This window comes from Heteronotia binoei, chromosome 11, assembly GCF_032191835.1.
Source record: "Heteronotia binoei isolate CCM8104 ecotype False Entrance Well chromosome 11, APGP_CSIRO_Hbin_v1, whole genome shotgun sequence".
NCBI classification, from domain to species: domain Eukaryota; kingdom Metazoa; phylum Chordata; class Lepidosauria; order Squamata; family Gekkonidae; genus Heteronotia; species Heteronotia binoei.
Window position 1 is genome coordinate 36,976,288 of NC_083233.1, and position 144,179 is coordinate 37,120,466.

General features: G+C 43.4%; 2 protein-coding genes and 2 non-coding genes across 4 annotated transcripts; 1 reads left to right on the top strand and 3 right to left on the bottom strand.

Annotated features, from left to right (window-relative positions):
* The first annotated feature begins 218 nt into the window (after positions 1-218).
* On the top strand, positions 219-285 carry TRNAL-GAG (transfer RNA leucine (anticodon GAG)). The gene has a single exon. It is a non-coding gene; the product is annotated as a tRNA-Leu (tRNA).
* Positions 286-38,095: 37,810 nt separating this feature from the next.
* TRNAT-UGU (transfer RNA threonine (anticodon UGU)) lies at positions 38,096-38,162 on the bottom strand. The gene has a single exon. It is a non-coding gene; the product is annotated as a tRNA-Thr (tRNA).
* Positions 38,163-42,577: 4,415 nt separating this feature from the next.
* Positions 42,578-70,850, bottom strand: GPR50 (G protein-coupled receptor 50). Its single transcript, XM_060249358.1, has 2 exons — positions 70,659-70,850; positions 42,578-43,470 (listed from the first exon to the last, which is right to left on the bottom strand). Exons 1-2 carry the CDS (start codon positions 70,822-70,824, stop codon positions 42,602-42,604), a joined length of 1,035 nt encoding a protein of 344 aa, XP_060105341.1. The 5' UTR covers positions 70,825-70,850; the 3' UTR covers positions 42,578-42,601.
* Positions 70,851-130,871: 60,021 nt separating this feature from the next.
* On the bottom strand, positions 130,872-140,036 carry HMGB3 (high mobility group box 3). The gene is made up of 5 exons (XM_060249650.1): positions 139,854-140,036; positions 136,828-136,987; positions 135,377-135,516; positions 133,822-133,996; positions 130,872-132,004 (listed from the first exon to the last, which is right to left on the bottom strand). Exons 2-5 carry the CDS (start codon positions 136,975-136,977, stop codon positions 131,852-131,854), a joined length of 618 nt encoding a protein of 205 aa, XP_060105633.1. The 5' UTR covers positions 136,978-136,987; positions 139,854-140,036; the 3' UTR covers positions 130,872-131,851.
* Positions 140,037-144,179: the final 4,143 nt, after the last annotated feature.

A 144,179-nucleotide genomic window follows, 5' to 3' on the forward strand; every position in this document is an offset into this window, starting at 1 on the left:
GCACTGCATCATTGTAAACATTATCTATACATTTGACATCCTGGTGCTATTAAACCGATGGTAAGTTTTTATTTTCCTTATCAGTCTCTCTCTTTAATCAATGTAGGCCATCCTAAAAAGGATGGTCTTGCAGGCCCTGCAGAACTGTTCAAAGTCCCGCAGGGCCCACGTTTCTTCCGGGAGCTGGTTGTAAGATTTACACAGTACAGGGGAAGTACGGTGGCTCAGTGGTAGAGCATCTGCTTGAGAAGCAGAAGGTCCCAGGTTCAATCCCTGGCATCTCCAAAAAAAGGGTCCAGGCAAATATGTGTGAAAAACCTCAGCTTGAGACCCTGGAGAGCCGCTGCCAGTCTGAGAAGACAATACTGACTTTGATGGACCAAAGGTCTGATGCAGTATAAGGCAGCTTCATATGTTCATATATGTACATGTATAAAGAAAATCAAGTTTACACTGTACATGGATTGTGAGTGCATTCAATGTCACTTGTGAACAAAGTTAGCATCACAGTGAGTCAAGACCAGGGCTTTTTGTTGAGCAGGAACGCACAGAAACACAGTTCCAGCTGGCTTGGTATCAGGGGGTGTAGCCTAATATGGAATTGCTCCTGCTGGGTTTTCCCTATAAAAGCCCTATGGGAAACAATGGTGATGTCAGAGGGTGTGGCCTAATATGTAAATGAGTTCCTGCTGTGTTTGTTCTACAAAAAAGCCCTGGTTAAGACCATTGGTCTTCTTGGCTCAGTATTACTTCTTCTGAATGGCAAATGGCCATGACACCAAGTCTGTGAATGCTGGGCTAAATAAAACCTTTGACTTCAATTGGCCTAGAAGCCTAAACAGGGTTACATTGCAAGTGGGTGAGTCATCATAAAATTCAGGCATTTATGTTTTGTGAAGTGAGCTGGCCACATAAAATGGGTGCTGCATGTACCTGACTTAACTTCTGTGAATCTAGAAGTGTGGAGGAGATCTGGGCTCTGAGACTCCACCCTGTGGCAGCAAAAGAGTCTGGCATGCTGCTATTCTGCACGCACATGGGGGCAGCTTTGTGCAACTCAGTCAGACTCAGGGAGCACCTCTTTGGCATGCAGAAGGGCCCAAGCTGGTGTGATTTTGGAGACCTGCTACCAGTTCAAGTAAGCCATTCTCACGTAAATGGATCAGTGGTTTTTCTCAGTTTCACACTCACTCACTCACACATATCTACCCCTGTTAAAAGCAGCCTACAAATTGCTGCACAGTTATCTTTTCTCATATCAATCCCCCCCTCCAGCACTATGATACAAATTAATTGCAAATGGCAGCGGGATGAGCTTGGGCCACCCTCAACACCTTGGAAAGCAACCAAACAAAATCACCCTCTGTTGCCTTCAGCCACAGTGAGTAGCTACCCACTAAAAATAAAAAAAAGCCGTGACAGACAGAAGAAGGGACTTTTTTTGCAGATCCAGCTCCTAGTAGCAGATTTTCTTGTTGATAGATGTGCGGTCTTACACTATACACAACATTGATCCCGTCATCTGAGCTGCCTGCTCTTACACTGAAGTCTTGCTGGGTTTTATGTATATAAAAAGCACTTGGCAATTACAGTTGTCACTGTTTTTACAGTAATATTACTGAGGCTTAAGCTTCTTCTCCAAGGTAGTATATTTTCCAAAGAAGCCCAGCAGGAGAAGGAGAGAAATGGTAGTAGAAAAGTCTTCTTACAAAAAAAAGTAAGTAGTTATGCATAAAAGAGCCTTACAAGTAAAATTCTGTAGGTTGTTCTATTCTTGAATTTTAGGAATCAGCTGGGGAAATGACAGCCTTTACACTCAAAAGAAAAATGTACCAGCCCTGATCTGGGAAGCTCAAGCAAGCCTGATCTTGTCAGATCTCAGAAGCTAAGCAGGGTCAACTCTGGCAAGTACTTGGATGGGAGACATCCTTGGAATGCCAGCAGTCGGGAGGACAGTGGCAGGCTTTATTCAGCCACCTCTCTGAATATCCTCCAGGCCACCAATATGGGTCAGTCACCAGAAGCTGCCATGGTTCAGGCACACACACACACACATGCACATAAAATACAAAAATACCCCCCCAAAATAAAAGAAAAGTGCCCCTTCAAAAAACACATTCCCTTCTAAAAGTAACCATGATGGCCCTGTGCCAGTCAGTAGGACAATGAAACGGGGCTACCCATAAACAAAGTAGGAGTTGTTGCACATTTGGGGGATTCCCAGGTACAGTATGTAGGGAAAAAACTGGTAGTACAAATCTAGCATACTTTTTTTTAGAGATAGACACCAGCAGGAGATGACTGGCCTGGGGATTCCAGTACTCCTGGGGAGGGGAAGGTATGGTGGTGGGAACAGGCAGAATTATAAAGGAAGGAGGCCGAGACATGAAAGTGCTCGACTCCCTTCCAGCCTGCGTCCCATCCCGATGGTGGCAGGTAGTGCAGCCAGGTTAATTTACTCACTTCCATCACTGGTGTTATGCAATGCCAGGTCCATATTGTTTACCCTTCGGGAGTTCCTGCTCAAGCAGGATATGGACCTGGCATGCGGGACGGAGACCTGGGTGCGCGATGGGGAGACCGTAGCTCTCTCCCAGATGCCCCCCCCAGGATACTCGGTCTTTCACCAGTCACAGACTAGCGGGCGGGGGGGGGCTGTATTCATACGAGAGGCTTACTCCTTCCCGGCTCTCCCGGCCCCAGAGATCAAGGGTATTGAATGTGCCGGTCTGGTGTGGGATGTTGGGGAGGGGTTGGCAATCTGGCTGGTGTACTGACCGCCTAACGCACCAGCTGGCGCCTTATCGTCCCTGATGGAGGCCGCAACAGGCTGGGCATTGGAGTACCCAAGGCTTTTGATCCTGGGTGACTTCAATGTCCATGCCGATGATGCGACCTCCAGTCAGGCGATGGACCTAGTGTCATCTATGGTGACTCTAAGACTCTCCCAAATTGTTACAACGCCCACTCACCAGGCGGGGCACATGTTAGACTTGGTATTCACAGCAGGAGTTTTAGTGGACGATATTACTGCTGAAGCAGTGCCATGGTCAAACCACTACGCCCTCAAGGCTCGTGTGGATGTCCCACCCCAAGCCCGTTTAGGCGGCGAACGTATTTTAGCTCGCCTGCGGAGCCAGATGGATCTGGAACAGTTCCAGATGGCTCTATGGGATCCCTGGTCTCCTGGTGATTCCTTGGATGACCTGGTGGAGTCTTAGAATGACAGACTCTCCAGAGCCATCAATGAGATCGCACCTAGGCGTCCTCTGCACCCTCGTTCAAAGCCAGCACCTTGGTATAACCAGGAGTTGCAGCAATTAAAGTGAGGACTCAGACAACTAGAGAGGCAATGGCGACGTGCTCGAGACGAAGCGACTAGAACATCTGATAGAGAGTTTATGAGGTCCTATGAGATGGCAGTCAAAGCCACAAAGAAAACATACTTTGCAGCTAAGATCGCGTCTGCAATTTCGCATCCGGCACAATTGTTCAATACAATTCGGACTCTTACAACGCTGCTGCAAGGCAGACCAAACTCTAAGGAATTGGAGATCGGCTGTGAGGCTTTTGCGAATTTCTTTGCAGATAAGATCGCGTCGCTCCGCCATGACCTCCCCGCCACATTGGAGACAGTATGCGAACCTGAGGCCCCGTGCCTGTCTTCTGATCATGTTCTGGATTGTTTCAATATTCTCAGCCTGGGGGAAGTTGACAGGATCCTCTTGTCTGCACGCCCTACAACTTGTGATCTGGACCCTTGCCCCTCCTGGCTTATTAAAGCTTGCCAGAGGGAGTTCAGATATCCTGTACGGGATTTCGTGAATAGATCCCTGATGGAAGGGCGTTTTCCAGCACCTCTTAAAGAGGTGGTGGTCCGCCCTCTCCTGAAAAAAATCAACGCTAGATCTGGCCGAATTGACACACTATCGGCCGGTCTCGAATTTACCCTTTTTTGGGTAAAATTATTGAGAGGGCAGTGGCATTGCAGTTACAGAGTTTTCTGGAGGATGCTTCCATTCTCAACCCCCATCAGTCCAGCTTTCGCCTGGGCCATGGGACGGAGACAGTGCTGGTTGCTCTAATGGATGACCTTCAGCGGCATCTGGACTGAGGCGGCTCAGCGGTGCTGATGTTGTTAGACCTATTGGCAGTGTTTGATAAGGTCAACCATCGGTTGCTGACTTGCCGTCTCGCTGACATGGGGATTCAGGGGCTGGCCTTACAATGGTTTTCCTCTTTCCTCGATGGTTAGGGACAAAGGGTGGCAATTGGGGGTGAACTCTCCCATAGACACACACTTGATTGCGGGGTGCCTCAGGGGGCGGTGCTTTCCCCGATGTTGTTCAACATATACATGCACCCCTTTGCCCAGAGGTATGGGCTGGGTTTCACCAGTATGCTGATGACACCCAGCTCTATCTACTCATGGACAGCCGGCCTGACTGTGTCCCAGAAAATCTGGACCTGGCGTTACAAGCTGTGGCTAGATGGCTTAGGCTGAGTAGATTGAAACTAAATCCAGTGAAGACAGAGGTCCTATGCTTGGGTTGGCGTGGTCCGGGAAGGGAAATTCCCCTACCAGCCTTTGACAGTATGCCACTGACAATGGTACACAGGGTCAAGAGCTTGGGGGTACTTTTGGAGCCTGCCCTGATAATGAAGGCCCAAATAGCAGCCACTGCTAAGTCCGCATTCTTTCATCTTAGGCGGGCGAGGCAGTTGGCCCCTTTCCTGGAGCATGGCGATCTGGCAACAGTGATCCATGCAACAGTCACCTCGAGGTTGGACTACTGTAATGCCCTCTACATGGGGCTGCCCCTGTGCTGAACCCGGAAGTTGCAGCTAGTGCAGAATGCCGCCTGGCTGTTATTAGGGATACCCAGGTGGGAGCACATTCAGCCAGGGCTCCGGGGACTGCACTGGCTGCCAATAATATACCGGGTTCGATACAAGGTGCTGGTTATCACCTTTAAAGCCCTATATGTCCTAGGACCTTAGGGACCGTCTCTCCCCACATTTTCCCCAGAGAGTGCTTAAATCTGGTTCTCAAAATCTGCTAGTAATCCCGGGGCCAAAGGAGGCCCATCTGAAGTCAACCAGGGATAGGGCCTTTTTGATTACAGCCCCCCGCTGGTGGAACCAGATACCGGAAGAGGTGAGGGCCTTGCGGAACCTTGGGCAGTTCTGCAAGGCCTGTAAGACAGTCCTCTTCCGGTTGGCGTATAACTGACTGGTACCTAAAAACTGCGAAGGAAGGTTGTAGAGTAGCACCACACTGTTAGATCGTTTTCTTGTTTTAACTTCTGTGAATTATTTAATGTATTTTACTATGTATTAATCTTATTGTTAGAATCTCATGTTGTAAGCTGCCCTGAGCCTGCCTTGGTGGGGAGGGCAGGATATAAATCGAATAAATAAATAAACACAATGACCTGATGAGGACTGGACATGATCATTGCCATTCCAGGAATGAGAGACTATTGAAGGCAGTTAAAAATCAGACTGGAAAAGAAAGAATGGTCATCTTCAATCCATCTAGAATGAATAAGCATAAACAAATCATTCTAGAGACTTGTGTTTCCTGATTGCCAGGTGTAATGTTCCATGCTACTCTTGAACACATGAAATGTCCTTATACTATTGGTCTATCAAGGTCAGTACTGCCTACTCTGACTGGCAGGAGCTCTCCAGGGTCTCAGGTAGAGATCTCTCACATTACCTACCACCACCTGATACTTTTAACTAGAGATGCTGAGGATTGAACTTGGGACCTTCTGCACATGAAGCAGGTGTTCTACCACTGAGTCATAACCCCTGCCACATCCATTCTCTCCCTGAAGAGGGCTTCAAAATTTGAGCCCACAGAGACCCAGGTGCCTCACCAAGATCAATCTCACCTTCAAACCTTTTCCAAACCCTGGAATTCCTAGCAAGGACTGCTCGTGCAATTCTTACCGCACTCCCATGTTCCATGTGCTTCCCACTAGAAGTGTTGGCATTGGTGGTGCTCTTGGATCCAGTTCTTTCTCTGGTGCCATATTTAAGCTACACTACATACTATGTGCCATTTATATCCAGACAGTGTTCAAATATGTACATTGAATGGGGAAAGTTTGATATAAGGAAACAGCAAGCAATACCAAATATAAAGTTGTGGATCTGATTCACACACATGAAAAGTAAAATCAGAATAGGGATTCTCAGCCTTAACTTGTGAGGATGAGAAATTTGACAGTATCCTCCCCTCCTCACTTTCCTGAACTGTGAGAAATTTCATGGGCAGTGCTTTTTGGACTTGTCTGCTTTGGATGGGAGAGCACCACTGTAATGTTTGCTTTATCTACAAATATAACAAGGGCAGCTTAGGGGGAGGCAAAGAGGCACCCCAACAGGACAGCTCCGCATCAGTTTCCTAGAGAGACATTTTTGCAGATCAACGTGCTTTACTTTTAGTCAATTCGCAATTACCTATATTTCTCTCTGTCCCAAACTGATAATGTTTTTTCTTCACCCTCACATCCTTGCTCTCCTGCTTTCATCTCCTAGCTTTGAAAAGGGTTCGATGAGTTCAAGAAAGGTAATGATTTGGCCACTGTTCATTCAAAATACTTTTTAATGTCATCTCAGGCAGGGAGAGCCTTAAAACTATATAGGGAAAAATAATTATATGCTAAAAATAGTAAAGGTAGTCCTCTGTGCAAGCACCAGTCATTTTGGACTCTGGGGTGATGTTGCATCACAACATTTTCATGGCAGACTTTTCACGGGGTGGTTTGCCATTGCCTTCCCCCTGTCATCTACACTTTCCCCCCAGCAAGCTGGGTGATCATTTTACTGACCTTGGAAGGATGGAAGGCTGAGTTAACTTTGAGCCGGTTTTATTATTATTATGGTTTTATTGTGTATTGTATTTATGTGTTGTGAGCTGCCCTGAGCCTGCCTCGGCGGGGAGGGCGGGATATAAATAAAAAGTTGTTGTTATTATTATTATTATTATTATTATTATTATAGATAGATAGATAGATAGATAGATAGATAGATAGATAGATAGATAGATAGATAGACAGACAGACAGACAGACAGACAGACAGACAGACAGACAGACGGACGGACGGACGGACAGAACCCAGCTTCTGCTGGGTTCACCATGGGCACAGAAGTTTCAAAAAGCATGTGGGTTTGAATCACATGAGAAATAATGAGAAATAATGAGAAATAATTCCCTTTAATGGAAAGAAGGTGATTTCTGCCAACTTTCCCAAGCAATGCTCTGGGTGGGGGGGCAGGTTCCCGGTCTTCTTGGCACAGGGGAAGTGTGGAAGTCTTGCTCTGCTGACAGAAATTGTGTTCCGAGTCTGTTTCAAGGAGTTGGAATTGACCTTTAAAGCCCTTTATGGTCAGGGGCCTGTCTATCTGCAGGACCGCCTTTCTCCACAAGTTCCCCAGAGAGCACTGTGTTCAGGGACAAAAAAATCTATTGTCCATCCCTGGACCAAAGGAGGCTAGGTTGCAGCTGACGCGAGCTAGGGCCTTCTCGGTGGCAGCACCAGAATTGTGGAATGCTCTCCCGGAGGCCATAATGGCCCTGTGGGATCTCTCTACTTTCCGCAGGGCCTATAAGACCGAATTGTTTTGACAGGCCTTTGAGATCTAACCGGGAGAGAGCTGCCACCCTACATCATTATAGAGTACCATATGATCACCGCTTATACTATATTGTAGTGATACAGCACCATAAAATGAAATGTTTTTTAAATAATTTTTAAACTGTAGCTATTTTTTATTGGTTTTTAATTTGTAAAAATTAATGTTGTTAGCTGCCCTGAGTCCGCTTGCGGAGAGGGTGGGATAGAAATTTAAAGTAATAAATAAATAAATGCCCTCTTATCAGCACGGCTTTCGTGCAAGATTCAAACTACCATACACACAGTCCAGCCACAGTATTATTCTGAACAAGCATTTCTTGATAGCTTGGAGCAGTCATAGGCGCAGCTACACATGAATCAAATCAACCCGAAGCTCAACAGGAACATGGAGTGCAAATTTTATTTAATAAGTGTATCTGATGAGTTTTAGTTCATTTATGAGGCTCTATTGTAATTGGTGGGGTTGCAAGTTAAGGTTTGTTTCCTGGAGCTGTTCTGTGTACTGTAGCAGCAGCTGAAGAAATATCCAAGACAGCCTCTCCTAGCTGTGAGAGGCAAATTTTGTTAATATTTTAAAATGCTTGATATTCCTATTAGATATCCCTTTCATAGATACTACCTTACCTTCAGCACTGGGACACAGATGTAATACATTCCTTTCCTGACTGCTTTGGGATCAGGATGCAAAATGTTAAATATTGCCAGTGAGGGCTGGAGGCAGGAGCTCTGCTGAAAAGTTATGAGATATATAGACCCAGCAGGGTGTCGTCGTTTGAGGGCCAGACTAGGCCTGGGTATCCCAAGTTTGAATTCACAGTCTACCACAGCTTGGTGACTTTGGGCCAGTTACACACTCTCAGCCTAACCTCCCTCACAGGATTGTTGTGAGGGTAAAATGGCGAAAGGGAGACTGTGGTAAGCCACTGTGGGTCCCCACTGGGGAGAAAAGTGATGTATAAATAAAGTTTGTAGAAAGGCAGGATATTAACATTTACACAGGGCTTTTTTGTAGCAGGAACTCCTTTACATATTAGGCCACACACTTCTGATGTAGCCAATCCTCTTGGAGCTTACAGTAGGCCCAAGCTCTTGGAGGATTGGCTACATCAGGGTGTGTGGCCTAATATGCAAAGAAGTTCTTGCTATAAAACAGCTCCATATTTACATAAAACAAATGCTCAGATTCTCATGGGGAAATGCTGCCTTAGACATACTGGGAAGGAGCTGCAGCTTACCAGCAGAACACACATTTTGCATACGTCAAGTCCCAAGGTTGATCTCTGGCTTCTCTAGTGACAGAGAAAGAGCATATGACAGTAAAGCTGCTACCTGTCACCTGGCATCTCTTCTCCTTTTTGCTTCTCCAGTGACAGGTCTTGGGTAGCATGTGTGTTTGGAAAGAATCTTCTTTGCTTGAGACCTTAGAGGGCTGCAGCTTGTCAGTAGATAATCCTCATACAGATGGGCCAATGGTCTGACTTGGTATAAGACAGGCTCATATCTATTACCAAATGGGGAAGCTATTGGCAGACAGAACGTCATTTTCTGATGGCAATTATTCATGATAATCACGGCTCAGTTAATCTTCCATTAGAATGTGAGGTTTAAAGATTGAGCCATTAGCAGCTGAAACCATGTATTGTTTGGGTGTCAGCCAACAGGGGAAAAGGTAATTCACGCAATCACAAATGGATCAGTGTACACATACACACAATTAAACAAGCATGCAGTTGGAGACATTGAGACACACAAGTTCCTGGAAAGCAATTAGATATATAATGGAAAGAAACTTGGACACATGTCAAGAGAGACGTCACTTCTACATCAATTAACCTGACTGTTTAAACATCAGCATTTGACCCTGTTGTAAATTTAAGGCAATAACTTGTTTTCTGATATGCCATCCAAATGTAAGGAATAGCATGGGGAAGAGTTCCATGTCAAATGCCTATCACTCTTCTGCTGTTTCCAGGCCAAGATGAAAAGTGCTAAGTTGCACCTTTGAATATCAAAGCAATCTGATGTAATAATTACACTCAGATGGGAGGGGGGATTCCTGCTCTTCTTCAAGAATAATCTTTTGGATCACTTTCTTGATTGGCTTATATTGGTCAGGAGGTCAGTGGTTCAGTTCTGTTATAAAGTTAGCTTACACCCATATGGGGCAAGTTACAAGTTTCAAAACTGGCCCAATATTACCCGGGGGAGAGAAGGCAGGAACTATCTCACTGCATCTCCAATCTGTTGCTTTGTTACTTATGCTGATGAACATATTCTAACCTGCCTGTCCTCACATATGTATATGTATGTAGGAAACCAGACTTTGTTGTTTTATTGCACCATCTGATTCTTGCTTTTGTTTGAGTCTGAACCACTGTTTAATTTATTTCAATAAAATGTATTGCTTTTATTGGTGTGTTCTACTGTGTGTGCAAGAGTCCACACCTGGTCTTGGTCAAACTATCAAATGGGTGCCAGGTGCAGGGACAGAGGAATCCAATCATCCTTGAGAAGGGAGGGGGTAGGAGAACCCCCCAGTCTTCTGACAACATGCATACACACAAAGCTATAAGAATCATTGCTAGAGTGACCTGTTCCACTGTGACAGGAACAATATTTGAACACGTACATTCAGCATGCCGACAGTTCCTTCCTTTCAAAGAATCTCCAGAATCCTCTTTGCCACCCACATGAGAGCACAGAAGACAGCTTAATTTTTTCCCACTCACTTAAAAAAAACACATTAAAATACCACTTTCCCCTCTGCATAATTGTTTGAAAATACTTATATTGTATCCTCTGCTTGAATTTACTAAGTATTTTTCAAATGAATTGCTAGGACAGCCAGGATTGGATACAAGATGTTTCCATTTGTTTAGTGATAGCTCCCTAATGATGAATCAGTTTGTTATGCTCAGAGTGTATCCCTTCTAAAGATCAAAGCTAAATTCCAATTATAGTTCCCTGGATATATATTTTTGCCATGTTCTTCAAGAAGTAATGGAAGTAAGCACCCCTTGGCCCTTGTCTAAGGTGTGTGTGGGGAAAAAATTTGCCACTTCCTTGCAATCTAGTTAAGCAAGGAGGAAATGTATGTTTCTATAGGCTTATGGAAGTTCTATGGAAGCCTGCCTAGCTAGAGATTACTTAAGGATGGTCCAGACAAACAGAAGATCATACTTTTCAATAATTCCTTGATTGTACAGCATCACACTATAAAACACACACACACAAATGGGGACAATGAAAAAACAAAGGGGGAAGAAACCAACCACAGAAACAGGGTGGGTACTCAGAAGGTTGAGTACAGCAAACTTAAAAACATAACAACAAAGCATTTGTTACACAGCATAACATTACATGTTCAGTTGATGTGCAATTTTTATAGGTTGGATTTTAGCATTTCTATGTATCTTGTTTTTAATTGTTAATTGTTACACTGTGTAATAATACTTCGTTATATTTTTAAGTTTGTTATACTCAACCTTCTGAGTATCCACCCAACAATGTGAGTAAAAATATTTTGTTTATTGCCTTCATTTATTACCGGCTTTTTTCCTCCAGTGGGGATCCAAGATGATTTACATTGTTGTCTTCACCTCCATTTTATCCTCACAACAACCCTGTACAGTAAGTCAGGGTGAAAGTATGTGACTGGCCCAATGTCACCCAGAAAACTCCTATGGCACAGCTAGGTCTCACAGATCCAAGTTCGATAAAGTAACCACTACACCGCACTGTACCATTCACCATCACATCTCATCTGGTTTATAGATAAGTGAGCTAACTGGTATATATGTGCTCAACTTTCAGAACCTTCTTCAAATGCAGAAAGGAATAGCTGCATGAGTCAGTTTGTGTGACTGGCAAGCAAATATAATAGGACCCTGGCCAGTTTGGTGTAGTAGTTGCAGGCTCTAATCTGAAGAACTGGGTTTGATTCCCCACTCCTCCACATAAAGCCAGATGGGTTACCTTGGGTCAGTCAGAATTCCCTCAGCCTCACCTACCTCACAGGGTGTTCGTTGTGGGGAGAGGAAGGGAAAGTTATTAAAAGCCATTTGAGACTCCTTCAGGTAGTGAAAGGGTGGAGTATAAAACCAACCCCTCCTCCTCCTCCTCCTCCTCCTCCTCATGTACTCTTGGCTGATCAACAGCTTTTGGTCTGCTGAATGCCAGCTGGGATCTGACTCAAGGCCTGGATTCAAGAACAGCCACCACTGACTGTGGCCTAGCTCTGACCTTGGTCTTCCATGAAATATCCACTTTTAGCAAAATATGTTTATGGTGAAAGATAAGAAAAAGGCCCTGCCTAGGCATCTCAGCAGAACCAAAAAGCAACAGTGAGCATATTTCAAAATACCCCAAAGCCTGGCTAGTTCTCTTGGCCAGCTACCAGCCTGCATGGCTAGAACTGGGGACTTATTGTGGATCAGACATCACATGTAGTACATGGTGCTCTGCCTTACAGCTATTTCTGATTCCATAAAAATCCAAATAATAATAAAAGTCATTTTATAGGTTGGAATGGGACATGGAGTGGAACCCTACCCAAAAGATGTGACTATTTGTAATCTTAGCAGAAATTTGAAGAGTTAAGAAAAGACCAGAGTGATACATAGTCTTCATTTCCCATTCCTGCCCAGAAGTTGCTGCTTGGATGGCAAGGCCATAGTGCAGAGAGCACTTTTACAGCCACATACATCTGTGTTCCCATTTGCATGGGCTCCCAAATGGCTGGGTTTTAACTGGAAGCAGGGAGTGTTGATCAAACCACATTGAGGCTGGGCCCCCTTGGTTGAGAATGACTCAGTCTGGCCCAGAATGGGAAATGGGAGATTCCACTAAAATGTTGTCTGTTCTGTTGGTTCTATAGCAAAAGTCTCTACAAGCACTGGTTATTTCTTTATATTCAAACTTGGTTATAAGACCCTCCCCTTCCATTTCCTAAATGAGTCTTTTTTATTTCTCATGTATTTAGAGAGCTGTTTATGGAGCCACTTTGGTCACATCTCTTAGATCCTGCTGAATTTCTCTCTCCTATGAAACTACCAGGTTTTCTGGGAGTTCTCTGCTAGTAATTTGATTTCTCCTGCTGCAATGTTTTCCTGACTTGAAACAGCCCTAGTGAGGCACTATTTCCCACTGTGGGGAAACATATGTGTACTGATGGAATAGCAGGTGGATGGGACATCTGAGGCTGGAAAAACAGTCTCAGGTGAAAGACTGAAGTCTTTCCTCTCCAGCCAGCATGGTCTTCATGCGGACCTTAGGAAATTGCAAATGTAACAATACAAGTTAGGTCCTAAGACTGACTTTGTAGAAGGCAGAATCACATCCGCTTAGGAGAAGTCAGCAGCATTAGAATTTCCAGATATTTGTGTGGCTGTCTAGTGATGCAGACAGACTCTATACTGAACCTTCAGATCTGTCCATGGTGCTGATCATGATATGAACTTGGGAGCTGCCATTTATTTGAAATGTCAGAAGTATAATTAGATTCCAAAAACCACATACATGGGCTCCAATATGGATCAGGGGAAGGGAGGTTAATTCCCCAATAAAAAAATGATTCCCCCTGGTTATTGTAGCCCTAGTGGAGGGGGGAAACAGGAAAAAATCTGATGTCTTTCCCCCCTATAAGTAGAGTGGAAATACCATTTCCAGTTGGGGAAATGGTGTGTGTAGAGAATTCAAACAAACCTGAGGAGGGATCTTGGCTCAATAGAAGAGCATCTTATTTGTATGGAGAAGGTCCCAAGCTTTTTTAGAGTCACATTATATGCCTGGATGGTGCCAAAAACGAAACCCCATCATCCCAGGTAACCTGGCCCTCTGCAGGAAAACCATCAAAGGGTCTTACGGTGCTTTAAAGATATATCACAGCATGTCTCTTCTGGACTAGAGTGTACTTTATCAGTTGCATGAAGGGTAGTATGCAGCAGGGTCAACAGTCAACTGAATGCAACAGCATTTTAGTTGAAATGAAAAGCCATTTCATTAGATTTTGGCCCGCGGGTAATTTTTTATGCTCATGTCTATATCTGCCAACTCAGGATAGACCATACTTCTAATTCCATGAAAACTGATGCTACAATAAATCCTTTTTATTTTAATTATATCCGTATCTTAGGACATATATGAAGTCACGCAAAATAACCCACAAAAATGGAGACCTTGTGTTGGAAAATTGCCTTAGGTGCTAAATTAAGCCAAAGTTCCTTGCCTGTAAAAAAGGAACTCTTTATAATCTATTCTATATTAAAAGGCACAGCTGCTGACACCAAGATCAATCATTGGTTTTAACTACCCTGGAATGCTAAATCCCACCAGTAGCACGGATTTCCAAACTGATTTCTTGAATGTAGACAAATGCAACTCCATGGATTCATTATTAAACTAACACATTGTGGAGAAATGTAGATTTGGAAGCAAAAGTAAGAGTGACCTGAACAGATCTGGCATTTAAACTAAGAGACTGATAACTCAATGCTGGTAAACAAAGAGGTGTTTAAATGAGACAATTCAAAGTGGCAAAAGAAATGAACTTGCCTATATATGGTGAAGCCAAGAGAAGTGATCCCAACGGTGTGCATAGAAGGTACAGAAGTATGACTCTCCCATAATCTCTCTAGCTTGATATTCACTGAATCATGCAAAACATACTCATAAACTCTAGCAGAAGGTGTAACTTCAAGCATGTGGTTTTTGCTTTCATGCTCAACTACCTGCTTGACTCCCATATGTGTTCACAACTAGAAGCCAAGTCAACCAATGGGACATCTGAAAACTAGCTTTGCTGGTAGCCACCAACCATTAAATATTCTGTCACAAATTAAACTGACTGCCAAACATGTGGCCATGTTCGTTCAGAGGCACTTAACATACTCCATGGCCTTGCCTTATCCTATTACCCCATTCTTACTTACTTCCATATCCTGGCTGTAACCATCCCTCTTCCAACCCCATTATCTTGCTGCCAAAATTCTCCTCCCCCCACCCCCCGCATTCCTTGGACTTTTTAACATTCAGAAACCCATGGGCTGCATTCAAATCCCACTCTTCTTCCAGCACCCTGCGATAATGATATTATTTTCTCAGATGAGAACAAATGAAATATGCAGACCCACTATTTTAAAAGCTATCTACATTTGACAACGGAATATGACACTGGTGTATGTTAGGATTTGATTTCTGAAACTGCAACCCCCCAATAAAGATTCTGCTGGACTGACTTGCAAAGCATAGTTCTCCTTCTGCGTGTGGGATCCTTTTTTCCACATTTCACCAACTGAATGTTAAACAGTGTGTTCACATATATAATTAGGAACTATACACTGATTATTGTAAAAGTTATAACTTCTTCTTAATTTTCTTGAGCAAGTTCAGGTACGAGTTCACCAAAAGAAACTCCTTATAAGAAGTTCCATTCTATAGAGAAAACAGCTGACTATAGCTTTGTTGACAGCTTTATATGTGTTAACATAATCATGGCTCCCCTCATGTTAGAGACTCAGCAGAATTACCCCCATAATACCCCCCAAAAGGGACCATCTCCAGTCATTCTCTCTTGATGCTCCTTAAGCCTGAATCTTCTGCTTAAAAAATCCTGATGATGCCCTGACTTGGATAGCCCAGGCAAATCTGATCAGAAGCTAAGCAGGGCCAACCTTGGTGAGTACTTGGATGGGAGACCTCCAAAGAATACCAGGGCCAGGACACAGAGGCAGGCAATAGCAAGCCATCTCCCTGAGCATCCATGCCCCACTAGGGGTCACCATAATTCAGCCATGACTTCCAGGCACATGCACACACACACACACACACACAAAAATACTCACACAAAAAAAAACATCTTGGTGACATCTCTCTTGTTCTTCATATTCCTTCTTAGCCCATCTTTCCCATGAAACCTTTCCCAAAGACCTTATAATCTGAGATAAAGCCTACTGATGTGTATATGAACTGGCTCACATCCCTCCTTTGCAACCCTCACCTTTCCTGGGGGCCCCTTTGCTTATGTTACTCTGTACAAACATCCTATACAGCAATAACACTGTGCAAATACACAAAACATGCCAGTTAAAGAAATACCAGTTTGCTGAGAGCTGTGGCAGCACAGAGAAGCACCCAGAAATCACAATTTCCTTGTAAATGTACTGTTTCATTGGCTGCTACCCAAGCTTTGAGAGGGGACATAGCTCAGTAGTAAATCAGCTTCACATGTAGGTCCCAGGTCACTTTGATTAATCTTTGATTAAAAGGCTAAGAGAATGTGGCAGGCCTGAGGCCCTGGAAAGCCACCGTCAGTCACAATAGACAATACTAATCTTGACAGACCAATGGTCTAACTCCCTATGAAGCAATTTCATGTGCTTAAGACTGAGACAGTAAGAAAAAGTGTAAACCACCAAGAAACCCATACAGTCACCATATGCATATGGGTCTTTTCTACATTTCAGACTTTTGACTGTCACACAAAGGGAGTTGCAGTTTAGCATCAGGGCCTGCAAGTGAAAACTCACCTCAAGATCATTCCAAACCACCACTGCTGACCACACAGAAATAACGCCATCTCCTCCAAGCTCAAACAACAGTGGCTGAAGAAAAAGTTTATTTTTCTGAGGTTTTGTTATCCACGATTTTTCGTGCTGATGAAATTACCTTGGGGAATTTCTCTGGGAGAATAAATTTCACAATCTCATTTGGCATGAGGGAATTCGTTCAAGTCAAATTGACTTTCCTTCATTAAAGTCAAAAAATACCATTAGCTCCCCATTCTTCCTGACCCCTGGTCTCCATCAGCAGAACACAGATCTAATAATAAACACACAGAGGCGTATTTTCAAAGGAAGCTGATGATAAAGTAATTGAAAATACTCCCTCCTGCACAAAACTTACAATGATTAGATTGTAAGCCCCCAAGAAAGGCATGTTTTATTTTTAACTTTTGTATACCATCTAGTAAATGATGGCATTGGTAGTCAAAATCATTATCATTGGGGTGGGAGGGGAGAAAGGAAACTCTGGTTCCTCATAGAAGAAATCATATTTTTCACCATTCCAATTTTTGGATAGTACTGGGGGGGAGGGGAGAACACATTTTGTCTCATCCTGCTGCACATCCTTCAGCAGTGCTCTCTGACATGGGTAAAACATAGCAGGAAACATGACAGACTTTGATAAACCAAGAACAAATCTTTCCCAGGGTATAAGCTTTTGCGTGTCAAAATAATCAGAAATGCATTGGACGCTTTGACTCATGAAAGTTCATACCCTAGAAAACTGTATTACTCTTTAAGGTGCTACCATCTTCAAATTTTGTTCTTCTACTACAGACTAACACATATCCAGAGGAGGTATGGATCTCTGTTTCCTCAAATCTGTGATTTCTAGTGCTGGGGGTGTAAGCCAAAGACTGTTTTCAACAAACCCCCATATTTCACTGGACTCTTATGAAATATAAGTGAATTGGCATTTGCACTGTGCCAGCTATGGGCAGCAGGCTCACACAGGCTGTCATTCTGCTGAACCAGGCCAGGTTCAGAACACCCTTGCTTGGACTGCTGCACTGTTAGCTACTTGTCTATCCAGCTATAATTACTCCAGATTGTGCTTTACAACCCTTCCTGCTCTTCTTCCTATGAACTGCCTAAGTTCACAGAATCAACATTGCTATCAGATGACCATCTAGCCTTTGTTTAAAAACCTCCAAGGAAGGAGAGCCCACCACCTCCTGCTCTGTCAGAAAGTTCTTCCTAATGTTTAGCTGAAAGCACTTTTCATTTAATTTCAACCCATTGGTTCTGGTCCACCCTTCTGGAGCAACAGAAAGCAACTCTGCACCCTCCTCTGTATGACAGCCCTTCAAGTACTTGAAGATGGAGATCATGTCACCTCTCAGTCATCTCCTCTCCAGGCTAACCATACCCAGCTCCTTCAACCTTTCCTCACAGGACTTGGTCTCTAGACCCCTCACCATCTTTGTTACCCTCCTCTGGACACATTCCAGCTTATCTACATCCTTGTTAAATTGTTATATTGTGGTGAGTCTCAGAATTCCCAGTCCTACAACCCTGTAACTAATTGCAAACAGATGTCTCTGTGACTCTCTTTTTCCAGTTTTTACCCTTCTTGAGTGTGTAATTGATCCAGATCAGCATCTTAATTTGGATGTTAACCCTTCCTGTCAACAAACTCCCATGAACTAAGTCTATACCAGCAAACAAAAAAAGAGAAGGGCTTTGGAATTCAAAACAAGCTGCTAGCATGTTAAATCAAGAGTCAGCCCTTCTTTGCAGGACCTTTGGGTTGTTTGGCATGTATGCGCTAGAGTTCAGATTGCTAAGCCCTGTGGGGATGTTAAGAAGCTTGGTTTTTTTATGTGTGTGTGTGTCCTTGAAGAAGGAGGCACTTGTGTTAGACTTGGATGGGTTTTCTTCCCGGGAGCACAAGCACTCTCCCTCCCAAACTTTCATAGAGTGGCTTTAGGTTGACTGCACAATAATATCCCTGTGAAATGTCCCTGCTGAAAACTTGCAGGGAGATGGAGTGAAGGTCAGCCTGAGCATATCGGAACTGGCACAGAACAAAACACAAAGCAGCTGTGGGAGAGCCAGGATTTATTTATTTATTTCATTTGATTTCTAACCTGCTCTCTCTCTGAAACCAGCTCAGAGCAGGTGACAACAATTCATTATACAATAAAACCTTCTAAAATGCAACAACTAAGTTAATAAATAGCAATAAAATAAAAACAATGATGCAATTTGCAATTTAAGATGGTATAAACCAGAGGGGCAATATAAAACATCGGAAAAAGAGGGGGGAAGCAAGGGGAGAAGAGAAGGAGAAGGAAGCCAAAACTTGCTGTGCCTAATGGCTAGACACCCAATACTGCTGACATCCATATGTCTGGTGGAACAACTCTGTATTGCAGGCCCTGCAGAATTGTACCAGATCCCACAGGGCCCCAATCTCTCCTGGAAGAATGAGTAATGCTCAATACAGCAGTAATGCTAGCAGTAGCAAGAAAATGATGCAATGGAGGACACAGAATGAAGGATGCCACAAGAGCCCAATTCAAAGTTAAGGTGATTATAATTAAAAGTCTAAATGGTTTAAGGCTGGGGTAGCTAAAGGACTTACTGTTGAAGTCCTTTAGCGACTCTCCGCCATGTACTTCCACAATGTACTTCCATGTACCTCCATGTACTTCCACAATGAGAAGCAAGCAGAGCCCTTTTAACAATATTGGGGGATCCAATCCCAGATGCCCAATTTAAATTTTGTCCAAACTTCCCATTATGTTGTGGACTCGATTCCCAACATACAGTTAAAAAGCAGCCGGCCAGTGAAGGAGTGTTGAGCTGAATAGGAGATGTGACATTGGGGAAGGTTTTCATTTAAAAAAAATACAAAGAAAAACTGACCCAGTATTGATGAGTACTGGAGTCTGTGCACATGAATCCTAATCCATATAGTCTCCTTTATGCACAGTCTTCATGCTTGAAAAATGGAAGAAGAAGCTAGCAAGTTCATGAGCCTACATAGGTTCAAGTGTACATAAGTTCAAGGCCTACATAGGTTAAGGGTGTTCAGATATGCCAGATCCAATAAGAAGAAAGGGCTACGTGATCTATTACCTACTGGAGAATAGAAGATTTGGTTCAATAGTGGCCAAAATGGCAGTGGAACTTTTATTTTGCTTTTTGCCCAGATTACAGCTAATTCAAACACCCTCCAGACAGGAGAATCTAGAACGTTATGAATAATCCATGGGATCTTGAGAGGTAGCTGTAGAACCCAATTAGCTGAGTTGGAATTTACATATCAATCAAAGTTAAAACATCCCTTGCTCAGCTGCTATACGAATATCCTCTTAAGAGAGTCAAGGTGTGCACTTGTGATTTTCATAGGCAGCTATAAATAGCAAGAACTAGGAAGGTGGGGGGAAATCAAACAAAAGGACCTCTCTGATGGAAGCATGAGTAGCAACGGTGCAAGTTGAGGATATCCCTAAAAGACAGATTAATGTCATTAGTCATTCTGTCACCAGAAATGAAGTGACTGTCAGTAAGAGGACCTTGGAACGCCCCCAAATCTGGAAAGAGACACACAGATAAACTGGAAGCACTGCTAATTGTCTTATTCCTGGTATCTAGGGCAAATTGGATGCCGCCCGTCTGCATTGGTAAAACAGATCAAAGACCAAGAGCTGATCAAGGGAGCTGTCCAGCGGCATGAGCAAGGTTGGCACAGGTGAGTGCTCTGGAAGGATTAGCATGGAGCATCAGGGAGCTGTCCAAGCAGTGCAAGACCTAGAAATCTGGAGCAGGTCAATGGAAGCATTGCATCAGTAATTTTTAGGCAACAGCTGGGCATTTTTGAAGGCTGCCTGGTTGCCCCAACTTTCTTGCTGCACCAGTGGGACTGGGGCTGAGCAGATTCAGAGCCAAGCTTCTTCCTCTCAAGCAGGATTCTGAAATGGTGTCCCTCTTTATGCCAGATTAACAATACATCTCCTCATATGGGGACTGGCACAGGCTCATTGCCACCACTGATTTTGTAAGGAGCTGTGGAGATGGACCACTTCAGCTAGGGGGAGATGAACAAGTTCAACTGTTATAGAAAACGTCTACTAAATGAGGAAGTCACTATCCATTCAGCTAGTGGTTGTTCTCTGTAACTTTCAGTGCTACCTTAAAGTAAAAGGTAAAGGTAATCCCCTGTGCAAGCACCAGTTGTTTCTGGCTCTGGAGTGACATTACTTTCACAATGTTTTCATAGCAGACTTTTTTATGGGGTGGTTTGCCATTGTCTTCCCCAGTCATTTACACTTTACCCCCAGCAAGCTGGGTACTCATTTTACTGATCTCAGAAGGATGGAAGGCTGAGTCAACCTCGAGCCAGCTGCCTGAACCCAGCTTCTGCCGGGATCAAACTCAGGTCATGAGCAGAGCTTGGACTGCAATACTGCAGCTTACCACTCTGAACCACGGGGCGCAATAATTCTTGTAATAGGTACTCATGTGTATGAATAAAGAAGTCCTAGTAAACTGTAGCCCTATGAAAGAACTGACTAAGAATCCCAGATACACAAAAGCGGTTTGGGAGGCGGAAATGAGACTTTGTAGATTATGCACAAGGCAAACATGATGAGGTTGAATGAAGTACTGATGTCATAGGTGAAGGGTAAGCTCCAAGCAACTAGAAGACAATCAGTACTGAAAACTGTTCAAATGATAACGTGTTATCAGCACATATATATATGACAATATACACCATAACTTAATAGTTTTAACATAATATGTATAAATTTATCATTATTGTTACTATGGCTTTTTCAAGTAGAATATAGTGCCATCCTAAACAAACTTACACCTTTCTAAGCCTATTGACTACAGTGGTCTAAAAAGGGTGTAACTTTGTTGGTTTTAGCCCACAGTAAATTTGGGTGAAGCAGGAAAAATAACTTTTGGATTCCCCCAAGATCCAGTCAAATCAGATCAGATCAGAATGCTTTCCAGAACAGAGAACCATCTTCAGAAGGCATGATGAGCATTTGGGGAAAGGAAGGAAGGAAAGTTCCCCTGTGCAAACACCAGTCGTTTCTGACTCTGGGGTGACGTTGCTTTCACAATGTTTTCACGGCAGACTTTTTACGGGGTGCTTTGCCACTGCCTTCCCCAGTCATCTACAAGAAAAATTTGAGGGAAAGCTGACAATAAGTTCAGGTTAAAAAAACCCTACAAAGTACATGGCGGACAACAAGTCCCAGGTATTCTGGAAATTGGTGACAGGAACAATGTTAAAGGTAGTAAGGATAGAATGTCCTTCTAAAGCTGAATGTTTCTTAATAAATTACATTGTATTGGTTCACATTTCTTCTTAAGAAATGGTATTAAATTTATTGACCGGGCCACATTGATGGAACTCTTGGCTCTTCCCTGATAAAAAGAGTAGCTATTAAAAGAATGGGATATGATGAAAATTGTGAAATTGACAACTGTGTAACATTCTAAAGAACTCAGATCAGATTTTTGTTTCTGGCATGCACAGTTAGAGGATGGCGTCAACTTCGTCTCTGATAAAAGCTAATTTTAGCCCACAGTAAATTTGGGTGAAGCATGAAAAATAACTTTTGGATTCCCCCAAGATCCAGTCAAATCAGCATGTTGCACAGCAAGATAAGATGATAGAAGGGAGGCAGCTTCATGAATGTCACAAGATCTAACCTATCAGCACTTTGCACAAATGGATGGGACCAGACTTTGTAACTGTCACAAGAGGCAGACAATAAGCACACTGCAGAACCAGGCACTACTGGAAACAGGAAGAGCCAGTTGTTCCATAGCTTATAAGAACATAAGAGAAGCCATGTTGGATCAAGCCAATGGCCTATCCAGTCCAACATTCTGTATCACACAGTGGCCAATATATATACACACACACACACACACACTGTGGCTAATAGCCACTGATGGACCTCTGCTCCATATTTTTATCCAATCCCCTCTTGAAGCTGGCTATGCTTGTAGCCACCGCCACCTCCTGTGGCAGTGAATTCCACATGTTAATCACCCTTTGGGTGAAGAAGTACTTCCTTTTATCTGTTTTAACCTGACTGCTCAGCAATTTCATTGAATGGCCACGAGTTCTTGTATTGTGAGAAAGGGAGAAAAGGACTTCTTTCTCTACTTTCCACCACCTCCTGTGGCAGTGAATTCCACATGTTAATCACCCTTTGGGTGAAGAAGTACTTCCTTTTATCCGTTTTAACCTGACTGCTCAGCAATTTCATTGAATGCCCACGAGTTCTTGTATTGTGAGAATGGGAGAAAAGGACTTCTTTCTCTACTTTCTCCATCCCATGCATAATCTTGTAAACCTCTTATCATGTCACCCCGCATGATAGAGCTCAAGTCACTCTAGAGGTTTGTATGTCTGGCCAAAAAGACAACATGGCTGCAGATCTGAATTGGGTTCATCACTCAAGGTAATGCATCTGGACACAGCCTAAGAATCACTGTTTTGCAATTCCTTTCTAGAAAATGTTACTGATACTTCTGTTTCCAAACTTCACCTCCATAGGAGGGGTTACTGATGGAGCAGTGGCAAATATTTGGAGAGAAAAGATTCCCATTGTTAGACACATTACTTTTGACTTACCGGTAATTCCAAAGGGGTAACCCATGTTCATCTGTTACAGCAAAAATAAACAGGAGTCTTGTGCCACTTTAAAGATCAACAATATTTAAGCCTAAGTGTTCATGAATTTGAGCCAGCTCCTTCAGACACAATGAGTGGATCTCCATTATGTTGTCATTTTATGGATAAACTATGAAAGAAATGAATTCTACATCATTCAATTACACCCGTACTTCCTATATTTTATGGCTTCCAGTTCTTGCTTTTTTTTGTACCTACTACATAAAATGACTACATAGTGAGCATCTACCCATTGTAACCAAAGAAGTGGGCTCTAGTAGTGGAATAACATTTATTAGTCTTTGAGGTGTCACAAGACTCCTTTATGTTGACATGTTGATATATTTGCATTAAAGTGAAGATTCAGAAGCAGCTGCTATGTTTACGATACTGTGTGCCAACTATAATGATGCACTTAAGAAGATAGAAAATCCTCTTTCCTGCCATCTGGAGTTGGGGAAAACATTTTCTATGTAGAAATTGCTTGGAGGAATTTTGGCCGTTCTGAATAAGCTGTCTGCAATTTCTATGAGAAACTAGTGGTACAAAAAATCCCACACAACATGATTATAGGGACTTTGTGAATAATGGAAGGTATCTATCACATTTTCATCTCTCTCTTCCTTTGAAAGGGATTGTACATTAGTATCTCCACCTCCATTTTATCTGGAAAATGCATGACGCTGCCTTCTACTGTGTCAGACCCTTGGTCCGTCAAAGTTGGTCCGAGCAGCAGCTTTCCAGAGTCTGAGGTCCCCTGTCTTTCTCACCACCGACTACCTGATCCTTGATACTGGTGATGCCAGGGATTGAACCTGGGTCCTTCTGCATGTAAAGCTGATGCTGTACCACTAAGGCATATCCCTGGCTCATGCCAACCCAGAAAGGCAGAATAGGCTAACAGATAATCACTGGCCAAAGATCAACCTCTGAATTAGTAGAGTGGGGATATGAACCCAGATTCCCCCAGTTTGAGTTAAATGCTCTAACCACTATATTAGCTCTTAGATATTAGGCTGCCTAGGCAATTTCCAGAGATTTCACCAAGAAACAACAGGAGGATTACCAGGTATGTTTTGCTGCAACAAAAGCAAAATGGAGACTTGAGGATCCTTAAACAGCTTTCATCGGCTAGCGTCCAATTGCATCTGACAAAATGAGCTCCGAACCACAACAGCTGACGCCACAATAAATGTTTTACCCTTTGAAGTGCTATGAGAATTCTTTTTGCTCAAAGAGCAACAGCAGCAGGAAAATAGCCCTCATATCAGAAAATATCTCATTACACAGATACTTCCCTGGGGTAGCAGGTTTATTATCTTTTAAAGCTAGGGGCAAGGGGAACAAAGGGATAGGGCAGAGGAGGGAGCAGGAAGTAAGCAGAAACTTCAGAAGTAACTGCAACATGGTTGAGCAGTATAGCACATGGTGCATGCAGAAGGTTTCAGGTTTCAGGCATTTTCAGGTCAAGAATGTCTGGTTGCAGTCATTGCAAAAAAGTTTCCTCTGGTCTGAGAGCCTGGAGAGTGCCACCAGTCAGAGCAGACTGCAATGTTCAGTATAAGGTAGATGGGTACGTCGCTCTGCTGGAAGTTTTTCCTTGCCATTATTGCTCCATCAAGATACAATTCCCCACTCCCTGGGCACAATGTTACTCTCAATTTTACTACTTCCAGATGTAGCCTGAACATTGTTTTACCCAAAGGCTAGTCCTAGTGAGGAAGTAGCCGGATTTTTTTTCCATTAAGAAGCAAAATCAGTTACTGCAGACACCCCCATCCAAAGATTAACTGTATGGTATGAAAATAACAAATAGGTGTTCAACTGAATCTTTACACCAGCAACAACCGCAAAAGTCTTGTTTGGCCAGCTTTTAAAAGGAAACTATGAAAAGCAATACCAGAGCCCAAACAGCTATAACCCAGAGAGAGGCACAGCAGCAGAAACAAGAAAGGAAGAGGCCACAGATGGAATCAGCAGTCAGGACACAATGAATCCACTATTCTCAAAAGTTCTCTAAAGTCACTTGCCATTTAGAGGAAAAGCATGAAGGAGCTCCTTAACTCTAGTTCTATCACTCAAAAGGCCTTGTCCCAAGTGAAGATAAATAATTAGGGAACACAGCACAGGGCCTCTGCTGATGGTGCTAATGAGCAGGCTTATATGGGGGAAAGTACTGATCAGGGTGAATAGGTAGGTTTTCTGGGAATGGGAAACCACACACACTGTTCATTGTCCATGTGCACTCCATTCACACCCATTCCCTCCAATGAAGGGTACAGGTGATTGCATGCAGCATTTTGGGCAGATGAGCAAGTTTGCTGATGGTAAAACTGTACCAGGATGGGTCCAGATCCCATGCCAGTTGAGACTCTGGGAGATCCATGATTGTTCCTGTTCCTAAAGCTTATTAGTCATAAGTGCTATCCACTGACTAAGAGAAGGCTTTCTCCCTTATTTTTTTTTTTAAAAAACCCTGCTGAAATACACTTCTGAACCTCCTAAACCTGCACCTATCAAAATGACCAGCAGCAATCATTTTGTCCGGTGCAGGTTCAGGAGGTTAAGGAGAGCATAGAATGGATCTTGTGCAAGCTAGAGACACCAAACTCACAGGTGATCTCCAGCTGACTCTCCTCTATTTGCCCTCCATGTTTGGTGTCTCTAGCTTGCACAGGAGCAATTCTATACACTCCTGAACCTGTGGCTGTCAGATGACTGATTTGACAGGCACAGGCTCAGGAGGTTCAAGAGTGTATAGAATGGATTCTGTGCAAGCTAGAGACACCAACCTTGGCAGACATGTAGAGGAGCATTCAGAGGAGGTCCCCTGTTGAGTTCAGTGACTCTAGTTTTCTCAGGATCTGTTCTATTTACTCCTGAACCTCCTTAACTTGTGCCTGTCAAAATGATGATTTTGACAGCCACAAGTTCAGGAGTGCATAGAATGGATCCTGTGCAGGCTAAAGACATCAAAATTGTAAGGGACCTCCCTCAGATGCTCTTCTGTATGCCCTCCAAGCTGTTGCTTGGATGTTTTGTAAACATTTTGATTGAGCAGAGACAGTTTGGGAATGTATTCACTCACAAATCAGCGCAAACCTCCATAAATAACTTGAAAGTTTGTGAAAACTTTATGCTGGTTGGCCTGCTACAAACTTGTCTTTGTGAAGCATAAACCAGCCAAAATTCATCATGAATGTTAGTTCATGAAGTGCTTTGTGCCCATCCGTAGGCCCAAAGTGAGGTTAGAGAACAGGCTTTGGGAGGCCCAATGACAAAGCATGTTTTGCCTGTGCAGATGGGGTGGGAAAGAGTTATGAATGCAATTTCTGCATTTGATGTTGGAGATCAGGGGGAAAGTAGTGTGAGTTACTTTGTAAGTACAGCCCAGAAAGTACAGTAAGTACAGAAATGAGTCCTACTTCAAAAAGTTTTAGAACCACTGGTTTACTCTATACAAACACTGCCTGTTTTCATTAGGAGAGGGTGACATGCATCTATATTGTCTAATTTCCCCCTTCACAACTATGCCCTACTAATTCTCCCTGCACTCTTGTGACCATAATTTTTTAAGCATGATGGGTTGGACCCTGCAAATCCATTCTGCTAACGGCAGTGCTTTCCAGAAGAACATGGAAGCTTCAGCTCTCATTGGAGGTTCTTTGGCCAGTGAAAGAGCCTCTGGTGTCAGTGGGAGTCTCCCCATGCTGGAGGGAGGGAAATGCTGCCATTAGTGGAATGGATTTGTGGAATCCAACCCAAAGCTTTACCTTCAGAACCCAAGGCTGACACTGGCTGCTGGGAACAACAGCCACACTCTTCTACATATTATATTGACCCCAACACATATTATATTGACCCCAATGGAAGGAAAATGCTTCTGAAATTTTATGCCACTCATTACCTGGAAAAACAGAAACTGTGTGACTCTTCTAGTAGCAGGGAAGGGAATCTTGACAGCAAGTCTATCAGCTGTACAAAATCAAGGCTGAGCTTCTGTTTCCTTTCCTGCTTCAGGTATTAAAGCCTGGAAATAGCCAGAGGCTCAAGTCAAAGGACTGTTCCCTTTCAGCCTGTGGCTTGGAGGGAGCTGGCCCAGTTGGATCCTGGACCAGCTCCGGAGTTGCCCTGACCATTTTTGTTTGTTTGTTTTGCTGATGCTGATGATTGTTTGTTTAATCATATTTGTGGTGGTTTCTTCATGAGCCAATTTGGGTCCCATCTGGGAACAAAGTGGAGTACAAATCTTTAAATAAATGAAACAGGACACCTTCTGCAGACACTGTGCCTCTCATCTGTCACAAGGACACACTTTGAGAGGGCAGCCAAATGTATTAAAGATGATGTCATGATCAAAATCGGTACCAAGTTGATAGAGACAAAATATATAGGCAGCTTAAATTTCCTAGCCTGTCCTTTCTGCAAGGAATCTTAAACATTATTGGAAAAGGCTCACCAAATGCACAAGTCTGATGCAAAAGAAGTTTTTAGCATCTTGCTTTGAAATATTTATTGTTACTGTCCCTTTCCAACAGAAGATGCTCCAGGGCATGAATTGAAAGGCACTGGCATCTTATAAGACTTAAAAAAGCAGCTCACTGAACCTTCTACTAAACATTGCCTTTCAACTTCCAGACAATTGTAAGCCATAGAGGAATTCAGCATTGCAGCAATCATAAGGCATACTCCAGAGCTGCACATTTTTAGACCCAGGATGAGACAGGATCCACCTTTAGCCCCAATCAGCAAAAAGACAGGGTCCACTCCCCACCCCTCTTTCTCCAGCAACTGCCCTCACTCCTTGCTTTTCCTCCTTTCTTCTCCATTCTCTTTTTCCTTCCCTTAGAAACAGAAGCTGGGAAGTGTTGGCTGCACTGCTGGTGTCAAGGAGTTGTGAGTCCTGGCCACCAGCAGAAGCCCAATAACCTGGAACAGCTTATTCTTGAGCTTTTGTTCTTTCCAGCAGGAAAAGCAGATGGTGATGAAGCAGGAAAGACCAGAGGTGGCAGAATGTGGACCACACCACTTGGGGTGGCAGGTGGATGATGACATTATGGAATTTCCCCCCTATGTTAAAAGACCACTGCAAATACAAAACCAGCAGGGTAAGCAAAGGGAGGGGGTTAGACCTTCCCCCCCTGCACTGCTGGTTTTCTATTTGCAGAGAAGGTTTAAAAAAAACATCGAGGAACATTCAGAGTTAGAATACACCACCTGCATTCTCAAGTGGTGAAGTCCATTCTGTCACTGTTGGATCACTGAATCACACACATTTCCCTTCCCCGCTACAGTCCCATCCTATGTGACTCTTATATATGCATGTTTTATACTGGGTTCCACAGACCATCAGTGATCTACAACATGTAATTTCCAGGTGAGCTATAAGTTTCTGTCACAAGTCAGAAAGAAAGATCCCAATGACCCTTCTCAAGGAAATCGGGAATAAAAGTTAAGATAAACTGAGCAGCCTTTGGCTGTGATCACATACACAAAATAATGCCCTTTCAATGCTCTTTCCAACTGGATTTTACTGTGTGAACTGGTAAAATCCAGTTGGAAAGTGCATTGAAAGGGCATTATTTAGTGTTTGTGACCACAGCCTTTGTACAGCAACAGAAGTCATACATGTCTAATGAATAACAGAGATCTAAGCAGAGGCTGAACTTATGAACTAGGGTTTCTCCTTTGGCCATTCTGAAAAACTGGTTACAGCCACAGAAGAAGGAGAAGAGATTTATTTTCTTTTTAAAAGTTTATTTAGAACCTGTCACATACATATCACTCCACAAAAACAGGGGGAAAGGGAAAATCAAAATATTCTGGGATGTGGTGTAAATTTTATTAGTAAAATTCATAAAACGATTTTTTTTACAGTCGAGGGCAATATCAACAAAGAATCAAGGTAGAAAGGGTCAACATTACAGCTCACGTTTGATCAGAAAGTTCCCTTCTACATAATGTTTTGGAATCTACTCTATACCACAGGGGAAAGACCTCTACTACCCCTCTTTCCCTGAAGTATCTGGGATCTACCAACAAGGAAAGGAAAACAACTCCCAGTTCACATATAAGAAGAGATACTTTTGAGGCAATATTTCATAGGAGATGAGGAGGACCGGGAAGAGAAAATAATTATAAAGATATGATGGATGCCTAAATTCAAGCAAAAGCAAAACATTACAGATTGCTCCTAGGGTCTTTTGAGGGAAAGCTATATAACAAGTTAGAATGCACACTTTTTAAAAAGGATTGCCAACCTGATATTAAAAGCACCTCCCTGTAGGAGGACTATAGGGTGGAGTCCTAGACATTGGCTTGCCAGCTACCACCAGAGCTTTTTTTGAGCAGGAACACACAAGAACACAGTTCCAGCTGGCTGGGTGCCCATGGGTGTGGCTTAATATGTAAATGAGTCCCTGCTGAGCTTTTTCTGCAAAAAAGCCCTCTGCAAAACAATGGTGATGTCAGGGGGTGTGACCTAATATGCAAATGAATCTGTGAAAAAAAGCCCTGGGTGAAACAATGTTGATGTCAGAGGGCGTGGCCTAATATGCAAATGAGTTCCTGCTGGGCTTTTTCTACAAAAAAAGCCCTGGCTACCACCATTTAAATTTGTAACTCTACTACAGACAAACCCTTTATTGACTGTGTTATTAATATAAGTACTGCATCTGCTTGCATGGTAATCCACCAATAAAGCTTTCTGCTTTTCTTTAATTTCCTTTGGATTATCACATCATCCTTGCTTCTGTTGAATACTGCCAGCACTGACATAACTAAAAGCCTTCTTTAAGCATCATATTGAAGCACTAAATTCATATTCATCTTGACATTTAAACTTTCATCAAATTGAACACAAATGCAAGTTTGTCTGGTTTTATGCCTCTGTCTGGAGAATCAGCCAACCTGTGCTTTGCTGTTATTTTAAAGAAGAATTGAGTACTTCAATAGATATATGTTTTCATTTTCAAGCAACATAACATCTGGCCTAAAATTAAAAACAATTCCACATTGACAAAGAGATAAGAAGGCACAGTTAGGCTCTATTAAAGCCAACAAACTAACATAAACTGCAGCGCAATCTTGAGCAGAGTTGTGCACTCCTAGGTCTCTTGAAGTCAATGGGCTACAAAGGGAGTAACTTTGTTTAGGACTGCTCTGATCATCGTCAAAGGTTTTATCGTGTAGTAATACAGAACATGAACAAAACATTACAGAAGAAAGTGCTGCAAACACGGCAAACTTCACCATCTACCAAAGTGACAGTCTGTTATTGTGTCAGCTATCTTATAAAACGAAAGCAGTAAAGCAGATCAGATCTGTTTTTATAAGCTGTTAAATAGTTTCCTAAGCAGACAGAGCACACATTTGGTGAGGTACATTTTACAGTTCTGTTTTAATTTACTTTTCCTCACTGGTGCTGTTAGTCAACACACCATATTGGTGAAAAACAAACTCTAAGAAAAATGTATATTTAGCAAGCATACCCAAACAGCCAATAAAATTTTCAGCTGAAATATTCAAAATTGCTAATATTTGTAGTGCCTGATTAATTGCACAGGCCAGTTAATGAAATTCCATCCAGCAGGAGAGAATTTCTCACATAAGTAAAGTGATGCTTGTACTCTTACAACAAAAGACTATAACTATATACGGAATGGGACATGCCAGATGATTTAGAAAAGCTGGATTCAGAAAAGGAAGAGGCACTAGAGATCCTATTGCAATGTTCCCCAGGTTACTGAAGTATGCGAAAAGAAATGGGTGTGCCACAACATTTGCTGGTTTTGATGTACAATCTGTCTTCTGGACAAGAGGCTACTGCTAGGACAGAATATGGAGAAACAGGATGGTTTCCAGCTGGCAAAAGTGTCACACTGGTGGCAAATGGGAGAGTAGGGAAACAAACCCAGTTCTCCAGATTCTCTGCTGCTCTTACTGGCTCTCATTATTGGTGTAAAGGTATTGGGGCCAACTCTATTCCCAATTAACTCCCTTTGGCATCAATGCATTTGCAGTGAAATAAACTGCCTGCTTTCTGCAGAGAAATCCATATTGGCTAAAATCTTTTTCACTGCACTTGAGATGGATTATTTTTGCATTCACGTACACAGGTCCTCTTCTCTCTTTTGTGTGTGTTAAATCCCATAAATCCCAGTTTACTGAGACCCTGTGCCTTAATAATCCCCAAAATGTCTTATCATAGACAATCTTGCTTATTAGATCCAGTTGGTCTGAAGCAATAGAACAATGCAGGAGTCAAGTAGCACCTTTAAGACCAGACGAGGAATGAGGTACTGTACTCTGCTTACTGTGCCTCATTCCTCATCTGAAGAAGTGTGCATGCACACAAAAGCTTACATTCTGAATAAAAGTCTGTTGGTCTTAAAGGTGCTACTTGATTCCTGCATTAACCTTGCTTACTTTCATGGTTTGACTTTTTAAAAGTGCCACCTACTGACAATATTGAGAATTGCAACTCTTAATTTCATCCCCCTGGAGGGCCATTCAATGACCGGGAACAGCCATACCTGAATCTTGAACTGGAGGCAGCAGCATTTCCCATCACAGAATCCCTGAGCCAGCAGTTGGGCTAGGAGGTATTGCCTTAATGGACAAGAGAGGCCTTAATGGCCAAGGGAGGTATTGCCTTAATGGACAAGAGATTGGCCCAGTCAATCCAGAAGCTTCATACAGCAGGTGGATTCATCTAATAATGCCATTTTAAGAAAAATTTCCTGAGAGTAAGCCCCATTTAATAGACTTGAGTAGGTTTCTGAGTAAGCCTGCTTGGGTTTGCTCTCTCAGTCCCAGCCTGAAACCACATGGATTCAGGTTCAAATTCCAGACACTCGATAATTTAAATGAATTTGATTTGGGAAGAATTGTCGCAGAAGCATCTCTAGAACCAGAGGGTGCCCATTTCAGTAGCATATGGTTTCCATTGTGAATTCAATCAGAATCCTACTAGATAGTGCATATTCTGTCATCAATTAGATATTTTGTGGTGCTTAGATCCAATATTAAGATGATTACTTTCTAGCCCCATAAGATTGTTACTACAAATATATAACAGGAGATATCTGAAGGTAAATCTGCAAAACAAAAAATTAAATGTGTTTTCCCCCCTTTTCTGCACAGATTTTCTTATCTCATCAACAATTTGCACTAGAAATGGCTATACTCCCAAGAGGGCTCTGCTTTCTTTAAAAAGCTATAAAGATTTCTGGACTTATTAGAGAGGCCCCTGCTTTGTTACCTTCTGAATATTGAAAGATTCTCTCTATAAGCTGAAAAATACACCGATTTAAATCCTGAATAAGAAAAGGATGACTCATGTAAATAAAAAATGTTCTATCCAAACTTCTTTTATTGAATGCCTCTTTTGCACAAATCATTATATGAGCAAAGAATTACGGAGTGCCCAGGGATGAGAACAAAATCTAGGTAGTAAAATGTCACGCAGATGGTTTACTTTGAGCTTAAGCTAAAGGGCACCAGAATAATGTGGCATGCTAAAATATCAGAGAAAGATGATGAATGACTTCTGGTCTTCTCTCGGAATGGTAGCTGTGTTATTCTGCTGGAAGAGAAACAAGGGGGAGTCTTGTGATGCCTTAAAAACTTACAGATTTATGTTTCTCCTTCTCTTTTCATAACCAAATCAAAAAATTTATGATGGCTGCAGCCTCCCTCTTCAGCTTTCCAAATAAATAAAAAAGCTATTCTTTCAAGCGTTACTAAGCAATATTTTTCCAGAGGGCTTCCCAATTTGGGAGCCAAACCTGTACCTAATTGTGAAAATTAAATTAGATCTAGATAAACTCTGGTTGTGGATTTGAGATTATGCTGCTGTCAGATTTGCAAATGAGATTCACAAAGGTTTGGGTGCTGATTATAATTATTTATTTATTTTATCACAGAGTTACACACAGGAAGCATATAATAATTTGTTAAAATGTAACCAAGTTGATACAATGGGAATGCAGACCGATTGGGCAATCCTCCTGAATACTAATATCAAATTGTCAATCCACTCAATCACAGCTGGGGAGAGTTCTGTCACATCACCCTGGAAAGCATGACGCTCACATTCCTGTGACAGATGGAAAACAGCTTGGTGGGCTGCACCACAATGTTATTTGGGTCCTGGTATTTTGCCCCATTTAAACAACAGGTCTGCACAGCTGCCAAAGTCTGTTCATATTCTATTAGCCATCTTTCATACTTTACGTGGCAAGTCAAATCCTGAGGGTCTCTAGTTGGTGTTTATCAGGTTATGGATATTGGGTGGAACTGATTGCAGCCATGTCCTCCACCATTCATTACCTAGATCAAAATGTTGTAATTGCAGGATATATGCAGATCTTACTGCTGAGGGTGCAGATTTAAATAAGCAGGCATAATAGGTGGTATTATACCACCAGTAATGAATATGAATCTGGAGCAAAACATGTTCATTGTAGCAGCTCTCAGGAAAAGAATGTCACAATCCAGCCATTGCTGAGAGCCCATGAAGTCATGGTGTGTAGTGGGAAAACTGGCCTGAAGCGGATGGTGACCAACCACACATAGCAAGATGCAACTGGTAGGAGATCTTTAGTAGTTAGTTTGGTTTCAGAGTTGAGGGCTAGCTATCTAGTCAGATTCTGGCACTGCACAGTGAGAGAACTCTCAGGAACAGCAGAGGTCGAGTCATCAAAGTCCAAAGCCCAGCTGAGGGAGACAGAGCGGTGCAATGGTTAGAGCATCAGACTAGAATCTGGGAACTCCTCTCCTCAGACAGATCCTCCAGAAATCTCACTACTACCCCAATGTTATTTTTAGCAGATTCAGAGCCTGAGACCCCTCAGGGAGAAAGTCCTGGCTTGAGATCATCAGAGGGGTCACCATGGGGCTGGCTCGCAGTAAAACATGGTATCTAGTGGCTTGAGGCAACAGCTATGCTAAAGCAATTCACTACCTTCCCCTGAGAGTAAAACAACACCAGATGAATGCTAATCAAGAAGACTTGCAGAACTTGAACCAAGCAAAAGAGATGATACAGTGGAAGATTCATTTGCCATGACCCACAAATAAGATTTGCAAGAAGACACTTAGAAATTAAAAGAAAACCTTTAAAAATTTTACAACAGGCTTAAAAGCAAGGAAGAGTACTGTAGAATCTTACCAGATCAACACATTTATTTGGGTACTAGGAATAAGGCCCATTGTGGAAATAAATACAATGGGCTCTAGAAAGCGGCTCTGGGCAAGTGGGCACTCAGCGTAATTTTGCTGTGGTTTCATAGCATGATGACAATCATGCAGTCACTGAAACTCAGTATTCCTTTCATCTGCAATGCATTGTTATCACATTTTCCTGGCATATTTGGTCTTGCAGCATTTAGCATCAGTGTGTGCTTATACTATGATCTGGTCTTTTTTTTTTTTTTTGTCCTGGCCTAGCATGGTTATGTTAAGGTATACCATGGAGTATGTGCTGGAAGGCAGCCATTTTCTGTAGAATTAATCTGACTTCAGCTTTCCATCTCCTCTCCACTCCCTGTACAGTCTTTCTCCACAGTGGGGACCAAAGCAGGAGGGAAGCAACCTCAGCAGGGTATAATGACATCGAGTTCACCCTGCAAAGCAGCCATTTTCTCAAGGGGAAATGGTCTCTGCCATCTGGAGGGCAGCTGGAATTCTGAGTGATCTCCAGCACTCACCTGGAGATTGGCAACAGTGGTTCCCAAAGTGGGAATGGCTGGTTTGGAGGGTGGAGTCTATGGCACTGTAATTGTCTGAGGTCTCACCCCTCCTCCAACCCCACCCTCTCCAGGTTCCACCCCTCAAATATCCGGAAATTTCCCAACCTGGACTTGGCAACCTTATCTCCTTCTCAGCCAATCATCAGCCCTACCTTTATATGCGCATCTGACTTTAGCTTTCCATCTCTTCCCCTCTTCCTGCAGCCTCTACTTAGGAAAAGGACAGTATTTCTCTGCAGTAAGGACCAGAGCAGTTTACATAATTTTCCTCTCCCTATTTTGATCTAAACAACAACTCTGTGAGGTATATTAGGCTGAAAGTCTGTGAGTGGTCCAAAATCACCCAGTCAGCTTCCACAGCAAGAACCTGGGTCCAGTAGACCCTGCTCTGAAGTTCTAACTGGTATGCTACACTGGCTGTCATAGGGGGACTGCTGCTGAACAGGAGCAAACAGCCAGGCCTAGTTAAATTGCCCCGATTGTGACTTGGCAGGGAGGGTAGAGTATAAATTGAATGAATGAATGAGTCATGCCTGTCATATGGCATCAAGTCACCCAGAGGGTGCTGCTAGGCCTAGGGTAGCCAGCCTTCAGGTGGAGCCAAATCTTCTGATATTACAACTGAATCCAGACAACAGATCTCTTCCCCCCTCCCCCCAGATAAAATAACTGCTTTGAAGGGTGAACTCTGTGGCATTATATTCAGTTGAGGCCTCTCCCTTCCCCAAATTCTGATTTCTGTAGACTCCACCACAAAATCTCCAGGAATTTCCCACCAACCTGGAGCTGGCAACCCTAGTCAGGATTGGCAAAAATGAGTTCTCCCTCAAAGGCCAAAATAGGCCTGGAAAGGGCCTCCTCCCTCTGCCTTTTACTGACAGAACCAAGCTTGGAATACTACGATAGCCTAGCTACGGCCACTGAGGGGAAATGGAGGACCTGGTGGGATGGCCAATTGGACACAAAGGCAGCTTTTCCAGTGGCCCAATCATAATCTGTTCTGGGGCTGGAGGGATTGAGTCACACACAGCTCAGCCAAAGGAAGGGTACATGAATCGTCACCAGTATATCTATAGGATAAACATTTGAGATTCTGTTTCACCATCAGTACATGGCTTACAATTCTCAGAAGTCCTATTGTCTTTAATCTAGCATCCATTTCTCAATGATGTGGTAAACCTGTGTACCACTTTAGATTGTATTACTGAAGACAAAGTCTTCTCTCTACGAAGATCCTTGCACAAAGAAACCTAGCACAGAGGGGAAAGGATTCCAGGCTAGCCAGTTTTCTAGCTATAAGGAATGGTTTTGTACAGCGGAACAGTTACTCGTAAGAATCCCCACCTGCAGTTTTCCCAACGTCAGATTTGCAAACTACCACTGAAGCCTTTATGTGCCCTCATGGGAGAAGTACATCCAATCTAGCTTGGCCCTTAGAACCAGGCTTAGGATACCATTCTGTAGGGTTAAGGATCATGTTCCCAATTCAGTTCTATGCATGAGGGTAACATAGAAAAATGCGTACAAGATATATGTGGATAGCCTGCTAATAAATATACAAAATATGCATTCTGTACTAGGGTGACTGGGTTGCAGTCTGCAGTCTGGTTCTCCATTATGGTTCTCTATTTTTTGGTCAATGGGATAATATTTGTTTAAAGGAACAAAAGACAAACAATCCTGCAACAGGCAACTATTTGGTCCAAAAGAATAAATATATCTTTATTAACAAAGCCATCATCAGCTCTTTACAGTTGAGATTTTGCATTCAGGTAGGCATGACATACAATACTTGTAGATAGAGATCGATAATTTTATGGTCCCTTACAAATAAATGTGCATAACAAGTTAGCATCCTAAATAAAATCCCCTATAACTGCTTTCTCCTTATGATGATATGAGAGGCAGTAAAATAAAACAAAATAATTCAGTCTCTCAGTTCTCTAAACCTGCTGAATTCAAAAGCTGCTCAGGATTTCCTTGGCAATTCAGTTTCAATGCTAACAGATTCTCTTCTGAGCGGAAACAAAAATACAAAATATGCATTCTGTATTAGCGTGAATGGGTTGCAAACAGAACATCTATCTAATGCCTTTCTACCCTCCCCACAAGCAATAAGGGTTTTTCCTGCCCATTACTCAGGTTGGATGCTCCTCTTACTACCTGTTGTAAGGAACTCTTGAGCACCCAGTATAGGTGGCAGGGAGAGGTTGGCTGAGAGTATCAAGGGTGAAACAGCCAGAAGGAAGAGTAGCTAATCCATTTTCCTGATGCTTTGAGGGGGCTGGATAGCACAGGACAGCTCTCTGCAGTCCAGTAAATCTGGACTTTAACTATCTGTGAGCAGTTAAAGCTGGAGGGGGAACATCTCAAAAACAGCTGAGAACCAGAATGATCTATCTTGCAGCAGAAGATACGGCTACTGGCAAACCTTAAAAGAGTTCTTTTGATCGTCTGATGGGGCATTTATGTTCTTAGGTTTTAATCATTAGAAGCAATTTAACATCATTCAAGTTAAATACCAAACATCTGTACCTTTTTTAATGAAGAAAAAACCATTCCCTGCCATTATAACATCCTTGGCATATGTACCCGTCTCCAATTGCAGACGGAAACTGTTTACTTTTAAAGATCTTTTTTTGTAAAAGAAAGGCCCAGAATTGCTAAATCACCATTTAGTGTCCCCCTCCCTCTTTCTGGGCTTTCTGCAGGTGGCTTCAGAGTGACCAAAAGACCAGTGGAAGTGATTAACCCTTCCATTGCCATCCATTTGTCACTGAAATTGCTTTCCCACCTGCAGGAGAAAAGATTTATCCCCCTCTGTCCCTTAGCCTTGGGGAAGAAAAATGGCTTGGACAGTGACTGACTTGACAAAAACCTTGCAAAAAAGCTTTTTACTTAACTCAGCCTTTCCAGTGGTCATCTCCTCCGTTTGAGGTAATCTGCAGCCATTTTGCGCCATAAAAGAAATCCTGGAAGTGGGGTGCAGAGAGACAATCTCAGAATGATATCTGCAGTGTAATTTCAGCCATGGTTTGCATATGCTTCTAAGGAAGAGGTGCCCAAAGCAAACAAATTTGTCTGAGGGTTTGGAGGTCGTAGTGGGATGGTTGAAACAAAGCTGGTTGAAGCTGAATCCAATTAAGGTAGAGGTTCTGTGGCTGGAGGGAGGAGTGACATCCACTGCTACATGAACTACCGTATATTGGATGCTGGTAGAACATTGGGTCAGATTCAAGGTCTTGGTGCTTTTACCCTTAAAGCCCTTAACGATCAGGGACCCACATACCTTTGGGACAGCCTTTCCTGATATGTCCCCCAAAGGATATTAAGATCAGCAGATTGAATATATTGAAGATATGAAGCTGCCTTATACTGAATCAGACCCTTGGTCTACCAAAGTCAGACTACTCAGACTGGCAGCGGCTCTCCAGGGTCTCAAGCTGAGGCTTTTCACACCTACTTGCCTGGGCCCTTTTTAGTTGGAGATGCCAGGGATTGAACCTGGGACCTTCTGCTTACAAAGCAGATGCTCTACCACAGAGCCACCGTCCCTCCCCTAAATAAGAACCTTCTGGTGGTCCCCGGCCCAAAAGATATCTGGCTGGCCTCAACCAGGGTCAGGACCTTCTCTGCCCTGGTCCCATCCTGACAGAACTCTCAGCCAAGTGACATCCATGCCCTGCCTGATCTATTAAAGTTTTGCAGGGCATGTAAGGCAGAGATGTTCTGCCAGGCCTTTGGCTGAGGCCAGTGATGATTCTTTACATCTGACTGGCACCCTTCCCTCTCCTCCATGACTGAATGTTAGCACTGCTATCTTTTAAAAAATTGTTTAAATATTCTGAATGTTTGAAATATTGTGTTTTTATGGGTTTAACTTGTTTTACATTGTGTTGAATAAAATTGTTGTAAATCGCTCTGAGCCCTGTGCAAGTGGGGAAGGGTGGTCAAAAATCTAATTTAACAAATAAAATAAACATTATCATGCAGTGTATTCTATAATATAGGGTAAGCCGTGCAACTGAGGCTGCAAATATATTTGCAGAATTTAGACATATGCATTTTTTTAAAGTTACAAACTTCTCATAAACAAAGGATCCACCTGCTACGTGGGGAAAATTGCCCATTATGTAGCCATGTGAAAGTCCAGCTTCTGACATGTTCAGGGCAAAGCAATAACCCAAACAATCATGGGCGTCATAGGGCACCTGCAGACTCCTAGTTAAATGAAAAATATCAACCTGGAGGGACACATGAATGGGCCCATGTGAAATGGCAGTGAGTCACACCAAGCAGAGCTCTTGAAAGCTTTTGTGGTCCCAGTGTGACTGATCTTTCCCCTCTGTTTATGGGTTTCCTTAGTTTAAAGCTAAGAGACCACAGACCAATCCAGAGAGGCCTATCTCCTGCTTTTCACACTGCTCCTACTATTAGTCAGTGATGTTCAAACTACAGCTTGGGGAAACTGTATACTTCTTGGAACCTTCTTTGACCTACCCCAATGGAAAACCCAGCAATGGCCAGCAAGCTTCCCTGAAAGGCAAGATAATGACAATCAATGAACGTCCCACATGCAGCCAAAGGGGAAAAAGTTGGGTATGTTTTCGGACAGGGGTGGCCAAACTTGCTTAACATAACAGCCACAGAATGAAAGTCAGATGTCTGAGAGCCAAAGGACATGAATATCGAGGGAGGGAGGGAGGGAGGGAGGGAGGGAGGGAGGAAGGAAGGAAGGAAGGAAGGAAGGAAGGAAGGAAGGAAGGAAGGAAGGAAGGAAGGAAGGAAGGAAGGAAGGAAGGAAGGAAGGAAGGAAGGAAGGAAGGAAGGAAGGAAGGAAGGAAGGAAGGAAGGAAGGAAGGAAGGAAAGCAACTTTACATTCAAATGCATTCTCCAAGCCACTGACTTGGCAAAGTGGTTTAAAGAGTCAAATGCCTTCTCTAATCCAGCCTGTGTGTGTGAAAGAGCCACATGTGGCTCCTGAGCCACAGTCTGGCCACCCCTGTTCTAGAGCATACTCAGTTTGGGGAAAGACTGCTGCTCAGTGGTAGATTCCCATGCTTTATAATGATAGAGCACCAGGACCAGCCCCCAAGCCTATCCTGTAGCAGATGTTGACAAAGATTCTTCCCTGTCTAAGACAATGTCAATCAGGGCTCCAAGAGACTGATGTTAACATCTATCAATCTGTTCATAAACTGCTGTGAAGCCTTAATTTGCCTTGGAGCTGGTGTGGGGAAGAAGAAACGATTTGGGGTGCATTCACCACACTAAATAACGTGATTTGCAACAGGATTTCTACTATGTAAGAATAGCAAAATCCACTTGCGAACTATCGCCGTGTGAAAGCACCCTTTAAGTCTTCAACTTCCATTCAGTTCTGCTAGTTTAAACTGGGTCTTCTTTGCCAAGTCTTTTCTTCTTTAAAATGCTATTTTTGTTATCAGTTTTATTTCTGCTTGTTTCCCCGCCCAAAGCTTCCATCTGAGTTCAATGGACAATACCTTTTTTCTCTTTTCTCTTTTATTTCTTTATCAAGCTACAGGACTTGTCATCTCCCTCAAATTATATATATCTATTGCATTCTTACTCCAGTCCTGCAAAGGAAGAACTCTACTTACAGGCAAATGGACACAATATAAAAAAGACCTTGTAGCTTACCACTCTGCCACAGGAAAAGTGTCGCTTTCTCCTGGTTTCACAGTAAAAATGGCAATGTGCACACCAGCAAACTGAAATGACAGCTATGCCACTCTGCTATCGGTATCACCATCAGCTGCTCCTGTGCCCAAAGCAGGATGATCACTGTTTTTCAAAGCAAACACTCAATGGCATTTGTCCATTATTTTGTTGCCTTGGTTATTTTCAAAATAAATTGGATGCTGTTCTCCATAACATGCCTGATGGATTCTGAATGCATTTGCCACACACACGCTTTTTTATTTTAAAAAGAAATCCAAGGACTGGGTGGGGGGAATTTTTTGGTGGCATCACATGGGTACCACCAGCCATGCAATGCCATGCATAATTGGCTTCTGCTACTAAACACACAGATCTGGTTTTATTCAGTCTTTGAACCTGATGAGAAACAGAATAAAGTTAGAGTCCAGTGGCACCTTTAAGATCAGCAGAGTTTTATTCAAGGCATGAGCATTCATGTGCATGCATACGTCTTCAGATAAGACAGGTGAGAAACATTTCAGCAGAAGACTGGCTCTAAAAACACTGTGACCATATGGCCATTTTTACGGTTGAAGATCAACTTGCTAACTTTGAATTCAAAGCTTGATGTTCTTTCCCTTGCCTTTTGTCTACAATTCAGAAATTTCTGATAGCTGAAGCACACATTTACTCCCTATCCTTCCACATTTTAAAATTGTAGACATGCTTCAATCTTGCACCCAAAATGATTACCTAACAGTGCAGTCTTATGTGAGACTACTTAAAGCATAGTGAAACTCTGAGGGCCCCAACAGGTGAGAAGAAGAGTATGCACTTTGGCTTGTCCATAAAACACAAATTGCAAGTTCATGCAGCCTCACTTTGCCTCAAGGCTGTGCAGGAAGAAGAAAGAAGACAGTGACACTGGATTTGTATTCCGCCCTCCACTCTGAATCTCAGAGCGGCTCACAATCTCCTTTATCTCCTTCCCCCACAACAGACACCCTGTGAGGTGGGTGGGGCTGAGAGAGCTCTCACAGCAGCTGCCCTTTCAAGGACAAGCTCTGCGAGAGCTATGGCTGACACAAGGCCATTCCAGCAGCTGCAAGTGGTGGAGTGAGGAATCAAACCCAGTTCTCCCAGATAAGAGTCCGCACACTTAACCACTACAGCAAACTGGGAAGAGAGTGGGGTTCAATTGCCATTCTGTTACCCCACTCAAACAAATTCATTCCAATGAGCATGGACTCAAGTATGTCTGCACACTCGTAAGTTACTTATCCAGTGACTTAGTGGAAGAACCACTGACATAAGGCTGCAAAGAGCAGTCTCCTCTATGGATGAGTTCTTTAGGTTCACTGGGGCCTTTAATTATTTAATCACTTGCACCACTGCCCATGAGCAGTCAGGGAGAGGGATAGTCGGAGATTTACAGATTCTAAATCTTTAAAACGTTGTGGAAAGGCAGCATGTGAGGGGGTATAAATTCTGGTTAATATAGATAGTTGGCCTGATGCAACATTTGTCATGTGGAGTAAAGTTGGCACATCTCAACAAAGTAATGCTTGCCGAATGAAACAAAGAGGGCAATGTTGTCTTTGTCAACCAGGTTCCTTTATGTACAGTCTAGGGTTGCATGCACTCATCCTAGAATTCTTCCATCACGCTGGGCAAAAAGCATGTGTGTGACGAATGCATTCAGAACCCATCAGGCATGTTACAGAGAAAAGCATCCAAAAAACCCCAAGACTGGTGAGTGCCATCTTGAAAATCCTTACTCAGACCCATGACTTCAGTGGATTGAGAGCTGAGAGGAGAGCACTTGCAGTACCATTCTAAGTGGAGCTACACCCTTCTAATTCCAGAATGCCTGAATTAAGACTAAATTTTCCTCTAATGGGAGGCACTTTTGTCAGCAGAACTGAACACTCTCCGCCCACCCTCACACACTGTAGCTCTTTGGTCTTCCTGAAATGCTGCTCCTGTGGACAGGTGACCCTTACAAAGGGCATGGCAGGCAAGTCTGCAACAGAGGGGGAAATTGTCAGAAATTACACCTCTCCTTCCACTAGTGGAAAATTTAATCTGGATCCAACCTCAACTGTGTTGGTGGCTGAACTCATTGGATCCAGAGACTTCCCACCTCATATGCCCAGCCAATATCCCTAATAAACCACAAAGCAGCTTCAGGCAACTATTTTAAAAAGAGAAAAGGAGGGAATTATTTGTAGGAGTAAGGACCAGCAACATTAGGCCCTGGAGTAGCATAAGTAGAAAATGTACACAGCGTATACAAACATAACTAAATTAAATAATTTTCCTTTTATTCACAAGTCAATTTCAGCCTGATTATTATTGTTTGTCACCACCGGAGATGGTTTGCTTTTCATTCCCTCTGTCCCACCTTTGGACACATCAACAAACAGGAGCCGGGGAGTCCACAGAGCAAACAGGATTCTTTTGTACTCATTCCGGAAGTTCTGGTTGAGAAGGCCGTATATCACAGCGTTGAGGCAGCTGTTAAAGTAAGCCATGAAGTAGCTCACTACAAAAAGCCACTCTGGGATCTGTGGTACTATTTTGGAGGGATTAATGGAGACAGCCAGGCCGATGAAGTTCAGTGGCCCCCAACAAACTGCAAAGAGGACAAACACTACAAACATAGTCAAGAAATTCCGGATGTCTGTTGCTCTTAGCTTCTGTTTGCTGTCTTGCCTCACCCGATGTTTAACCTGGATCACCAAAATCCAAATTCGGAGGTAGCAAAAAGTCACTATGGACAGAGGGATGATGAAGTGAATGGCCACTACAGCGATGGTGTACGACATGCTGACTGTCTGAGCAAAAGTGCAGGAATAAATCCGATGGTCATACTGCAAGGAACCCACAAAGAAGTTTGGCACAATTGCCACCAGTGTGAGCAGCCACGTCAGGCAAAGGTAACAGTAAGTGTTCTTCAGATTAAAGAGTCTGTCATACCAGAGGCTGTGGCAAATATAACAGTACCTGTTGATTGCTATGGCCGTGATGTTGAAAATGGAACCGATGACGCTTAAGCCCATGAAGAAGCCACTGATCTGGCAGTGGATGTCACCCATGGTCCATTCATTGTGGAAGATGGCACTTAAGATGAGAGGGTAGGGGTATATTGCCACCACGAGGTCTGCCACAGACAAACTGATGACAAAAAGATTGCCTGTGTAGTGGGAAAAACAAAGAAATGGTTAAGGAACTAGAAGATCTAATTATGTAGTGAATTATTACCATGCACAAAGGTGGGGGAGCTATGGATTCAAGTCAACCATCTAGAGTAAAATCAGGAATGAAAGCCAATGTGAGTGAACTGAAGTCATTTAAACTTTCATTGACTTCAGCTCATTTGCTGAGTTCCACCACTCAGCAAACCAAAAGCATTTAAAGATTACCTTTATACACAGCACAACACCCAATATACGAGAGTCTGAGAAGCCTGGCTTATTAGGTATATGCAGCTTGTGTTTAAAGACAGCTGGGGAACAAGGAGGAAAAGCATTATCTGCTCTGGGTTCTGGGAGCTGTGGGGGGCAGAGCAGCAACGGGTGGTGGCTGGGAGGGCATGGCTTCAAGTCACCATCCCTTGGGGCTAGTAACAATCTGTTCTTAGACTGTACCACCAGACTGTAGGTGAGGGCTCCCATGGTAGAACACTTCCTCACACATACAAAAAATCTTGCATATCTTAAGATAGATAACAAGCATGCTCAGGGGGTGGAGAAAAGTAGGCTACAACCTTTTAAATTTTAAAATCCTGCTTATTGTTTTTTACAGGTCTGTCAGCCCCCACCTGTGGTCTAAAGTGGAACTGCCCAGACACAGTTTGCTCAGCTCAGTAACAACTAGGCCCTGATTTTTGAAGTCTGGGAGAAAAACTGGAAATGCATTCTGCACTGGCCCAAATGGACTCATTCTTCATTATTGCGTCATCTTCTCTGAGGCCAAGAAACATGGTTAAAAATAGTCTTATTGCTTCTTCTAAGCCTTGTCCTTTTCTCCTTTGTGCCCTACAACCACCTCCAGTCCTTTTCCACACTGGCTTTTGATTCCTTAGAGAGTACAGCACAGTCTGTAGGATTCCAGACTTGGGAGACGGTTTGGGTGATGCTCCCACAGCAACCATGGAGCTCAACTAAGTGACCATGGCCTGGTTCACTGGCCTGGTTCACACATGCAGGAGAATGAGGTGGCAGAATGGAATGCAGTATTTCAGACTGAAAGGGGTGGTTTCCAGTTTTGAGCGATCCTCAGCGTACAAAATTCCCAGCAAACAGAAAATTAGCAGAGCAGGGAGAAAGTTCTTCTACCTCCCTTTGGTTGCCAGTGTTCTCTCTGCTAGGAAATGTTAATGGGAACATTTCAAAACACGATCCTCCATGATTATATACCTGCAGTCTCCGGCATTTGTGAACTAGACACTGTCTCTCAGCCCAAGCATACTTCACTGGGGTTTTGTGAGGGGAAAATAGAGATAACTGATTTATGCTATCCTTAGAAAGGAAGACTACACACATAATACCCAACATATATTTGTTCTAAAAACCATTCAAAAACTCAGAGAAAAAAGGCTTTGGCTAAGCTGTTACTCAGTCCATGGAGTTGTACATTCAAAGGAAAGATTTTGCACTCCTCTTCCAAATAAAGGCTATCTGTCCCATGCTGGACACCTTTTTGTCCTTTCAATCTCAGCTAATCTTATTTTTCCAGCTCTGTGCAGTAAGCTTTAGGAGATGAAATGAAGGTGTCGTTTCTCTAAATCAAACCCTCTTTGACATCTCCCGCTGTTTTTTGCCTTTAGCTTTCTATAATGTCATTACACCACAGGGGGCAGTGCCAACACCACTAAATCCACATTCAGTTTTGCTTGGTCTGATTATGGCCATTTACCAAACTTCCTGCTATTATTTTATAAGCTTAGAATTCCCCTCTAATATGGTAGGTAGGTGATAGATATATAAGCTGCTGCTGAATCCACACACACATCCCGCACACTGTCATCTGGACTCTGGATATCTGTTCATTAATCTTGTTCCCCTCTTCTTTCTGACATGCTCCCAAAAAGACTTAAGGAGTCCACAACAGTATTTCTTATAGGGTAAATGCACCCAGTGGTACTGGTCTTCAAGACTCTTTACTTATGTATTTACTTCATTTATACCCTGCCTTTCACCCCAGCGGGGACCTGAAGTGGCTTTCATCATTCTCTTCTCCTCCATTTTTCCCTCACAACAACCCTGTGGGGTTAGGCTGAAAGTGTATAGCTGGCCCAGTAAGCTTCCAAGGTTGAACTGGAATTTGAACTTGCATTTCCCAGATTGTAGTCCAGCCCTCAAACCACTATATTATACTGGCTGTCTTTGCCCAAAGCTTTCCCTCTGAAACTTTTCCAAATTAGCAATATCCTGTTGAACATACTGTGAGAAGCACATTCCAAGACAAGCATTAAGGTACTTAGATTATTTACAAATGGACCTTGAACTTGTTTGAAGGTTCTAGCAGGGGAGTGAAACTAACTTATACCCTTGACCAAAGAAAGATACACTCCTATCTGAGATGGTCATCCTCTTCCACCAAGCACACAGCATCAGAAGGGACACATATGGAGCAGTGAGGGAGGTAGGAGACACCCACCTAGCCAGCCAGATCAGTCAAATCAACCCTGGTGATCAGTGGGGTGACAGATGCCCTCACATTCAAATTAATTAATAAAAGAGGGGATTGTCATTCACCTAACTGGAATTGTTGCTTGCAACTCAAACTCACATATTTGTGTCTCTGCTTTTCAATTGGATCCAGTCTATGCCATAAAATAAAATTGTTTTTTCCAAGAGAAGTGTCAGATTTACTAATTTTTTAAATTGACTTCATTTATAACCCACTTTTCTCCCTAATGGGGAGCAAAGCTCTTTACATCATTTTCTTCTCCATTTTATCCTCACAATCAGGAATTTTTCTGAAGGAATGCGGTGGAATGGAGTTCCAGAACTTCTTCAGGGCAATAAAATTCTTTAAAAATGTTTAAAAGCTATTGAGGGGCACCTGTGTGTTTCTCCTTCATCTCTCTCTTGAGAGTTCTGGCACCTCTTTTTCCAGAAAAGAAGCCCTGCTCACAACAATCCTGCAAGCTATATTAGGCTCACTGCACAGGACTAGCCAAGGTCACGCAGTGAGCTTCCATGGCAGAGTGAGGAGGATTCAAACGTAGCTCTGCCAGATCCTAGCCTGACACTCTAACTAATCCATCACACTGGCTCCCTAGCATCCATTAGTGAAATGCATCATATTCATATTCAACTTCTTTACATGCTTCAGCACCCTTGAAGCCAGGTAGTTATCCCAGCCTTCTCAGAATCGGACCTGAGCAACTAGCAGGGGTGCAGCCAAGTAGTAATGTGATAATCATTCCGGATTATTAAAACGCTCACTATAGAAACGGCTTTGATCTGACAGCAGGAAAATATGAATGAGGGCCAGGGCTTTTTAGGTAGAAAAAGCCCAGCAGGAACTCATTTACATATAAGGCCACACCCCCTGATCCAAGCCAGCTGGAACTGTTTTCCTGTATGTTCCTACACAAAAAAAGTCCTACTGAGGGCTAATGAGAGGACTGAAAAATATTAGACAACATACCCTTGATTCTGTTTACAGTTCTACCAAGAAGGAATAAATCTTAATTAATCAATGGCTAGCTTGGCCTCAACCACTGAATTAAATCTGTTGAATAGGTAATTGAGAGCTATGAATTGTGTGGGATCACCATCATCTTTTTCAAGTTGCAGCTATACAAGGATCATGCAAATAATCTCATTCCACTTTGGCCAGCTCCTGCAGTAGAATGACTCCGCACCAGAGTACACACTTTGCACCTCAAAGGCCCCAGCTTCAGTCCCTGGCATCTCCAATTACAGAACTGCAATAGCTCAGAAACATTTTTCTCTGACCAAGGCTTTGGGAAGCCATTGCCAGTCAGAGGTCAACACTGAGCTAGACAGACCTGTGATCTAACTCTGTATAAGGCCTCAACAAGGAGAAAGAGTCTCACTCAGCCCTCTCTGTTGGGATCTCTTTCTACTCTAAAGAGGGTTTTTAAAAATGCAAGGGAGCCTTTAGAAATGCCAATGCCCAACAGCAGTGAAAAGTAGTATAGTCCATTCCACCTGTTAAAGTCCAATACACAACTTTAGGACCTTGTGTCCACTTCATTCTACCACTTATGTAAAAGTGCTTGTTTCAGAGCTGTTTTGACTACACGGGTTAGAACTAAAGCAACCAAAGGACCTAGTATTAAAATCATCCTCCAAGAGATTCCTGTATAACCATGAACACAGCCTCCAAGGAAAGACCCCTTCCGCATGCATAACTGTTCATTCAGCCACTTTATCAAAGGACGAAACAAAAGCAAAGACCTCTTTAACCTTCTCTCTTGCCACATGACAATCAAAAGATACTTTCATAAAGCACTCCTGGATATTACACCCCTCAGCTGCTCATTCCTACACCTAATAAGCCACAATGGAGACCAACGATAGTAAAGCAGCTGAGGTGGTTACAGGGCTCTGCCAAAGCCACAGATGCTGTCCACAGTGAGGGAGAAGGGGTTAAAAGAGCCCTTTGCCTGCGTCTCAGGTCACATGGCAGTTAGTCAAGTGGTGAACCCACTTTTGCAGACCCTCTACTTTTACTAAAGCCAGTAAGGGTATAGGGTCTGTCTGCGCATGGCTACCCTAAGTGGCATACACAGCTAGTGGTACAGCATACCATTATACCAGGCAGTCACTTTGCCAAAGCTGTAAATCAACACAACAAAGCAATCCCACATTCTTCCACTCTACTCCCTGAATATGCATACAGCTCCAGTTAATGATGCTGGATGTTTTCAGTCCCTCTGAAGTGGAGGCAATGGCAGCATCTGGCATTCAATGCTTGTCTACCACACTATCTCTACAGCAGAACAAGGAGCTAATGGGGGAGTATCATTAACCAGTGCTCTTGGGCCATTAGGACAGAAGAGCGTGCACCATCAAAAAGAGGTGGGTTGAGCATTTGGAAGCATTCTGCAGCCTTTTGGAATGTTCATTTTTATATCAGAGGAAGCAAAAGAGGAGTCTGTTTATTAGATGTCAGAATGCAGCCAACGGTATGAGAGCCATTTTGGTGTAGTGGTTAAATGCAAATACTCTTATCTGGGAGAACCAGGTTTGATACCCCACTCCTTCACATGCATCTGCTGATGTGACCTTGAGTCAGCCACAAGTTCTCTCAAAGTTGTTCTGCTCGAGAGCAGTTCTGGGAGAGCTCTCTCCGCCCCACCTACCTCACAGGGTGTCTGTTGTGGGGAGGGGGAGGGGAAGGGAAAGGAGATTGTAAGCCACTCTGAGACTCCTTTAGGTAGTGAAGGGCAGGGTATAAATCCAATCTCTTCCTCCTCCTCCTTGTATTTGTTTGCTGACAAAAAGCAGTAACGGCCTTGTGAACTGGCAGTCCGGTAAGTCAGGTAAAGGTTATTGGCAAATTTCTCTCTACAGGGGGGAGTCCAGATTACTGCACCATCTTAGCAATTACCTACCTCAACCCTGGGAAGGCTGACGGCCTTGTCTGTGAGCTCACATAAGAAGATGGGCTTGGGAACATGCCTTCAGGAATGGAATCCTTTTAAGGATTATCCAGGCAGTCATGCAGTGTAAGCCCCAGCTTTAATTTTCCCTCTTGGAGGAGGCTCAGCTCTGTGCCAAAGATCATGCTGCCACTGAAGAAGGAAGCTGTAGCTCGATGGGAAAGTGGTCTGTCACACACCCTCCCCCACTTCCCACTACTCGTCTCCTTCAAGTCTCTTTTTAAGCAACAAGATGGACTGAGAAGTTCTCATTACCTCTCACTCTCAAAGCTCCTGCTGACTTCCTCAACTTTTAAGTAATGGCTTAATGCATTTTTGCATGCAAAAGGTAAAATTAAATCCAGGTGCTCAGAACAGTTGATCAATTCCCTAAATTCCCAGCTGCCTTTCTGCTTTATTTATTTCTGCTTACAACAAAAAAACAGAAAGGTTCTTCTCATATTATTGCACAATTAATAAAGTAGAGCTATACAACTATGTCAACAAGCTAGCCTTCTTCTGCGATTGTTGCTTATATATTTCATCCATTTGAGTATGGTCTCTTCATCTTCCACCAACAGGATAATGTTTTCAATCCCTGGCACACAGGCTACCTGGAACAACCAGAATGCAGAAGATAAGATGCAGCCAACTTTTTCTCTCACATGTCCAAGTTCCCACCATAGTGCAGTTTCTGTTCCACATGGCTTTTAAATATGAATATATGATTGTCCTTTGACAATCAACATAGTCTCTTTGGGTGATCAAAGAGGACTTTGCCCTCTTTTTTCAGCAGTCTCCCCCCTTAAAAGGTTTCACATGATTTGTGATTGCCATGAAAAGCAGAAACACATTCCTATGAGCAAGATGATGGGCCAGTTGGAACAGAAGTTACAAGCATCCCTCTGGAATTGTCAACTTGGAATCCGAAGGCAATGGAACAAACTTTCTTCCCCCTTTTGATACTCAGCCAATGTCTAATCTGAGACAAAAGCAAGGAATAGATACCACTGGACACCAAACACAAGCCATGAGCCCCAGAAACTGCAGCTCTGCCACTGTACCAACATGTATGCTTTGGATCTGCTAGGGCTGTTACCCAAAGTCTCCTAATTAGATGGGAGAATTAGCTTTTAAGGAGACAGCGTGAGATCTGGATAACTAAGGATCTCCACCTATGTATACTGGGATTTTCCCTTAGAGAACTCTCAAATAAATCAGATTGCAGGAAAGAATAAAAGAAAAGAAAACACACAAGCTGGCTAAGAGGGAGATAAGGGAGTACTTGGGGAATAGATTTTGGAAAGGCAATATTTACCAGTCCAGAAGTTTAGAGGTCAGCAAATGACCTGCATTTGATAAAGAATGGGGAGAGCCCACAAGCCAGTAGGGGTGTATGTACAACCCAAAAGCACACACATACAGCTCTGGAGCTGGGTGCTATTTTCATAGGACAAATGTAGCTTGGGGAAGCTTGGGGTTGACGTGCTTGCCCCAAAACAATACCTTGATTGGTTTTCTGGGGGTAAAACATCTCCTGGATGGACATAGACCTTGGGAAACATGTGATTGGGTTACCTGACTTAATAGACATTAAGTACTGCTTGATGACCCTTGATACAGGGTGGGAGAAGCTATCAGGTTCTGTGAATAATGCTAATTAGGGGTGTGGAGAAATGCCATTTTAGTTGGTGTTTGTCTGGGAGTTGGCTAGGAGGTTGTCAAACTGGAGAAAGGCTTTGGGCCTAGTCTCTTCCTCCCCTCCCCTCCTGTCTGGAAACAACAATTCTGAGACCTCCTAGAGCGACAGGAAGTCTCCCAGAATGCTGCAAGAAGGTAAACCAGTTCCAGGGCAGGAACTGGATTTTATATTGAAGATTTTGGGTGGGAAAGCCCTCAGTTAAAAGTTTTCATGGGAAGCTGACAGTTCAGTTGGAGTTGGGCTTTGAGTTCAGTCAGTTGGGTTGGTAAGTCTGTTTGTTCTGCATGGTATGACCAGGGCAAGTATATATTAGGGAAAGAAGGAGCGTTTTCCCCTATTTTAATTTATGTCTTCTGTTCACCTTTTTAAAAAATGCCTGTATATAGTTGTAAATTTTAAATGTTTTGTCTTTAAAAGGTAGTCTCTCTGTACCACATAGTTTCCCCAAACACCTTAGACCACACTACTACAAGAGGGGAGTCCAGGGAAGGGGGAAGGCATACAGTTGGCAAGGATGCCAATCCTCCAGGGGTCTCCCAAAGAAGAACTTTGGTCTCTGGGTTAACCAGGTGCTGGGTTGGCAGAGGACCTTGAGGCCAGGCCTCAGAACTGGCAGGAAGGGGATCCTCCTCCTCTCAGTCAGGAACCCCTAAATTGAGCAGGTGGGGGCAGCATGCCCTAGTGGCGGGAAGATAAGCTCCCTTCAGGAGTTGGCAACTCAAAAGGGAGTTGACAGGACTGGGTCTGAAGGCAGAATCGGGCCGGTTCTGCCACAAAGGTGAATAGATGAGGGAAAGTGTGACCCGGTGTAGATGAGGGTAAGTCTAGGTGAGGGGAGGTTTTCTCAGGAAGCCCACTGTCTAAAGCAGGGGTGGCCAAACTGTGGCTCAGTAACAACATGTGGCTCTTTCACACATATTGTATGACTCTCAAAGCCCCCACTGCCCAGTTGGCCAACTTGGAAAGGCATTTCTCTTTAAATCAGTTCGCAAAGCCAGCAGGTGGCTTGGAGAATGCATTTAAAGTTTTAGTTGCTTTCTTTCTACCTTCCCCCCCATCCTCTTTCCTTTATTTGTAAATAAAGGTGTTATAAATAAAGGAAAACCTGACTGCATAATTTGTGGGGGGGGGGGCCTCATTCCCCTAAATGAGAGCCAATTTGATGCAGTGGTTAAGTGTGTGGACTCTAATCTGGGAGAACTGGGTTTTATTCCCCATTCCTTCACATGCATCTGCTAATGTGACCTTGTGTCAGTCACAAGTTCTTGCAGAGCTGTTCCTGTTTGAACTCTCTCAGCTCCACCTTCCTCACAGGGTGTCTGTTGTGGGGAGGAGAGGGGATAGGATTGTAAGCAGTTCTGAGACTCCTTCAGGTAGTGAAAGGTGGGGTATAAATAAAATTTCTCCTTTCTGGATTGTGGCTTTCAAACTTCTGATGTTTATTCTATGTGGCTCTTACATTAAGCAAGTTTGGCTGCCCCTGATCTAAAGTATGCATCTGGGGAGAGAGGGTTGTTAGCTTTGTTTCCCCTCCATTCTCACCTGTCAAGATATGTGTCTGAATTTATCTCTAGCTAACATTCAAGTTCTGTCTCAGGTCACTTCCATTTTGTTTTTATTTCTAGGCCAGGCAGTGCAGCGCACATATATTTTGGGGTGATATTAAAGAGGGGTGTATGTCTCTCTCTAAGCACCAAACTGCTTCCCTCTGTTGGAGGAAGGTAAGACTGCTAACAGGACACGGTATCTATTACAACAGCTGTTGAATTTTGCTCAAAATATACTTCTGGGGTGTCACAAAATGGTTTTCAGACTGAGTTCCTGAAAACTCTGGAGATGGTCCTCTATCAGACAAAGACACACAAGTAATGAGGGCCTATGCATGGGGCAAGGTGCTGTTTTACAGGTAGAACGTCCCAGGTTCAGTCCCTTGCATATCCAAAGGATCTCAGGTAGCAGGTGCCGGAAAAGACATTGCTTCCACATATGGGCCAGACAATGACTAATTAAATTGTGGAATTCACAGCCTGGGAATATAGTGATGTCCATGAGTGTAGAGGACCAGACAGATCTATTGAGGAGAGGTTCATGAATGGCTACTAGCCATTGCAACTAAAAGGAACATCCGTATACAGAGGCAGCAAACCTCTAAATACCAGTGCAAGGAGACCACATCAGGGGAAGGCCTCTACGCCCCGTTTGCTGGGACTCCAAGGCAAACAGGTTGACCACTGTGTGAAACAGGATGCACTGGTCTGACCCACTGGCACTTTTCTTATTGGTATTGAAATTATGCCTATTGGAATGGATGTTTTAGAAGCAGCAAGCATATGTATCCATTAAAAAAAAGTGGAGGATTCATCCCATTCAAATGTGCAGTTACAGAATTGTCACTGATTAACTTCAAACATAAATGGCTTCAGAATAATTATTCCAAAGGCAGCCATCTCTAACAGAGCTTTATATCACAGATGCATTTTTAATCAGAGTTTGGCTGCCATGATTAAGAGCAGGAGTGGTATAGTAAGCAGGGACCCAGGAAGGCCACAGTTCAAATCTCAATGCAGCTGCGAGCTTGAAAAACGCCTTTCTTTCAGCCTCACTCCTCCTTCCAGTCTTCTGTAAAATGGGGATAACAATAAAATGTTTAAAACTCTTACAAAGATGACATTGCATATGCCAGCAGAGCTGTATAAATTTGATGTCCCCCCCAAAACAAAAAGGCGTCTGATGGAATCAGATGATGCATCTCATGGTACATCGGACAAGAGTGAGCTTTCGCTCGCAACCATTTATATTACAATAAGGGCCAAAGCTAAAGATTCATGTTTCTGAACTTCTGAAGGTTTTAAATGCTAATCTGCAGCCCCAGGCAACTGTTTTGAAGATCAGGCAAGGGTTGCGCCAAACATGTGTTTAACCCTTTCCTCCCAGAGGTTTCTCATTATTTAAAATGTGTCTGCAAAACTGCAACAGATAATTCTTGCGTTACAAGGCTTTTTCCTTTTCCTTTTTGGACTGCATGTTGTGCTTTCGGTTACATTCACTCTCCAGACAGCGTCCAAGTTAAATTTTGCATAATACAAATACAGGCAAATCAAATTACTTTACAAGATCCGGTGATGATATAATGAATATTAACATAACAGTGCAATCCTATGCTGAATTACTCCAGAAAGTCAAGGAGCTTAGACTGGATGAACTTGTCTAGTGCTCCACTGTAAATCTATATAGCCATAGAAGACAAGAGGAACCTTAAAATAGTGATAAAAGAACATAAATAGGGGCACCACTAAAACATTCAAAACAGCACTATAAGCCAAATTGCCCTCAAAAGAGGTTGGGGAACTAATAGGTGGGCAACTATGGCTCAAAGGGATCCAGAATCTATCTATACAGGATTCTACTTCCAGAAATTCTTACTAAATAGACCAAGGACACTAATTAAGTAAAATAATTATGGTTTTATTACAGAAAACTATAGAACACACATACAAGGTAATGGATACATACAACACACATACAGACCTAAGAAAACAAATATGAAATCGATACAGGGGTAACACAAGGGTAAAACATAGACAGGGTATACGACCTGATCCTGGTGGCTTAGGGTCCAGTCACAATTAGAAGATGCAGGCATGCACTGCTACGTGCCATGTCTGTGGGCCCCCTTACTTAGAGTAATGGGAGGAGGGCACCCATCTGGTTCCATGTGCTCAGCTTAAAGAGAGAGAAATGAAGCTTTCTCTCTTGTTATATTATTTTTGGAAAAGAAAAGGTCCTCCCAAAAAAGGGGCTGGCTTGTTGATGGGCAGTGTCTAGTCTATTCTGGGTACCTGACTGGAAGCCCACCTCAAGCCAATGAGCAGACCTGGCTCTGGTTACCTGATTGGATTTCCAGGTAACAATTGGATGGGGAGGCTCCCAGTGTAACTACTGGATAGGGCATGGAATGAAAGGATTAGCAAGTACTTTATGGGTTTTACCTATTGACAAACTACCCTAAACAAAGAAAAGACAGTGGGTCAATTTAGAGCCACATTGTTAATCTACTATCATCACCACTACCACAATAGGGCTCTCTTGCAGGAGGGGCTTGATTGTCAGCGTCAGTTACTTCCTTGGGCTAATCCTTTTGCTTCCAGGATCTTCTTAGAAGGAACAGTCTTTTTATGATGTGTGGGCATGGCAGGAACTGCTTTTGTGTGGTAGCAAAGCCTTTGTTCAACTTAGGGCTTATTCTATTTGCATCTGGATCGCCCCACCCTGTGTATGTGACTCTCCTGCTTTACCTTCATGGTTGACCAAGAACAAGATGGCTTCTGGTGAAGGCTGCTGTTAAGGCTGTCTTCCTTGGACAAGAGTGCAGTTCTGGCCTTGCAGCTCCTTGTGGAAGCCTGATAGAGTCCTTCTATGCAGGAGGAATGCATAGTTACAGCACTGGTAGGAACAAGCAGGGAGATCTCTTAGCCAAGCTGAAGTGTTTGCTGCTTGGCTCCACTGAGTAAAATGTTCATATTGAAGCTGGCACAGTTGCCAAATGCTCAGAACCACACAGGGTCCACTGCCTATAGACAGTAGGCAAGTGGATATTTGTTATTAATGTCCATACTGAGTTAGTCCCAATATTCTCTGCTTATCACTGAATGTCCATAGAAGCAGTTTGTCTGGGTTCACACAATATACGTTTACATCAATAAGCGTCCTGCATTTCTGACACTAGCGCAGAGTTAAGTCAGTCCATAAAAAGATGGAGGAGGAGGGCTTGGGCCTAACAGCACTGAAACACAGAATCAGTTCTAACGCAGTGCCAATATCTTGTGGGTGCAAAAAAAAGATCATTGAAGAGGCTATTGAAGAAATGTTGTTTGAAAAGGCCAGATTGAGAAAACACTTAAGAAAAGGTCTGGGCAAAAGCCAAGTTAATCTTCGCAAGGAAGGCATTCTGCAACTGAGGTGTCAAGACAGTAAGGCCCTGTCTTTAGTGGCCACAGTCTCTGGTCCAGACTATTTGGACTTTTGAAGGAAATAACACCATGATTACTAAGGTTGCTAAAAATTATCAGCATTGATACATATAAGGAGTGTAGCTCACCCTATTTCACTGAACTGTTCCTTTACATGACATATTTCATTACATGGAAAGTGAGATTTAAGGTGTTGTAATATGTCGGTGTATTTGCAAGCAGGAAAACAGCTTACTACAAGCAAACAGACTCAGGCAGAACCATTCTACATCACATTCCCAAAGAGCTCTTCCAAAGCAGCACCATTTCCATTTACAGTTTGCCTGGCGGCTGTTCTTCCCCACCCCACCCAGGACTACAGCCTGCTTTGAACAAATTGATTTCTCAGTAGTTTAAGAATTCATTCCTTTGATTTGACTACAGTATTGTCTCATAGCCATTAAACAAGTTCTCATTTTAGACAGCAGCTCTCAAAAGCATGAATGATCGAGAATTAATATGCTCATTGTGCTTCTTCCTGTCCATCATGATTGCTGCCTAGAAAATTTTCTGAAGCTAGATGGCATCGTCATGGCAATCTTGCAAGAGAGCTTATCTTACTTTAAAAGTTAACATTTCTATTTCAAAACAACTTGAAGGCAGAACTGGCTTCTTCGGAGGCTAGTCAAGACTGGTCTTCAACATTTCTACCTTCAAAGAATATTTTCCATGCTGGCCTGCCTGCTAAGAAACACTTATATTGTCATAAAATCCACATGCGATCCAAAGGATTCCGGCAAGTGTTTATCTGTATCTCTGTGAACTCAGAATGGTCCCATCCAGGCTTGCAACCCCCAGGTCAAGGCAGTAGATCCCCTGGTTTTGCAGGCTCCTCCCCACCACCCAGGGCTTTTTTGGTAGAAAAAGTCCAGCTGGAACTCATTTGTATTAGGCCACACCCTCTGCTGTCACCCTTGTTTTGCACTGGGCTTTTTACAGAAAAAGCCCAGCAAAAACTCATTTGCATATAAGGCCGCACCCCCTGACACAAAGCCAGCTGGAACTGCGTTCCTGTGCTTTCCTGCTCAAAAAAAAAAAAAAAAAAAAGCCCTAGCATCTGACCTTCCAGGGAACAGTCTGGGTTGATTTCCCTTAGGACTGACTGATTTGATCTTCTTGCAGTCCAAGGGACTCTCAAGCGTCTTCTCCAGCACTGCAATTTGAAAGCATTTGGAATGTATTCATGCCTTTAAATCTCAGCAGCACTAAAGCTGTTGGCGGGGGGTGGGGGGGAAGCAGGCAGAGCCATGTGGCTCTGGAAAGCATTTGGAATGTATGCATGCCTTTAAATCTCAGCAGCACTAAAGCTGTTGGCGGGGAGCAGGCAGAGCCATGTGGCTCTTCCCGGTGAATGTGTGAGAGGGGGAGAGAGTATAGTCCTTCTGTTTGTTTTGCATTTGTTTCAGAAGTGGTATAGTATAATGGATAATAAAAGAGTTAACTAGAACTTGATTATGGGATGGAGTAAAACTCTACCCCTTATACCTCTTTCTCCTTACTTTCATTTTCCTGTGTTAGCTTGAAAATGTTGGTTGAAATACAGCAGACTGTTACATTCAGCAACTCCTAAGAGTAAAGCAATCTATATGATTGCCCCAGAGTGATCACAAAAATGTGGGATTGCAAAATGTTTATTTTGGCTGTTTTGTGAGTGTGTATATGTGTTCACTTTCATTTAGTGGAAATGCACCTGCTGGTGGAAGGCAAAAAAGAGGAGGAAATGAAGACTGTATTCAGGGAAACTGCACTGCTGTGTTTTTATTTATTTTTAGGGAATGGGAAAGTCTCCAGGTTCTACCCCCAAAATCCCCAGATATTTCCTGAGTTGGACCTGGCAACCTTATCCCTTCCACAAGGGTAGGTCCAAGTGTCAACAACAACAAAAAAAGCGACATTGACTTAAGAAGATGGGTGGTGGTCATGAGGTGAGAATTGTACTTTGCCAGGCAGTCATTGTTAGCAGCTCAGGGATTTGACATGGTTGGTGTCTATGCTTGTCTGGGAGGTAAAGGTGGGCATAAGTCATGCCTGCTGACTTCTCCTACACTGCTGCCAGCACCTTGGTTGCTTGGGTAGAAATCCGACACTGGGAGCTAAGCAAAATGATCTGCTGCGTTGGTCTCAGCATGCATGGAGGTAACTGTCTAATCCTGCTGTAGAGTACATTCTGCTAACATTCCCCCTGCAGCTGTACTCTTCAGGAGTGTCAAACATGCAGCCCACAGGATGTATCTGGCCCCTGCAAGGTTCCCATCCATCCCCTAAACCACTGACTCCCTCTTACTTACTTTTCTAGGGCTGCCGCCACCATTGCATTGCAGCTAGTTTTTGCCCAGCTCCTCCTTCCCGGTTTCTGCTTCTTGCAGGAGAGAACCAATTCATGCTTCCCTTACCTCCACTGGCTGTGCTTGCCTTCTTTGGGAGGAAGGAAGGAAGAGGGAAAGCGAAAGCCAGTGCTCATGCGGTGGGACAAGAGCAAAGTCTGACTCCTATGTTAGTCTAAAGAATAGCAGTGTTTCATTTTAGGTATAAGCTATGGTCCTTCTTCAGAAGGAGGAAGAGTGGGTGGATGGATTCGTCTGTCAAGCATGACTTACACTGAGATCACCTGTGCTCTGCTGTTTTCTTTGAGACTTGCTCTCTTCCCCGCCCCCCTACGGGAGCAGCCTGTTTGCTTTATCAATTAAGGATGGGACAAGATGAAATTATTATAAAGCATACATCTAGGCAAGTTGCAATTAACAAAGACTTTTCAAAAGGACAGACAACCGTCTGTTAGGGATGTGCTAGGTACTGAATACCATTCAGCTAAATCATCCATGGAATTTCCTAACACCACTGTTCTTAGAGTTAACGCAAATATGCAGAGCATGGTCTTTCCTGCGACTGTACCACTTCAAAATGTAAGGGGGAGAACAGGTTTTAATAATCCCCTCTACATTAAAAAAAACTCTGCATCTGGAAACCTATTATCTTTTGGAGAAGGCTAGTGTAAAACCTTTCAACTTGACATGCACACCTTTAACATTTAGGAAGTTTACCCATGCAGGGAAGCATTCAAATACACCATCAACCTCTGCATACCCCTAGAAAAGCAATACCATATGTGAAAAAACACATTTTTTCCTTTGGAGGTTTGAAGACTTTCCTCAGCCCACCTTCATACAAATGCTAAAGGGTCTAGACAAAGAGATGGTCAAGCCCCGCCCCCCCTTGAGCAGGGAACAGAGACTTGGAGGATACTAAAGGGACTTCAGGAAGAAATTCTTGAAGAAGCTCCAGGAAAAGCTTTTTGGACCCAGCCTGACCTGTTCAGTGAATGGGGAAAAGAGAGGTGATAAAACTCAGGAGAGTGAGAAGGAAGGTCTCTTTTGTGCTGAGTCTATCAGAGCAGACAGAACTCATAACTGAGGTCTGGAGGAAGAAGCCATTAACCATGTGTTGGCCTGAAGAGCTGGAGGAAGCTGCAAGATAATAGTTACTCTGTAGAGATCTATAACATCCTAAGTGAAGGAGCCTGTCCTATATTTAACATCTCATAGGCAGGTATAGAGCGAGAGACAGAGGAATTGTGTTTTACCCATTTCTTTTGCTCAGTCTGGTGCTGTGCTAAAAGTATGCTTGTGAACATTTTCTTTTTAATAAATACTTTATAACTTTTGATGCTGGTAGTGGTTCTCTGTACCACATAGACATGCTGTACCATCATGGACATGCTGTTTTAAAAGAAGCACCAAGCGTAGGCAAGCAGTGGCTATTCCCTCCAGGGGCACATAAGGCAGTAAATGCTTCCCATAGTGACCATATGCTAGGCAGTGGGAGACAGAGGCAAGGCCTCAGAACTTGGAAGGAAAGCTGGGAGTCCTGATCCTCCCAGCAGGCAATTCCTTACAAAGGTCAGGCGGTAGCTGTGGTTACCCAAGAGAGAAAGAAAAACTTCTCCAGGTGTTGGAGCAGGACTGTTCTGCCACATCATGCCTGAGCAGGACTGTTCCACCACACCATGCATCCATTTTGTGTGTCTAAATCTTCCCTATAGCAACACCAATCGCATGCAATCAGTGTAGTTTGCATTGATATGCACGTTCCCTTAAGTCCTTGCCAGAGGTTTCAAATGCCCCTTGAAGGGCATGGCTTTTGTTCCATTCCTGTAAATTTGCTCTTTAAAAGTGGCTTAGGACATTTTAATGACTGGTTAAACCACTGCCTCATGGAGTACCTACTTGTCAGAGAAAAGTTAATTATCATGAAGGCTTTTGAATGTTTTTTAAAAGTCTCTTTTGCCTTAATTCACTCACCCTCCTGCACCCCCTTCCTCCACCACCAGCAACTGTGTTCTAAAGTCCTCACAAAGCTGCTAATACTCACAATGCACTTATGATCTGGAACGGATGGTTACATATCCACTTTGGAAACTGCTAAAGAAGAAATTGCCAGAGACGCATCAGGGGATTTCAGTCTTCTTTACACACCATCTTCTGCCCAGCTATCCATCTATAAAGTATCCAGTTATCCTTTCTTTGTGTGACATTAAACTGAGTTGCACAGAGTTCAAGGCACCCAACATACGGTTTCCTTATTAGAACAACAATCCTGCAAGGTAGGCCAGCACTATTATCCCTGTATCACAGACGGAAGGGAAGAGGCTGATTTGCCTCAGCCACCCAGAAAGTTTGGGGTGGAGTTCAGATAGGAACCAGGGCCTTCTGGACCACAGCTCCTTCTCTTAGCCCTCTGCTACATCAAAATAACAGTGTCTCGTGGCAGCCTTCAAAATGAACAGACTTGTTATGACATAAGATTTCACGAGACAGAGCATGCTTCATCTGATCTGATGCCAGGGTATGCACTACACCCCATCAGAAAGATCCCCATATTCAAAAGTTAATTATTCCCCCCTTCTGTGGCAACCCCTCCAACTCCCCTCACATGTTGCTCCTGGGGGGCTTGATCCCTGAAGAGCAACATCTTAAGGGGCGCTGTGCACTGCCTAAGAGTCCAGAGGCAGGCAGGGCACTTCCATGCATGGAATTTAGATAGGATCCAACTGGTATCTGTTAGTCTTTAAGACAGATCCAAGCGGGCAGCCGTGTTGGTCTGAAGCAGTTGAACAAAGCAGGAGTCAAGTTTCACCTTTAAGACCAACCAATTTTTATTTAGAATGTAAGCTTTTGTGTGCTCTTAAGCACACTTCATCAGATGAGGAATCCAGCACAGTGAGCAAAGCCATACATAGCTGAGCAGAGCCACACATAGCTTGTAGGCAGTGGCCCAGAATGCAGCATGGTACAGATTTAAGAACCAATGACAGTGAAGCAAAATTATCTGGTAGGCAATGGTTTAGAATGTAAAATGGTACAATGACAGAATAGTAAAATTAACAAATTGAGCAAACCTTTGATCAGAGTAGCATGAGCATGCGAAAGCAACAAAACAGTAGTATGTCAAAATGTGAGATTGTCTGTCAATGACAATGGGAGATGGGTTCAATATATGTAATGGGATAAGCAACGAAAGTCCCTGTTTGAGTGTAAAACAGCTACCTTGAGGTCACCCATTGAATACTTTGGAAGGTTAAACTGAGAAATCTGTGGGAGAACACTTTAACCTTCCAAAGCATTCAATGGGTGTCCTCAAGGTAGCTGTTTTACTGCAGAGGAACTTCAAGAACAGAATGGAGAGAGAAATTGCTGAATTACAAATTATTATGAAACTTGGAACAAACACCTCCCAGGACTGAACAGGGATATTAGTTTTTTATCTCATTACAGATGCTAAACCCACTCTCAGTGAGTATAGCTATACATCCACAGTATTCCAATGTGTTTCTCTTTTAGAATTGTGTATCAGTATAATTATTTGTATTGCCATACTCAAAATAGGGATATTGGCTGTATATCTCATTACATATACTTTACCCATTTTCACTATATTTTATTGTATTCCTTTTTCCTATGGCAAATTAGAATGATATTTACATGTTAAAAAGTAAATTTAAGTGGACATGAACATCACTATCCAATGTATTTATCTTTTAGCAGTATTGACACACTCAAACAGGGACTTTGGTTGCTTATCCCATTAACATATATTGAACCCATCTCCCATTGTCATTGACAGACAATCTCACATTTTGACATACTACTGTTTTGTTGCTTTCGCATGCTCATGCTACTCTGATCAAAGGTTTGCTCAATTTGTTAATTTTACTATTCTGTCATTGTACCATTTTACATTCTAAACCATTGCCTACCAGATAATTTTGCCGGTTTAATCCATCCTGGAGCGGTCGTCCAGCCCCTCCCAGGGTCCAACAGGAGAACAGCCTGCCAGGCTTATAGGGTTGTTTATTTCTCACAGTGTGCAGCTTAAGAATTACTGATCTTTAATGACTTTGCCTTGTGAAGAATACCACTTCTTCTATTGATGAAAAGTTCTTGCTTGCAGTTGTGTTTGCCCTTCTATTTCATGGCTTCACTAATTTTGGCACAGTTTGTTCTTTTGTCAGTGCAACTTTAAAGAAGGTGACAAGGGAAGGTGTCCTTTTAAATTCTTTCTAAATGTAGCAGGCTTAACACCTGAATCAGCATATCTGAGAAAATGAGTCCTTTGGCAGCATTAATAGAGGTGTATCTTTAAAATGTTCTGATCAGACTTTAAAAATTAAAATAAACCTTGCTTTGGAGAATGTGTGTGTGTGTAGGAGATCTACAATCCATTGTCTCAATACTTGCAGTTAGTAAGGAGAGATTTTAAATTTCCTGTTTACATATACACACACACAATCTATGCAGATACCCACCATGTTAGTTTGTTGCAGCAAAGAGGGGAGCTTGTGGTACCTTCAAGGCTTGCTGATTTATTGAAGCATGAACTTTCATAGCCTCGAGCTTACTTCATCTGATGCATGAAGTGAATGTTCAGTCAGCATATATCTGTATACACAGAGACACGCAGAAGCGGGGGTGGGATGTAAACTGTAAAGTTAAAAGACCACAAGTAGTCATTGTGAAACTTGCCCCATTTCTGCTCCTGGCATTAATGAAAAATTCTAGACTGAAGGTGCAGCAGCTCCCTCAAGATGGGATGTGAATCCTGTAGCTCAATAAGAGGACCTCCTTTGCTTCCCTAAGGGCCCAAGATCAATCCCCAGCATTTCCAGTAAAAAACCCCAACTCAGGTGATTGGATTGGGAAAGATTTCTCTGCTTGAGACCCTGGAGGTCTGCTGCCCATCAGAGAAGACAATAACAGAGGTTGCTAGTTTGCCTTGAGAGAAGGGATCTTCATATTGCTGTGTGCACCCCAGTTGTGAGGAGGGGAAGGGAAAGGTGATTGTAAGCTACTCTGAGACTCCTTAAGATAGACAAAAGCAGGATATAAAAGCTGATTCTTATTTTTCTGCTGCTGCTGCTGCAGCTGACTGACAACAGCTCTCAGTGGTATGAGGCAGAGAAAAGTCACGTGTTCTCTGACTTTGCTTTACCAAGATTGCAAAGGAGAACTTCTGTGTGCAAAGCATATGCGTTATCAACTCTAAGTCATGGTTCTGACATCCATGCTGGAGGTCAGGAGGACTGAAAAGAACTGGGCTGGTCTCCCACCCTTAGTTCCACTAGGGAATTGTGCAGTCCCCAACCTTTGTGGCACCAGGGTCCAGTTTCATGGAAGACAATTTTTCTACGAACCGTAGTGGGTGGTTTGGGATGATACAATTGTGCACTGTATTTCTATTATTACATTGTAATATATAATGAGAATTATACAACTCACCATAATGCAGAATCAGTGGGAGCTTGTTTTCCTGCAACTAGACAGTCCTATATGGGGGTGACAGGAGACAGTGACACTCCTGTGCAATCCGGTTCGCGCTCCATCTGGTGCTGCTGCTGATCTGAGAGGGGCAGAGCTTGGGCAGTGGTACGAGTGGGAGAGACAGTAGGTGCTCACTCGCCCACCACTTGTGCAGCCCGGCTGCTAACAGGCCATGGACCAGTACCGGTCCATGACCTGGGGGGTTGGGGGACCCTGGAAATGGTGGATAGACAGGGGTGGGCAGCACAGCTAGGGGCCTTCCTATCCCTACCCTGCCTATCAAACCATAGCCTTTCATTCACCTGTATACAATGGCCAGCTCATCATTTTGACTCTTTATCCCACTGAGAGCTACCATGCTGTAAGCATAAGAGAGAACTGGCTGTCAGGCAAAGAGGGGGAGAGGGAAAGTGCTGACGGCAGTGGTAGGGGGCAGAAGATGGAGAACGGTGAGCATGACTGGGAGGGAAGAAGGGACTGGAGCTCCACATCCTTCCCTGACAAAATACTAGCTAAAGACCACTGTTTGGTGGGGGTGGGGAATAGGGGCTGCATGAAACCAGCATCCACCGAGTTCTATTTATGTGCACTACTTGGAATAAAACTTTACATTCCTTTGGAAGTTATGGCAGCTGGCAGCTCTTTCCCCCGCTTGGCTATCAATCAAGGGAACAACGACAGATCCAATCAAAGTGTTATCTGGTGCTCGTATCACAATTCATTATACAAGGAGGTCTTAATGCACTTAAAAGCACAGCCGTCCTGCTTTGCCCTTATTCCCAAGATCATCTTGTTCCCTCCCACTTTGGGACAAGCAGGGCTGTTCAAGTGGTTTTACGTTGTGCTAAAGAACTGGCCTTATCAGTGACAAATGCAATGGAGAGGGGGAAAAGTTTCCTTTTCCAAGCTGCCAGCTATTGCTTTCAGACTTCTTTGGAGTTTCACTATCAGGACATTACTCAACTGTGAATAATTTTGTTCCATGAATTTTCAAGGTCAAAAGAGCTCACTCAGTACACATACAATAAATATAGAGATGCTCAGGAGAAAGGCTTGCATATAAATAAAGTAAATACAACTAATTGATGTTTATGCCGATTGTCAGCAACTGGCAGCCTTTATGTTGAACCCAGGATCCCGAAGAGTGCCTCTTATCCCGCTTCCAATTTGCCTTCCCAGAGGCAAAAGTAGGGCATAGCGGTTTCAGGACTGGGGTTGATTTTAGTGGGTTTCTGAATACTAAAACATCAGATATGTTTATTTTATTAGGCTTCTAGCCCACCCTCCTCTGCACCTCAGAGCTCAGTGCAGGGTACAATAAGTGAACTACGGTATGTGTGAATTATCTTCCTTTTGTTAATCTCATTGCTCATTCTCCAGGGGAGGGACGGTGGCTCAGTGGTAGAGCATCTGCTTGGTAAGCAGAAGGTCCCAGGTTCAATCCCTGGCATCTCCAAAAAAGGGTCCAGGCAAATAGGTGTGAAAAACCTCCGCTTGAGACCCTGGAGAGCCGCTGCCAGTCTGAGAAGACAATACTGACTTTGATGGACCAAGGGTCTGATTCAGTATAAGGCAGTTTCATATGTTCATATATGTTCATATGTTCATATGTTCCATTTGCTTGATTTTTTAAGTTATTGGAGGAAAATGTTAGTTTGCAGGATGAGTTGAGCAGAATTTATTTAGGCTACTGACACCATGCCTCTAAGTATAAAAACGCATGAGTTCTATAAAACTTATGATTTATGCTTAGCCTTAGACTCTTGTCAAAGGGTTCCATGTAGCATCCAAGCCAACACTGTCTCATGAAACCCAGCTTTGTAATATCCAAGACCCAGGGGATGTGCTAAAATATTGCAAGCTGAGATGCTTCCTTTTTCAACTTCTGTGCATACAAGCTAGAGTCGCCAGCTTTTAAACTGGTAGCTCTAAGTGCCTTTATAATGTCAGTTTGATTTGCAGTTCCACACCACAAAAAGATTCAACTCTCCATTTCTGCATATTAAACCTCTATTAAAGGGACAAGACATTCCCCACCCTTGTACTGGCAGCAACTTTAATGCCAGCACACATATTTAAACTTCATCTTAGGTATGATGAACTTCTGCAGCCATCAAACAGGCAGCTGTACAAGCAACAGCATGAAGGCAATTTAAACTTTGTGAAAATGTGTGTCCAACTGGTAATATTAGTTCCAAGAATACTTTCTTCTGAACAGATTCTAATCTATTTTCCTTCAGGCCAGCCAAGAAAAGTATTTGGACTTCTCTTGGAAAGTTTTTATATCAATGACCTGAAAGGAGGAGAGCATCAGTGGTTCTGTGAGCCCAGCTTCCTCTCCAGACTGAGAGACATGCAGTCCATGGTAGAAACCCAGTGCCGTTTCTTTTGCCTTCTCATGTTTTTCACCCAGTCTTATGCTTCATCCCAGCCTCACCCGGCTGCCTTCTAACTAACTCAGGGTGTAACCTGGGGATGGACCCCTCCTTTCTCAATTCAACAACAGGTTTAAAAAGTAGACACTGCAGCTGTAAATTCCCCTTAATTCTTTCATCCACCTTCTCTGCACCTGCTGTAGCCATAGTTGTAGCATCAGTAGTGCACAGCCATGTTCTCAAAGCATCTGGTTAGCCACTGTAGAAATGGAATACTGAATTAGATGGGTACCAAGTTTACCTAAAAAGGTAAAGGTAGTTCCCTGTGCAAGCACCAGTCATTTCTAAGTCTGGGGTGACGTTGAATCACGACGTTTTCACGGCAGACTTTTTTACAGGGTGGTTTGCCATTGCCTTCCCCAGTCATCTACACTTCCCCCCCAGCAAGCTGGGTACTCGTTTTACTGACCTCAGAAGGATGGAAGGCTGCGTCAACCTTGAGCTGGCTACCTGAACCCAGCTTCTGCTGGGATTGAACACGGCACCCCAAAATTCCTTTTTAGGGTTTCGCATAAAACTGTTCTTCGTCACTTGAACGTTTACACATGTGAATGGGTCATCAGCAGATTTAACAACACCACAGAACAGTCATGCCATTTCCCTTAATTTCAAATGTCAAGCTTTTGCAGTGGTATATGCCAGACTATGATGCCGCAGCAAAGACTGAGAGCTCATCAAATCCCCACTTCAAATTTAATTTCAGCCACAAACTCACCCAGGGCTCCAGTCCTCTTCACACATACCTGGAGTAAGCCCCACTGAAGGCAGATGCAGAAAAAAAATTTAGGGGAAGAAAAGTATTTTCAATGGAAGCAAATTCACACATTCAATTGTGATTTGCCAACTGCAAGACAAACAAGTGATCTTTGTGTGAATTGGGCTAACTACCCCCCAAACCATGTTAAAGAATTTACTAAGAAATGCTACAGAAAAACATGCAAACACCAAGGAGGTTTAAGTGCTATAATGATAAAATATGAATTATAAAATTTAAAGGCTCCTCTCCCCTCTACTGCTCACGGTTGCCAAAGCCCCTCAAATCCTCCAACTATACAAAAACATCAGAGAAACAAAGTCACGTGCAGCACCTATTGAATAAGCCTTTCACAACCTAGTGAGGCAAAGCGATTGGGATATTATTGCTGTTTAGCAGCAACAGAGGGCCAGCTTTGTTCCTAAGGAGGGAATTCATTATGCGTTTTTTTACCCCCTTTTTAAAAATTCAGCAGTACTTTTAATCAAAAATAAGCACCCTGCACCTTGCAGGATCAGAATGAAACAATTGCAGCCTTACAATGTTTAACTTTTGAAAGAGAAAGAAAAATGCAAGGGAGGGGGGGAAAGAGTTACCATGATTCAGAAAAAGGCAGCCCTCTGAAATAAGAAATGTTGATCAGAGGAAGGGTTGAAAGTCTCCAAACAGTTGCACTATTACGAGACTTGTTTTATTACGCAGTACACCTCATACTCAAACAGAAGGGCTCCCCAGTCAAGTGAGACATGCCACAGCACCAAACATCAGTCTATTATTTGATTTTTCTCTCCTGGGCTGTTTACTGCCTACCGGTGGCTTCAAAAAGAAGCAGATTTCAAATCTCACACACTTTCTTAACACAGCTGTCCCCCTATGACCCAAGGCAGAGGTGCTGAGTTCTATAGCAGAAACACAGACAATCACACCCAAGCTGGACCAAAAAGGTTAGATCCAGAATAAATTTTCCATCCCCAGAACAGAACTCTCTCACCTCTCCACCCCCTCTGCAGCGCACTAATCTCCATAAAATGCTGCACCTTTGGGATAGGGGACCCTAGGGAATTACACGAGAGGCTATGCAGTGGGAAGGGGGAATTGGTGGAAATGGCCTACCTGGTCTGGATCCAACCTAGAACATCCAGAGCTGCTTTATTTGTCATATGACTGGTTCCTTGTCTGTGTACCCCTGTACGGTCTACTCTGACTAGCAGCAGCTGTCAAGTGTCTCAAGCAGAGAAAAATCTTTCCCAGCTCCAGCTACCTGAGATGGTTTAATTGGAGATGCCAGAAACTGAATCTGAAATCTGCTGCATGCAAAGCACCTGCTCTGCCACTGAGGATTCTCAAGCTATTTAGTGCTTAACTCTTGAGAAAACTCTCCCAATGCAATCCTAAGAAGTACTACAGCCCCTTTTAAAAGAACAAATTTATCAAGAGGCATAAACTTTTGTGGACGGATGAATGAAGTGAATCATTAGTTGTCAGATATCTATCTATCTATATATGCATGGATACAGAAGTGGGGAGGAACGCAAACAGTGCCATGAAATGCAAAAGGTAGTCTATGACAGGTGGCCAAACTGCGGCTCAGGAGCCACGTGTGGATCTTTCACACATACTGTGTGGCTCTTGAAGCCCCCCACCGCCCCGTTAGCTGGCTTGGAGAAGGCATTTGTTTCTTTAATTCACTTCACCAAGCCAAGCCAGCTGGTGGCTTGGAGAATGCATTTAAAGTTAAAGTTGGTTTCTTTCTATCTCTCCTTCCCCCATCTATTTGCCTTCCTTCCTTCCTGTCTTGTGGATCGCAAACATCTGACGTTCATATGGAGCAAGCACAACAGCTGTAACTGGCAACTACAAGTGGAGTTACAAGCCCCTTTTGGGTTCTGCCGCAAGAGATGGGCTCTCTTCGGAATTTGTGGCCAATGATATCCTGCCGTTATTCCCACAAGCTTTGACAACCGTCCCCAAATCAGAAGGGAAGGGAGGGGGGAATTGGCGTCATCTACTTGATCTGAGCAAAAATCACGTTACCACTTTAAGTGGTCCCTTGGGATGAAACTGGAATGCCAACATTTAGTGAGCCATTTACAAACCAAAGACACACTTCAGATTGGAGGGCAAGGTTCATGACTTTTGCAGACTTCAGTGCAAAGTTATGTCCCTTCCACAGATTTGTGCTCTGTGTGACATACAATTAAGACAAGCAACAGTATGGTTCATTAATACAGCACAAATCCCTAGTGTGTGTGTGTGTGGGGGGGTCTTTTGACCTCTGCTGCCAGTCCTCCTTGGGCTATGGTTACAAAGCCGCTCAGCCTGCTAGAAGTAAATGTCATGAACAAAACTACAAGCAAGTCCCAAGAGCCATGAGTCCTCCCATCCCTTTGGTTTACACTCCCAGAAGTAGATTTCACAGCTGTAGTTTGCAAGCTGGATTTCACACCCATAACAGTTCATCGCAAAGCAATCAATCTCACAGCTCAGTTATCATTTGAAACAGATTTGGGCAGAGAGCACATTCCTATCGAGGGATGCTAGAGCGCACCTGAAATAACATCCCTGTCTCAAAATCTGATCAAATGCACTAAGTGCCCAACGATCTCAGAAAGAAAATGCAGCTGCAGAAAGAATTTGTGCTCTGGCCAGGCTCTGAAATTCACATCTGTGCCCTCATTCACATTACATGTCTCACCTATCTGCAGCCTCTGAAATACTTGCGTTTCTCATCCATCTCACACAAAAGGCAGCCGGCAGGACTTAACTTCTAGGGATGGATGTGTGGGATTAACACTGCCTAGGACTCTCCCTTTGACACCTGATTTTCCAATGACATCCCAAATTTGCAGTACGCTCAGTCACTGGATGAGGAAACACTCGGTATTTGTATTTATATCTTGCCATCTTTTAATTGTTTAAAACTGTATAATTGTTTTTAATGTCCTGACTGGTTTTTAATATCTGACTTTGGGGAGAGCAGGATAAAAATCCTTTAAAAAATAAAACCGTATTTGCACCAGATCACTCTCCATCATGATTTTGCCGGTCTCAGCACCCGGATTTGACAACCAAAACATACTCTGGGGACAAAGCCCTCACGGGTCTCAAAGTCCTGCAGATGGCAGCCAGAAGAAATTGTGCTTTAATGCAAAACACCTCCCACCCACCAGTCATGCACCCCCAGAACCAGAAAACCACCAGCAGCGGTTTCCTGAAGTGGGTGCACATAGGTTTGTCATGTGAGTTGCTGTACCCAGTTACTTCTTTTCTGATTAATAAATGGGATGCTGGGGAGCAGCGTTCCTTCTAAGCTGTAGAGTCTTGTGAGCAAAAATTCTGAGCTGCTGCTACTAGAATAAAGTTTAGAGCTACTGGCAATAAAATTGTGAGCTACTGCATTTAATTACTTTGCTCTGGGGCCATTTTTCCTGAGCTAAGACAAAAATGTGTGAGCTAAAAAACTGTGACCTAGCTCACCCTAACTCAGCTTAGAGGGAACACTGCTAGAAAGGTGTCCAAGGAATAAAGGATGTCTAGCTCTCCCTAAAATGTTAAAAAATGCTTTTAAACTGGCTGTTTGTCAACATAATTGTGTTGCCTTTTGTATTTTTCTCTCAAACGACCAGGAAAAGCTTAACAGTCTTCTGCACCTGACTGCAAATCTAGGAGCCGGGCAGCGACCTTTCATTTCGTTATCTCCTCATTCCTTGCTAAACCTCTGCAGCATATGACCCCGTTCCTCCTGCCCCAATCCCCAGATCCCCGACGTGGAAGCCCCGTAAGAGTCTCCTCCCTTGTGGCCCGGGCAATGCAGTCTCTGGCGCCTGCAGGTGGTGGCAGGCAAGGCTCCCCTGGATGAGAAACGCGGGTTCCTCTTATCCCGCCGAGGCGCCGTGCCAAGCGATGGTCCCGGCTCCAGTCTCATCCTCCTCCAGTGGGGCTCCCGGAGGTTCCAGGGCGTGGAGACCAGCCGGGGCAACCCTTTCCTCCTCGACTCCCCTTGGCCTGCCTGCCTGGCCCGCGGTAGCAGCAGCCCTCACTCACCGGCGTTGCGGAGCTTGCGGTTCCTCAGCACCGAGGCGATCACCAGCACGTTGCCCAGGATGTCCACCACGATGGTGAGGATGAGCACGGCGGCCAAGGAGTGGCGGCGCGCCTCGTGGTGGACGAAGCGGCAATCCGAGCACGTCCCGTTGCCGTCCAACAACATCGCCGCCCCGCTGCCGCTCTGCCGCGCCTCCCGCCGAAGCCCGACCAGGCGGACCGAGGGAAGCCCTGCGCGGCACTCCCACCCCATCAGGCGGGGCACCGAGGAGAAAAGACGCCGCCGGAGCGCCTGCTCCCCAGTCCCGCCCCCGAGCGGAGCCCTCTGGAGGAGCTCCACGGATGACCCCAGCCAACCCCTCCGCCTGCGGCTCCCCGAAGCCTGCGAGGCATCCCGAGTTCCCGCCTGCCCCTGCCTGAGCCGCGGCGGCTCGCAGCTGGTATCCCAGCACAGCTCCAGCGCGCTGGGCACCTCAGACAAACTTCCCAGCCGAAAGGACTCCCCAGAAAACTCTGAGCACGTGGCAGGAACCGGCGCCCCCTGGAAAGGTTGGTTGGGTCCATTCCTAGCTGAAGCTGCGTGGGCAAAGCGCTGAAGTGATTGGAAAAGGGACTGTACCACTTCAGATTGCAGGAGAAGGGGTGCCTTTTCCAATCCACGCCACCACGCCAGTGGTTCCCTGTTGGTAGAAAACTAGCACAGCGTGCAAAGAGCTAGCGGAGCATTCGAGGTTTTACTTGGGCAGGAGCATTAAAGAAAATGTGAATGTTAGGGTTGCCAACCTCCAGGTGGTAGCTGGGGATCTTCTGCTAGTAGACCTGATTCCGGGCAACAGAGATCACTTCACCTGGTGGGGGATGGCTACTTTGGAAGGTGGACACTGTGGCATTCGACTGCACTTAAGTCCCCCTGCTCCCCAAACCCCACCTTCCTCAGGCTCCACTCCCCAAATCTCCAGGTATTTCCCAAACTAGAGCTGGCATCCCTAGTGAATGTTCCGGTAGAGGTTCAACTTCCTCCAAATTCTTCCAGGTCATTCAGATTAGATGAGCCAAATGGCTATCTTTTCCTGCCCAAGGAGATTTGGGTCTTCCAATTTCACAGTGTTCCTCTGCCTTAATAGGATTGCTTGCCATTGCCAGCTCTGCCTTGGTCAATTCCTGAAGATTTGGGGGGTTGGAGAGGGAGGGACCTCAGTGAGTGATTATGTCATAGAGTCTCCCCTCCTTGTTCTTTAGGGGAACTGTTCTCTGTAGTCTGAAAATCAGTTTATGGGAGGCTGGCAATCCTACTTCTTGGGATTGTCCTGGCTACAGTCTGTCCTGACTTTCTTGAAGAGCAATTCCACCACCAGTCCCTCCTTGACCACTGCTTGAAGGCCAGCACTTTGCCACACCTCCACTTGTATCACTTGCTTAATTGGACTCTGTTACGAGATGAATATCACCACAAAATTATCATCTTCGCTTTTACCTTAGGTGTCAAAATTTCACCAGCCAGTAATATGATACACTAGGCACAGGTTTATTTAAAACAGATTGACAGGTAATGGATGGGATTTGTACAGGGGTTTCTGGGATTTAGAATATGGGCAGACGGAACAAAAAAAAATTGAATGCAGAACTCCCTCACAGGCAACTTATTTCCTAAGAGACTGTTTCCCTCAGATGGCTCAAACCTCACTAAAATTAATCTTGATGTTAAAGGTTTATATTTCTATAATCATTCTAGATCTCTGAGGAACTTTTCCTCTTTCTGTTCACACAAGCTTGAGGGTATCTGCCTCATCCCTTGTGTTAATAGACTCAGCTCTCTCACTTCTACACCCTTTTCTCCTCTGGCAGAGTTATTCTTAATAAGTGCAATAACTCCAGCCTTTGGTACCTTTGAGGTCCCTTCTCTGACACCTCAAGAGCTCCGTGGCACAGAGTGGTAAAGCTACAGTACTGCAGTCGGAGCCCTCTGCTCACGACCTGAGTTTGATCCCAGCGGAAGCTGGTTCAGGTAGCCGGCTCGAGGTTGACTCAGCCTTCCATCCTTCCAAGGTTGGTAAAATGAGTACCCAGTTTGCTGGGGGGAAAGTGTAGATGACTGGGGAAGGCAATGGCAAACAACCTTGTAAAAAGTCTGCCATGAAAACGTGAAATCAACATCACCCCAGAGTCGAACACGACTGGTGCTTGCACAGGGGACTACCTTTACCCTTTACTCTGACACTTCAAAACCCTTTGCCAAGTCCTACTCTGCCAGACTACCAGTCTTTCCCTTGGAATACTAAGCTAAATACAGGAACCCTTGTCCCTCTCAAGGTGTGTTTCTTTTTTGGTACACAATCAGAGACTGCCCTTAATTTCTGGGATCAGTCTGCTTCTGTGACACCCTGTCACGCACTTGAGAGCCTCACCAGAGCCACAGCTTTCTCTTGCAGACCTCCTTCAACTGAACCACTCTCTCCTTAGAAGCAGTCGCCCAATCACAGTGAATTCCATGCCTTGTCACTCACTGAGAATTCCATCATATGCACTGCCTCTCACTCATGCATAGGCTTGCAATCCGTCACAGACTCCATGGAAAAAACACAGAGTTTGGAAGTGGGAGTTGTAGGATGTGAACAAATGATGACTGCTTGGTGCTGCCTGCATCGAAGGATGAACCTGCATGTGCAGATTAACCTGCACTTCACACAACAAATGTGCCCTTATTTTTGCTGTATAAAAGAAGAGACATGCATCTCTTGAGGGACACACCCTGGAAGCACACTTGGGAAAGTCAATTGGCCTGTATTTTCTGGCATGTCCCACCAATGTTCCTGAGCTTGGAAATCCCTGACTCCCAGATCAGATCAAAGATTCATCAAGTTCAGCCTACTGTTCCCTGTGGTGAGGCAGCCAGATGCCCGGGAAGACCCACAGCAGGAGTTCAGAGAACAAAATTTCCTTGGGTTGCTGCCTCCCAGGTGGTGGTATCCAGAGGTACATAGCCTCTGAACATGGGGGCTCAGTTTAACCATTAATGGATTGGGAGAATTCATAATGTGCGCAACACTTTAGTTACTCTGATCTACTGAGTTCAAAGGGCTTGATTGCTAGTTAGTGGGTTTAGCGTTACTACTGACTGCAAGCAAGGATTGCTGTGTGTTCTGGAAACTGACCAAGCTATTGATCCCAGCTTGCCTTTTCTAGGGACTAGCTCACAAACAGGTGTTTGTCATTAGGAGACTAAAGCATCTAAGGAAAAATTGCCTTTGTTGAAAGCTGTTAGAGACAGAACTCTCATTATCAAGTTATGTAACTTCAGATGCAGTTTTTTTAACTGAGCCAATTTACACATTTATTTGCCAATCCTTAGGTGTAGGCATGCATGTGCCAATCATCAAACACAGAGAGAAGCAAATTTCTGCTCAAGGCCCTTCTTTCAAATATCATCCTCAAGAATCCAAGAGTGCTGCTTTTCTGCAAGATAGTTTTACACAGGATGCTGGCCATGTTTATGCCATGAGGATGCTGTTTGTGCAGAATAGATCATGCAAAAGAAATTATTTGTGGATTTGGATTTTACATTCATATTAAAAAGTAACAGAAGGAAAAGGTTGGTACTGACCTCACAACCAATGGAATATGCTCCAGCCTACATTAACTTCTGCTGCAAGTTTTTGAGATACCACAAGACATTTTTTTTGTTTCTGCTCCAGTGAACAAAGCTACCTTTAATGAATCTGGACCTAAAGAAGGAATGTCTGCTTCTCTCTAACTCACCTGAAGCCCGGTTCAGCATGCCCCTCCCTTCTGTGGGGGTGCCCAAGGCATATTCTATGGGTGTTATTTTCAAGCAGTTGCATAGTGATAGCCTCCATGCTCTTTACTTTTAAAAAAATGTTTCTGCAGTTAGTCCACATTTTTTTGGTATAAACAAGTTTTATTAAGTTTTAATAGGGAAGATTAGGGAATTGAGGGAAGGATCAGGGATAAGGTACAGAAAATAAAAGAGTAGATTACATTTATTACTATATCAAGAAAGGAAAAAAGTATAATTCACTATACCTGCAAGTATCCAAAAGTAGTGCATATTACCTTTAAAGTCTACAAACTTTTTGATATACTATAAAATCCTACTATTTAGTGGGAAATTCCAGATTTTTATCTGTCATATCTGTGTTCATACAAAAACTCGTCTATATATTTTTAATCTACACCAAACAACAAAGGAAGAAGAAAAAGAAAAGAGAAAAGTTCAAATTCTGGTCTTCAATACTATCTTATTAGGCAAGAAGCTCCTGTATATAACAGCAGCTGTATATTGGCAACATTTCTCTTATCTAAGTTACAAAGGAGTCTCAAGGTTAAGAAAACTAAAACCAACTTCTCATTAACCATGAAAGGCCTTTGAATTAAATGGGTACATTATGATGCGCATGTCTTATTAGCAAATGTTGATAACTTTAGCAACCTACTTGAAAAGCTAGCTCTAACAAGCAAAAAGGGTAGATTTTCTAAGAGAAAAAAAATAAACAAGGGAGAAGAGTTTTTGCAGCACTCATCTCCAACAACAAAGAACAGGGCAAGAACTTGCCACACTAAACTGAGAAGAGAACTCTTGATCTATAAGGAGAATTCATCTCACTTCCATTAAGCTGCACTCCTAACTTTTCTGGAATACAAAAGAAAAAAAAGAAAGAAAGAAAAAGCTCTCAGTGGATTATTTCATTAGTAGACATCTCAATACATAAGGATAAACGATAGGGGCCCTCCTCATCTACCATTCTAAAAAAGGGCAAAAATAATCAAGGTACATACACAGTTTCTTTATATTCCCTTTCATATGCCTTCTTATATGTGTGTGCATACCTATATATGTATGTATATAAGTTATTCTAACTACAATAGTTCAAATTCTAATTAAACAGCTTAACTTTTTAGGCTTATCTTAGCATGTATTTAAATTTTAAGAGATTTTGCAAGCTGTTAGAGTAATTAAAAACCCTCATTTTTAGCTATAATTTTGTTAACTTCATTATGGTTTTGAGATTTGCAAAAAATCACAGCAAGCCAAAACAAGCTACCCATTCAATTTAAAAAATGAAATATTAAATAGTTCTACTTTAGATTTGAAGAATCCCTCAAAAAACCCCAAAAGTTTCAAAATTAAATCCCAAAATATTATGCCCATTAAAAATGATCTTATAGTCTCTCCCTTTTAATTCATATAAAAATGTAAATCCCCTAATTAAAAAATCAGAATATCTATTCCAAGATATTACATCAGATCCATAGTATCAACCCACTGCATAGTAAAAGATTATAATCTCTTCTTCTTAAAATTTTTCCAAGATCTAATCGTTGTTGGGCTTGTCATGAGACTATAGATTGCATCAACTGATTTTTCCCCTTCATTGCTAAACATTTTTACAAAAAGCTTTGGAGCTGGGTTGAAGTTACTCCCCCCTTCCTTTGTCTCAGTGAACTGTAGGATCCTTTTCTCTTGCATAAGTATATTTTCTGCATCCATTTTAAGATCAGGCAGCACCAGCTCCAGCCATTGTCTTTCCACTTTTCCCCGCTTCTGAGGCAGATTTAGTGCTCCTTGATAACACTGGTTTTGCATGTTTCCCATATTTTCACATTTTTCCAGGAGTTTTCCCATTTGCTCCTTAACCAATTCTGCTAAAAGACCAATTCCTTGCCTTATGGAAAGAATTGTAGCCATAAAATCTCTTGAATGGTTAATCTCTGTTTGGTGAATCATTTTCTTTGCAGTTATAATCAGTACAATAGTAGAAATCATAAAGGATGTTCAAAGTGCCAGACTAAAAATCCAGAAATCCAGTTCTTCTCATATAAAGTCACCTTCCACCTTTGATCAAGCTTTAGTATTTTGGTAGTCCGATTATCGCTTATTTAATTTTCAACCAGATCTGTCCACAACTATATACTCAATCCGATACCTTTTACTTGAAATAAAGACAGTTGTTATGAGCTTGTTCTTTTAATTTTAGAAGCCTTTCTTGTGTGTGGGGGGTGTCTTTTAGCCTCCTCCCCCTTTTTTGAACAGTTAAATTTGGTTTGTAATAGGACTTTAGCTGATAGGTTGCATTCCCAAATAAACTTACTTGCAAGGTATAGTTCATTAGTTGAAGTAGAAAGACGATTAGAAAGAAATATTTTGTTACTGGTGGACACAGCTAGTGCCATGCAAAATGGCGACTGTTGCAGTGAGGCTTCAGGATAGACAAAGAACCAGGCTTCGCCCGCCGACAAAATCCGTGGGAATGTCGCATCCCATGCTATCAGAGCTCCCCCTCCAGGGGTCCCTTTGGGTATCTGAATGTCCAGACACCCCTCGATCAGCTCATTTGGGGAGTTCGCAAGAGGTTCGAATCCCCCGCCTTGCTGAGCCAAAGCCGGAACAGCCTCCCATTAGTCCACATTTTTAAAGGTATTGGGGTACTGTCTATATATGTTTTTCCTTTCTTACACATGATAAATCTGCATTTTATGAGGTGCCTAGACAACTTTTAAAGTGGAAAGGTGTCTATTAAAAAGAAATGGAATAAACCACCTACAGTATAAAGAAAAAAAGGAAAAGGTAGGCAGAGCAGCATCCCTTGTGGTAAAATGCATGTGTGCATACACATACATGTGTACCTGCATGCAACCGCATGTCCACAAAAGTATGACCAATGATGAAGAGACGTACAGCATTATGTACCAAGAGCAGTTTTTCACTGAATGTGTTAGTTGGTGCAGGTGCACACAGCATCTATGTCACTGCTTTTGTTTTGGGTTCCCAACAGGAAAAAGACATGCAAGAGATTAAGAACAAACAAACCCATGTAGTAAGTCATCATGGTGCTGTGGTTAGGGTTAGTCTAGTGCAGGGGTGTAAAATGTGCGACCCATAGGCCAAACTGGGCTTCAATCAGTCCCGCGGGGCTTTCTTCTCCCCCACCCCTTCCTGTCCTCATCCTGTGAAGCTCTGAGGCTGAGGACAAAGTTCTCAGCTCCTTTTGCCTTCTCTTTGCAGAGGCTAAAGCTGAAAGCAAAGCTGCAAAGAAAATGAGGAAAGGATTTTCTTTTCAGGCTTTTGGGCAGAGCAGAGGTGAACAGAAAATCTGCTCCAAGTTTTCCTTGCAACTTTGTCTATGTGTTTCAATGGAGAGGAACTTTCCAGCATTCCTATGGCCAGCTGAAGCTTACTGGAGTTGTGTCCTTGCAAATCAAACCTTGATGTTTTGAGCCAGCTTTGTCTGTTCTCAGTGGAGTGAGAACTAGTGCCTAGTGAGTACTGTAACTCGAGAACGCACAGCCAAAGGGGGATATTACACTGGAGAACCATTGCTAATCTGAGTAGACCCTGGAGCGAGGGGGGGAGAAGCTTGCAATGCCTTGTCATTTCATGTTTTCCCAGGCTGAGAGCATTTTATTTTTTAAAGTTTTTGCTGTGATCCTTGTGCTTTTTCTTGATGGTTATTTTTAAAATTGCATTGCAAAATCCCACTATCCCTCCTTTCTGTTTTAAAAAAATATTTCAAGAGTTTTAGGCATGTTTGTATTTTAAGCTAAAAAATGATATCTTTAATTGTGTTGGCCTGTGTCTTCTATAAATCTATATCTCTGCTATCCGGCCCGACACAGTCCCATTTACGTCAGAACCAGCCCTCCTAGCAAATGAGTTTGACACCCCTGGTGTAGTGGTTAGATCTGAGATACTCAGGTTTGAATCTCCACTCTACCTTGGCAATTTGCTGAGTAACCTTGGGCTGGTAACACACTCTCAGCCTAACCTACCTCACAGGATTATTGTGAGAATAAACCAGAGGAAAGGAGAAGGAAGGCGTAAGCCATTTTGGGTCCCATTGGGGAAAACATTCGAGTCTAAATAAAGTAAATACATAAATTAATAAATCAGTTGAGAAGAATACCATTGGAGGGAATCCTGGGAGAGCACAGACAGTACCATAACTTGAGGGAGTGGGGATCCACATAAGGATCAAATTCCGGTAAACTCCATGTGGAGCCTTGAAGGGAAAAAGAAGAGATTGGATTTATACCCTGACCTTCACTCAGAGTGGCTTACAATCTCCTTTCCCTTCTCCTCCCCACAACAGACACCCTGGAGGAGGCATAGGTGGGGCTGAGAGAGCTCTCAGAGAACTGTTCTAAGAGAACTGTGACTGACCCAAGGTCACCCAAGCAGCTGCATGTGGAGGGGTGGGGAATCAAACCCAGTGCTCCTAGATTAGAGTCCAAACTTTTAATCACTACACCAAACTGGTTCTCAAAAGACAGAGGGGAGCATTATTGGCTATACAGAATGACACTGCAATCATTTCCACTAATGCCTGAATGCTACCTGTCCTTCTCGGAAGGACCACACTGGAGGAATTTGTTGTATTTCTTACAAAAATACAACTTCCATGTAGGAGAAAATGGATGTAGGTCATCACATGTTCTACACATGGTTGTCTGGCTTATCAGGGAACCACCACAGTTTACCAGCATTGTGGAGCCACAGTGTGTCCATCACACATGACGGCCTCCGTGAGTTCCACTCACATTCCCATGATGGAAGCATTTGCCCATAGAGAGTATTGAGGGGAGCGGGGGGAGCTGTAGGTTCTCTGGCTATGCTTGAGGCTCTGTAGGCCAATTTAAAACAGCAACAATCTAAATACAGCCAGTCTAATATGATTAACAGTATTTACTATGTTTTAAGAAAGGGAAAATAAATGTCAGGGTTTCACCCATTTGGAGCAATAATGCAGAATTATGTTTCTGTTTGTGCTTTCTTTGCATATGAGAGAACTAGAGACTTTAACAAAAAAAAAAATCAGGGAAGCATATAGCTCATTTCCACAGATTCCATCGTGGCAGCCTGTGTATTAGATCTGAGACATCTGAGCACATGCTCTTGGTTTTCTTGTCTACTCTCAAGTCAACCTGCCCTTCTCTTCCACTCTGGAGGATAATTCGCATTAATGAATTGTGAGTTAAACACTGCTGGTATTTTTATCCTAGCTCTTCAAAGCTCACATTTCCTAATATGCTAGTATCTATATTTTGCATCTAGCCAAAAGGGGGGGGGGGGAGGGGGACTCGATCTGCTTCCAGGTGCTGTTTAGCATAATCTGAAATGCGCATGCAGAAAGCTGTCTTTTTCTGGGCTCTCATGCTTGGCCAAAGAGCTCTTCTGGAATGGTGAATGGGAAAGAAGCAGAGAGATTTGTGAATGGGGATAGGAGTGCAGTGATGAGAAGATATGAATGGGAAGAAGAGATAATCCACAGAACAGCTCTGTCAAAACCAGGAATGATCTCTAGTTTGTTAGTAGTTGATTTTAGTGCAGGAAGACATGTCATACCTTAGTCTGGAAAGGAAGAAAGCTGTTTGATAGCACCACCCTGTGGCCATTGTTAGCAAATACACTTGGGGAGTTTTGTATTAATTTTTCAGTTGCACATCCATTGTACTGAATTAAAGTTTTAGTTCACTTCACTGGTGCCCACGTTTTTGTTCCCCTGCAAGAATTCACATTTCTATCCCATACCCTCTCCAAGGAGCTCAGGACTGTGTACAGGATTCTCTCCCCTCCATTTACCCTCATAACCCCCCTGTAAAATAGGTTAGGATGAGATGATAACTATCTTGATGTCACCCAGTAAGCTTCATTGCTAAATCAGGGTTGTACTGAGGCCTCTGCACTTCTAGGCAGATACACTAGCCTGTGCCTGTCAAATTGGGGTCAGCTAGCTGGGCAGCCTCTTCCAAAGCCTTCAACAAGGTTCCTCTCACCCCCTCCCTCCACAGCCATTGCACTACAAGAATAACAGTACTGGAGTATCTAACAGGTTGCCAACTTTTAAACTGGTCCCTCTAGCAGTCCCTTTAAATATCAGTTCAGCCTCCAATCAAGGATTAGTTATGAGATTTAACCATTCACAGCCTGAGAAGCTTCAGCTTCCCATTGCCATTCTTCAAACCTCTGTTAAAGGGACAGGAATTTTTCCCCCCTATCAGGTGTGCTGTCTCTACTTAAAGTCTACTTAGATCATATATGTTAAGTGTTTGAATGTTAAAGAAAATTGCTGTATAAAATGCCAAGGTATATTGTTTATTGAAGCACTCTCATACCCTTAAATTCAAACATGATTGCTCTGTCACTAACTGGAAAGCCACTTCCTGGTTTTCCCCACTGATAGCTTTGCATCCCACAAAAGGAATGCAATCACAGTATCTTCTTCCTGCCTTCACTCATGGTTCCTTCATCCCACCTTTTCTCTCCTGCCCTTCTCAATAGTATCTCCACGAATGTGGATATAGCCTTCCTCTTCTGTGTCACATCTTCTTCTTCCATATGCTGGGCTCATAACATGTGAGAGGAAAAGGTGGCAAAGGGGCCATAAGGAGGGCAAGGCAGGGAAGAGAAATCTTAGCTGCATCCTCCCTTTTTTGGGCTGGAGATCAGTTATGGAGAAAGCCAGGATCTCTGTATACAATGTGGCGACACTAGAAAAAGTTGCTGTTGGAGGTGGTGCCATTTTATAAGTGCTGTACACCCCAGACCTGGACCAAGGGCTTTGGGCAACAGATTCCACCTTTTGGGGAAGCGTTCCAAGATCTGCTTATTTCCTAAAGCAAAGCTATTGAAATTCTTCCTGAGTCAAAGCCTTTCGTCAGTCAACACATCTACTTACAGAAATAAAGAAAGCATAATTAAAAAGCCAAAAAAGAGAGACTCCTGAAACACTGCTGGGGGGCGAACCCATATTGAATTCTACACTGCCAGTCCACAACTGCTGTCTGCAACTTGCAGTTTCTCCCCTGCCCTTTGAGCTTTAGATTAATCTTTCACATTGTGGCAATGAACCAAAGAAAGACAATAGCTTCTTAATTTAGGTCAGGTCTGTCAAACAATCACCAGGGGATGGGAGGGAAATGTGCGACACATCAGACAAGCCCTATGATCCTCTGTGCTTCATGCTGACGAGACCAGAAGGCTCGAGGGTCTCTCCAGTTCTGAGGTCTTAAGTAGGAAGTACGAGGAAAGACCCTTGTCTGCCCAAGACTCTGGAACAGGACCAGAATCGTCACTAAAGGGGTTCCTGCCTTCTTCCACACCCAAGACTGCTGGAAGGGTGACAGCACTAGAATTACTGCTGTGGGACATTAAGGACACGTAGAGCCAAAGAAGACATAGGCCCAAACTCCATGTTATGTTTTTATGTGAATCTGTCATCGAATTGTGACTGTTGTTAGCCGCCCTGAGCCTGTTTGGGGAGGGCGGGATACAAGTGCAATAAATAAATAAGTGATCGTCACAGGAACTTGTAGGCCTACATCACCTGTGAGTTTCCTGTGGCAACTCAGTTAAGAAGTGCCACCAGGGCCCAGTTTGGATTGGGGTGATGGCTGGGAAGGCACACTGTAATTCCAAAAAGAATCCGGACCCTGTAGGGTTGCCAGTTCTGGATTGAGAAATCTACAGAGATTTGGGGGTGCAACCTGGGGAGGATGGGATTTGGAGAGGGGAGGGACTCCGGTGGGTATAATGCAATAGATTCCACCCTCCAAAGTTGCCATTTTCTTCAGGAGAACTGATCCCTGTTGTCTGGAGATCAGTTGTAATTCTAGGAGATCTCCAGGCCCCACCTGGAAGCTGGCAGCCCATGGCCCCTGAAGTGCTTCTAAATTGAGTCACTATGGGGACTTCACAGCTAACATCCTGCTGAAAGCTATGTTGGCACCATGCTTTAGACGTGACCTGTAGTTTGGGCCACAGATACCCCTTTTAAAAGTATCCTGCAACATGTAGATGGGTACACAGTTCCAATCAGTACTGGAGGGACAAGGGGTCAGCTAAGGGCAGTGCTTGGACCAAAAACGAGAGATCAAAGTTCCTCAGCCAAATCACAGAGCATGGCTCTGAGTGGATAATGAAAGCCACAGAAGAAGGCCATCCAAAGATGAGGTAAGGGCTCCACATATTCGAGGGATACCCAGGTATGCCCAAGTCATAGGACTTTAATTTATTATTTAGGGTATTAAAATGTTTATTAGTGTATAATAATACTACCTACCTTTACCATAGTGAGTCCAAGGTTGTATGGAGACTATGGAATCCAAGGTTGTATGGAGAAAAAGAAATGAAGCAGCCTCCAGGAGGCATGGGTTGTTGAATGTCATGTAAAGAACTTGCTCAGACCCCTGAGAACTTAAAGAATCTTGGGGGAGGGAATGGTGAGGGGTGGGGCAGCTCTAGATCTCCTTTACCACCACCATCTCAGTGGGTTATTTGGTTCTGTATATTTATTGTCTTAGTCATCAAACAAAGAAAATACCTTTCAATTAGTCCTGGGATATTTCCTCAGCGTGTGCTAATGGTAAAAAATACATTTCTTTCCTGAGTCATGATAGTTGGCAGCTACTAGCTGGGGTGTACTGACTGGGTGGAAGCTGTAAGGAAACAATTTGGTAGCTGAAATGGCAATAGCCAGAGTGGAAGAGAAGCACCTGAGAGTTGCAAGTGGCTAGATAGGCAGTCTTTCTGAGGAGGCTATTCATACTTACTGTTTAGCTTTGGAGAACTGATAGCACAGTCAGAATGGTTGCTTGCCAGCTCCCCCCTTGTCCACCTCTCATACTTAAATAGATATTACAAAATTGGGAAGTCTCCTGACTGTGGATCTTCCTGCCATACATAGAGTTGAATCCAGATTAAATTTTCCTGCTAATGGAAGAGGAGGTGTGCCAATTCCCCAGCATTTCATGGAGATCATTGGGATGCAGCAGAAGGAGAAGGGGTAGAAAAGTTCTGTTCCACTGGCAGAAATGCCTTTAGTTAGTGGAAAACTTAGTCTGGATCCAATCAGGGGATCCAGGGGAAGTGTGTGGCCTGGCAGGGCTTTTTTTTTTTTTTTTTTTTTAGCAAGAACTCCTTTGCATATTAGCCTGTAATAAGAACTCTGTAAGTTCTTGGAGGATTGGCTACATCAGGGGTGTGTGGCCTAATATACAAAGAAGTACTTGCTACAAAAAAAGTCCTGGGCCTGGGTAACACCATCTTTGTCCCATGATGGTGTTTAGTTGCCCTGAGTCTTGTGAGAGTATGGTGTTCAGCTGCTCCCAAGAGATCTCGCTCTCTCATGCTTGTTAGGAGTCCTTATCTTCAAAGCCTGGTATGTTTCTTTGAGGCCAGGTGCAAGATGGCCTGGCTCATCTTAGTGTTTGGGATAGCATAATAAATGATTTCTTGACTGATAGCCAGCACTTAGGGTATACGATGTCTAGTTTTAGCTATGCCGTGTGATCTTGGATCTTGGCAAGCTTCACTGTGGGTGTATGTGCTTGAGGCAGAGTTGATGGGAGCTTAGCCTGCACATTTTGTACATTTGATGTTTTATTAAATATCACCTTGTAAATAAACTTGGTCTTGCATATTGTTTCCTTGGGATTTCTGCAAATCTGGAACAGGATGGAACACAAATCAAAAGAGTTATTGCCAGTCAGAGCAGGTATTAGTGAACTAGGTAGATCTATGGTCTGACTCCGTATCAGAAAGTTTCATGTGTTAAAATAAGAAAGCACTCCCTTTATTTTAGAACAGCCCCAGAAGAAGGTCCATAAGTACATTATTGCACTTGCACAACTTACCTAATTGAAAAATAAGTGAAATGTTAATCTTTCATCTCAAGCTCCACTTAATTAGATCATTGTGTCTTTAGAGACAACGTTAATGCCTCTTAATGAATCCCTTATAAATAGAAGTTTCCTTTTTCACATTAAAGGCAAGGTAGTTACATGAATCCTGCCATTGTAGAATACACAATTAATTTTGATCAAATATGTAGACATGATGTGTGTTCCATACAAATCCCTCCTCATTTAATTAAATCACACGCAAGGCTCATTTCCCTCTTTATGGTGGCAGAACAATCGTTGTGCAACCATCACATCCCTTTTCCTTTGGAATGATCAAGAGAACAGCTCTCAGCCACCAAAATAAGCAGTATTCTCTTGAAATAATAGGAACAAGCAAATATGTCACCTCTTCCAGAATGAGGCAAGATGCTCCTACTTCTTAGGGGAAGCTTTGTTAGCAATGCTTTTTTTCTGTTGGTAAAAGAAGCCCCGCAGGATCTCATTTGCATATTAGGCCATACCATCTGGCCTGGGAGCATGTGGCTGCTGCATGGTGGGTCGGGCCAGCCAGAGCCCTGGTCAGCCTAGGCAGAGCTCTGCTTCTGTGGGCTCCAGCAGAAAAAAACCCCCTGCTTGTTAGGATACAACATAGCACAGTAATAAGGCCAAGAGGAATCAGCCAGAAGAATCAAGTAACATCACATAGTGTGAGACGTAAACTGACCATGTGACAGGAAGAGGGGAAGCCAGAATTATTACCTCAGCATCTGCACCATGACCAGAAGGCTGCAGACCAACACCAGGCTGTGTGTATATATGTATATACAGGGCTTTTTTGAGCAAGAACACACAGGAACACAGTTCTGGCTGGCTTGGCCAGGGCTTCAGCTCAAAAAAAGGTCTCTGGCAGAGCGGGAAGGAACTAGGCAGCCGAGCACTCTGTCCTCTCTGCTGCCTCCAGCCTTCAACGGGCTTGTGAAGAGAGTGAGAGACACAGAGCTGCCCATGAGCACCCTCTTCCGAAAGAAGCTGGGTCTTCCACTGCCTGCTCCACTGCACATGGCCCTCTCTTTTCAGCTGTGTTTTTTTTTGCGGTGGGAGGTGACATCAGGGATGTGTGGCCTAATATACAAATGAGTTCCTGTTGGGCTTTTTCTACAAAAAAAAAGCCCTCTGTATATATGTAACAGAACAGTCTGCTCCCTGCCAAATATCTGTGTGATTTAGTTTGGTCTTGTTGGGTAGAGCACTTGTTTTAGTTTCCAGTTTTGTATGATAACTGTAGTTGTTGGTTGTGAGAGTTGTCCCCTTGTAAATAAACAGCTGATGTTTTGAGCCAGCTTGTCTCTGCTGAATGGACCTAAAGATGGGAGCCTGAGTAGGTACTCTAACCTGGGAACCCACAGCCAAAGGGAAACATTACACAGGCAATAAGAAACACAAGCTGGGCACTAGGAGAGAAACCATAGAAAGGTACAAATCAAAGTCTAGTGCCATGGAAGAATCACCCCCAGTGCTAAGTCGCCTTAGCTCATCTTGTTGTTCCTGTTAGCTTGCCTGCAAAGAAAAGCAGCCCTTGCTCTCTAAGCATGTACCTGTAGACATAGGTCCTTCCCACTGGGGAAATGTCAATGTAGTGCTCATGTAACTCATCACTACACATGAGGTTTCCCCAACACATGTCCTTGAGGCCATTTCTGACCAAGAAAATAGCATGAGATGGGGCTCAAATCCTCTCTTCCCAAGTGATGCAGTCCTGATCTGAATTGGGCTCCCTCATGCCTAGAATTAAGTTCTGATCACGGAACTCTCAGTCCCAGAACCCATCTGTCAATAAGGACCTGGGAACAGCAGACTTCGTCATTAAGGCCCTCAATCAGTGCAAAACCATTATACTCTCTAAGCCACACAAGATTTAGGATCTATTTGATGTGCTTTAGAAGGACCCTGGACTGACTTTATATTGGGTTATGCTCCTTCCTTGCTCCAGTGTGATTTCTGTCTACTGTGCAGGGAGGCAGGAGACAAATGCAGAGTCTGAGGAAATTCAGAATAAGCACTTAACCAATTACATGTCACAGAGCCCTTACAGAACAGCTTGAACATCCATGTACTCAGGTGCACATAGAGAGTATGCGCTCTCCATTCAACAGTGTAGAACCCACGTTGTTAAGTGTGTCTGCTGTTAGTTCTCCCACATCCAGGCATGACCCTTCCTCTCAACAATCCCAAGTGAAGCTAGGGAGATTTACAATGAGCCGGTTTCTTACAGAAGACAGTAGCCTTCACATTCCTTTCCCTTAATCCTCAATTTCCCAGGGACAGAGGCCAGAGAGGAATGTCCATACATTTAGATACAGACACACTAGAGAAACGCTTCAGTTCACAAACACAGTAGTTCAATGTGGCAGCTGTCTATGAGAATGAACAGCTTGGCGCATGTCACACAAACGCTCCCTTGCTGCGCTGCTATGGCCGTCAGTATCAATAAGAGTCTGGACAAGAAAGGACAGAGTTACATTTATTTATTCATTCATTCATTTACAGGATTTATCCCCCACCTTTTTGCCCTCATCTGGCCACAAAGGCAGCTTACAGAATAAAAACATACATAATAAAAACATGTCCTAAAAACCATTAAAACCAAACAAAACCCCATCATTAAAGCAATTAAAACCAAAACACTGATACAGGGACATAAGAGTAATATAGGGTAGAATAACAGGGATGACTGGGGGAATGCCTGACAAAACAAAGTATCTGAAACGGTCTTCACCCCGCTGGTGGAAGACAGCAACAGAAGGGGACAGGCGAGTCTCTCTGGGAAGACAATTTTGGTGCCACAACCAAGAAGGTCCTTTTACGGTTGCCATCTGTCTAATGGGCACTGAAACAGGGTCTCAGAAAAATAGTAAGGTAGGATTGTGAGGAATCAAGCAGTCCTTATATATAACACATATCCTTATATATTATGCAGCAGTTAAGTTAGTTTCTGCAACCTAACTCTTTTCCACTGTTCTATTTCTGCCTTCTTCCAAGGACCTCAGCATGGTCTAGGTGAGAATTACCGTAATTTCATTTTACCCTCACCACAATCTTACTAGGTAGACAAGGCTAGCTAGAGCTTGCTCCGTGGCCTCTGTGTCTGCTTGTGGACCTGAACTTAAATCTTCCAGGTCAATCCAAAACTCCACCCAGTAAAACCATAGTAGCTCTCAGTGTATTTGCAACATAACGTTCTGCATAAAATTTTCCTAAATGCAATTACATACACCATGGTGCGGGTTGCAGAAAATGTTGAAGCAAAACTTCCTGGGAGTGAATATGAAAGTATAAGAAGAGGTGCATACATTTATTTGTGAAAGACATTCTGTTTATATCCTACCTCATCAAGAAGTCTTCCACATGGCAGCAACTTCCCAGGGTTTTCTTATTGCTGTAGTGGCAGCCGATTAAGTGCAGTGGCAATGGGGCTTCCACATGGTGGGTTTACCTGCATTTTTCCTCACCCAGTCCCCTGAGATGGCCATTCCCCCCCCCCCCCACAGACTATTGGGGAGATCTTTTTAAAAATTTGCTACAACTAAACGGAGGCTATCGTACTTTGGTCACATGATGACAAGACAAGAGTCATTGGAAAAGGCAATAATGCCAGGAAAAGCTGAAGGCAGCAAGAAAAGAGGGAGACCCAACATGAGATGGATTGACTCAATCAAGGAAGCCACAGCCCTTCAGTTTGTAAGATCTGAGCAAGGCTGTTAACGATAGGATGTTTTGGAGGCTATTAATTCACAGGGCTGCCATAATTCAGAAGTGACTTGACAGTAAGTAACACATAATCTAGCAACTGCCGAGAGAAATCCCTCCAAAGCCCCCTGAAGACACTGGGGAGGGTGGCTTCAGTAGGGAGTTGGAACAGGAGAAATGGTGCTGATCAGGGCAGACCTAAAAGATATTGGATTTCTATCCCGCCCTCCATGCCGAAGAGTCTCAGAGCGGCTCACAATCTCCTTTACCTTCCTCCCCCACAACAGACACCCTGTGAGGTGGGTGGGGCTGGAAAGGGCTCTCACAGCAGTTGCCCTTTCAAGGACAACCTCTGCCAGAGCTATGGCTGACCCAAAGCCATGGCAGCAGGTGCATGTGGAGGAGTGGGGAATCAAACCCGGTTCTCCCAGATAAGAGTCCGCACACTTAACCACTACACCAAACTGGCTCTCCTAGGAGGGATCCAGACTTGCCCAACACATGCAACTGTCCCGCTTTGTTGCGATCTTTCCAGAAAGATTGTAGTAATGCAATTTCAGAGGGTAGTTGTGTTAGTCTACTGTAGAACAGCTAGATTTGAGTTCAGTAGTACCTTAGAGACCAACAAGATTTTTGGGGGGTGGGGGTAAGCTTTTGAGAGTCAGAGTCCCCTTCATAAAGCCATAGAGTCCGCTCTCCAAATCAGCCATTTTCTCTGTGGGAACTGATCTCTGTTGTCTACCAACTCCAGGTGGAGCCTAGAGATCTCCTGCTTTTACAACTGATCTCCAACTGGCAGAGATCAGCTCCCCTGGCTGCTTTGAAGGATGGACTCCATGGCATTGTGCTGTGCTGGAGCTCCCCTCCCCAAACCCCACCCTTTCCCGGATCCACCCCCAAAGTCTCCAGGTATTTTCAAACACAGACCTGGCAACCCTACTGTTGTCTGGAGGTCAGCTGTAATTCTGGAAAATGTCTAGGCCCACGTAGAGGTTGGCAGAAGTAGATGTTGGACAACTAACTGAGCACTACAGGATTTTTTTTCTCCTCTTAAAACACAGACGACTAACATTTGTGTGTGTTTGGGCTAGTGAAAATGCTTGTGGTTTAGATGCAAGGGTAGAGCTCACATATAAGGCTAACAGAGTGAAAAACTAAATAACATTTGTGCATGCAAATGTCTAGAAACCAGAGCATTGAACTCCACTCATGGAATCACCTTTCCCAAGAGTGAAATTTCAAAAGCTCACCCTTCCCAAGAAAACACCATCTCATAACAAATTATCCTCTGCCTGCATGATTGGAATGTCTCTTGATCTGAGGAGATTTTATCTATCTGTCTCTTTTTGTCTGTCTCTGACTTTGCAGGATAGGCCAAACAAGCTGATATATGTCAGGGTGCTTGAGAATTAGTTTTATAGTGGAGGAAGGCCATGGTGAAGATGAAAATCATGTCTCTGTTACTCCAATTGCTGACCTCAGTTTTCTGAACATTAAATCTTAGCACTGATGGACAGGATAAGATTATCAGCCTTCAAGTGGAGCCTGAAGAGCTCTCAGTAATACAACTGATCTCCAAGCAATAGAGACCAATTCCCTTGAGAAAATGGTTGCCTTGGAGGATGGACTCTATGGCATTATACCTCAATGAAGCCCCTTCCTTCCCCAAGCCCCACCCTAGTGTTGCCAACTCCAGGTTGAGAAATATCTGGAGATTTGGGGATGCAGCCTGGGGAAGGCTGGTGTGACAGGGGAGACCGTCCTGATAAGCACTCCCCTGGAATGATCACCCTGCCATTGCTTCAGCTGTCAAAATTTACCTTTCAGCAAATGGCCCAGCAGGCACAGGTAGTAATTTAAAACAAGTTTTGGTTTATTTAAACAGACTGTCAGGGAAAGGATGAGATATTTACATAAGTTTTTTTTGAAATTTAGAAGATGTAGGCAGTTAAAACTGAACACAGAACTATGTCTGAGGTTACTGACTTTGCAAGATACCCTTCTTTTGGTTTAACTTTCACTAAACGTAGCCTCGATGTTAAAAGTTTATCTTTTTATAATTGTTCTAGATTTCCAGTTCACTTTCTCACTTTCTAATCACACAGTCTTGACTGTATCCTCCTTTGTCCCTTTGGTTATAAGATTAAGGTCTCTCCACTAGACCTCTTTCTCTGGTGAAATCATTACTATCTTTCCTTGAAGATAAATAATCTGTGCCTTTGGCACCTTTTGAGGGCCTTTCACTGCCACCTCAAAACCTTTTGCCAAAGCCTGATCTACCAGACTGTCTTTCCCCCCCTTGGACACTTAAGCTTAATACGGGAAACTGTTTTCCTTCTCAATATGTGATTCTGTGTTTTACACATACAGAGACAGTTGTTAACTCCTGGGAACAGCCTTCCACCAGAGTCTCTACTATTCAAAGCCCCCCCACATGGGCTCTGAATCAGACTCTGCTGTGTCCCTTGACATACTCTAGAGAGCATCACAAAGACCTCCACTCTCTTTTCCAGTCATTCTTCAACTCCTTCAGCTCAATAACTGGAGAGTCAGTTTGGTATAGTGGTTAAGTGCCCAGACTCTTATCTGGGAGAACCGATTTGATTCCCCACTCCTCCACTTGCACCTGCTGGAATGGCCTTGGGACAGCCATAGCTCTCACAGAGTTGTCCTTGAAAGGGCAGCTGCTGTGAGAGCCCTCTCAGCCCCACTCACTTCGCAGGGTGTCTGTTATGGGGAGGGAGGGGGAAGATAAAGGAGATCATGAGCCACTCTGAGACTATGAGATTTGGAGTGGAGGGCGGGATATAAATCCAATATCATCATCATCAACAACAACTGCCTAAGTGCCACCCTCTTTTGACAGTTAGAAGCAGTTCACCAATCAGAGTGAGTTCCATTAGCTGTCACTCATTGGGAATTCCATTAGATGTCACTCATATGCACTGCCTCTAGTCCTCCATTTGCCTGCTGTTCATCAAAGCAGGTTTGGGGAGGGGAGGGACCTCAGCATGTGTAATGCCATAGAGCCCACGCTCCAAAGCAGCCATTTTCTCCAGAAGAGCTGATCTCTACCATCTGGAGATTCAGTTGTAATTCTGGGAGATCTTCAGGCCCCACCTGAAGGCTGGCAACTCTACCCTACCCCTATAATCTCCAGGAATTTCCCAAACCAGAGTTGGTGATACTAGGAAAGATGATGTGAACAAGTTCCTGCTTTCTCCGCTCAAAATATATCAGCTAGACACACAGATGCTGCCACCTGGTGATGATTGACAAATCTAAGATGGCAGCCTCAGCTTGAATCTGGAAGGAAAAGGTCACACTGTTCCATTAGAAGTTCTCTAATATTTTGGCTCTGGCAGAAGTATTTTGCCTCATGGTGCTTCAAGGAAGACCTAAAGACCCACAGCCAGAGGTTTAGCTGGTTACTTCAAATCAATAGGTGTCCTTCTTCAGCTGTCCTCTCCACCAAGCTACATTCACCAATTATCTTATTGATTTACTTTATTTATCAATCATCTTTCTCATTGATATTGAAGGACATTACAAAACATTTTTTAAACATTCAATCAGTTAGGACTAGGTATCAAAAATGCAGTGTGACTACAACATTAGAAAATAATGCAAACAGAATGGTCTTAAGTCACACCATACTGTAAACAATCTAGAGAGTGAATTACAAAATGTAGAAGACCGTGCAGTAAATATATATATTCTCTAGCTAGTAGGGTTCCAGCTCCAGCATGGGGAATTCGTAGAGATTTGGTGCAGTACAGGGAAAGCTGGAGTTGCTGGAGGCAAAGGAATTCAGTGGGGATGTGAATCCATCACCACCCCTCCCAAAAAGCTGCTGTCTCTGTTATGTATTGAGTGTTGTTACAGAATGTTTTGTCCTAAAAATGGTGTTTGAGGCAGGCACCCATTATTCTCCAGGATCCTGATGCCTGCATTCTGATTGGCTGCTCTCTCAGAACTGGCCAATCGGGACTTGAGGCATTTCTCCAGGAAATGCAAATGAAGGATCCTGGAGAGCCAATTGGGATTGGCTGGTGCCTGCCAGTGGGGCATAGTTAATCACTTCCAAACTGTATATAGTTCATTGTGTTGCCTATGTTTCTTGTGACTGTTCTTGCTAATAAACAAGTTGTGTTGAAATGAGAGCTGTCTGGACTTACTATTTAACAGTCTCCTCCTGGGAAATCTTTGTAGTCTGCAAATTAGCTGTAATTTCAGTAGAACTCCAGGCCCCACCTGGAGGTTGGTAAGCTTATTGTGGAGGAAGAACAGAGCCATAACGGGGGGGGGGGGGGTGCACTTTCATGGATGAATCCATGGGCAGCCTGGGCCCAAATGCCCACAAAAATCTGCAGGTGGGTCCGTGGCCTTGAGTCATGCAGAGGAATCAAAGGAAGAGGAAAAAGCTAAAGGTAGGAGCTTGAAAGGGGAATGCAAAATTGGGGGGGGGGGGCGGAATCTAGCCAGTGGACTTGCCAGTTTTCAGGTGGGGACCTAGAGGTCTTCCAGAATTACAATTGATCTGCAGATTACAGGCTGTTGTACATTTTAGATCCATTGGCACCATCATGGAGCTAAAAGGACAGCCACCCCTTCCAGAAGCCACAGATGGGAATCCTTATCCATTGCAGTTCTCTTTTTCTTCTGCATCTCCCAACTGTGGCATCACTGGAAAGAGCAAATCTGTGAGACTGACCAAGCATCTCCATTGATGGGTGAGCCCTCTTTCAGGCTGTATGTAGAGCAGGTTCCCAAACCCAACCGTGCCAACATGGTCCTGATGCTACTGTTTCTTCCAGACCTCCTTCACGGTCTGCTGGTTTCCTTTCCTCGGCTCTGGACAAGTTGAGCCAGTGGGAGATGAATCCAGAGATCTTTCTTTCTGCCCATTCATCAACGCAATGCAGTTGCTACCACAGACTTCACCCCAACCAGATTTGTGCATTTTAAGAACAACATCTTTTACTGCCATGCATCTCTGTTCACTTCAGATACCAGAGTACACAATAAAGAAGTGGATTTGATTTAGTCTCATAAGAAATAAATCCCTAGAATGACCCAGATTTAATTCACATCTTGAAAAGGAAGTGACAGCCACTCTAACGTGAAGTTTTACAGACTGACACTTGGGACCCACAGAGGGTGGCACATCTAGGGCAAAATAGGTTTCAAAAGCTTTTGCTAACTGAAGGGTTGATAAGGTGAGGAGTAAATTATGTATAAGGCTTGGTGATTCTTCCCCCTCCTTTAGCAAAGGATGCATAAGATTAAATTCACTGCTATAGTAACTTAAAAGTTAAATTCTTCCTAGTTATAGAGGGTTCATTAGCCATTCTTAGGACTATTTTGATGCTCCCACAAAGAGGTTAAGTAGGACTAAGTATACTTTTCCCAGATCCCAGGCTATATTTGTTGACTGGACACAAAGAAGGACATGGGATTGCTAGTTCCTAGAGCATCAGTTTGAACCTCACAACCTTTTTGCACTAGTGATTTGGCCAAGGCCACCCACTGAATATCACAGCACAGTAGGGATCTGAACCTCAGTTTTCCAGCTCCAACCCTAACCCTCTAGACCCGAGGTGACCAGCTGGTAGCCGTAGGGTTGCCAATCCTGAGTTGGGGGAAGGGGATCCCCTTTGAGGTCATCAGAAAGCGGAGGGGGGAAATGTCTGCTGGGTGCTCCATTATACCCTATGGGGGCCAGTTCCTATAGGGTATAATGAAGAATTGATCCATGGGTATTGGGTGCTATAGGGAGGCTGTTTTTCAGGTAGAGGCACCAAATGTTCAATATAGCATCTGCTGCCTTTCTTGAAAACATCCCCCAAGTTTCAAAAAGATTGGACCAGGGGCTCCAATACTGTGAGCCCCCACAAAAGGTGCCCCATCCTTCATTATTTCCAAATGGAGGGGAGGCATTTAAAAGGTGTGCGGTTCATTTAAAGGTGATGGCCTTTGAAGTTCAATCATGCTTGTCACAACCTTACTCCTGGTTTCACCCCCAAAGTCTCATGGCTGCACCCCCAAAGTCCCCAGATATTTCTTGAGTCTGATCTGGCAACCCTATAGCCCAGAACATTGTTGCAAACTGGAAGGGGACAGTGGCTCAGTGGTAGAGCATCTGCTTGGGAAGCAGAAGGTCCCAGGTTCAATCCCTGGCATCTCCAAAAAAGGGTCCAGGCAAATAGGTGTGAAAAGCCTCAGCTTGAGACCCTGGAGAGCTGCTGTCAGTCTGAGAAGACAATACTGACTTTGATGGACCAGAGGTCTGATTCAGTATAAGACAGCTTCATATGTTCAAAGCAATTTTATCCAGCCCAGTGGTTCTTAACAGAGAGCATATAACTAGTACCTTTTTTGGTACTCCCACCACTTACAGCAGAATTTTTAATCTCACAAGAGTCTTATGCCCAATATCACTTGACAATATACTTGACCAACATCACAGCAGAACAGAAATTGAACCTTCCAGGTTGTGTAAGAGTGGTGCCTACCATCACTATTTATTTATTTATTTTAGTATATTTCTATTCCACCCATTCCCCATAGAGCTCAGGGCAGAGTACAACATATGATAAAATAAAAACATTTTAAAAAACAGACAGCTCAACAGCACTCAGAGAAGCTCACATATTGCCCAGCCTGGCTGTCTCACATCATGATATCTCAGAGAGACGGCAGATGATAATCCATTTTGTAACACAGGTGACAGTGCAGATAGGGGAGGCAACCAGATCAAGAATAGACGCCTGCAGCCTCAACTAAAAGCCTAGTGGAACAGCTCCGTTTTACAGGCTGTACAGAAAGCTAATAAGCCAGGTAGGGCCTGGATCTCTGTAGGAAGCTGATTCCACCAGGTTGGGGCCAGTACCGAAAAACCCCTGGCCCTAGTTGAGGAAAGGTGGGTGTCTCTTGGGCCAGGGATGGCCAGCAGATGTTGGGAGGCTGAACGTAACGTCCTCCTGTGCATATATAGGAGACGGTCCTGCAGGTATGTTGGTCTCAGGCTGCGTAAGGCTATTAACACCCAGAATCCAAATGAAATTATACAAATGTAAAATGGTGCTCTTCATCAGAAGGCTATTGATCATCACAATGCTATGCCTTTCTGGATAGTCAAATCAGTTTGTGCTGAGTTACGGCTCATGCAGCAGCTCCGCTCAGTTCAGGAATACCTTCTTCTGGTTCCAGCCCCTTTGAGCATACAGGCAACGGCTGCCTCTTCATGGACTTTTTTTGGCAGTCCCTCTGATGTTAAGGCAGATTACACAAGAGGGTATTAGAAGACCACTACACCCCTTCTGCAGTTTTGGATGGGATGCAGGACTGAACTTTTAAAAGGGGGGTTGGAGGATGCATCTTGATGAATGTTTTTAACATCTCATATGTGAAGAACAGCTGCTTTGGACCCTTGTTTTAATGGTCATTCCGTAATATTTTTATGATTGGTTTCACTGTTGTTACCTGCCTTGGGTCCCCAGATTTCTGGGAGAAAGTCAGGTCTATAAATGTTTTAAATAAATAAAACCCCAGGGGACACAATCTATAAAACCTTGGGAGGCATTCAGAATTTTGCTGGGCCAGTAGGAGGCATTTGGGATTTTAGGTAGCAACTTCTCCCCACTTCCACTGGCTTCTGACGGCCAGCAGAGAAGAGTTGTTTTATACTGCTCACCTCACCCTAAACATAAAATTCTAGTTTTATCCCCCCCAGGCCCTTTAAAAACTGGTACATAGTGATCAAGAGTCTAACCTAGCATTAAGACGTTGGCTTCAGGGTCTCCCTCAACACATGTCCAATATCTGTGAATCATATTCACCATAAATATACCTAGATAGCTAAAGTTGCCTTGCCTGGAGTGTTGTTTTCATGTCCTAGTTTTTTACTTGTAGCTGGGGGGACATTTATCTGTTGATAATATTGTAAAATTGACAGGCAATGGTTGGATTAACGACTAAGAACCACTTCTCTAGCTCCTTACCAAATGGCATGTTTAAGAAAATAATAATAATAAAAAACCCTTTTTGCAGTTTTGCTCCTAAGAGGGAGGCAATATTATTGTGAACTGGAGGGAGAACATATTGATGTCATAACTTTCCTTGGATTTTGCATTGAATGCCCTGGAGTTGCCATCCTCCAAGCAGGACCTGGAGTTCTCCCAGAATGACAACTGATCTCCAAACAACAGAGACCATTAACCCTGGAGAAAATGGCTGGTTTCAAGGATGAACTCTATGGCATTATACCTGCTGAGGTCCCTCGCCTCTCTAAACTCCACCTTCCCCACAGCTCCACCCTCATACCAGCAGATGGCAAACCGAGCCTTGCTGAATGCCAGTATATGAAGTTGCCTTACATTATATCAGGCCATTGGTGCACCTAGCAGTTTTGCCTGCTCTGACGGGCAGTGGCTTTCCAGGATCTCAGGCAAAGAGCGGCCTTTCCCAGCACCTGTTGGCCGAGCTCCTTAAAGGACTCCAGGACTTGAAGCAGGTGCTCTGTCATTGAACTGTGGTCCTTCCCTAAGCTATTTGTGCCATAACTGAAGCTGTTGTTGCCAGGTGGTGACAACTTTACTATAGAATTTTATGACATGAACCATGAAAAGGTGTGGTTACAGGGCAAAATATGTTTCAGATCTGTGATGGCCAGAACTCCCTTTGGAGTTCAATTGTGCTTGTCACAACCTTGCTCCCGGCTTCACCCCCCAAAGTCTGACAAATCAACTGAACTACAAAACCAGGTTTGAATCTCACCATCCACAGCTATTGTTTTATTAAGTTGCCTTAGGCAAGACACTTTCTTGTAGTTTTAGTCCCCTATTATAGGGCAATGGTAAAGTGTACCGACAGGAACTCATTTACATATTAGGCCACACCCCCTGATGCCAAGCCAGCTGGAACTGCATCCCTGTGCGTTCCTGCTCAAAAAGAAAAAGCAAAAAAAGCCCTGGTTTGATGAAGCACTTTGAATGCACAAAAAAGCTCTACAAATGTTACAAAAAGTTATCAGATGACTGTTAGTCTGGTGTACAAAGTGAACCCAAGAACACAGGAGCTGGTATTCCACAGGGGACCTACCACAGTGCTTCAGTGCTGGTATTCAGGGGACCTAACTTCAGTGCCCTACCACAGTGCTTCAGTGCTGGTATTCAGTGCCCTACCACAGGGGACCTAACTTCATGGTCACCCTAGGATTGCCAACCTCCAGGTGGTGTCTGGAGATCTCCCACTATCACAGCTGTTGTACAACACCCTAATAGCCAGCCTGACCGGATGAAGAACCAGCGTGATAATAAAAAGTCTATATAATGTTGGATGAGACAAATTACATTAAAGGAAGACAGCATTAAAGGAAGAGAGCCAGTTTGATGTAATGGTTAAATGCATGGCCTCTTATCTGGGAGAACTGGGTTTGATTCCCCACTCCTCCACTTGCACCTGCTGGAATGGCCTTGGGTTAGCCATAGCTCTGGCAGAGGTTGTCCTTGAAAGGGCAGCTGCTGTGAGAGCCCTCTCAGCCCCACCCTCCTCACAGGGTGTCTGTTGTGGGGGGAGAAGATAAAGGAGATTGTAAGCCGTTCTGAGTCTCTAGTTCAGAGAGAAGGGCGGGGTATCAATCTGCAACTCATCATCATCATCATTTCCAAGTGTTTTTCTGGCTGATGTATCACAGCTGAGATAGAGCCCATCAGTCTCCAAGGACAGGGGATGCAGGCCCTTAACAACACATCAGCTGTAGCCAATCTGCTCACTTCTCCAGCTGCCAGTGACCAGACGTGGAGGAGGAAGAGGATGTGGGGCCCAATGTTCCTCTAACACCCCTTCAGTGCCAGCACCATCAGTGGAGATCACCTGAGAGCCCATCTTAGTGAGTGTCTGATGAATCACAGACACCAGTCACCAGATGTAGCAGGAGAGGAGTACTTGCAGAGATGTGTGCCACAATTAGCAGTGTCTAAACAGCCCATGGAGAGCCAGCTATAAATCCAGGCAAGGGGGAAGCTGCTAATTGTGGGTGCAACTTGTACCATAGCTGCATAACCACCGATACTGTATCCTGACCCTCTGTTGCTCTGAACCTGGACCAAACCCTGCACAATCTGACTTCTGAACTGTTAAACCTTGGACTGCCTGATAATTCTCTTTCTGGAATCCTGAACCTTGGATTGCCTCCTGCTTGAACCCTTGCTGTGAGTGACTACCTGGTGCTCTTTGCCTGCTTCTCCAGTGGGACTTCTGCCTACTGCCAGTACCGGTCCCGCTGTGGCCAGTACAGCAACAGAAATTAGTTCACCTGGAGAAAATGGCTGCTTAATTGGAGGGTGAGCTCTATGGCATTATACTCCAGTGAAGTCTCTCCCCTCCCCAAACCTCCCCTTTCTCAGGTTCCACCCCCCACTCAAATCTCCAGATATTTCCCAACCAGGAGCTGGCAACCCTAGGTCAGCCACATGCATGGTCAAGCAGAACTGTACTGGGAGTTCCCTGCTGAGACTGACAGTGTTGTCTTATGTAGAGCTACACTCTTCTAAGAACTGATTTCAATTTACTTAAAAGGGTGTAAGGATTGTACTATTAGACTCTACGCCACATGAGAACCTGACAAATTGTGACCATAGCATGTGGTCTTAAGGCCCCACCCTACCCCCTGGCTGTTTCCCGAACCTGAAATAGACCCATGGAGCCTTTATTTGTTCTTCTTGAGAAATTCACAAGCAGTCCATTTGGTATGCCCAAAAAGACTATCCTGCACCCAGTGCTAGATTAAACTTTGTGGGGGTCCCTAGACAGTCAAAAAAATTTTTTTTGAGGGGGCTTGCAAATTATCTCAGTCGGAGTGCCTGCCCCACCACCTGTTGCCCCCTCTGCCGCCTGCAGGCACCTTCTCAAAAGCGCCTTTGTCAAAGCTGTGGGGGAAAGGCAAACTTGGCGACAACCTAGCAGCAACCTCACCAGGCAAATCGGTCAAAGAGTGGCTCAATTGCTGGCTGTGCATGCAGGCTCTGAGGACTGCAAGCAGGTGGGAAACGGGGGGGGGGGGGGGAGGCCTAAAGGCTTGGGGTCCATAGGCCAGTGCCTACTTGGCCTAATTGTTAACCCAGCCCTGCTTGCACCTGTGGTTTTTGTCAGTGGTTTTCGTCACTCCAAATGCCTAGATTTTTATTTTCATTTTTGTATGTTTCTCTATTTAGTGCTTACTTTGATTTCTCCTTGCTTTTTCTCAGCAGTTTTTGGGAGCACTTTTACAGTGACTAACGTGTAATTAGCTTTAAGACAAATTTACTAGAAAACAGGGTAGGGGTACATGGACTTAAAACAACAAAATCCTGACTCGCTTCCGAGTTCTACATCCTGCTTGTTTGTTTGCTAAAACTTGTGTCTGTGTGTAGGGTAACCCAGGCAAGCCTGATCTCATTAGATCTCAGAAGCTAAGCAGGTCTGACCCTGGCAAGTACTTGGAAGGGAGACCTCCAAAGGAATACCAGGGCCAGGACACAGAGGCAGGTATATCAAGCTGGCTCTCTGAAGACATCTCAGCCCCACTAGGGGCTGCCAGAGGTCACCATGACTTCCAAGCACACAAGCGCGCACACACACACTAAAAAATAATAATAATAAAGGAAGAGGAAGTTTACCCCAAAGTCCTCACCTTTTGTGTATGTGGCAGAAAACATGTAGCATTCTCAATTTATTGATCAGTCAATAGTAGCTCCCAAATTTAACTCATTAGGAATAACACCTCCTTTTCTCTGAGGGGAAATAAATGACTAACACCTAATTGGTTATAACAATATTGTCATGAATTAGCATACATAAACCAACACGTTAACTCTTTTATGACAGAAGAGAATGACACATCTTTCACTCCCCGTGCAAAATGCTCCATCCGCTTCCCTCCACCCCTAGAAATACCATCCTTAAGCCAGGTCCTCTCCTCCCTCCCCTTCATTTTTTTTTTTTAAATATTTTTAACTTAAGCACTAGAGATAAATTGCTAAATTAAACTTTATCATCAAAACACTGAAGGTAAACCACCTCAGATGATGCCATGGGGTGGGGTGGGGTGGGGGGAGGCACTTTTGCAGATTATCTTTGCAGAGGTGCTTTTTTGAGGGTGGTGGTGGAGATCCAATCAACAGTTTTTGCCTGTCAACAATGTGTTTTCCAAGTGGAAAAGTAAAGGAATTTAATAAGAATGAAAAAAAAAAGTAACTTCCTTGCTTGTGTCACTAGGGAGGATTCCTTCACAACCGGAGCTTTTTGGTAGAAAAAGCCCAGCAGGAACTCATTTGCATATCAGGCCACACCCCCTGACACTAAGCTAGTCAGAACTGCGTTCCAATGCGTTTCTGCTCAACTGTATGTACTGAAGTAGAGTACTCTCCCTCAAGCTTTCCCCTGCTTTCTACACGTCACATTTTCCTTAAAAAAATTTAAAGTACTTAAAGTAGTGACAGTGTGCTATGGAAATACATCATTTAAAAGAAACAGTTATGATCGGAGAATCCCCCTTGTCATTAAGCGATAGAGTGCTAGAGATTTTCAGAGCAGCATTCAGTCATACGATTGCTCAGCATAGTTTCATTTTGCAAGTGTGTGTGTTTTTAATCTTGCCCCATATTTTCCTTTTCCCTACAGCAAATGGTACATTGTAAAGTCTGTGTGTGGGAGGGGCATTTTTGCCGTCTCCAACAGATGCCTACACCAAAATGACACTTGAGCCACATGGATCTTCTGCCAGTCACTGAATAGAGAATTGCCTTGTGCAAACACAAAACTGCACCAAATCCTAGATACATGCACACCTGTGCAAAGTGAAATAGCTTGTTCCTCCAAAAACCAAAATTATATCTATTAATTGTCTCAAAAGAAACAAAAACAAGACTTCGAAGAAAAGGACTGGGACAGAATAACACTCTCTCTCTCTCTCTCTCTCTCTGTGAATTAGAAATAACACATGCTCCAGTGTGCTTGGTTGCAGAGACAGACAACCTCTAACATATCAGGCGTGCACATTTGGATAATGTCATTTTAATCTCTGCTCCAGCATGAAATGAATTAAGAACTTGCCTTTTCATATCCGTCACACTCACAGATCTGGGTGTTATCTCAAATTACTCCATGTGGGCTTTTGTTTTGTGTGTTTTCTGTACTTGTTCAGTATTTATTTTGTTAAATTAGCAGTGTGCATGGGGAACAGTATTGGAGGAAGAGGTCATTCTGTTGGTTTTTTAAAAGATTCCCCCTTTCTCTAGATTATAGATATATATGATCACAGTGGAGGAAGAGCAGAAGTGGGGGAGTTAGGACAAAACAAAGCTTGTGAAGTTTGCTGCAGTGTACACCACATTCCCAGCTGCCTGGTGTAACTAAGTTACGGAATGTTAATATGAGTCAAGACCTAAGTAGTCTGTTTATACTTTAGAAAGGAGAAGGGTAGTGTTAGGATCCCCCCACCTGCCCCCACCCTGTCCTGTCACTTAACCAGAAAGATTGCAGGCAGTCGAATTCCAAGTTCTGAATGTTCTATATAAACAGCTTAGCATGGTATGATGCAAGCAGAACGACCCCTTGAACAAATAATCAGTAGAAATAAAATTAAAGGGGAGGGGGATGCCCCTCTTTTAAATTCCTTAACAATGGCAGTTTTCCTGCAGGATTTCATTTACTGTCCTTCTGACGCAGCCCATTTGCAGAGGCTGATCTGCTCTAATAAAACTATGCTGGTCACATGTTGAGGCCGCCTCCTCAGTGGGAAAGGACAGTGGCCTCATGTGTCTTCAAGATCTGTCTTTAATTAGAGAAAGAGAAGAGGTTCTTCTGTGTGCTCCCTTGCTCCCTCGGCTTCTTTTCATGACGCATCATGGGAGAATGTATTTAAGAAGCGGAATGTTGAGAAAATAGGCTACAGACAAGGGGGCAATTGTGCAACAGCTGGGCTCACAAAAGGCCTGTCCCAATGCTCATGTTTTCCTTCATAGAAATTATTTTTACAGATTCACTACTGGGCGTGGCTTCTTTGTGAACAAGGACATAATTTTCACACATACAGCCTGTCACTCTGTCACCAGCAACAAACTGACAGTGTCCTGAAGGAAGTTCACAAGCAGGGCTAAAGTGTAAGTAAGAATGGCCACTGCTATGTACCTCAGCATCTGGGGGGTGGGAAGCAATATTTGAAGCAAGAGTCCTACAAACGCCAGATTCGAAATCTGGCTCAAGAAGGATCAGAGCCCAGCCCTGGGGAAGGGGAAGAAGTTTCCTCTTCACTCCCCCCACCCCTCACGAAGCAGTATGGAGTACTGATTTGGTTGCCATACTGAGAATGAGGAGCCTCGAATTCAAGTCCCCCCACTCAGCCATGAAGGTCACTGGGCGACATTGGTCTCTCTCTGCCTAATCAACCTTGTAGGATTGTTGTGAGGATAAAAAGGAGGAAGGAATTGATATATCCTTACAGTCAATTCTGCAACATGAGCACACGAAGCTATCTTACACTCTCTGAGTGAGACTATCAAGGTCAATATTATTTACTCTGACTGGCGGCAGCTCTTCAGGGTCTCCAGTCAAGGTCTTTCACATCATCTACTTCCTTTAGATTGGAGATGCTGTGAATTGAACTTGGGAACTTCTGTCATCCTTTTAGCATTGCTTACATTACACACCTGGTGTTCTAGCCAGATTTTTAATGTCCCCACAATGCACTACTGATTGCTGAGAAAGCAAAAAGTCCCTGGAACGCCTGCAACTGTGACAAACAAGAAGACCAATTTCAGCTCAGACCAACATGTTTTGTGGTACTGGGAAGATGTTATGGGTGTGGGGTTTTGCAGTCCTCTGGTTGCCAAAGTAAACAATGAACCATCACACTCCTGTCTCCACCTCTTAGGCATGACATGCCACTCTGTCCAAAGGAAATGTAGAAAAGTCCATGAGGGAGTCGGGTTTGGAAAGAAAAAACAACTTTACTTTTTGAACAGCTTTTCTTTGCAGACCAGAAGTAGCCATATTCTCTTTAAGGCTGTAATTCTTTGAGGATGCCCCCTTCCTCCTAATTCTAGGTGTCTGAGGGTTGAGAGCTTCACAAGCCTGTGAGAGTCCTGCTTCTGCAGCTTCCTGGATCCTTGGATAGGTAGCTATGATGCTTGCATGCTAAGAAACTGAGCTAAAACTAGAAGGACAGAAGGGTGATAGGGTGTAAGTTCATATCTTGACATTTAGATTGGCTAATGTGCATTAAGTTTGCTCTCATATTCCTAGCCTTTTGTTTCAGATATCTCTCTCCACTATTTAGTGTGTTCTCTACTGGTGTAAAACTGGTTTAGAGTTATAATTTATTAATGCTTCAGCACTGCCTATGCATCTGTTTACATTATTTCTTGACACCATCTGTATCTTACTGATGTTTTTGTATTGATACCTTCTTCATGTATTCCTGTACCATGCATCTGATTCAGTTTTCAATTTGCTTTTGTAGTGCACTATTCAGTAATGTCTTTCAATAAACCATTTAATTTGTATCAGTAACACTCTGAAGTCTGCGTTTTTCCCACTGACAGTTATGTTCCCACTAGGGTGAGAACTCTAAGATAAATAGAAGCCTCTTGCTTAAGGGGACTGGATTAACAAACTGTGGCATCTCATGTGTTCTATCCTTGAGGCATATTTGGGGCAATTCCTGCCCCTTGGTATTATGAAACATGTATGTTTGCTATTAAGAACAGCAAATCTGTGTCTCCTCTACAAATCTCTAGTAGTGTCTAGTAAAAACAAACAAACAGCTATACAGTTCATTATTGCAGTCTGGTCTAACCATACAACTGGGGCTTTTTTGTAGGGAAAAAAACCCAGCAGGAACTCATTTGCATATTAGGCCACACCCCTGACATAACCATTATTTCACGCAGGTTTTTTTTTAGAAAAAGCTCATTTGCATATTAGGCCACACACCCTGACACCAAGCCAGCTGGAACAGCATTTCTGTGCGTTCCTGCTCAAAAAGAGCCCTGCATACAACAGATTGACCAGTTAAACCCTCGAAGAGTTTAACTCCATGTTGAAGTGCAGGTGGGAAGTGTCATGGTTAAATATTTCCCTGAAGTTAAATATATATTGCACAGCAGCAATAAGGTTAGGTAGTGTGTTTCTTGCTATGCTAGGCTTTTATGTGCTGGGAATTTTCTCAGGAGAACACTGAAAAGTGGCAACTCTGAATGGTGCCATCTATTCAACCCCTTCATTTCGCTGCATGTGTATTCTTCTTGCTGCTATTCCACTCCATCAGTGGATGCCTGAGGGAGGGGGGAATTTTGACCACACGAACAGAAGCCCAACTTTAAACACTCCCCATCCCTTAGTGTACCCAAAAGAGAGCTGTGTGTTATGTGGTCTATTTATTTTGTTATTTGATTTTAATGACTAAGATAAATCCTAATTACATGAAGACTAATTTTTTTTAAAAAGAAGGCTGTGAGACCTTCATTTGTAAGGTGGCTAGACTTGAATATGAGGCCTTGAAACACCTGATAGCTAGTTTGGTCTGCCTGGCACATGAGAAGAACTTCAATGAAGCTTTAAATTTCCTCAAAGATCAGCAGCCTGGTGGCTGATTTGTGACCCTTTATTGGAAGCTGTATGAGCACTCAGCAAGCAAGCATTCTGCTTCAAGTGGCTGCTAACCTGCCGGTGAAATTAAGGCGTGAGTATTTATATACTCCTGCTTGGAAAACCTGAGCTCTTAATTAGAGAGCACTACTGCAATAGGGCCTTGACATGGGCCTGGCTAAACAGGCCCATAAGGTTTGAAGACGTAACATTTTGACATTGTTTTTTTATTATCAAGAACTGCCTGATAAAAGCAGGTGACTACTGGAGAGGTTTCCCTCTTAAAGAATTTATTGCTGTGCCTCTGTCTGCCCCCCCTCCCCCGTCAATTACAGGAACTGAGGTTTATGGTCCTGAACAAATTGGTTTGTGAGAGAGTAATAGATGTATACAAGAACATATTATGTTCTCAGCAGCAGACTCAGTTAAAAAGCATTACTGAAAATGTATAGGTCAAAAGAGATAAATTGGGGACATAGAGTGGGGGGATAACAATCATGAATGGCAAAGTCACTCCAAAACACAGGAGAAGCAAAGTCTATCCTGCTGTGACTTGTCTTATCAAAATACCCCCACAGGTGGGGCACATAGTTCTGTATATGCATGTAGAAGTGCTGAAAGTAAAGAATCTCATGTAGCAGAGCTGGGAAAAAATCTGCCAGAGATCTTGGTCAGCTACTCTCAGGCATAACAGACCAGGCCTGTAGCACCCCATGGGGCCCACAGGGCCTAGCCTTTTTGCAGATTTTACGGGTCCCCTCCCCCTTGGGACCCCTCACCCCGATTGCCTCAGCACATGAAGCAGTAGCAGCACCAGCAAGCTCTCCCCTGAAGCACTCTGAGCAGTTGGCTGGGTGGGCAGGCAGTCCCACCTCCTGCTCCCAGCAGCCCTTAGTTCGACCAAGAAGAGCTGGGGGCACCATGTACTGCCTTCTTTTCCACCACCATGTGCCTGAATAGTAAGTTCTTGGGTGGGTGGGAGCAGAGGCCCCTAGATTGCACAGGCTACAAGAGCAGCTAGAGTCCTTTCGGGGTGGGGAGGGAGGAGGGCAGCCAGGACATGTCTCCCCCAGCCAGTGTGTACAAGCCAAGCGTGTTTCCTGCTGTTCCTGGTTGGGGAAGGGCACAGGAAAGCAGGGAAATGGGGAGGGAGATACAAATCAGTCTTCTTTTGAACTTCAGAATTGGAAGTTGATCGCTGCAGGCTGAGCTCCAGGAAAGGTAGAAGGGGAATCAGAGCTTACATGCAATTTAAATCACGCTGGAGGGGGGAGGGAGAGCCTCTCCAGCTTCTTGCTCTCACCCCCATGGCCCCCACTTCTACGCCCTCCCTGTGGCCGCCTCCCTCTGTGACTCTTAGCTACGGGGCTGTAACAGACAGTACTATCTAGATAAATAGACCAATAGTTTGACTCACAGGGAAGTTTTGAATACTCCTATCGACCACCTCAGCTAGAAGGTTAAGAATTGTGTTGTGGTGAGATTGCTGTGCACCTTACCATCTTCCTCCCAACAACAAAAACAGAATACTAAAATATAAGGGTTGAATATGCTTAAGTTTAAAAAGTGTGGGAAATATTGCCTTAGGTAACAATCCCTTGGCATACAAGAGGTTCTGGACTGTTTTTTGAATCAAGATCTGAAAATGGCAGTTTCTGGAGAAGGGAACTGTAGACATCTCCTGCAATTTATAACTCCTTATGAAGACTGTGCAGTTAAGTACAGTTTAGCAGATTTCCCTGAGAACATTCATAGCTGCCTATGAAGACTGTTCTGGTGTAGAGAGGCAACTACTACCATTTCCCATGGTGAGTGAAATTAAAACTTTTTTTTTTAAGTCCTGCCCTACCTTCTTGTGTGTGAAAAAAAGCCCACAACCTAAATTTTCATGCATTGATTCTGGTGCAAGCTGTAGCAGTCTGCCATCCATTATCCAAACAAGGCAGAAAGTCAATTTCCACTTCTCTAGCTCTCCAGAAGAAAATAAAAGACTGCCAGGTTGGAAACAGGGCAGCAGAATTTTCATTTCTGCTACTTGACTAGAATGGGCAACTGGATAACAAGAACATTCCTTTAAAAAAAGTGATTCCATGCTCTTTGGAGTCCTGATTAAACAGAAGATACTGCAAACATTTTGCATCTTCTTTGTTTCTTTTAGAGAGCTGGTTGGATGTCAGCTTTAGCATACCATTCTGAAAGTCATTTATTTACTTCATTTATACCCCACGTTTCTCCCCAAAGCAGCTTATAGCATTTTTTTCTCCTCCATTTACCCTCAAAACAGCCATGTGAGATAGGTTAGGCAAAGTGGAGATTCAGACCTGGGTCTCCAAGATCGTAATCTGGCATTCTAACTATTGCACTACATGGTGATCAAACCCAGAATTTTGTTCATCCTAATACTTTTATAAAAGGGTATGATATCAACAATGAAATAAAACTATAAAAAATAAATATATGCTAAATTAGATGTATAAATACGGTGAGAATACCAGCTTTGAGGTTCTGATGAAAAACTTTATGATCCATGTGTGGCAGTCACTACAGTAACCTCCTGAAACCTACAGCTCATTCAAACTCCAATGTATCTGTTTTATGCCCAAGGAAACTCTTCTCCCAAATTAGTCCTTCAACTCTTAACAATCTTCAGAGAAGACTGTGCTCAAGGTACCATCTTGAATAGATGTAAGATTAGCTAAGGGCCTTTTCAATGGTCACTCTAACGCTGTTGAGTTATCTTCTCCATAAAAATCACTTTGTACCCCATTACTGCTATCATTTTAGGGGTATGCTATTCTCTTTCACTGGATATTTAGTTGAGATTTGGTAGACACTTAGATATTTCTGGTTTAGTTTAATTGTAATTTAATACAATTATTGTTCTTACTGTAGCTGTGAAGCACTTTCCAAAAAGTTAAAGTAGTATAGACAAATGAACTATTTAAAGGCAGTGTTAAAATTCTTGCTACTTTATTAGATATGCATACATTTTTTTATTTCATCCTTCCTTCAAGGAGCTGTAAGTAGTACATGGTTCTTTATTCCCTTCACAACAACTCTGTGAGGCAGGTTTGCTGAGAACAAGTGGCTCAAGATCACCAATTAGTCCAATGGCTGAATGGAGATCTGAACCTGAAACTCCCCAATGCTAGTTTGACACTCAAACTATAAAGAACTTCCTTATTTATTCATACTATAAATGTTGTACTTCTCAGAGTAACATGTTTCTTTAAATATCAACGATTCAGAGGTTATCATCCCAAGAATGTCAAAGGCTATGAAATGCCCAAATACAGAAGAGCTTTAGACAAAAAGGCAATCATTTTTTTGAAAAAATGGTAGGCAAAATCCCAGTTTCTAAAAGAGTGTGAAGGGGTTGTAGAAAAAGCCCAGCAGGAACTCATTTGCATATTAGGCCACACACCCCTGACACCACCATTGTTTCACACCGTTCTTTTTTGGTAGAAAAAGCCCAGCAGGAATCATTTGCATATTAGGCCACACCCCCTGACATCAAGCCACCTGGAACTGCATTTCTCTGCGTTCCTGCTAAAAAAAAAGCCCTGTAAAAAACAGAAATTCTAATTCACATTATCATGTGATAGTGGTCACCTAATGCCTTGGGTCCCAGATGATGACATGAGTTGAGGACATGACATGAGGTAAGGTTTCACTTTTTTCCCCCATCCATCCATTCAAATATCCCTCAGTTTGCTACCTATCCTTGATCCTTATTCCTGCTTGGCTTAACCCTGACCAGAAGCAAGTCTCTGAGGATGGTTGATTGACAAGGGTAGTTACAGAACCCAAAGGAGGTCATGTTAACAATTCTCCTGAAGCAGGCAAACCACCCTAAAATTTTTAAACCGTGAAATTATGATTTATGTGAAGCTAAATTAAGTTGTATGCTCCTACTTGCAATGCCCTGAAGGAAACTGTGAAGACAACTCTAGGAGACTGGTTTTTATTTTTAACATCTGCCACAAGTTTGCTGCAATGTTCCCATTCATCAAAATGCAGCATGTTCCTCTAGGGCAGTCATTGCATGATGTGGTTTATCTCAGTGAATAACTGGCAGTCCAAAGAATCACATCTGGCCACCATTGTGATGTTTCCAACCCCTCCTTCCACTATTGCTTTCCTTGGCTGAAGGGTGAGTAAGGCAAGCCTTCATAGCTGGCACAGAGAGAAACATAATTGAAGCCTCTTTCAAACCGGCAGTCTCTGCCCAGCCAACTTGTTTGGAGAGCAGGGGGCAGTTGCATCATTGCCAGGAAGCAGCTCAACTGGAGACAGCTTGCCCATCTTCCTCCTCCTCCTTCCCTCCCAGATGCAAGCAATTGGTCATCACTGGTTGATCAGGTGATTACACCAGTAAAAAGTCAAGCTCATGGGAATGTCACATTACATTACACATATGACGCTTACAATAATCAACAGCGTCTCCTTTGATGGAGAAAATTATTCCACATTAAGTTCAATATGGACCTTAACTAAAATGAGAGAGAAGGCCAGCCTTCCCAGAATGCCTTGGGATGAGAAAACCATTCTGGTTACTGAGAAATATCATCTCCACATAGTCACATTCCTGGATCTCAAAAGACCAAGGAAGGTTGGCTTTGCCATCAGACAGCACTTTATAATATATAGTATTTTATAATATATAGCATCATGTTTGGTCAAGCAACCAGGACTGAGGGCTGAAAAGCCAATACTACTTCTCCATGGCCCCAGAGCTGACCAAAGAGAGTCCATATTGTCTTCAGTCCTGACTTTCTTGGTTCAAGTTTGATTTTGCCTCTCCTGGCCCCATCCAGTGGTAAATATTTTTTTCAGTTGATTATTTGCAGCAATTCCCTCAGTCTGGAAAGGTGGTACCACAGTAATCCCACTAAAACCAGTTGTTGTTTTTTGGGGGGAGGTATATCATTGTTGTATGCCCCTACTTGCAATGCCCTGAAGGAAACTGTGAAGACAACTCTCATGTTGTCATGTTGTCTCAAGAGAGGTCCCTCTCATGGATTGCTGCCTTGTTGTGGCGAGAGGGCTTGCGTGGTTCAATGAGGCTGTGGGCTATGCCATGCAGGGCCACCGAAGATGGACAGGCCACAGCTGAGAACACAGACTAAATGTGATCCACTGGAGAAGGAAATGGCAAAGCACTCCAGTATCCTTGCCAAGAAAACCCCATGAACAGAAACAAAAGGCTAAAAGATATGGCGCTGGAAGATGAGCCCCTCAAGTCAGAAGGTGTCCAATATGCTACTGGGGAAAAGCATTCAAGTAACCACAGAAAGAGTGAAGCAGCTGGGCCAAAGCTGAAAGGACGCTCAGCTATGGATATGTCTGATGGTGAAAGAACAGTCCGATACTGCAAAGAACAATACTGCATCGGAATGTGGAATGTAAGAACTATGAATCAAGGTAAGCTAGATGTAGTCGAACAAGAGATGGCAAGACTGAACATCGACATCTTGGGAATCAGTGAACTAAAATGGACAGGAATGGGTGAATTTAACTCAGAGGATCACTACATCTATTATTGTGGCCAAGAGTCCCGTAGAAGAAATGGTGTGGCCTTTATAGTTAACAAGAGAGTGAGGAAGGCAGTAATGGGATACAATCTCAAATGACAGAATGATCTCGGTCCGTATCCAAGGCAAACCATTCAATATCACAGTAATCCAAGTCTATGCCACAACCACTGCCCAGTTCTATGAAGATCCACAACACCTTCTAGAATTAACACCAAAAAAAGATGTCCTCCTCATCATAGGGGACTGGAATGCCAAAGCAGGAAGTCAAAAGGTGACCAGAACAACTTTCCTCAGCTATTTGTAAAGCCTCATCAGATAGCCACTTTGCTTTCTTGCATTTCTTTTTCTTTGGGATGGTGCTGGAGAACAAAATGAAGCTGGGCAAACGCTAATAGTTTTGTCAAGAGAAGAAGAAGATATTGGATTTATATCCCGCCCTCCACTCCGAAGAGTCTCAGAGTGGCTCACAATCTCCTTTACCTTCCTCCCCCATAACAGACACCCTGTGTGGTGGGTGGGGCTGGAGAGGGCTCTCACAGCAGCTGTCCTTTCAAGGACAACCTCTGCTAGAGCTATGGCTGACCCAAGACCATGCCAGCAGGTGCAAGTGGAGGAGTGGGGAATCAAACACAGTTCTCCCAGATAAGAGTCCGCACACTTCACCACTACACCAAACTGGCTCTCCAAACAGAACAAGCTGGTTATAGCGAATACCTTCTTCCAACAACCTAAAAGGTGACTCTACACATGGACATCACCTGATGGGCAACATAGAAATCAGATTGATTATATACTCTGCAGTCAAAGATGGAGAAACTCCTTACAGTCAGCAAAAACAAGACCTGGAGCTGACTGCGGCTCAGATCATGAGCTACTCATTGCAAAATTCAGGCTTAAACTGAAGAAAACTGGGGAAGCCATTAGGCCATTCAGGTTTGACCTTGATCACATATCTTATGAATATACAGTGGAGGTGAAGAATAGGTTTAAGAAAATAGAGTTGATAGAGTGCCTGAAGAACTATGGATGGAGGTTTGTGACATTGTACAGAAGGCAGCAATCAGCACCATCCCAAAGAAAAAGAAATTCAAGAAAGCAAAGTGGCTATCTGATGAGGCTTTACAAATAGCTGAGGAAAGAAGGAAAGCGAAAGGCAAAGGTGAAAAGGAAAGATTCACCCAACTGAATGCAGATTTCCAGAGAACATCAAGGAGAGATAAGGAGGCCTTCCTGAAGGAACAATGCAAAGCAATAGAGGAAAATAATAGAATGAGAAGGACAAGAGATCTATTCAAGAAAATTGGAGAAATCAAGGGAACGTTTCGTGCATAGATGGCCATGATAAAGGACAAAAATGGTAGGGACCTAACAGAAGCAGAAGAGATCAAGAAGAGGTGGCAAGAATACACAGAAGAATTATACAAGAAGGATCTCAGTGTCCCTGATAACCATGACAGTGAAATCGATGACCTTGAGCCAAACATCCTGGAGTATGAAGTCAAATGGGCTGTAGAAAGCATTACTAACAACAAAGCGAGCCGAGATGATGGTATCCCAGTTGAGCTATTCAAAGTCCTAAAAGATGATGCTGTTAAAGTGATGCACACATTATGTCAACAAATTTGGAAAACACAGCAGTGGCCACAGGATTGGAAAAGATCAGTTTATATTCCAATCCCAAAGAAGGATAATGCCAAGGAATGTTCAAACTATCGTACCATTGCACTCATTTCAAATGTCTGCAAGGTCATGTTAAAGATCCTACAAGCTAGGCTTCAGCAGTACATAGATTGGAAACTACCAGAAGTTCAAACTGGGTTTTGGAGAGGTAGAGGAACTAGAGATCAAATTGCCAACATTCGATGGATTATGGAGAAAGCATGGGAGTATCAGAAAAACATCTATTTCTGCTTCATTGACTATGCTAAAGCCTTTGATTGTGTGGATCACAACAAACTGTGGCAAGTCTTTAAAGAGATGGGAGTACCAGACCACCTCACATGTCTCCTGAGAAACCTGTATAAGGGTCAAGAAGCAACTGTCAGAAAGGGATATGGAACAACTGGTTTAGAATAGGAAAAGGCGTTTGACAAGGATGTATATTGTCACCCTGCTTATTTAATTTATATGCAGAGTACATCATGCGGAATGCTGGCCTGGATGAAGCACAAACTGGAATTAAGATTGCTGGGGAAAACATCAACAACTTCAGATATGCAGATGACACCACTCTAATGGCAGAAAGTGAGGAGGACCTAAAGAATCTCTTGTTGAGGGTGAAAGAGGAGAGCACAAAAGTAGCCTTGAAACTCAACATAAAAAAAACTAAGATCATGGCATCTGGCCCCATCACACCTTGGCAAATGGAAGGGGAAGACATGGAAGTAGTGACAGACTTCACATTTCTGGGATCCAAGATCACTGCAGATGGTGACTGCAGCCATGAAATTAAAAGACGTTTGCTCCTGAGTAGGACAGCTATGGCGAACATGGGGAGTATAATAAAAAGTAGACACATCAGCCTGACAACAAAAGTCCATATAGTCAAAGCGATGGTATTCCAATAGTAATGTAAGGCTGTGAGAGCTCGACCATAAGAAAGGCTGAGCACAGAAGAATAGATGCTTTTGAGATGTGGTGCTGGAGAAGACTCTCAAGAGTCCCTTGGACTGCAAGATCAAATCAGTCAGTTCTAAGGGAAATCAACCCAGACTGTTCACTGGAAGGTCAGATGCTGAAGCTGAAGCTCAATTACTTTGGCCAGCAAATGAGACGAGAGCACTCCCTGGAGAAGATCCTGATGCTAGGAAAGACAGAAGGCAAAAGAAGAAGGGGATGGCAAAAGATGAGATGGCTGGACAGTGTTACTGATGTAACAAACACGAATTTGAGCAGAGTTCGGAGGATGGTGGAAGACAGGAGGGCCTGGTGTGACTTTGTCCATGGGGTTGCAAAGAGTCGGACTTGACTGTGCGACTCAACAACAACATAGCATTGCTCTGATGTGACACTGATCCTCAAGTATAATGAAAGCCAATGTGGCACAGTGGTCAGTTAGGATCTGAGAGTTTCAGATCTCAATTCTATCATGGAAGCTTGTTGGGTGACACTAGACCAATCACTGTCTCCAAACTTAATCTACCTCACAGGCTTGTTTTTGTGAAGATAAAATAGAGGAGGGATAATAGTGTTGTAAAGTGATTTAGGAAGAAAAATGAGGTATGTCTAAAAAAATTAAATAAAGCCAGTTGGAGATATTCTAACTCAAGCAACCTCTTTATTTCTCTTCACAGCACGGTCCTGTCAGATGTAGCCTGAAAAGTGATAAAGAAAGCTTCCTCTGAAGCTTAAATGATCAGAAGTCAGTGAAATATGCCATCTCCCAAGTCGGCTGTATTATTATTTTATACATGTTACATGGGCTCCCAATTTATACATATTAAGAGGATCTGCACAAAATAGGCATGTCAGGCTATTTGTCAAGGAAAATGCATTGGCCTCCCAGGTGCTGTTCCCCACAGCTGTTTAGAAACTACAGTTCCCATGAAACGCTGGGTGAGGGGCATTTTCTTCTACATTTCTTTCAAAGGTGTCTCTCCTCCCTGCTTCCCCAGATACCTCAGTTTGACACAGAGCTGTAAAGGCTTTGTTTTGTAACAATATTTTACTGTGTGATAAACCATTTTAGCAACTGATAAAACATTGCTCTATAAAACCATAGCATGAACATTCTCAATAAGAAGGAATTATGACTACCCGCTGTATGCCAGCTCAGGTTTTATTATATTTTCCATTTTAAGGAACAATATTACAGTACAGGTGCAGCCACACAACAAGATTTTTAAACGACAAGATAATGCTGTAACTGCATGACAACAACTTCCTTGAAAAATTCCCCAGAAGGAAGCTAGTACCCACTTGTTCCAACAGTGAACAGGGGAGTATAGTCCCATTGTATTGCTAACACTAACACTGTTGCCACTCTGACTCCCAATGCAAGGCATGTAGAGCTTTCACACAATAGGACAGAGTGATGCCACCATATGTACCCATAGACTATCTTGGCTAATAGGAGCTTTTGATTTAATACAGGATTGTACAGGGGCTGTTTGCCCTGGCTTGGATGCTACTGGGAAGCGGGGGACATCTTGTGTTCCTTTGTAAATTCCTGGATTTTCCAATATTTCATGTGATCTTCTCCAAATATACTTTGCTGCAATGTTTTGGGGACAAATGAGCAAAGTTTGGCTGGACACGAAAGTCCAGATCTTCCAGATTTTTTTCTGATCCATCATTTTTTCTGCTCAGGGCCACTGCATTGCCCTTCCCCCCCCCCCACTGCCACCAGAGAGCTTGTGTGTGGGGCTGTGGGTTAAATAAGCAATTGACAGGTCATTATAACATTTATAATGCTATAATAATCTAGCAGTTCATCTGAATTCCCAGCTTTTATTTTTAAAAAATTCTCTACCATTTTCATAGAGGATATATTCCTTTTATTTTCCCACAACTGAAGGAACTAGAGACTTACTTTAAAAATGAAAGCTACTCATTTGAAGGAATGAGTAGATATTATAATATCATGATGCTGAAAGCCAGAAGAGCCCCCATGGTGGAGTGGGGGGGGGGGGTGCTAACGGCCACCATGAGGGACTGAGGCAGGGGAAATTTGGGGAAACCTGCAATAAGAAAGCCCCATTGAAGCAGCAACAGTAAAGACAAGGAAGCCACTCAAACCTGGGCCCAACTGGAAACCCCCCAATCTTCTTATTTAGGTGCGGGTGAAGGATGATATTCATCCTCCCAAGTGTCTCCTTGTGACCACTCCAAGAAGAGTTTGACTGACCACACCCACCTTCGCATAACACATTTTACATTGTTCAGAATGGTGCACTGTTTGTTAATGTGACATAGAAAAAACGTGCAAAAGGACATGCAGTTTTACTAAAACAATAGCTGAGTGGCTAAGTACACTTGAATAAAATGGAACTAACTTCTAAATAGCATTGCTCAGGATTGTTCCTAAAGAGTCTGTGACAGACAGGGTTCTGATCCCATCTTGGCTGTGAACTCACTAGGTGCCCTTTGCCAAGTGACTTTTCTTTCAGCTCCATAGCTGCATTAGAGATAATTACTGGTCTACCAAAGCAGGCTTTTGTCAGGACTGCTGAGATGTCATATATAGGGTTGCCAAGTCCAATTCAAGACATATCTGGGGACTTTGAGGGTGGAGCCTGGAGATTTTGGGAGTGGAGCCAAGAGCAAGATTGTGACAAGCACAATTGCACTGCAAAGGGAGTTCTGGCCATCACATTTAAAGGGACTGACCACCTTTTAAATGCCTTCCCTCCATTAGAAATAATGAAGGATAGGGGCACCTTCTTTGGCGGCTCATAGAATTGGACCCCCTGGTCCAATCCTTTTGAAACCTGGAGGGTGTTTTTAGGAGAAGCATTGGATGCTATGCTGTACATGTGGTGCCTCTGCCTCAAAAATAGCCTCCCAAGAGCCCAAGATACCCATGGATCAATTCTCTATTATACCCTATGGGAATCGGCCTCCATAGGGAATAATGGAGTGCCTGGCAGACATCCCTCCCCCCCACTTTCTAATGACCCTGAAGCCTCCAAACCAGGGGATCCCCTGCCCCCACCTGGGGATTGGCAGTCCTAGTCATATAAGAAACTCTAATTCTGGATATAAGCTTTTATGTGCATGCACCCTGAATTAAACCAAAGGTGCTACTGGACCCAAACTTTGTTCTGTTGCTTCAGACCACATGGCTACCCACCTGAATATATAAGAAACTCATTATTATTATTTAGACTGTAAGTTCCTTGAAGGTTTATTTATTTTATTTTACACACATTGATGGAGAGTCACCATGGTGAAATGGTTAGAGGAGAGATATTCACACAGTGGCTTGAAAGGTGAAACGGTTACAGGAGAGATATTCACACAGTAGCGTAGTTCCCAATGGCACCTGCCTTATGTTCTAGGAAAATGGGCAGTTTCTGTAAGAATCTGAGCAATGCCATCATCATTATGGGCTCAAGATAAAACTGTTTATTTTTAAAACACAACACAACCTGTCCAAGATGACTGCATCAAGGTTGTGCAGACATGGGGGTTTTGTGTTTGCGACTGGGTCAACATATGTAGCTGAATAAGGTGGTGGAATGAGGCGTACCACTGTTGAATGGTAGCTCATAAAACAAAAACTCCAGAAGTGGAGAGAGACAGCCATAGATGCTTAGAGGTATTCTGGTTATTAAAAGGGTTATATTCAATATTATTGTGCGTTTTTGGATTGGTGAGCAGGGCATACAGTAGTCATGTGGCTGTTTTGGTTGATGGGAACTGCAATCTCCATGATTACCAGAGTGAATACCACTGAGTCAGAATGCTGGACTAAAATCTGGGACACCCAGGTGCGAATCCTCACTCTGCCATGAAAGCTCACCATAGGGTTGCCAGATCTCCCTGGCCACTGGTAGGTGTGTGTGTGTGTGGAGGGGGTGGGGGTAGAGTTGCCAGCTCCAGGTTGAGAAACATTTAGAAATTTTGTAGTGGAGCCTGGGGAGGACAGGGACTTCAGTGGCGTACAATGACCACCATTCAATGTATCTATTTCTCCATAGAAATTGATCTCTAGTCTGGAGATGAGCTGTAATTTTGAAGGCTACCCTGGCACTCCCTGGAGGCTGTGGCAAGTGATGGGCCAGTCCCTCTGAAGTCATTCTGAAGCAGAGATTCAGGAAAAAAGGTTGAGTATTTCCTCACTTTTCATATGGCATAATACAGAATAAAATACCAATAATATATAAGTACAACTTGAAATTATTGAAACAGTAATATGTAAATACTTTATATGCAGACAACTGGCAGCTGGGAATTTTAGTAGCCATTTCGTTTCCAACAGATGGGTAAAGCATCAAAAAGAAACTGAAAGAACTCCCTCTTGCAGATTTACAGCTATAAGTAGCCCTAATACGTCTTATTGCACTGTTAACAAAACTCAAAGTGCTCTCTCCACCATTTCTAATGTCCATGTAATACTCAGCAACTACCTGAAGATGGCAAAAGAATACCACACTCTCCTAAATCCATGCAAACGGGAGGGGGAGTGGAGAACCAGATATGCTCAGCAAATAGGAGCAGGATTATTATTTTGTTATGCTTTGCAATCCTCAAGACACTCAAGCAAAAATTATAATTACTGTCTTTGTGATTCTGGTCTATTTTTTTAAAGAAGGGTTTTTTTAAGTGTCAAAGACTGTGTGCATGTACGAGTTTCCACCCTATGACTGTACCGCAGTGGCTTTTTGAACCCCGATGCAAAGTGTGAAGATGAAATTGCGCTGCATTCAATTGCACCAGGGAGCCATAGAGCTACTCTGTGCTTGCAATAACTTATCCTAACCCTTCTAGTGGCATTTTATGTCTTTTTGCTGTAGTGCTATTACGGCTTTGATTACTCCATTTTTATGTTTGTCAGCACAGCATATGAGAGGTATAATTTGTATTCAATGTATTAAACTGGTCATGTAAATTATTAAAGACCCAATTCATAAAGGCATTACGCACTCCATATGCAGATTTCCTCCTTTCCCCTCATTATATATGCCTAGTTTTGCAGATCTGGTTTTTCAAAGCACCTTTTGCAAGCTGGAGTGAGAAAGCTGCTCCATCAGGCAGCTGATTTGTACCGCAGGCTCCTTCCCTGACAACCACCCTCTCCTACACCACCCAGAGTGGCACAAAACAGCTGGGGGTGGGGGGTGCTACTTTCACCTCCATCCTTAGTTCAAAAAGGAACAACCGCCCCCCCCCCCAATGAATAGGACCCCAGGACATCATAGAGTTTCCAACCTCCAGGTGAGGCCTGGATATCTCTCAGAATTCCAATTCATCTCCAGACAATAAAGATCAGTTCCTCAGGAGAAACTGACTGCTTTGGAGGGTGGATTCTATGGCATTATACCCTGCTGAGGTCTCTTGCCTCCCCAAACCCCGCCTCCCCAGGCTTCACTCCCCAAAACCTCCAGGTACTTTGCAACCCAGAGTTGACATCTCAATTATGCTATTCTGTTTGTCTCCCCCCTCCTCCAAGTGTAGATCTAGTTCTCATGACCAGACAAGGAGGTGGTTCTGTCGCTGGAGTGTACTACTTTAGACTACAGGCTGAGAGGCTCGCATATGCATTAAAGTATTTAACACCTTTCTCTATAGTAGGCGCAACTGGAATGTATGTCCATATTAAAACAAACAGAAAACCCTGCAGCTAGAAAACTTGCTCATCAAGAAAATTAGAGTCCGGTAGCACCTTAGAGACCAACAACATTTTCCAGGGTATAAGCTTTGACTCACAAAAGATTATACCTGGAAAATGTTGTTGGTCTCTAAGGTGTTGCCGGACTCTAATTTTGTTCTACTTCTGCAGACTAAACCCTGACCTGGATAGCCCAGGCTAGCCTGATCTTGTGAGATCTCTGAAACTAAGCAGGGTTGTCCCTGTCAACTGTTCAGATGGGAGACCTCCAAAGAATACCAGAGTTGTGATGCAGCTGGAGGCCATGGCAAACCACCTCTGAACATCTCTTGCCTTGAAAACCCCTGGGGTCACCATAAGTCATCTCCACACTGGAGACTAACAGCATTTTCCACACTGCAGACTAACACAGTTTATCTACCTGAAATTAACACATCAAAGACACTTTTGTCTGCAGGAAAATTTTAATCCTATCGCCCTATTGCAGCTGGTGATACCAAGTGCCTTCAACCTGCAGCCAATTTATGACAACCCTGCATGCCTTTCAAGGTAATAGACAAACAGGTGGTTTGCCATTGCTTGCCTCTGTGTAACCATCCTGGGTATACCTTGGTAGGGTCTCCCATCCAATTACTAACCGTGACCCTGCTTAGCTGCCAAGATCTGCTGAGACTGGGCTAACCTGAGTCATCTAGGCCATGGTAGGGCCTCTAAAACTATGAACTATCCCTGCTATCATTAACTGTAGGCAGGGAGTTATTTAAACATGGAAGACCCACTACCCCAGCCGCCTAGCTTGCATTCTGAAGCACAGCAGTCCTAACAGGAATGTTTTCCCAAAACCATTTAGATCACCTCTCAGGGCTATATATAACACATTTCAAAAGTTCAAATCACTTCACCTGTGTTATCTGAATACTTCTTCGCCTGTAACCTTTTGTCAATATTATTGCAAATGAGGAGATGACACCAAGACCCCTACACATTTTCCCTTGCAAGGGTAAAAGCTGTATGGCATAGTGATTTTCAAAAGAAAAATCAATGCAAGGGAAAGGGGTTAAGACCCTCCCCCCGCTAGTCTTCCACTTCAAAGTGTGGCTATGCCAGCTGTATTGTATTTTTAAGAGTCTGAAGGGGGGGGGACTGGGATTACACAGAATGTGCAGTTCTCCCCTATGCCTTCCCAGCAAATTTTCATATGATGTAGCATTTGAACCAGGAGCCTGACTGTTTACAAGTTTGCATAGTCCAGTTCAGCAGCCAAGATTGTCTGGAAAAGCCTTTCTCTCTGTGCCCCCAAATGAAGAGACAAAGCTGATCGCTATCAAGAGTAGGGTTTTCTCTGTGGTGACACTCTCCATCTCTGGAACTTTGTCCCCAACAGAGCTCCATCTAGCACCAAAGCTATTTCGTTTTAGGGACCAGTTTACATTTCTTCCAGGCCCTTTTTATCTCTTTATGGCTGTTTCGCTTTTGAAGCTGCCTTCTCCTCAGCCAGACTGAGTATTGCCTATTCTGACATCGGCTGTTAGGCAGAGGAAGTTGCAATACCTGCTGCTGCCCAAAATCGTTTAACTGAAGACACTGGCGATACAACCACTGACAGCCCCACTGTAAATCTGAGCCCATGGATTTTTTGTGCGTGTGCTTTTACTGTCGTCTGCCATTATGGTTGCTTGTGTTATCTTTTAGATAGTTGCATTTCGCTTTTTGGCTTCTGCTTTTATCATTGTCAATATAATTCACTGTCAGTGTCTTAACATTATTTTAATGGCTTTAAAAATTCTAACTTGCTACTAGAAGCTACCTTATGATGCTTCTCTGGTGCATGGGATGTAGATTTTCTAATGTAATAAATTACATTAGCAGTTACATGCTGAATAGCAAAATGATCTCCCACATGCTTTCTTAAGCCTTATGATTGAATCAGCCATATCCAGACACAATTACAATGCAGAATATAACTAGTTAGTTATAATTTTTATTTCCCCTTTCCTTTCTCATACTCTTTCTCCAGTTCTGCCTCAGTGTCCAAGACTTCTGTCATTAAGCATACTATGCTGGTGTTCTTTCTTTTTTACTAATTTCTAGTGAAATTAGATTTTTGGGGGAAAGGTGTAACATCAAAATAAATGGGAGAAAAGGTTAAAGAGGGAGTTAAATGGACATTGGTGAAGCTCAAGAAAATCTCTCAGAACTCTGGGCCAAGAAAAAATGAAATCCTATATTTAGGGGTCACTTTGTAAAAAAATAGGTGGTGGAGCTCATCCAGGGATTGTTATGCAGCTGCACCTGCTGTTCAATGGACAAGGTGGGGAGGAGGAGGGGAAACCCTCAGAAAGGTTCAGGAGCTGTGCTCCCATGAGCTCCTGCTGAATCTGAGGCCTGCATATGGATGAGGTCTTCTTTTATAGAACTTATTCTAGTCATGAAAAGGAGAAAGAACTCTGTAAAGATCCTCCATTACTCAGCAGTGAAAATCTTGTTTAATGATCCCTTTAGATTCAGAGATTCCATGACATATTGGCTGGCACACTTTCAAAGCATTTCTTTGTTGCCATATGGACTAGAAGCATAGCAATTTTTTAAATTGAAAACTTAAGCTACTCTGGATGTTGATTTCTGCACCCAGTGCTGTATTGTATGCCTTCTCATCACCTCACTTATGCAATCTTGAAGCAAATAGATCCAGAGATCAGGCAGTTGGATTATTTTGCATCAAGCCCAATGCAACCCAGGAGCAATCGCAATGGGTCATGCTATTTCAGTGCCCAACACAGAGGGGTCATCTTTTAAATAGCTCCAATATTTCACACCCCACGATAGCTCACTCCAGTGTTTTCTGGCAGGCCAAGTGCTCCTCAGAGTCCAATACTGTAGGAACTGTATGAAATGCCTTCAGAGTACACTGTATTATTTTCTCCTCTCACATGCACTTAAGATACAAGAAAGTGGAAGAAGTTTGGTGGGCAGGGAAAATGCATAGCTTTGGTCCTTTGCTGGATTATTCAGCCAACAAGATTAGGTGTCTTCTTCAGCCTCTCACTTTGAACAGAGCATACTGGCCCTTGGCCCTTAATACTGACCTGAAAAAAGAATTCATTCTGAAGCTGCCTAAAAACAGACCTGTACATTACTACTGAATTCAGACAACCAGGATTCCCTTCCTCCAACTAATGGAAGTGGTTTTTAAATATCTGAAGCCGCAGTCCTGTGAAATAAAACAGAAAGCCAGTGGTTAAACAAAAACTAACAAATTTGTCTCAATATAAGCTTCTTTGAGTCACAGACAGCTCTATATGAAGAAGTGAGCTGTGACTCGTGAAAGCTCATATTGAGATAAATGTTGTTACCCTTTGAGTTGCCACTGGACTTCTGTTTTATTTTACTACAACAGACTAACACTCTGCAATCCTGTGCACACTTACTCATAAGATTCAATGAACACAGTGTAGTCAACCTTTCTTAGGAAATATTCCTACAGTTGGGTCAAGAATTTTTTTAAAAATCCAAATATAAAACTGAGCTGCCACCCCCTCTCACTGTGGCCTTCTTGCCCCCATCAGTTTCCTAATCCCTACCCCATATCCTCCTATATCCCTTTCCCTCACAAACAACATAAACTCTCCTGCCAGTCCATAAACACTATTGCAAAACCAGCCCACTCCCCACCATTTAGCTTTCTTTACACAGTAGCCACATTGCTTATCCAGTTTGGTGTAGTGGTTAAGTGTGCAGATTCTTATCTGGGAGAACCAGGTTTGATTCCCCACTCTTCCACTTGGAGCTGCTGGAATGGCCTTGGGTCAGCCATAGTTCGTGCAGGAGTTGTCCCTGAAAGGGCAGCTGCTGTAAGAGCTCTCTCATCCCCACCTACCTCATAGGGTGTCTGTTGTTGGTGGGGGGGAGGTAAAGGAGATTGTGACTGCTCTGAGATTCAGAGTATAGGCCAGAATATAAATCCAGTATCATCATCATCCACATTATAGGACTGGGTTTTCTCTCTCAATATTTAGGATATGTCTAGAACTCAGCCATTAAATAAGTATGACTGTTGGGCAAAACAGTCAGCCAGTCCTTTATGCACACACACATCTGAAGCCAAAGATAAGGCTGACACATTCCCATGCATATGTGGAAACTAGGGTTACTAACTTCCAGGTGGAGCCTAGAGAACTCCTGGAATTACAAGTGACCTCCAGACTACAGAAATCAGTTCCCCTGGAGAAAATGGCTGTTTTGGATGGTGGATTGTATGGCTTTATCCCCTACAAAGGTCCCTCTCCTGCCTCAAACCCCACCCTCCTGAGGCTTGACCCCCAAATCTCCAGGAATTTCCTGACCCAAAAATGGTAACACTGATGCAAATACAGTGGCACCATGAATGACCCTCCAGCCCACAGGCACCCTTGCTTCCAAGTTGCCTCGTGTCAGGTGATTTACCATTATCAAGGTGCAGAGCTACCTTACCAGACAGCTGCCATGACTGAAGAGTTGCACACATTGGACCAAGTCAGCTGCTCTGGGAGCTTTCTATCACCTGCTAGCAACAGATTGGCCTTCCAGGGTCACCTGACTTCCCAAGCCAAGAGGATTATGGGTGATGGTAGGAATGCTTGAATTTTTAATTCCTCCCTCTGAATGTGGTCTCATTACTTAATCCACAGGGTTCCCAATTCAAGGTAGCAATTTTCAATATCCTTTCTGCCCATAACTCCTTCCTGTTCCTGCAGCCTCACATCTTCTCATAGCCATCTTTCTTCTGATTCTGTTTGCACTTTTCTGGCACATCTCTAAAGGTGAGTTGGCTGCTTCTCAGCTCACCATCAGAACTAGTGCATTTCCTGTAGTCCCCCCTTCCTTTAGACTCCCAGCCTGGGTGACATTGGGCCAGTTACAAATAGGGCTGCCAGTCTCCAGGGAGGGCCTGGAGATCTCCCAGAATTACAACAGATGTCCAGAGATTAGTTCCCCTGGATAAAATGCCTACTTTGGAGGGTGGATGCTATGACCCTGCTGAGCTCCCTCTCTTCCCCAAACTCCACCTTTCTTAGGCTATATCTCGGAAATCTCCAGGAATTCCCCAACCTGGGGTTGGCAGTCCTGGCATACTTTCAGCCCAAGATAGGGTGCCAGGTCTGTTTTGGAAGATACCTGGAGACTTTGGGGAGGGATCCAGGAGAGGGCGGGGTTTGGGGAGAGAAGATGCCTCAGCAGGGTACAATGCTAGAGTCCCCCCTTCAAAGCAGCCATTTTCTCTAGGGGAGCTGATCTCTGCCAGCTGGAGATCAGTTGTAAAAGCAAGTGATCTCCAGGCCCCACCTGGAGGCTGACAATGCTAGCCTAAGAGAACAATGTGAGTCACTTTGGGTCTTCACTGAGGAGGAAGGTGAGGTATAGTTGAAGTAAATACAGAAATACGCATTTAAAGCTCCCCTTGCATTTGTTGTCTTTTCAGAACTTTGCTGTAATTTCAGTTTGTCCTGTCCCATGATATAGTATAATGTTTATAGCAAAGCAAGTGTGTAAAGGGTAGGCCCTGCAATGTAAACAAACACTGCTAACACTTAGAACACCCAAAGGAAACTCTCAACCAACCTAGTAGTTTTACGCTCCATTGTAAAAAAAAGATGGCTCAGTTTAAATGTTATGTGTGCCATGTGCAGGCCGAAAGCTTTTATTCTCACCAGTGCTCATGTGGTAGAGTTTAAAAACAATGTATGCCTTAAAAACTGTCCATGCCTGTAATGGTTACACACTGTGACTAGCAGCAGTGACCCCAGGTTGCCAATTATTTTATTCAAGAACCCCCCCCCCCCCCACACACACACACACTTCAGACTGTGGTGATCCAGGGCCAGTTCAGTGGTATCTGGTAGAATTCATTAGATCATGATGGATGGAACCTAGGGGGAATCTGGCAAATTGAAAATGGGACCAGTACATAATCTGGTAATTTAGATCCAGAGTGAAATCAGGTACATTAAGTGCAAAACTAAGCAGAATCTGGTGGTGGAGCTTTCATTTAATTGTAGGATTTTACTTTAATTTTGCTATTCCTCAAGACCTTGATGCTAGTTTTGTCTGCCTCCCCCCCACACACAAAAAATTGGCCAGTGACTTGTGTATGCTGCACTGGCATACAGTTACTATATATCGGGGGGAGGGCAGGTACATGGGGTTAAAGATACTACATTCTATCAATGTGCTGCAGTAATATGAGCGTGGCTTTTGTGTAGGGTAGGAACCCGGTGGCGCAGAGTGTTAAAGCTGCAGTCTTGAAGTTCTAAGCTCTGCTCATGACCTAAATTCAATCCCAGGTGGAAGCTGGGTTTTTCAGGTAGCTGGCTCGAGGTTGACTTAGCCTTCCATCCTCTGAGGTCAGTAAAATGAGTACCCAGCTTGCTGGGGGGAAAGTGTAGATGACTGGGGAAGGCAATAGCAAACCACCCCATAAAAAGTCTGCCGTGCAAACATTGTGAAAGCAACGTCACCCCAGAGTCGGAAACGACTGGTGCTTGGACAGAGGACCTTTCCTTTCCTTTGTGTAAGGTAACACTAAAATTAGGCCATCTTAAGGCAAAACTAAATGTTAGAGTAGCAAGCATGTTTGCAAAGGTTACATAGATCCAGGAGGCATTTGTAGGGAGAATCAGAAACTCATAAATTATAGAATACTCATATCCCTCACGTCCTGTGGACAGTCTGGAAGTTCTGTGCTGAGAATTTAATTCCTAGGCATGGGCAGGGCTGTTTGGATCGGGTCTTCATGGCATCAGGGAGAGGGTTCTTAAGCCCCACATACACACACACACTCATTTTCTGATGTGAAATAGCTCTGGGAAGCTGCTGTTTGCTCCTGTAGGGAGACTGATGTGCATAGCTCATCAGTAAACATTTAGTTTTCCCAACAGGACAGACAGCTCCCCAAAGCCATTTCAGTTCAGAAAAAGAACATTGGAGGGTGGGGGAGAAGGCTTTAGACCCTTTCCCTGCACACCAGTCCTGATCTAAACTGAGTCCCTACACACATAGGAATCAAATTTTGAGCATGGAACTCCCAGAAAATATCTGTTCGAGAGGCCCGGGGCAGACACATGGGGGACATAGTAATTGGTCTTGGTGGATGTCACTGACTCAGCCAGAGGAGGCGTTGATTCAGCTTTCAGTTGATGGGCAAGACATTCAAGATGGATAAAACAAAGCACCTTTTTATTCATCAAGTGACTGAATTGTGGAATTTTGCTGCCAATTTTGCTGCATTGATGGCCATGAACTTTAAAGCAGAATTGGATAAACTCATGTAGAATAAGTCCAGTGGTGCCTGTTAGATCCTTAAGATCTAAATACCAGCGCCAGGAAGCAAAATCAGGAGAAGGCCTTGGCGTCTGTAGTTGTCCTGGAATAACTGCTTGGCCACTGTGTGGGACGGGATGCTGGACAAGATGCACCAAAGTTCAGGTGCAGCAAGACTCTTCTGATGTTCTTAGCCTTCTTGGGTCTGATAGCAACCTGCAACTGCCCTTCCCTTCCCAGCTGCATACAAACATTGACACAAAGATGTGGGTGGCAACTCTGAATCCTCTATTGTGTTAGAATTAACAATTGATTTCAGAATCAGTCAACTCATCTAACTAATCTTAAGCACTGAGGAATGCTAACAAAGCTTCAGACCCTCACATTTTGCATTTTGATTTGGGGGTGGCAAATCTTATGCAATACAGAGCTTCTATTTCTGAGCAAACTGACTTTGTAAACATTTTCACTTTGGAGGTACTACTCTTTTAAACAAAGACGTTCCCAGCCAAATACTGCTGTGAAAGAAACTGATCCAGTCCAGCCAACAGGAACACAAATGCTGAACTTTATAAGGCTTTTGCAGATTCCCCACCCCCTTCCCGCCTCTGCTGCCACAACAAATAACCCTGTTGGGCATAGAAGTTCCCTCGATCCAATGAGAAGGATTACAAACAAATCAGCTATCAGATCCTTGTGTAACCTCCAAGGGCCAAAGTCTGCAAGGAACAAGAGGAAATGATTAACAGAGGAAAGACGGGGGGCGGGGGGGAATAAAACACTCTGCATCCATACAGGGTTAACCACATCTAAGACAACATTTCATTCCTACACTTAGCACACATTGGCTAGAGACTGTCTCTGTCTCACACAAACATGCTCATCTGCAAGTTTCCCAAACTCTACTAAAGCCCACTTTTCTGTGTCAAAATAGGAGGAATGCTGCATATTATACTGGCAAAGGGTACTTTCACAATGTTTCAGAGGAGCATTTACTGACCTTTGGAGGAGTCCACTCCCCTGTGTCCCCTGTCCATATAATTGATTTGGTCTGTCTCTTGATTGGAAGAAGACAAATCCAAAGCCGTGACTTAAAAAAATAAAACTGGCAGCCTCCTCTGAGGATTGGGGAGATTTTACTGCTTTTCCAATTCAGGAGCAGTTGAAAGTCTAATCACTTCAGATACAGAGATTAGAAGGAAATAAGGCCAGACCAGTGAATCATAGACAGTGGGCATCCTTTCCTGGGTGCAGGCTCCCAGATGCCTTGTGTTCTCATGGCATGCATTTTGGGAATTCACTCATGTTTGTCTTTTATCACCACATATTGGCTATCCTTTAGGACAGGTCTGCAGATTTCCTGGCTGCATGGAGGGGGTGAGGGGTCACAACACCCTCCAAGTAATTACACAGAACTAGAATTACCAAGTCTCCTCTGGCTGCCAGCATGGGGGTAGGCATAGGGTTGCCAGATTCAGGTTGGGGAACCCCCTGGGGAGGACAGGGATCTCAGAGGGCACAATGCCATAGTCCACCCTTCAAAGCATCCATTTTCTCCAGGGGAACTGATCTCTGTGGTCTGAATGCACTAATTCTAAGGTGTCCCTTAGTGCTGCCTGGAGACTGGCATCACTAAGAACTCCATTCACATGGCCCATGATCCAAGGCAAATGTGGCTAGGCTAAATGTGCTTAACTCAACTTTGGATTGTGGCCACAGTAATTTGCTGTTACTCAAATGCAATTACTCATGGTGGCTAGGAGACTGAGCTGCGATCCATAAAGTTGCTGATGCAAATCCCGCTTTAGCCAAACTCACTAGATGACACTGAATAGGCTTTGTTCTCAGCCGCAGCTTCCCCACAGCAACAAAATACTGTTCTACTTCACAGGGCTGTTGTTAAGAACTACTGTGATAATGTAATGGGCTTTAAGCACCAGAAATATTAATATGGTGACTAACATTTTAAGATACAAGCTGCTCCGCTTGCAGCTTAACTTCTAATAGTCTGCTTTGCTTCAACAGTGCTTCTCAGTGGCCTCTTACACAATATTGTCAAGAGTATCTTGTATGAACATTGTACGGGAGGGGCTGTGGCTCATCTGTAAAGCACTTGCTTTGCATGCAGAAGGTCCCAGGATAAACCTCTAGTTGACTTCTCTAGTTAGCTGCTAGCAGTCAGACTAGACAACACTGGCCATAATAAGCCAATAGTCTTAGTATAAGATAGTCCCATGGGTTCATGTGCATGAACCAGTTCTTGGTGGCAATTTCCCAGGGACACGTTTTTTCATCCAAACTCTGGAGCATTTCCAACAACTGTATCCCAAGGATCAGTGGGATTCTGTGGAATTTAGGTACCACCTGGTCCAAAGAGCTTGTTCTTTGACATCCCACCCCCAACTTATCCATAACATAGCATATAGGCAGTCCACTCAATTCAGGCACTTGCCAGTATGGAAATCCACATGGTGTACTTTTATTACATTATATGTTGGGAGGGTGGAAAACATACATGCTCCTCCTCCCTGGAAAAACAATCGTTGGGCCCGATGAGCATCTGAATTGGGCCACAGTCCATGCAAACACATGCCAGGGGTGCATCATATAGACAGAAGAAATTTAGCTACCCTGCAAACTAGTTTTCATTTTGTATTTTCATTGCTTCCTCCGAAGTTATCATGGGGAATGTAATTTGAAGAAAGTGCCAGCAACTGTCTGGCAGCGAGGGTTCTCTAAGCAGAAGGTATTATTAAAATAGTGAAATGTCACTGTAAATTAAACTCTCCAACATCTAAAACTGGAATGGGACTTTTGGTGCACATTCAGTGCTTTGAGAATTTAAATGCCTCAGAACACCACTTTTTGAAGATTAAGTGTATCAGATACTTAGCAGTGAAACAAAGAGCCCTAAGTTAAACCTTGCCTCCGTGGCCTTTCGCAACCTTCTCTTCCCCACTTAGCCAAGTTCCATAAAAGGGCTTTAAAAATATCAACCATCCCTGGTCTGTGGAATTCTACTCAGCTATAAATTGAATACTTCCTTTCGAAGAACCAGATTATGTATCAAAGAAGATACATATGACTCTCAACTGCTTATTCTAGATGTTTTGAAAGAAAATGTAGTTTTATTTTGCTAACTGCTTTGAGACCCTTGTAGGTAGAAAGGCAGCTTAAACATCTCCCAAGCTAGATAAGTTCTGACTCAGGTTGAAAGCTAAGCCATAGCAATTTCTCAACATGGCAAGAATATCTGATGCCATTCTAGCCAATGTACGACCCCATAACATAATGGGACTTATCCTTCAAGGGGGAAGCTATTGCTCAGGATACTCATGACTACTATGCTGCATTTGTTGGTGGCCAGTTTGGTTTTAGGTAAATGAGATGGTCAAGCCACAGTATGGGTAATGTTAGACTAGCACAACACGGGTTCAAAATTCCTGCTTGCCGTGAAACTCGCAGGGCTACCTTAGGCCACTCATTCTCACAGCCTAACCTACCTTGCAGGGTTGGTATGAGCACAGGAGACACCCACGTTGGAGGAAGAGGCAGGGGGTAATAAAGTGTACTGAAACAAAAATGAACAGTGCAACCCATATAATCAGTCCTATACCGCAGATGCATTCTGAGCAATAGAGAATTGCCAAAGACAGTCCAATTAACTGAAAGCTTAAGTTAAAGGTAGTCCCCTGTAAAAGCACCAGTCGTTTCCGACTCTGGGGTGACGTCGCATCACAATGTTTTCATGACAGACTTTTTATGGGTTGGTTTGCCATTGCCTTCCCCAATCATCTACACTTTCCCCCCAGCAAGGTTTTATGAACCTTGGAAAGATGGAAGGCTGAGTCAACTTTAGTCGGCTACCCGAACCAAGCTTCCGACGGGATTGAACTAAGGTTGTGAGCAGAGAGCTTGGACTACAGTACTGCAGCTTTACCTTTCTGCGCCACGGGACTCTCTAACAATAGCTCTAAATGGCTAGCCCATGCAAGTTTTAGGTTGAACAGAACTCTTATTTCACTGAATTATAATTAACCTTTTAAAAGCAAAAACCAAACACAGAAGGCTACATTTCTAGCAAGAGCCAACACCTGCAGTTCAGCCACAGCTTTTAGCAAGCCACTTGTCAGATTTAGTTGCCCAGCTCTGAGAGCATTAATTACTGGCCTATCTGGCATGAAGGAAAAGTCTCATGTGGTGCAGCAGACAGAATGTTGGGACTTGGAGCAGAAGACGTGGGTTCAAATCTTTACTTAAGTTATATAACTGACTGGGCATGTCACTCTCTCTCTACAGAGCTGTTGAAGAAATTAAGGGGGTCTAATGCTCTGGAGAAAAGCAGGATACAATTCTGGATTATATAAAAAACAAAAAATTATTTGATAGTGATCATTATGGAAGAACAAATCCATGTAGTGGTCAGGAACCCTAGAGTCACAAGAAGTCAGACAGTATCACCCTCCCCATAACAAAGCACTCTAAAGAATCACCAGGAGTCCTTGACACACACAACTTTTGAAGTTACAAGAAACAGCAGGCATTCAAGCCAGTGTTTGCAAGATTCACTGGATGACCATGATGATCACCTAGTACTTTTTCCTGCCAATCACTGGACTGCAACGAAGACTGGAACGGGAAAAAGAACAAACAAGTCTGAAGCAGTTTTAACACAGGACAATAAAGGCACATTTTAATATTTACAAAGCAGAGCATTTGGGCTGTAAATGTACCCAACAGAGCTAGAAAGAAATTCAAGTTAATGTCTGCCCCCATTCTTAGTTACCTACCTTTCCAAAAGCTGGTATCAACGCAATACACAATTAAGATCACAAGTGTTCTGTTAGATTCCCACTTTCAAGTAAAAAGTTTCAAATTTGCATAGCATCTTTTAACACCAATCTCAGCTTAAATAGTCACCTTTCCTTAAGCAGTATTAACAGTCCATGCTGAAAGTAGAAAATAATTATCAAGATTTTTTTTAGACAAATCAATTTACTTAGGAAGAAGGGAAAGGTTGTCAACATTTCAGCTTTTGTTGGTGGTGCTGTTATGGGAATTTGTTAAAAACAGGAAATTTAGAATATTGTCAAGAAGTTTTAAAAATGTAATACTGTTTATTTTGCTTCAAAAACATTTCAGCATTCTAAACATACAAAAAAACAACATAACATTTTTGCAAATTTTGTTTCTCTTTTAAGTACAGAGTGTTTTTGAACTTCGGTTTCTGCGCCTTCGCTTCACTTTTAGGCTGACAATGAAGAGGTCTACAGCTTCCGTTTAAAAACTACCGCACTTAACTAAAAAGAAAACAAAAAAAGAGGAAAGATTCCATACAATTTCTCATGCCAGCTGAACCCGACCCTCCTCCCCTTTCCACAACTAAGAATGGCCGCAGAATGCTAATTTCACTATATACAGAAAGACAACTTTAAGCTAAATGGACGCCCACTGTAGTGTAAATAGATCTACTTTCACAGTGCATGCTTTGAGACACAACACCCCTGCAAGAAAGCCTGGCCAAAGTGGCTCACCTTCCATTCTGGGGCATCCCCGCTCCAAGCATGGACCGCAAGAATCTGTCTAGTTTTTACAAACTATAGATATGTACAGTATAACCCAAGATTTTCTAGCCAATAACCATATAGTTAAACACCACCTTACAAATTAAAAAATAAGATGCTTGAAACATTTTTAAATGCTTTGTTACACCAACAGGAAAGTGCACAGAGTTGAGGAGAACACTGGAGCGTATTAGCTTCCACTTTTTGTTTTAAAAATGTTTGGAAATATGTACAACTTTGTTACAGTTTCAGGGTGCCTGAGAACACCCAGGTCACTTTATGTAAACCAGTTCAATGGTTTATTATTTTTTCCCTCTCTATTTTCCTAGAGTACTTTAAATTTTCAAAGAAGGTACGGTGTGATCGGAATCCAAATTGTGTCATTAAACCTAATAATGGGTAAATAAGACACCGTCTCAAATAACGAGGTGCAGATTTGTTTTGTTTTCCTTTTCCAAATGGTGTTTCCCCTACTCTATGGTATTCACATGGAGACAAGTATTATACAGTTTCTCATTCGTCATCCTCCTCTTCATCTTCTTCCTCCTCATCGTCTTCTTCATCCTCCTCCTCCTCTTCTACCTTTTTCCGAGCCGCAGCAGCAGCTTTGGCAGCTGCACTCTTGGCGCCGTCAAACTTGCCTTTTGACTTGTAGTCGGCAACATCCTGCAAGGCCAAGAGGACAGTTACATTGGTCACAAGCAGTTTTTTACATTTGCTTCTTTAGAGCAACACCAGTTCAAAACAACTCAAGGTGCTAGATCAATAGTGCATGCCTTGCAGCAGAGCGGTAGCGAGGCATAGCTGAATCCTGAAGAGACAGTGTCACCATGCTTTATTCAACTGTAGTTCTTTAGGTGATATTTCTGTTACTGCTTTTAATTAGCAACTGTTATCACTTCTTTTGACTCACAGAAACAGTTCCTGTTAGACAAACAAGTGATTTCCCATGTATTCTAGGGAACATCTTCTCACACACTGCAAGGTGGGGTCATAGCTCAGAGGTATGGAGACCCTTCCAGGTTCCGTCCCTGCAATCTCCAGTTAAAAGGATCAGACACCAAGTCATGTCAAAGATGGCTGCAGGTCAGAGCAGACAGTACAGACCTTGACAGACCCAACAGCCTAACTCACTATAAGGCAGTTTTATGCAATCTGTAGTCTTCCATGCTTTACAACTTGAAAACGAAGGCCTATTCATGCTACCATTGTTTGAGGATGCAAATTAATATAGTATGTGTAGGGTCTTCTGAGCAGTTGCTCTACAAGTCAGAATACCTACTCTTGTGTTCAGCCTCATTGCCCGCTTCTTTCTAGAAGCCCACATTTTTGTTCCCATAGACTCTGGGGAAGCACTATGGGGCTTACTGAACGCTGTTCTGAGAACAAGCATAGGAGCTGACTGCTGATTTTAATGCTAATTCAACCCAATTTTGTACTGCCCCCTTCCCCACATCATGTCTTGAGCACTCTGTTCTGATTTGGGCACCCTAAATCTGCCACATTCACAAGCTAGCAAAAGTGAATACTGATAGCAAAACACATCCCTGTGGCAAAACTTTATCTGATGGTGAAACATTGAGGAAGAGTTTTTGTTCTAAATCAGTCTGGGTCAGTTTGGGGGCCCAAGGCTAAGCTAGCAAAGGGCAGCCATGGAGTGTGGGTGAGGGAGAACAGACAGATTTTTTTGTTTGTTTTCTAAAAGGTGGTGTGCTGTCCACCTTGTGTTCAAACCTCAAAATGAAATAACTACAGCAAAAGCCCTCTAAGTGATCAAGACAGCAAAGACCTGACCAGATGTTTTAATTCACTTCTATATACAGCTATACACCATTGATTTCACTAGAATCTTTTTCCAGAGTAGTTTCTCTGGAAGTTTATAGCCTTAGAAAAATCTACTAAAAGCCTGATTGTGTTATGCTAACAGATACCAGTGATTACTCTCAGTGCTGTAACCTGAGGTTTTGTGTAGCCTGAAGGGGTCAAAACTATCCACAACCACTGCAAGTGATTATGTACCTGTGGCTAAAATAGACATCCACCTCACAAGCCCTGCTTCCTGTGACCCTACATTTAGAGGTGAGGTGGTGGCAACCAGAAACAGGACTTTTGCTGTAGTGGCACTTCATTTATGGAATGCCTTTCCTGTTGAATCTTGCCTGGTACCTATATTGCTCTTTTAGATGCTAAATAAAATTTTTCTGTCCAGGATTTAAATCAAGGGGCTGACCTTCTAAGAACATTTTATAGTGTGCTTTTACTTTGAAAACTAATTTTTAACAGCTCAATAATTTGTTTCTATGCTCCAGCTAGATTTCAAAAATCTGCTTCTATGCCATAACCATATTTTTAAATGCTGAATTTTAATTAATAGCTTAATGTTTTTCTATATATATATTTTAACTGCTATGGGTAGCTTCCCTAAAGGGCAGCATACTTTTAAAAACTCTTAATATTCTAGACAAGAATCCACATAACCATACCTTTTCATACTTCTCCTTCAGTTTAGCAGCCTTGTTGTTATAGGGCTGTTTCTCACCATCACTGAGGTTGTTCCACATTTCACCAAGTTTCTTTGCCACATCTCCAATGGAGATGCCAGGGTTGGTGGACTTGATCTTGGGACGGAATTCTGAGCAGAAGAGGAAGAACCCAGACCTGGAATGGGAAAGTAGAAAACCACAACTCAGAGTGAATGGGATGGCATGACCAAAGGTGTCAGCTTTTATAAGGGAACAGGATTGACCTCTGTATCACACCTTCAGACTTTTTTTGGTTTGCATTCTTTTCCAGTTCCGTAATCCTAGTCCAACTGTATTGTTTACTGAATGTCTTAAAGCCATCTGATCTAATTGTTCTTATACATTTTGTAATTGTCTCGAATCACACTAAAAAAAGCAGGCTATATACAAAGTAAATAAAATACAGACACTGATTTACAAAACAATCCTAAGTAGCATTATACCCTTCTAAACCCACTGTCTTTAACAAGCTGCTGTCTTGGTTGAGGTTAGAAGGATGTCACGCTGTTTAGGACTGCACCATTCAGTTTCATGGGGAGACAAAGTTCTTACTGTCAATCTGATCCCAAAGATGGTGAAGATCCAACAATGCTAAGTACCCTCAAGCTGGGAGGGAGAGGAGCCCTAAATTCTTTTTACATATACAACAAGCGGCAGCAGGTGCCATGGGCTGAGAGTTCACACCATCAATTTGGAGGGGGAAAACTCAAAATCCCTCAATACCGCACCCCCACCACAGCATAGGGATCTTTCTGATCCATCTTACAGAATTGTTCCAAGGGGGTTTTTATGCAAAGCACTTGAAAGTACTGTTCTGAACACCTAGCATAAGTATTATTGTTAAATATTAGAGCATTCACTTTATGTTCAATCTGTTAAGAACTCCTTTTGATGATCACAGAAATTACCTCTCTTTCTCAGCTACTTCCTGTTAAGAGAAAATTTTGATACTTGGAGGCTTTTAAAGACAGGCCCCAAAGCTGTTATTAATGGCTGAATGAACATTTTAATTGTTCAGGTCTCTGCAACAGTTTACCACAAGGGTTAGATTTCATAAAAAGCAGAGGTGTGTCTGCTTCAATATCTTGATCAAGGTGTAATTTAATTTTTTCTCAAGCTTTAAAATGATTTGATAGCCCAGGGGTGGCCAACGGTAGCTCTCCAGATGTTTTTTGCCTACAACTCCCCTCAGCCCCAGTCAGCATGGACAATGGCTGAGGCTGATGGGAGTTGTAGGCAACAAACATCTGGAGAGCTACCGTTGGCCACCCCTGTGATAGCCCCTTGGAGAAGGATTTTTGTCTTTAACAAGCCGGATACAAATTCTCCAAAAAAGTAAATAGAAAGGAGGCTAAAAGTAGTTTCCCCCCAGATGCCTTGTCAGATGTTAAAAACCTAGAACCTGCTTGCACTTCCCCTCTAAATAAAGCAGATTGCAGTATTCTACCTTTAACAAATCAGGATATTCAAACTCAAGCTAATCACAAATACACTTTTGCTACAAACAGCTACTTACGGTGGCCTTTTAGGGGCATTGGGATCCTTCTTCTTCTTACCACCCTTAGCTGGCCCATAATCCTTCATTTCTCTATCATATCGTACTTTGTCAGCTTTAGCCATTTCATCAAATTTACCCTTCTCTTTGCTTGACATGGTCTGAAAGGCAAACACCATCAATTACTCAACTGTCTTAAAACCAAATTACACAAAGCTGACATCTTCCCCTCAATGAAGAGAACCCCTACCATACAGTTCTGGTGAATGGTTTATGAACATCTGGTGCTACAATACTGGTCAACCTGAGCAGACTGACCTGATCTGTACCTGTAAGGGAGATCACCCAAGAGCCCCACAAAAGCCCATGAATTGCTTTCAGAAGTCTGTATAGTATCCTTATGAGTTTTAGGAACATGCCATTCAAATATGATCCAACATAGGGTGTGGGACATTCAAATTATTATGTCATTTTCTTCTGTCATAATACCACAACTTAGTTTGGTGTCCTTAAGCTTCCAGGTGGTACAGTCACAAAGGCACTAAATGTGCAATTAATCTATTGCCCCAGAATACACTGAAGGCTTTAAAAGGGGACTAAAGTAAACTCATGAAGGAGTAATCTATGAATGGCTGTTAAGACACTTAACTAGAAGGATTTTCCATGTTCAGAGATAACTTGTACTCTACCATCTCGTTGATCAAAATCTGACGCCTTACCCCAATGGAAATTGCTCCACTTATGGCAGAAGAGCCACTTCCAAGCAAGCGGCATAGCAAGATATAAGCCAATATCTCTGAGGGCCAAAAACCAGCTTTGCACTCAGTGCCTACTTTTAGAACTTCTGGAGAAGAAGCATCTGGTTCGCCAAGAGGATGGACCTTTTATTTGATCCAGCAGTGCTACTCTTGTATTCTTTTGCTTACCACATCAAGGTATAACACAACCCATGAGAACTATGCTTATCAGGTCACCCATAGCTAGGCAAGAAGCTTTGAAAGTCAGCTTTCTGATACCTAGTTTTCATTTGTTTTAAAGCAAATTTCTAAACCCCTGGGTTGTGATGGTGTGATACTTGCACATGTGCAGACAATGCCTGGTAGATTCTCAACAGAGTTGTTCAACAAGGTTTTGTAGACAAGAGCAGTGCTTCAGAGCTCCCACGAGCCCCAATCTGAGAACAGCAGAACCAAAGCTCATAATAAAACCACTGAATTTGGTGAGACTTGCTTTTAAGTCAATGTTCACAAGTTCAGGCTATAATCATAGCAAAAGGACTGTAAACATTAAAGAACTATATATAACAGGAACACAGATATATGTATAATATTTAGAAGTTTATAAAATTTAAGTCACACAACTGAGACTCCTTGCTGTAGACTTTGATTTTTCAACTGAAATTTTTATTTTGTAAAGCCTTTCCTCAGAAGACTGTCAAGTTAGAGAAGAGTGGAACAGAGCTTTGGGAATACCTTCCACCTCTCTGAGCATTTCTTGGAGAACTCTGCAAAGTTGACAGGAACTTCAGGGTTCTTCTTCTTGTGTTCTTCACGGCAAGTCTGCACAAAGAAAGCATAAGCCGACATTTTGCCTTTCGGCTTCTTCGGGTCACCTTTAGCCATTTTCTTAACTCTGAAAAAGATTTTAGGAAGTAAAAAACAGCAATTTAAATTGTATGTTCTAGGCAAAAGCGAGGAATAATTAAGCTACCCTCCAGTTGGTCCAGACTGCCAGACAGACAGACCTGAATGTTGCTTAACTTTCATGAGCTCCCAGCCAAATGTGTGAATTGTCTGTAGTGAGAAGGTGTACACCTAGGTCTGGTTTGTTGCTTAGCCTACAACACCTCTTTCACAAATGCAAGCTATCGTTCGTTGTTCTACTGTGGCATAAAGCAACCATGTTCAGTTTAACTGTTAGCAGTAACAGCAAAAGAACATACATGCATGCACTGATAACTAGTCCAAAATGCCACAATATTCAGAAGACTACAACTCTGTGCCTCAAGTCTTCGACTGACCTTACAGGGCAACACTGTTATTTATTCAGATGTCCATGCTTTGCACATGAATAGCCGTCACACCCCTATGCCAGATTTTTTTTTAACTTCCTCTTTTAAAAAATCATTCTCCAAAAGTGACTAAAATAGTTCATTTAAAAAGTTCATTTTAATATAACAGAAGTTCAAGATACTGGTATTCCACCAAGGAATACCATTTAGATTTCTGAGTAGCCACTATTTAAAAAAAAGTCACAAGAACAGATACTAACTTTTTAAAAATATAAAGTCACTTTCCACCTTCTTGCTAGACAGGCAATTTATGTTTTTTTTTTTTAAAAAAGATTTTTTATTCTGTTCATGAGGTTGTAAACAATTATTTAATTATGTTTATTATATATTTAATTTTTTGTTTTTATTTATTTTAAGATGTATTTTTCTCTTTAAATATGATTTTCTCCCCTCTCAAAAGAGAATAATCACCCCTTTTTTAAAAGTTAATTTTCCTTTTTTTATAAAAAAAATGGTTAAAATCCCATTTTAAAGTTCCGTATTAAAACGGTGGATCGGCTGTCTAGAAAGTTTCAGATGAAGTATTAAAAAAAACAAGCTTCATTTTGTTTTCCTGCCCCCTTCCTTTCCGTCTTCCCCCTCCCTTGTTTCCTCACCCCCAAGGTCATCGCAAAAATCCCTTCTCTTTTTATATATTATATCTGTCCAAGTATCATTTAAAGATCTCCTAGTACTGCAAGTGAATGCAGTTGGGATCTGCCTGTATCGCTATATTTGCTAGAGACTCCAATAGCAGAAAGGGGAGAGGAAAGAAAAAAACGACAGGTCACCAAGACACCAATAATTCATCTTCCATTTTGTGAAATGCTTCTTCATGAAAGAAAGTGCCCCTCAAATGAGCCCCTGGGCTCTTCTAGGGGGTGCTTTTGGCTATGGGGGGCCGCCCCATGCAAGGCAGGGGCAGACTAAGGGGTTCCTGCCCATGCCATAGCAATCTCTATAGTCTTGGTGCTAGCTAAGGCTGGGATATGGAGACAAGTGCTCTCCTCCTCGCCCATAGCCAGCTCCATTCGCTAAAATGGCTTCTCTACAAGGCAGTGAGGCTGCTCTATGCTTAACAAAGCCTCAGACACCCCTCCGCTCAAATAAATCCCTCAAGCCGCCAAACCAAAGCAGCCAGGCTCCCCAAAACCAGCCAGTTTGGTAGAAAAACCTTTCCTCTTTCCTACCAGTGGGGTTTTGGGGGGCTTAAGGCTCGGAAAAGGGGGAGAAAGGAGTTTTGAAGCAGCCTCCCCCCTCTCCTCCCATTTCCCTGCTTAGCGCAATACTCTGTATAACAAAGACTGCCGTGCAGCCATTACAGTACAAGCGACGCTCATACGCGCCGAGAGGAAAAAGTGTGAAAAACCCCAAATCGCATCCGAAACATCCAGCCAAGGGCATTAACAGATAGAGATAAACGAGTTGGGGCGAAAGCGAAAGGTTTGGGGGCTCTCCGGGGTCCCCACGAAGATTTTCCCCCCACATAGCTCCCCCTCCCCGTCTCTCTGCTGCCTTTACACGTCTTTCTTCCTTTAGCCGTACCACTAAAACGCCAGCCATATTAATGCACACACAGATCAAGTCACAGCAGCGCAAGAAAGAAACGGTTCAAGGCTTATCGGTGGTCGGAGAGGGGCGAAAGAGACCTTTTTAGATAGGGGGAATGAAAGTAAGAAGTAAACGAAAGGTTCCGGGCAGGTTAAAAGGCGAGAAGAAAAAATAAGAAAAATCAAAGAGAGAAGGAGAGGGGAAATGGTGTTTCTCCGGGACGCGCAAGGCTTATCCCTGTCAGATGCTTAAAAAGCGACAGCCATTACTAATGCAGAATAAACAGCAAGCACCAGCAATTGCGCACGATCAGGGCAACTTTCGTACCCCGATCCTAAGGCGGAGAGAAGCAGAAGACACACGCGTGGAGGAACAGCTCGGTGGAGGCGCGGGGTTCGCATGCCCGTTAGTGCAACATCCCTGCCCATGCGGGCAGAGTTACTGCACCAGCCATATTCCACTAGTAAGCGCGGCTGGGGGAAACAGAGGAGCAGCGATCCACGCTGCCCGGCATCCACTTTGCCTATATCTGAAGGGGCACAAGCCGTTAGCCTAGCGGAGAATTTTCTTTAAATATTTTTTTTTAACCCAGCCGGATCAATCCAAGCTACGTATGTCTTCCCGCCCCCCCTTAAACCGCCCCCCAGGATTTATATCAGATTCTGGGACAAGATTTCCCACACCTAATAATTAGATGGGGAGAAATTAAAAGGAGAAAAAATAAAAAAGCAGAAAGAAAGTTAATAAACAGGAGGCAAAGAAATAAAAAAAATTAAAAATAACGCAAAAGAAAAGAAAGAAGGTAATAAAATCCCCAAAATTGAAATTTGAACGAAACAGAGAGCCCGCAGCAGCCGCCACCCGAAAAAGTTGCGAAGTGCAGCTCCCACAACGTACCTGTATTGTTCGCTTTGAGCCCAGGCGATAAGCAAGAGAAGAGAGCGGGGCGCACACACAACGCGCTAAGACTCAGCGCTGGCTTGGGCTCAGCCTCGCGTTGGCTGCCTACGAGAGCGGCCTGATTGGCTGCGGGGCTCTGCCGTTTAAAACAACCTCCTCGCCTTGCCATTGGGAAAAAGCCTTCTGAATATTAAGCAGAGCTCAGCGCCGATTGGTTGGAACCGCTGAAGTCATTCATTCAAAAAGAACACCCGCCTGGCAAAAGGGAGCAAAAGAAGAGTGCGGGGGAGCCGCAAACCGCTATAGGGATGGGGGAGAAAGTTTACCGAAGTAGTAATAGTAACCGGGGGGGGGAGTGTAATAGGAGTGGTGTATATAATGCGTGGGCGATGAAAGAAACTGCAGAGCGCTCGTTTTAGCACTCCTTAGCAGGATTTCTAAAAGCCGCACATCTTTTAGCAGTTTTGGAAACGGGTGCTGCGACCTGCTCTGAAGCGCGTTGAGTTCGGGAATAAAACCCGCTGATTCAGTACTGCCCGTTCCCAGGTAAGTGAGCAATACGAATCTAGCCTCTGTAAAAAAGTATTTACCCCGCCGTAAAAAAGTATTTTGCGCTTTAGGAAGCAAGCCCAGCGGGATTTTTATACGGGGGAACGTGCATCATTTCGGGTGATGCGTGGGAATTCTGGAGGGGGGGGGTGGAGCTGCTGTCGCGTAAGCCTTTGGAAGCTGGCGCTGCCTCTGCATGAAAGGTTGTTCTTAGAGGAGCATACGAGGAAGGGAGGACAGCTGTAGTCACGAAATGAGAAGATCAAGCCATCCAAGAGATATGCGCCTTAGCCTAAGACTAAAACAGGAGTCTAGCGGTACCGTCAAAACGAACAACTTCTTTGTATCATGAACTTTCCTGAGTCGGAGCTTCTTCAGATGCATAAGAGCGTGAGTGCATCAGTCTCATTGAAAAAAAGGGAGGGGGGGAGGTGTTACAAAGAGAAACTGATTCAAAACAAGATCCAGTCTCCCAGCATGACTGTGAGACAACTCCCAACTGTTAGACAGGCAAAATGTAAAATCTATCTCTGGATGGAATAAGATCAGTGGATACAGTAGGAAGTTACAGAGGTGTGGTTGATAATTAAGTGCATTTCACTGCAAAGCAGAAATAAGCAGGATTCTTGTAGCACCTCAAAAATGAGTGTCTTTAGTCTATTCTAGTGCAAGCTTATCTGGATTGGAGTTTAGGCATCTGATGAAGTAGGCGTCAGTCTACAAAGGCATACGCTAAACTAAAAAAAAGATATGCTTTAAGGAGCCACAAGACTCCTGTTTATATCTTTGGCAACAGACTAACACACAAATGAAGAGTTGGCTGCAAGAGAGAACTGTCCCAGCAGAGTGGCTATGGACCACTGCCAACTGGTAAAGCAAGATGAAAGAGTGAACTATGAATCATGGATTAGGTTTTTAAGCGCCACAAGACTCATTGTTGTTTAGGATCATCAGTGCAGTGGTCCTCAAAAGAGTTACACTGCTTTAAGCCTTTGATAGTTCTGAAAGGGTGTCACTCTCTTTAGGATTGCACTGCATACAAGGAGATACTGCTTTCTATGGTGGCAGTGCCATTTTCAATCTCTATCACAGTGATAACCACTCACTGGCTTGGGAACCACCTATGGCTGTTCTGAGCATTGTTCTCTAGTGTGGCACCCATTGCCAACTCTGGGATAGGAAATTCTTGGAGATTTGGGGTTGAGCCTTGGGAGGGAAGGGACCTTAGTGGGGTATAATGCCATACTGTCCATCATCCAAAGCAGCCATTTCCCCCAAAGGAACTGATCTCTAATGTCTGGAGATCAGTTGTAATTCCAGGAGATCTCCAGCCAAGACCTAGATGTTAGGAAGCCCACACCCATCCTGTGTTCCAGGAAAGTGGGCAAGACTGTAACCTGGTGGAGTTTGAGGGTGGCAGGTGGTTTGCACTTGGGAACAACTGCCACTGGATGACAGCTAAGGATTTTTTATGTAGCAGGAACTCCTTTTCATAACAGCTGCACCCCCCTGATATAGCCAATCTTCCAAGAGTTTACAGGGTTTTTCTTACAGGACCTACTGTAAGCTCCAAGAAAATTGGCTACATCAGGGGGGTATAGCCTAATATGCAAAGGAGTTCCTGCTACAAAAAAAGCCCTGACAGGAAAACTCCCATGTTTTGTTGATGTGTTTTGTTATACCAAGATCTACACGCATACAAAAGAGGCTGCCTGCTGCATCTCTGCCTGATTCCTATGCTTTGTATTTGCCTCCTCCTATCCCACCCCTTCTAGGAATTGATAAATTCTGCAGCTTTTCCACGTTGGGTGAAATTAGAACATCAAGTTACTTCTCCATGTAGAGACACAGAATTACTTTCTTTCACTGAGACCATCTGTTGCATTTCTGCATGAGTCCCTACTCTAGGTTTGCCTCCTACCCGTTGGGAGACATGCTCAGAACAGTGAATCATGCAAAAATATGATCAGTGGACTCCTTTGAGGGAGAATAACATTTTTGGCATTTGAAGCCATAAATCTTTTGCAGGTAGGAGTGTATGCCTCTTCTCTTTTTTAAAGGATGCATTTTAGCACCTGGAAATTGGGAGAAAGCTCCAAGAATGCCATCCTTTTAGAAGGGACGGTGGCTCAGTGGTAGAGCATCTGCTGGGTAAGCAGAAGGTCCCAGGTTCAATCCCTGGCATCTCCACTAAAAAAGGGTCCAGGCAAATAGGCATGAAAAACCTCAGCTTGAGTCCCTGGAGTGTTGCTGCCAGTCTGACTGACTTTGATGGACCGAAGGTCTGATTCAGTATAAGGCAGCTTCATATGTTCATATATATGTAAGATACAGGAGTTCCACATGTGAAATTGCTAGGATCTTGTTCCTAGCCAAGCCTCATGTAGCTGCAATATTGAAACATTGGGTATTCAGCCACTGAAAATTACTCCCTCTAACTAAAACAGTTAAGTTCCCTGTGAAACTATAACATTGCCCACAGAGAAGAAAAGTGATCTGCAAAGTAAAACTTGCCAGACCCCCATGGGTTTAGAAAGCCAGAGGTTAATCCAATTCTAATTTAAATCTATGGGGTGCCTCATATGGCAACAGTTTAAATATTATTTCACATTGGGATTGACTCTCTACTTAACACTTCTCCATTCTCTGCCTTCCTCTGTGGTCATTTCAGCTCCGATTTCCCCACTGTATAATCACCCAGTTTCAGCAGCATTGATCTTAGAGAACTAGCTAATTGCTTCTGGTTGTTTTTAAATGCAGGGCTTTCAATAACGAATAAATTTCAGAAAACTTTCATTGAATGAACAGATTTGGTAACAATTTCCAACCATTAAGTGCAAGGAAGAGCATTTTCATTGGACAGGGTTTTTCTCGCATGCATGGCTTACAGGTGAGCCCAGAAATCTGACTGGCAAGAATAGCAGCAGAGTGAGAGCTAGGTTCTGGAGAGAAGACCACCATCTGTTGAATCTCAACACTCTTAGCTGAAAACTTGCTAGTAATCTTCAGTTCCATGTGCCAGTTGTGTACTTGGATTTCACTTTTGGGGAGCTCTAACCCGTGGTGCAGAGTGGTAAGCTGCAGTATTGCAGTCCAAGCTCTGTTCACAACCTGAGTTTGATCGCGGTGGAAGCTGGGTTCAGGTAGCTGGCTCATGGTTAACTCAGCCTTCCATCCTTCTGAGGTCGGTAAAATGAGTACCCAGCTTGTTGGGAGTAAAATGTAGATGACTGGGGAAGGCAATGGCAAACCACTCCATAAAAAGTCTGCCATGAAAACGTTGTGATGCGACGTCACCTCAGAGTTGGAAGTGACTGGTGCTTGCACAGGGGACTGCCTTTACCTTTTTAACCAAAATGTTCTCCAATGTCCTTCCCAACTAAGCACAATACCTCCATCTCTCTTTGCACCTATGTACACACCCTTCAGAGCACTGTGGCATTCTTTCCTCCTCCTCCTCTATGCTGCCAAGGCTCAAAAAATCAGAAAAGAGTTGCATGTGGCTTCCTCCAGCTGCTTCTCCCAGCATGAAAGGGGAGACTGCTCTAGGCTCCTGTGACATCGAGGGAGGGGGGGCTGTCTCTGTGGCAATCTCTCTTCTCTGGTAAGCCAAATATTTCTTGTTGGGTAGATGCTCCATGTGGACTTTTGCTGGCTCTGGGTGTATCTACACTAAGTGTCTGCTTTCCCTAGGAAACTGTAGCTGTATGGGACAGAAGAGAGATAGTGTGAGGGAGTTTTCAACACCTCCAGGATCCTTTTCGGAAGCCCATA

Coding starts and splice junctions, on each gene's coding strand:
- GPR50 (XM_060249358.1), bottom strand. CDS start 70,824: ATGTTGTTGGACGGCAACGGGACGTGCTCGGATTGCCGCTTCGTCCAC. Junction 43,471..70,658: donor CCGCAAGCTCCGCAACGCCG/GTGAGTGAGGGC, acceptor CCCACTACACAG/GCAATCTTTTTGTCATCAGT.
- HMGB3 (XM_060249650.1), bottom strand. CDS start 136,977: ATGGCTAAAGGTGACCCGAAGAAGCCGAAAGGCAAAATGTCGGCTTAT. Junction 133,997..135,376: donor AATGCCCCTAAAAGGCCACC/GTAAGTAGCTGT, acceptor TTCCCATTCCAG/GTCTGGGTTCTTCCTCTTCT. Junction 132,005..133,821: donor TGAAGGAGAAGTATGAAAAG/GTATGGTTATGT, acceptor TTGGCCTTGCAG/GATGTTGCCGACTACAAGTC.